The sequence below is a fragment of the Lontra canadensis genome, unplaced genomic scaffold, assembly GCF_010015895.1.
Source record: "Lontra canadensis isolate GAN:19392208 unplaced genomic scaffold, GSC_riverotter_1.0 scaffold112, whole genome shotgun sequence".
Lineage (NCBI taxonomy): Eukaryota > Metazoa > Chordata > Mammalia > Carnivora > Mustelidae > Lontra > Lontra canadensis.
Window position 1 is genome coordinate 4,130,415 of NW_022631106.1, and position 144,179 is coordinate 4,274,593.

Genomic DNA, 144,179 nt, shown 5'->3' on the forward strand with positions numbered 1-144,179 from the left:
AAATATCTGTTAAAATGGTTAGAATGGAAAAGATTGACCAGATTAAGTAACGGTGAGAATGTGTGAGAAATGGAACTCTCAAATACTGCTGGCGGGCATGTGCAATGGTATAACTGCGTTGGGAGGCAATTTGGTAGTTTCTCCTCTAATTCAAAACATACCTGCTATCTGATTCAGACATTTCATTCTAAAATATTTACCTGAGAGAAGTGAAAGCCCAAAAAGATTTGTACACAGATATTCATAGCAGTTTTACTTAAAATAGACCTAAACCAGAAACCACTGAAATGTCCATCAAGAATGGAATGGATAAAAACAGTGGTATATCCATCCAGTGAATACTATGCAGCATTAAAGGGAACCAACTACTGGTACAACTACAATATAGAGGAATCTTTTCTTTTTAAAATAATTTTATTTATTTATTTATTTATTTATTTATTTGTTTGTTTATTTATCAGAGACAGAGAGAGCGCATAAGCAAGAGACTCAATGTGGGACTCTATCCCACGACCCTGGGACTGTGACCTGAGGTGAAGGCAGATACTTAACTGATTGAGCCACCCAGGTGTCCCTCAATATAGATGAATCTTAAAATAAATATACAGAGTGACAAGAGACAGATAAAAAGACCATATACTGTATGATTCAATCCACATAAAATTCTAGCAAATACCAACTAATCAGTAGTAATAGAAAGGCAGATCAGCAGTAGCCTGGGGTGGGATAAGAGGGATGAATTTACAAAGGGGTTTTAGAAAATTTTAGGGATGATGGGTATAGTCATTGTCTTGATGTGGTAATGATTTCACAGGTTTATACGTATGTTAAAACCTAATCAAGGTCCACTTGGCAGCATTTTCCAGGAGTTTAACCTTTGGATTTGACCTCCCTGCTCCAAGACAGTGTCTTTTCTAACTGCCACATCACTGTACCAGATGTTTCCTCTGAGAGTCACATACATCCAGTTCCTGTATGGCCAGTAGTGATGATGCTGGTTTTTTGAGAGTATAATGGGGAAAATTACAATTTCAGTCATGGTAAAAAAAGGTTCCAGTGAGGGGCTCCTGGGTGGCTCAGAGGGTTGGGCCTCTGCCTTTGGCTCGGGTCGTGATCTCAGGGTCTTGGGATCGAGCCCCGCATCGGGCTCTCTGCTCAGCAGGGAGCCTGCTTCCTTCTCTCTCTCTGCCTGTCTCTCCGCCTACTTGTGATCTCTGTCTGTCAAATAAATAAATAAAAAATCTTTAAAAAAAAAAGTTGCAGTGATGATTAAAAAATGCAAGAAAGGACACCAATGAATCTATGAAGAAGAAAAATTCTGCCTGTTTATAAATTCTGTTTTATCTGATGAAGTTTCACTCTAAAAAAAAATTTTTTTTTCTTTTAAAGAAGGAGGCAAGGGGTGCTGGGTGGCTCAGTTGGTTAAGTGTCTGCCTTTGGCTCAGGTCATGATCCTGGTGTCCTGGGATTGAATTCTACGTGGGGAATCCTTGCTCAGTAGGGAGCCTGCTTTTCCCTCTCCTGCTCCCCCTGCTTATGTGCGTGCATGCTCTCTCTCTGTCAAATAAATAAATAAAATTTTAAGAAAAAAAATCAAAGCAAGAAGGCAAGAGAGGGGCACTGATTATTTTTAAATTACAAAATGCTCAAAATTTACAAAGGGATAAATGTAATGAATAAAGCCTTAAATTAAAAAGCCTGCACCCATGAACCCACCAAGTAATCTGAGAAATAGAACATTATCAATGTCTTTAAGGTTTTCTGCATGCCCTTGCCCCTCCCCACTTGAGGACTGCTGTTAGAACCTGAATTTCTCATCCCAGATAAAGGTCTTTTCTCCCTTGGCAACAGGTAATGGAGAATATCGTGAAAATATCTTAATAAGAATCATCCCTTTAGACAAATAGCACTCAAGTTTATTAGAGAGGAAGTTTGAGAGGAAGTGGAAATAATACTTCTAAAGGAAGAATTACTTATAATAACTTTAAGGAACATGATTAGTTAGGATTCCTCCACATTAAGGGAATTGGAGATGAAGTAATGAAATTGAACTGGTTTTTAAAGGAGAACTACTTGTTATAAAGAACAACAGGGTTTGAAATTGAGTCAAGAACTGAGTGTAGTCTTACAGCCTTTTGTTAACCAATAGGTACGTTTGGACCTTCTTATTTTTGTGGTTTCTATGACCGAAACCACCATGGCAGTGAGCTGGAAAATGAATGTGTTTTTGCTCATGAAACCTTCATCTATGAGGATATAGGAATAACAAACATGGAAAATGATATTTTCTGGCCACGCACGCACTCCCTCCCAAGGCACTTCATAATGGCTTCTGACGTTAAGCGAGTTAAAATAATACACGATCTACTGACTTCCTTGTACAGAAGGCAGTGGTGTTTGTGATTTCTGTAAGTATCAGATCAGAGGGGCAGGAGAACATGAGTGCTCCATTTGCAATGACTGAGCCTTTAATTCATACTCTATAGAATTTTGAAGTTTCTATTAGAAGTAATACAGTCTCTTGGTAAGATATCTACAACGTACAGAAAAATATGAAGAGGAGAACAATCCTGAATTATTGGCAATTCTTTCCTTCCCAAATAACGATGGTTAATGACGTGGAGCTGTCCATCCATCCAGACTTTTGAACTGTAGTGTGTGGAAAAATCCGTTTAATTTTTAAATGTAAAACGAAAGCCGCAAAGGGAACTATGTAAACTACCCATAACAGGACTTCAAAGAAGGCAAATGTGTCAGAATAGGAAGTCGTATGCACTGCGCAAAAGTTTTATACAAAAAATTATAATTACGAAAGCCATGTAATTGCAAGCACAAAAAAGCTGCTTGTGATATAATGTTAAATTGAATGAGATGGCACAAAGGGGCACCTGGCTGGCTCAGTTGGTAGAACATAGGACTCTTGATCTCAGGGTCATGAGTCAAGCCCCACATTGGGCACATTTTACTTGAAAGAGAAAGTGATTACAAAATCATATGTGCATAGAAAAACAGAGTAGATGGAAGTATTCCAAAATGCTAACAGTGATCAGGAAGTAGGTAGCATGGAAGGACTTTCTAAACCTTATTTCTCCTATTTTCTGTATTATTAATATATATATATATATACATATATATATATTTATAACAAAATTACTTAAAAAAATCTGTAGTAATCAGAACCTTTTGAATTTTTCTATAGATTTAGTAACAGTATTAACTTCCATTGAAGAGCAAATGAAGAAAAAATAGTTTCAACTAATTTTTTTTAAAGATTTTATTTATTTATTTAACACAGAGAGATCACAGGTAGGCAAATAGGCAGGCTGGGTTGGGGGGCGTGCAGGCTCCCCGCTGAGCGGAAAGCCCAATGCGGGGCTCGATTCCAGGACCCTGAGATCATGAGCTGAGCCGAAGGCAGAGGCTTAACCCACTGAGCCACCCAGGCGCCCCATCAACTAATGTTTAATGACACAAGAAGTCAGACACTTTTACTGGGCTGGAACTCACTTAGAACTTGACCTATTATGAATATAAGTAATACACCGTCTTACCATATTAAAGACAGTGAATTCCTTATTCACTGGACGAACTGAACACAGTACCCAAACTTCACAGAAGTGTACAGCTAGAGAGAAAATGAGGAAAGGAGTTGAAGTTTGTAGATCTAAATTCTAGACTTGGGGGGCCCCCCGGGCGGCTCAGTCAGCTAAGTGTCCTGCTCATGATTTTAGCTCAGGTCGTGTTCTGCCCCGTGTTGGGCTCTGTGCTCAGTGGGGAGTCTGCTTCAATCCCTCTCTCTCTACCCTTCACCTGCTCATGTGCATTCTCTTTCTCTCTTATATAAATAAATACATAAATCTTAAAACAAACAAAAAAAAGTTCTAGACTTGGATTTGCCCTTGCTAGCCCAATTTTCTATTTCAGTGTGTGAATGGAGAGAAAATGCCCTAACGGTGATGTGTCATGAGAACAAACCAAACCAAAACAATCTATAAACTGAAAGAAAAATCAGAGGGCCAAGAAGAGATGGTAGAAGGGAGTCCTGTTAGAGGTTCATGCTCAAACCCACACCCCCCAAATGGCCTTTGTTTGAGAGGTTCTGGGATGGGACAGACACAGCATTTTTGGATTTGGCCCATTTCATGGCTGAGAGCTCCACTGTTAGGAAGGTCTTTCTTATATCAGCCTCTAGAACTTTCTGCCCCATTGTCTTAGTTCCATCTCTGGGGTAGGATACCTTGGCCCCTCGCCTGGCCTGATGGTTTCCAGGTGTGCTGCTATCAATCCCCTTGGTTTATGGGCCAACAGAAGAGCCTGGATGGCTTTCTCAGGCCAGGAAAGCCTGAGCGTGCCTTGATGGGAACATGTTTAGAAAAGACGGCTCTGCAGATTGATCTTGAGAGTAACCACCCTCCCCTGTGTTAGAAGTCACGTTTCCACCAGGGCAGCTCGGCATGCAGTCTCTGATCGCACTCAGGATTCGTCAAGGATGCCTTAATCCATCAAGATCGCCCACATGGGTTGGGTTTTGTTTTCCACCGATGCTTCTGCTTTTTGTGTACCCTGTCCTGTAATTACAAAATTAGGACTGGGAAGAAAGAATAGGGTTTTACATTTGTCTCTGTTAAATTCTGTTTTGTTAGATTGGCGCTGTGGTTCCCTCCTAGTGGGATCTTTTGGGTTGCTGATTTACTCAGTGACTTTTCAGTCTATTGTACCTCGGGGTCCCCCATCATGTAAACATGCCAGCTTTGCTCTAGGCTGCAGGGACTCGCACTGGGCCCACCAGCTCCGCCTCCAGCCTCTGACTTGGCTTTGTGACCTCCTCCCTTTCATACATGGCCCCCTCTGGAAATATTACCAGGATCCACCTCTACACTCCCTGGCTCTTCTTGCCAATGCTCACGTGCTATTTTTTTTTTTTTTTTTCTTTTGGCTTCAGATTCTTCCAGTTCTGCTTTCTAACTTTGAATTTGCTTTTGTGGGGACTGGGGGGTAATGTATTCCTTCCAATCCTCCCTCCCCTCATTATCCTCTACTCTTTACTTACCACAACTGGTGGGTCGCCCATGACCATGGAACATGCAGCCAGGCTGCCATTTTCCTAGGAGGGACCAAATAGGGCCCCTGAGGTTTTCCACTGGAGACCACTCTTCAGGTGGACCCATTTGCCGTGGAGCATGGGTGTTTATGAAAGTATCCAGTTCTACCAACTGTGTTCTTCATTTTGTTCACAAAAGAAAGAGGCTTGCAATTGCTTTCATGAGCTCTCGATTCATTGAGTCTGCAGTGTTCTGCGTAATCTCCCCATCTATAACCCCATCAGACTGAATGAGCCTTACCAGGCTTGACTCATTCTTAGTCAACTCATGTTTTCTCTCAGTGATCACAGCTTCATTAAGTGCTAAAAGACTAGCTCTGTAATAATTCATCTAAAATCTTTCCTGTTCACTAATTTCTACTTGCAAAATCCCTCAGACCCAGTGATGGCTGAGGAAGCTCTCTGGACATAATGAAATATTAAAGAATGGCCTCCTCCCAAGAGGTTTGGTAGGAAGCTGGAAGACACCACGTGACTTGGTGGTCTGGAAGGGTATGGGGACAATCTGATTGTTTCTATGTTGGTTGCCTGGAGCAGGAGTGAAATCAACATGCAAGTCCCAAGCCAGATTCTCCCAGGGCTAAGCCACAAAGGTTACAAGGCGGCCATTTGGTGTGATGTGCTAATTTTCCTGTTTAAAGAAACAAAGGTTAAACTAACAGAATGTGTCACTGGAAGGTACTTCAGAGATCATGCAGACCAGTGGTCCTCAAACCCAAATATGCCCACGAGTCACCTAGGCGCTTGTATTGAAAAATGCAGATTCTGATTCAGTAGTACTGGGGTAGGGGCCTGAGATTCTGTATTTCTGACCTGTTCCCTGGTGATGCTCTTGGCCTCTGGCTGTACTTTATGTCACAAGGAATTCGACTACACTGCATTGTTTCCCCCCAGATGTAGAAACTGAAGTCCAGAGAGGTGATTTCCCTAAAGGCACATGATGAAGTTAAAGCAGTTTCTCTCCTTCGGGTCTCCTGGGGCCCAGGTCAGTGTCCATTTTATTGCAAAATTGCTGGACTGTAAAACAGAGGTTTACCCTTTCTTAAGGACTCCCAGCCTATGGCGGGAGAACCAAGGTTAGACTCCAGGTATGGCCATGCGTGCACACAGACACACACACGTGCACCCACACATGTGTTCATGCTCAAAGACATTGCCTATGCTTCTTCATATTGTCCTCTCTCATCCGTTGCTGCGTAGGAAACACATGAATTACGAACACATTAAAGATGCTCTTAAATGCAAGTCAATCCTGAATGTGTAAACTTTTTCTTAAGAATATTCTGGGAAAAAAATACATGAGTTGTTTCTGACCTCTTAAGGATAAATACAGAATGTTCTGGGGTTCTGCAAAGACCAGTGTGTCATAATGATGTTTTCTATAGTTTGAATAGTAAATGCTCTGGGCTTGGCTCAGTGAGTTCCATGCTCCAGCATTTATAAAAGATCCTGGAGTTTGGAGATTTTCCATTAACTTCTGGTATTGAATTTTTGTTGCCAATTGTGACTATTTGTTTTTTTTTTTTTTTTTTTTTTGAACTCTGTGGAGGAACTAAGCAACTGAGAAATCCCAGGGAGAAGTGTGTGTGTGTGTGTGTGTGTGTGTGTGTGTGTGTGTTCATGCATGTCCTGACATATTTTTCTCCTTGCTGAGAAGTGGAAAGAGGAAGGGGGAAGAAATTGTCTGGGGCGGGAAAGAGGGTCAGAAAAATCCTTGAAATGAAATCTCTCCCCTTCACTGGAAGTTTAGATAAGATGATAAACTAAACCAATTAGGGAAAAAGTGGGGTCACAAACTCTTATTTTGGGAGGCAAATACCTATGATGGGTTAAGCCCATTGTTGCGTCTGCAGCCAGCTATCTATTGGTTGGTAAGCTTCTTGAGGCCGAGGAAGTATCTTTTAGCCCCCCCACTTTTTTTTTTCACTAATTCCAAAATGCTTAGAAGAGAGTCTTACACCCAGTGAGAGGCCAGAAGCATCTCTGGAATGAAGTATCATTTATCTTCCAGCATCAGTCATTCTTGGCCAGCAGCCCCGGAAGCCGCTAGTGTGTTTCAAAGAGCATAAGAGCTTCATCTGGGTCTTACACGCTCATGAGCTGGTGTTTGTCTGGAAGTTGTAAAACCCTGCTAACTGTGGCTTCTTCTCTCCTAATTGGCCTCTTCTTGTCCACTCAGAGTCTCTCCGTTGATGTTCTCTCTTTCTTAACGGGAGGAAAGAGTGGGAGGAGAAGGAGGAGACAGAGGAGAGGAAAGAGGGGGAAGAAGGCGGCCAAGGAGGAGGAGGGAGAGGAGCAAAGGAAGGAGAAGAGGGGATGGGGGATGGGAGGAGATAGAGGAGCAGGGAGGAACTGGAGGCAGAAAGATGGCAAGCTGCTTGCGCAGAGGAAAAGGGGTCTACCTCCTTCCCCTGAGATACCCCTCTCCTGGCTCCCCAGCTACCACTGATCTCTGCTGTGGGAGTCCTTGTTAGTCAGGACACTTTGAAAACCCAGCTTGGCTGACCTGGCAATACCAAAAGGTAGATGTTGGCTCTCATTACTGAAAATTCCTGAGATAATATGGGTTGGATCAGTTTCTAGCACTTTCTTTGTAGTTTTCTGGAAACCCCTCCCTTGTGTGTGGGCTTCATTCTCAAGCTCACTTTTGTCATCTTAAGAAGGGTTCTCATATCAGCCATAAGGGGGTGCTTCCTACCATTGTCAAGTGGAAGCCCCAAGCCTTTCTCTGACTGGACTGCGCCCTTACTAGGGCCAGGAGGATGCCACATGCTGCCTGGCTTTGCCCTGTTGTGCCCATCCCATGACCTCTCTGGAAGGAACAGTGGGATGACCCTGGTTGGCTCAGACCAGTGGGACCAGCCCTAGAGTTGGGGATGGAGTTAGTCCCTCAAGGCTCAGATCTACTCCACATTGGAGGAAAGGCGGCAAGTTCACTGTGACCTTCAAGGGTCTTCTCAGCTTTCTCACTGGGGTTATGTCTTTAACAATCTGTTGATTTACCAGATGGTCTAAATCTGCTTGCTCACATTTTATTTTTATTTATTTATTTATTTGACAGACAGAAATCACAAGTAGGCAGAGAGGCAGGCAGAGAGAGAGAGAGAGAGAGGAGGAGGCGGGCTCCCCGCAGAGCTGAAAACCCGATGTGGGGGCTCGATCCCAGGACCCTGGGATCATGACCTGAGCCAAAGGCAGAGGCTTAACCCACTGAGCCACCCAGGGGCTCCTTGCTCACATTTTAGGTAGGTTTTAAAAATATTAGCAAACTACTGCAGGAGTGTTGCTTTAAGCCTCAAGACCATTCTGCTTATTCTTTATGTTGTTAAAATCCCTGCCAACAGCTAAAGTAGAACATTTGGTCTCTCAATTAAATTTCATTAATCTACCAATTAATCATGGCTGTTTGGCAATTACCCAGAATGGGAAGGCATTCTGGGACACTCTCTGGGAAGGTTACCACCACCACGTGAGGAAACCGCCTTGTCCCTGAGTACATATGTTCCCAAACAAACGGCACTGACTCTGGGTCAGACATGAAGAGCAATACTGAACGGCCTCATCCGGGCTCCACCCTGTGTGGGGAAGGGACCTTGAGGAAGGTGTTGATTTTTTTTCTACACGTTTTCTAAAATGGGTCTAAAAAATTTAAATGTGCTAGAAAAACGTCTGACACATAACAAGTGGCCCCTCTTGCTGTCTGTTGTTATCACAGAGGCACGACTCGGGAGTGGGGCGGAGACGATCATCCCAGGATGCAGCTGGGGGGCGTGGTGAGCTTCCGTGAACAGTGGTAAATGTCAGAAGTATGGGGAGTGGGGCAATGAGAAGGGGGAAATGCACAAGCAGGTGCTGTCACATTCAAGAGAAGAAGGAGAGGGAGTGGGAGGGTAGTGGCTACAGAGCACACGCAAACACAAGGTTGAGCGGCGTCTTCTCAAGTCGGTGGGTGGCCCTCCAGATGGGCAAAGGGCAGTGGGAACAAGGCTTATGGAGGAACCTAAAGGCCAACATGGGAGGTTTGCTCATACTGCAGATTTTTGAGCTGCACTGTGAAAACCTGGACCCTGTGTCCTACGGAGAACATGAATTAGAATGTGGGGCATAGGAGGGGCCAAAGGAGAGAGAGAAAAGAGGCAGCAGGCCAGTACATCTCTCCTGGATGAACTGGGCTGCCTCTGGTGGAAGCCAGAGGCTCTGGCTACAACCCTTCCCTCCCCAACTGCCTGCCACTGTCTGATCATCACCCCAAGCCCAGGGGTGATCAATGGGTCTCCCACTTCCAGGACACTGACAAGAGAGCCTGGCTGTGTTCCCAGGGCCTGTGGCAGGTGAACAGGCATATCATGAAGGGGCCCCGGGGCTGAAAGATAAAAGGAACTGAAAAGGTCCTCCAAGCTCTCGTCTGTGGCTATCTTCACAAGAAGGATCGGGAGGCTGGCAGCCGAGGGAGAGGGTATGAGTCCCCAGTCCTGGCCTTGACCCATCGGCTGATGGGACCCCTGCTGGGCTGGACATGCTGGTAAGCCTTGTCTAGGTCTAACACAAAGTCACATGGGGATTGTGAAGCATTTGATGCGAGTGCGGTAAAGTGTGTTGGTATTTCGTAAGGGTTTGGCACGTTTTCGGAATGATTCTGGCTGTCTGCCCAGCTCTGAGTTTCCTGTTCATAGCTCCCCGCATGTGTCACTGCTGAGGATTAAAGCCCCCATAGGCTCTGACACACACGTCACTCAGAGTCTCCTTTCAGCTGCGGCAAAACTGGGTCGCCTGACAAGACGTGAGGGACACTCTCGTGCTGCGCAGACCAGATCCAAAGCTCTTTGGAAAAAGAAAAGAGGAATTAGCAAGTCTTTCCAGGGCTGTCTTCAGAATGAACTTTTGCTTTTAAGAACCAACGTCAACTCAGCTGACTTATTTGGGGGAAGAAACTGCTGTGGGCTTTCCCTCCAAGTCACCGCCTCCTGCAAGGCCAGCCATCTCCAAGTGTCCCCAAGATGAAGAAAGGAGATGGTAAGATGATTAATTGCACTTCTGGTTTTTGTTCCCCTATTTCCTCCTCGTTTTCTTTTTGCTTACTTCTACACCGATGAAAGATTTAGGAGGGATAAACGGACTTTGATAAAACCGATAGTGTTATGCTGTTTGTTGAAAACAGGATTTTAAGAATTTTTTGGAATTATGTGGCTCTGTAGGCATATTTAACCTTAAGAACTGTCTGGGAGTCATATTAAAAGATCGACGATGATAATGTATGTTTTACTCTATGGAAGTTTAACTATGAAAGATATGGGAAATATATTTTATAACTATATACTACTTATGAGCCATAAATAGTGGCATGACGTTTGGTAAATCGTGAGGTTTAAGTGAAGGGTATTATAAATAAATATTTTTAAAATGTTGCTGATGTTTGAATTAGAATGTTAGAATGCAAATTGATCCATTTGCATTAAGCTTTGTCTGAGAGGGGCACAATCTGGCCCGATGTTTGACCGAAGGCATTGCCTTACTATTAACAGACACGCATTGGTTGCATTTAAAGTTATAACGTGTTGTACTAATAAGGCTTGTATGTGCTTCTTCCATTGAAGGATTAAATGTCATTTTAAAAGCACAGCACTTTTTTTTTTTCCCTGAGGCTTTACAAATATTACCCCCAGAGCTGTAAGGAGAACTCGGAAGAGATGATTGCCCGGTGTTTCTTTATTGGACGTGCCTGACTTCCATAACCCTATGAGTAGAGTTTTTGTGGGAAAGAACAAGAAAATGGGAGAGAATCTGGAAGATTAAAGATAGGAAATGAGAACACAAAAAGGAAAGCAAAATGAGCTTTACTATTCAATTCAATTCAATTCAATTCAATTGATAACTCCTTACTTTTATGCAAAATGCTCATTGCAGCGGTGGTGAAGAGGGCGTGGGGAGCTGGGTTAGGGAAGGATGTTTTCAGATGGTGCAGCTGGTCTGTGAATCCCGCTATTCACTTACGGGCCTCTGGGGACCACCGCTTGTGCTGGAGGCCAAGGGAAGTGTTGTGCTCTCTGGAAATGTGCAGATCTCTTGGGGAAAGGAAATAGATAAGGCTGCCCACAAGGAGCAGGGAGCACTTCTTGAGATGAATTTAATCTTCTTAATTCTGGTGATGAATTTAAAGAGATGTTTATTGCCTTTCTCAAGTCAGCAGATGGCTGCTCATCTTCTTTCCCCTAACACCTTCTGGTCACATGCCTGCTCGCTTACTTAGGAGAAAACCTTGCCGGACATGCTGGAGGAATGGCTGAAATTCACTTCTAAAACATCTCTTGCAAAACTGACAGGATTAGTATATCCTCACGTCAGAAATAAAATAAAGGACATATAGATCAATAAATAAGATGGAAGATAAAAACCTATCATGGTGAGAGAAACGCCAATTTCTTTCTACAAAAGCTGTTTGATCACATTATACAGACAATTTATTAAGTCATGTTGGTAGATATTGGCCTGTTTTGTTTTCTATTATCAACATTACAGAACTAATGTACTTAAAATGAAAACGTTGTGTCTCTTCTTGATTATTTCCTTGGACTAGATTTCCAGAGGGAATAGGGTCAAAGGGCATGAGCATTTTTGAAGCTTTTGATCTCTGCCACTAGACTTAATCTAGGAAAGTGCTATTTATTTACACTCCTTCCAGCACTGCGTGAATACCATTTTACCACACTTTCACCAACATTGGGTTTTGACTTTTTTTTTTTTTTAATAAATGTGCTAATCTGATAACTGGCAAAGCCTATTTTGTTGTCTTGATTTGCTTTAAGGGAACCCTTTATAGAACTTTTCCACTTCCTATTCTGTCCCCTTTGGGTTCAGATTCTTGTCTTTTTTGGTTGTGCACATCAAAGCAATCATTTCTTACAGTAACTTATGCCAACCTAATTTCTGGGGACTTTGACCTCATTTGATGTCGCTCAGCAGGCCTGCTGAGAGCGTGGGGAATCAGATGCTTTTGCTCTTTCTACCATTTGAACAAGCCAGGGCAAAACTCAGTCTTTATGAATTTATTTCCTTTTTGTATATAAAATTTGAAGATAAGGATTGACGTTTCATCCCACTACATGATTGTACTGGGAACAGAGATGAGACAGAGGAATGTTCTTTGAACAGAAAAAAAGTGAAAAATATAAAACAGTACAATTATGATTGCTTGTTCTTATGAAGTTTATTTATATCCTCACCTTATAAAGTATGTCGTGTTTGGAGAACTGCATGCTGAAATTTTGACAATGTGTTTTAATTCTAGACTTAGAAACTGTGTGTGTGTGTGTGTGTGTGTGTGTGTGTGTGTGTGTGTTTGTTGCAACATATTTCTTGGTTCTTGGAGTCAGCCCTAATATTCGGTATGTTCTAGCAGTACATGGAGATATTTTAGATTGAAGATGGTTTCTATTTTGTTGCTTACTTATCTCACTTGCGTGCAGGACAGCACACCATTCTTCTTTATTGTGTTGTCGTTGACCACTTGCTTTGCTCAGTTCCCCTTCTCAAAGGGGACCTTTGAGACCTGTTCTATTTGTGTTACTCTCTCCAGGGCCCCGTCCGGGTCTGATACCAAGGGGGGCTCAATGAATGTTTCTTGAACGAGTCCACAGAAGGGAGCTGAGAACATTGTTACCTAATTCTTGATGGAAAGGAATTTCTTAAAAAGGAATCACAGAAGATTTTGAAAATGGAGATTTTCTGTGGCAGATTGATAATTTTATTTAATTTCATTTGGGCTGGTTTCCATTTTTATTGAGTGAACATTTAAAGCTCTTAATGGATATTAAGCAAATGAATACAAGCCAAGGGTAGAACCAGGAAAATGGAGATGATAGACTTATGAGTGTAAGTCTCATGGACTTTGTATGAATATGATATGTGTTATAGCGTTTCCCTCTGACCCCCAGCTCAGTGCTACGCTGTTGAATCAGAACCAAACTGATGCTTAGCAATGGTGTGAACTTGGTGCCGAATAAATAAGAATGATGGCTAATACTTAATAGAGCACTTGACTATATGTGAGGTGTGGTTCTAAGTGCCTCATGTGCGAGGTAGTCATTGTTATGATCTTATTTTGCAGATTAAGAAACTGAAGTGCAGAGAAGTGATGTGCCCAAAGTCACACCAGTAGTCGGTGCACAGCTGGGATGCACCACGCAGTCTTACTTAGAGTCCACAGGTTGGTGAGGGTAGGTTTGAGTGAACTCTAGAGACAATGGCACATAGGTTTGGGACCACTGATGATGTTTGTGCTGTTCACTTGAGTATATAGTCACCATTCATTGAGTTCCCACCAAGGAACACATGCTGATCTAAGTTCTTATGTCTAATCTGTTCACAATCTTGCAAGACTGGTATCATTATACCTGCTCAAGGACAAAACCAGCTGAGACTCTGAGAAGCTCAGTAAGTGGCCGAGAGGTGATGAGATGAGCTAGGGATGAGTGGTGCCCATCAATCTATATCAAGTGTATTAAACTTCCTAGTCTATGTGCTGCACTGGTCTGGATGGTTGAGTGCTGATGTGCTTGGTTCTTCATCCAAAAGTGCTGAGTCCAGTTCTATATTTGGAGGTGCTAGGCCTAGAAACTCAGTCAATGCAGCCTCCCACTTTGGAATTGTGGGGAGGTGGGGGTGCTCTGCCTTGGTCTCTCTGAATCTATGTGGGCCATTATGAAACGGTACCTGAAGTTGATTTTCAGGCCAACATTCCCTGGCAGGACCATCCAATTTATCACCTCATTCTAGATGCATTGAGTATTCAATATGCCGGGACACTTTCCTTATAGGTTTCAACCACCAAGCCCCCAACTGTACACCAAGATTGTCTCCAAGGAAGATGGGACAGAGTAAGGCAAGTTCTAGCTTAGGAGAGGGGGCTGGCTCTGTTTTTGCCTGGGAAGATTACCTATCTTCTCTTTGTTTAGTTGTTCCAATTAGAAGATGAGTATGAGAATATAATTTAAAATAGTATTTTACACAATTTTCTATTAAACTTTTCAGTAAGATTTTGGAACTTAAAAATATTTTTCAACAAGGGGAGCCTGGGTGGCTCAGTTGGTTAAGCATCTGACTCTTGATCTCAGCTCACATCTTGATCTCAAGGTGGTAAGTTCAAGCCCCATGTTGGGCTCCAAACTGGGCATGGAGCTTATTTAAAAAAAATTATTTTATCAACAAATAACATATAAAAGGCTATTCAGTGAAATCTTTCCTCTCCCTTCTTCTCAGACATCTCTTTCCCAACCAGTAGACATCTCTTTCCCACCAACAAGTAGCTGAGTAACTGTTAATAATTTTTCTACCTTTTCTACCCTGTATTTGGGTTCTCCAGAGAAATAGGGCCAACAGGAAATAGATACATCTATCTCCTATTGGTTTTATATGTAAAATTGGGCATATCATTGGGCTATTTTGAGAGAGAGAAGAGATTATAAAATATTGGCTCATGTGGTTAAGGGGGCTGAGAAGTTCCATTGTCTGTTGTCTACAAACTATAAACCCAGGAAAGGTGGTGGCCCAGTTCCAGGGCCTGGGAGCTGTAGAGCTAAAGGTGTGGATTCTAATCCAGATCTGAAGGCATGAGAACCGGGAACACAAAGAGAAAATACATCTCTCCGCTCAAGTAGTCATGAAGAGTGAATTGAACCTTTCTCTGCCTCTTTGTTCTATTTCAACCTTCAAGGGATTGGATGATGCCTGCTTTACTCAGCTCAAAGGCCTGTTTCATCCAGAAATCCCTTCATAGACACATACCAGCTATTTGTGCTCAGTCAAATAGACACATAAAATAAGCCATCATGCACCCTAATGGTTTATACTCTTCTGCACTCTGTTCCATATCTGCATTTTTAACAAGGTGTATTTTTAACAAGGTGTATTTTTAACCTTTCAGTGGACTTTTAAGTTGTTTGCAATCTTTTGCTATTACAACCAGTGTTGCAATGAATAACAGCCTCACCTGTGACATTTTGCAGAAGTGTACACAAACATGTTTATTGGCTCAATTCCTAGAAGTGGAATTGCAGGTCAAAGACTTGGGCATTTGTGATTTTGATATGTATTTCAAAACTGCCCATCCACCTCCCACCCGGTTATAATAGATAATACTTCTGGGAATGTTTGAGAGCATGTTTCCCCATGCTCTTGTCAACATAGTATGCGAGCCAACTGGTTCTTATTTGACTTTTATGATCTTTTGGGGGAAGAGGTTAAGTCGGTGTGCTTTTAAAATTTTCATATCTCATTTCATCATGGAGGTTTCTTTATTTAGGCTTTATTTTTTGACAGCAGTTTTAGGTTCACAGCAAATTTGAGGGGAAGGTATAGAGGTTTCCCATATAAGTTCTTCCCCCCATTATCAATATGCTCCCCAACATTAGTTACAGTTGATGGACCAACACTGACACATCCTTATTACCCAAAGTCCATGGTTGATAGTAGGGTTCTCTCTCAGTGTTGTGCCGCTTATGGGTTTAGACAAGTATGTAATAACATGCATACATTATTATGATATCATACAGAGTTTTTTATTGCCCTAAATGTCCTCTGTGCTGTACCTATTCATTCTTCCCACTCTCAGCTGAAAACCCTGGCAACTACTGATCTTTTAACTGTCTTAATAGTTTTGTCTTACCCAGAATGCCATATGGTTAGAATCACGCAGTGTATAGTCTTTTCAGCCTGGCTTCTTTTATTTTGTAGAATGCATTTAAGTTTCTCCTCCATGCCTTTTCATGGTTTGATGGTTCATTTCATTTTAGCACTAAATAATATTCCACCCTCCGGATATACACAGTTTATTTATCCATGAATCTACTCAATAATATGTTGGTTGCTTCCAAGTTTGGGCAATTATGAATAAAGCTCCTATAAATAGCTATGTTTGGGTTCTTGTGTGGATGTAATTTTCAGCTCTTTTATGTAAATACCAAGGGGCACAATTTCTGGATTGTGTGGTAGGTCTGTTTTTAGTTTCACAAGAAACCAACTGTCTTCCAAAGTGTTTGTGCCATGCTGCATTCCAACCAATGATGAATGAGAGTTCCTGTGGCTCCATATCCTTGCCAACATTTGGTGTTGTCGATGTTCTGGATTTTGGCCATTCTAATAGGTGTGTAGCAGTATTGGAATTGTTTTAAAAACTGTTTGTGATCATAACTTTTGGTTCACCCAGTGATTATTTTTTGAAGCCCTGCTGGGTGCCTAGCCATGGGATGCCATAGTGGGTGAGGGTGGTCTGGTTGCTGCCTGCAAAGGCCACACAAAACATCTGGGCAGTAGCATGTGTTATACCTGTTGCAATTAGCACCATGGAAGAGACAGGCCAGTGCTAAGATGGTTACTGATGAGCTGAGATCTGCCTTAGTCTGGTGGTAGGAGTCTGGTAGAAGAGCGGGGGTTCTGAGGCATACAGGTGGAGGGCAGAGAGAACAGCAGTGTAGAGCCCTGTTGGAGGAGCAAAAGAAGGTATGCACAGGGTTGGCCAGGTGTGTGGGTGGGGGGTTAGAGGTGAGCTTGGAGACAGGGGCAGGGGGCAGATCACTGTGGGCATTTGGGGCCACTGTCAAGATGCTGGAATTTATTCTGAATTTCAGGTAGTCTTCAGTCATGGGCTGGAAAGATGGTGGCAGAGTCTGTAAAATCTTACCCACGTAGACCATAAATGCTTACCTGGATGACGGATGTTACAGGGAGAAGTCATTGTATTTGGCACAAGAGATAGTGACATGGGTGACATCTGGTAGAGGTTCTGGTGCCAGCCTACACTTCACTCTTTGTCTAGCCCTAAATTCCTGTGTGTGTGACAAGTGACAAAAGCTTAGTCTAAACATGGCCATAGAGACGTACCACTAATACACATTCTACCTCTCCCAGAGATAAAACTCAGTTTACCAAGGCCTTTCTCCTTCATTATCTCACACCTTATTAAATTAACCGATCATTTTGACAAGTCATTATTGCATGTCCGGGCTAGGCTAAGCCTAGTGCTCAGTGCCCCCGAGAGGAAGAGGAAGAGGAGGTGGGAGGGAAAATAGAAAGATTTAGAAAATGAGCAGCAGCTTACAGTCTAGTTTTGAGACCAAGTCAAATGTCAGCAACCAAAAGGAAGGCAGGAAAGAAATAGCAAAAGGGCCCAGTCACTTCTGGATTCTAGATGAGAATTCTGGCCTTCCATTGTGGGCCACTTGTGTGACCTAAGCATCTGCTTGGTGCTGGGGAGCCCTCTGGGCACTGGAGCTTCTCCCACATCCTTCCCTGGAGGTGCAGGTAGGGCTATCATTCTACCTTTAGAGATGAAGAATTGAGAGCTTTCCTCAAGACCACTGAGTGGGCCAGAGGCAGAGTGGGACTGTCCTCTGAGCACTGAAGCCATGGCTATCTGTGCTCCAGAATGGAGCAAATTCCTAAGTTTTGTTGTCTGGGGAAGGCCCTGGGGAGAGGGTTTCTCTCCACTGTGTATCCTCTTTCACTCTGGTCCCTCTGGTTCCATTCTGTTGGGGCTGCTTTGCTTATGAGTCTGCAGTGCTGGGAAGGCCCTTCAGAAGGGGTGTGGATGGACCAAAGCCTCAGTAGCCTGATGGTAAGGCTAGAAACCAAGAAGTTCTTCCATCTTGTGAACAAACGCAGGGGACTGGGACAGAGTATTGATGACTGGGTGGGCACTCAGGTTCATCTCCATGGCACAACCAGTCATTTGTGGCCAGAGAAGAGTGGGGATGTGTGTGTGTGTGTGTGTGTGTGTGTGTGGCATCTGGAATGAAGATTCCAGGATCACTTGGCCCGCGGAAAAGGCATGAAGGGATGCATGTTTCTGTGGACATAGGAACATGGAAGTAGGAAACAGGAAGAATATGAGGTCAGCTTCTTAACTTAGCTCGGGAAACTTCTCCTGGTCCAGGGAAAAGACTGCAGGTTTGCTTCTGATACGAAAGGACTCCTCAGGTGAATTTTAGGTACTCAACCCAAACAGAATTGTCCAATCGAAAGCAAGGTAGGGTAGGGGATTATTAAGTGAGAATGACAGGTAAGAAAGGCAGCAAAAGGAGTTTTTACCAAAAAAAGAAAAAAAAAAGTCCAGAGACATATTTGTAAAATTTGAAATGTACCTGTGTTAATCATGGCCGAAATAAATATTTTAGGATTTCTAGATTTTTAGGCTTTTGGTTTTCTTACATTTGTGCTCAGTTGGTCCAAAACAATGGCATGGTTTTCTTTAAAAACTAAAATTTCAGGAAGGATTTTAGCAATTTTGATGTCTGAAGCTGTCTGGCATTCCTGGAATGAATGAATGAATGAATGAATGAATGAACGAATGAGCCAATGAATGAATGATATTCCTCTATAACTAGGTGATGGCATGTTTGTGTCTTTTGTGGATATCTGCCTCTTTTTATAGTTTGAGGGGGAAATTATGGGATGTGAATGTGCTTATAAATTATCCCGTCTTGTTTCTAAAGAGGCTGAACCTCTTGACAATGTGTCCCTTCTTGGCTGACAATGAGTTCCATCTTGGCTTTTGATGACCATAGCCACTCAGTCATTTTGCCAATAGCGTATTTTAACATGGACCACAAAACCTACACATTCCAAAGCCATGAGTTCACCTACCCCCAGACTGATGTGGTTTCCCTAATTCTATTCTCGGAGTTAGTGAGAGGGTAGCATTTGACTGGAAATCCTGGGGTAACTTTTCATAGATCTTTTATTATCTGTAACTTCATTTGCTGGTCTCTTGACCTCTTTGCTGTAGGCTGACTAGCAGTCGATCCGTCTTGGGAGTACCAAAAATGAGCATCCTGCTGCTTCCCTCCCCCCATCCCCCGCCCTGATCTCTCTCCTGCCCATGATTGCTGCCCATGATGTTACCTGTGTTTCTTATATAGATTTGGACCGAAGGAGACAGAGACCCAGAGATAGCAGGTGGTTTCTCAAGATGGTAGTAGTTGATTAATAGAATCAGGTTATGAACCTGTGTCTGTTGGGCTCCCAAACTTCTTTGTATTGCATTGTGCAGAAATGATGAAGAAGGGAAACACAAGTGTATGGAATTGCTCTTTTTCTGATGTAGATGAAGTAGTTATGTTTTTATGAGTGCTGACCTTTTTCACAGTTCGTTCACAAGAAGCCTCCCTCCTTCTACCTCTGATGGGAATTTATCATCCAAATTGGCTCATGCTATCTGTAAGCTATTTTTTAAAAAAATATTATGTGTGGGGGTTATTTTCTACCCTCTGAAATGGTCAGTAGATAATATTTAAACTAAAATCAATACAAATGAAATATATATAATAGCAAGGTACAAATTAACTTGATAACTATTTCTCTGGAACGATTCAACAGATGCTGCCTGAAGTAGGTGGGAGAAACCTGGTTTCACAAATAGTATCATCTCTCCATTAAAGAATCATCTGTATATCAAAAAGGTAACTGATAACAGGTGTTGGCAAGATTGTAGAAAAAGGGAAGCCGTATGCACTGTTGGTGGGAATGTAAATTGGTATAGTTACTACCAAAAGTAGTACGGAGGTTCCTCAAAAAAATTAAAAGTAGAACTACCAAATGATCCAGCAGTCTCACTTCTGGGTGCGTATCCAAAGGAAATTAAAAAAAGATCTTGAGGCCATATCTTCACTGCATGTTTATTGCAGCAGTATTCACGATAAGATGAGGTATGGACACGACTTCAATATTCGTCCACAGGTGAGTGGATAAAGAAGATGTGGCACATATATGCAATGGGATATGATTCAGCCATGAGAATGAAAGAAATCCTGCCATATACAATGACATGGATGAAGCTTTAGGGCATTAGGTTAAGTGAAATAAGCCAGACAGAGAAATACAAATATTGTATGAAACTGCGTATACGTGAAGTCTAAAAAAGCTGAACTCAGAGCAACAGAGCAGAGCGGTGTTACCAGGGGCTGAGGGGAAATTCAAGGGATGTGGAGGGATTTTGATAAAAGAATAAAAACTTCCGGTTATGAGATTGGCAATTTTCAGGATCTAAGGTACAGCATGGTGATTATCGCTAATATATTGTATTACATATTTGACAGTTGTCAAGAGAGTGGATCTTAAATGTTCTCACCACAAAAAAGAAGTGGTAATTATGTGTTGTGTTGAAGGTGTTAGCTCAGGCTAATCATTTCGCAATATATAAATGTATCAGATTAACACCTGTGTACCCGAAACTTACACAGTGTTATATTGATATACATACGTATTATACAGTTACATTGATTTACATATATGTATAATGTAGCTGGGAATGCAAAGATTCATGGGATTTCTTTTCCTGAAGGAAAATACATGTTTCTAATCAGTGGTGATAGAGTGTGTGCTTAGATTTCATTGATTTAAAAAATCTAGTGATTACCTCTTTTGAATACATTTCCCCCAAGGATGAAACATTTCTCTAGATTAATACAGTGGGTTCCTGAGCTGACTCACAAGGAGAAAGGGAGGTTACAGTTTTGCTATTGTAATAATGTGGGAAATTACACCCAACATCACTCACCATGCTCGAGTGTTTATCATTAACCTCAAATTCTGAGGTTTATTTAACTGCGAGATCAGAGTTCTAAACTTCTTTTTTCCGCATTGAAATTACTTAGAATGCTGGTAAGATAATGTGACAAGTGAACAGAAACTATGTGCATAGGAAAGTGAAAAATGCCCTGGGGGGTGAGGTGGGGGGAGGAGAAGGGGTGGCAGAGATGGGTACTTCCCTGAGTCTGGAACTGATGTCCAAATTATAACTTACTGTTTTAGGGAAACCTGTTGTGTGTTCCTGAGGTTGAACTGTCTCTTGCTTTGTCTGGCCACAGTCTACTGGGGCCCTGTAGAAAATGGGTTTTGCTGTGTTAGTGAACCACACAGTTTCGTCAAATAGAATAAAGGTCTGCTGCATAGGGTTACCCTCTACCATCTAGACCAGTGGTCATCAGTCCTGGCTGCATGTTGGAATCACCTGGAGAGCTTTAAAACAATTACTGACGGCCCCACCATGGGAGGTTCTGATGTGATTGGTCTGGGTCTCAGCATAGGGATTTAAAAAAAAACTCACCAGGTGGTTGTTACCATGCAACTGATATAACGTGGGTTGGGAACCACTGACCTGGGAAGGAGACAGCCATAAATTCAGTAAATCACCGAGTAAACAAGAAGCTGGCTGGAACAAGGCTGTCCAGAGCGATTGCCAAATCCTACCTGCTGGGGGAATTTAGGTCCGTTTCCCAGAATACCTTGTCCTCAGAAGTTATCAAAGCCTCTCTCTGTCCCACCCATGTGGTTTGAATTTTCTAAGACATGGTGGGCCTTAGTGGTGTAACTGTAGCCGCTGTCATTTATTTAACAAAGATGTAAACGTCTACTCAGTTCAAGCTACAGTCAGAGAAAGAGCCTATCTTTAAGCATTTGAGTATTAGGGGAGTGAAGAGCTCCTGTAAAACAAAATTGGGGGTTGCCAGTGCCATCAGAGGCAGGGAGGTGAAGCCAAGGGTTCAGGGGAGCGGGAAAGAGTCCCCCGTTTCCCCTGGTCGGAGGGGTGGGGAAACCCTAGAAGGCTCCTGTGGAAGGAGTGCACAGTATTTGGGAAGGACTTGGAAGGGTGGGAAGGAGCTCTTGAGCTGGAGGAGGAAGGGTGACATTTTTGGGGGAGGGAAAGAAGCAGCCTCTGGGGAAGCTGGCAAGGAAGCAAATGTCTGCAGAGAGAGTCTGGGGAGAGCAAGGTGGCTCTGGGAGCTGAAACCCAGTGATCTGGCTTTGCCCCAGGGTCAGTGGGGGACCCAGCATGGCAGGCTTGGACTGCCAACGTTGAAGCAAAGGGCAAGTAGCAGCTTGCCTAGTATTACTTATTCGGCGAACCTGGATTATTTAGAAGAAAAGGGTGTTTTGGTCTAACCATCCGTTTTGAGGAGGTGAGAAAGAAGCCCACGTAGGTTACACATTGACAAGTGGGTGTATTGCATTCAGGTGGTTCAAACTTTAATCTCCTTTTCTCTAACTTCTACTGCCTCCTTTGTTCCTCCTGCGGAAGAAATTTAAGAACTTGCCCCTTTCCACACCCCTCCTCCACCCACATGAACTTGTCTAAAGCAGTGACAGTGAAGTTCTGAATGTAAAAAGATTAGTATGTATCCCTTGAGATTCTTCCAAGCGTATTGCTTCTTGGAAAAACCCATCTAGTGGATGAGAGAAAGAATATGAATCAAGGAGGTGATGGGGTAGACAATTTCCGTGATCTGTCCCAACTTTGAAAGTATAAACCATAGTTTGTAAAGTCATAAACAAGAAGAGTCACTCTCTAAAATTTTAATATTAGAATTCCAACAAATGACACCTTGTCCTTGAAGGGATAGACTTTATGATCTTTGTCATTTGTGGAAGTACAAATCTGAACTTCTACACTAACTTCTACACTAATCAGTAAATATTTAATTCCTCAGCAGTGAAAAAATAAGATTAGGTATGGCCATTAAGAGGTTTGAAGGTAGCATGGTATTTATGTAACAAATTGGGGGCACATTGATTGTTAAGTAATTATGGCAACTGCTTTTTTTCTTCATCTTCTTTTCAAAATACAAAAATAAAATGTAAAGGTAAGCTAGATTTTGAAAAAAATGACGAATACACATCATTCTGCAAATGATGTTTCTGGATTAATTTCATTGCATCCAAATACTCTTCAATGTATTTTGGGAATTTTATTTATAAGAAACTCTGTAAGTGCTGTTAGTGCATCAGCCTAGAAGGGGGGTAGACATCACTCTCCCTATAGCTGAGATCACTTCTAAGTTTGACTTTAAGGTGTCAAAAAAGTATTTACTGAGTGCTTTGCATTGTTGCACATGTTGGAGGATACAAGAAAAAATTAAAAATAAAATAAAGAGGATAGTCATTGTCCCAAAAACCTTTTGAATTTGCTTTTTTTTCTCCCTTTGAAAGGAACAAGGGAAATCAGAAAATCACGTTAGCAGACATCTCTATTTGATCCTAGTGTGTTTATGACCAGACTACATTTTTCTTTTTTTTATTATTTCAAATTTTAATTTAAATTCTAGTCAGTTAACATATGGTGTGATATTGGTTTCAGGGGCAGAATTTAGTGATTCATCACTTACCTATAACACCTGCTGCTCATCATAACAAGTGTCCTCCTTGATATCATCACCCATTTAGCCCATCCCCCCACCCGCCTCCCTTCAGCAACCCTCAGGTTGTTCAGAAACAAGAGGCTCTTAGGTTTGCTTCTCTTTCTCCTTTTTTTTCCCCCTATATGTTCATCTATTTTGTTTCTTTAATTCCACATATGAGTGAAATCGTATGATACTTGTCTTTGCGTGACTTATTTTGATTAGCGTTATACTCTCTGGCTCCATCCATGTCGTTGCAAATGGCAAGATTTCATTTTTTCTTATGCCTAAGTAATATTCCACTATATATAAATATACATAAATAAAAATTTAAAAATATATTTTTTATATTTATCGATAAGACATTTGGGCTCTCTCCATAGTTTGGCTATTGTTGATAATGCCACTATAAACATCAAGGTGCACGTGCCCCTTCAAATCTGTATTTTTGTATCCTTTGGGTAAATACCTGGTAATACAATTGCTATCTTAAAGTGGCTCTATTTGTAACTTTTTGAGTAACTTCCATACTGTTTTCCAGAGTGGCTACACCAGTTTGCATGCCTACCAATATTGTAAGAGGGTTCCCCTTTCTCTGTATCCTCACCCTTACCTTTTGTTTCCTGTGTCGCTGATTTTAGCCATTCTGACAGGTATGAGCTGGTATCTCATTGTAGTTTTGATCTGTATTTCCCTGATGCTGAGTGATGTTGAGCATCTTCTCAGGTATCTGTTGGCCATCTGCATGTCTTCTTTAGGAAAATGTCTATTCAAGTCTTCTGCCCATTTTTAAACTGGATTATTTATTTTTTGGATGTTGAGTTTGAGAAGTTCTTTATATATTTTGGATACTAACCCTTTATCATTTATGTCATTTGCAAATATCTTCTCCCATTCCATAGGCTGGAAAGGTTTTGTTGACTGTTTCCTTGGCTGTGCAGAAGCTTTACATTTTGATGATGTCCCAATACTTTGTTTTTACTTTTGTTTTTCTTGTCTCCTGACATATGTCTAGTAAGAAGTTGTTATGGTGGAGGTCAAAGAGGTTGCTGCCTATGTTTTCCTCTAGGATTTTGAAGGTTTCCTGCCTCATATTTAGGTCTTTCATCCATTTTGAATTTATTTTTTTTGTATGGTATATGAAAGTGGCCCAGTTTCATTCTTTTGCATGTAGCTGTCCATTTTTTCCAACACCATTTGTTGAAGAGACTCTCTTTTTTCCATTGGGTATTCTCTCCTGCTTTGTTGATGATTAGTTGACCATAAACTTGTGGATCCATGTCTGGGTTTTCCATTCTGTTCCATCGATCTATGTGTCTGTTTTTATGCCCGTACCACACTGTCTCAATGACTACACAGACTACGTTTTTCTAGATAAAATTTGCACATCTTATTTCTGCTTCTTATTGTTCTCATGTTAATTTGTTATCCCATTGCAATAAATGTTTGACCCAGTTTGAGAGGCTCTAGTGATAAATAGGAAAGGGAGAAAAATCACTTCAAAAAGATAATCCTTATTTCCATATGAATCTTAGATACATGACAAAGTAAATATTGTAAACTCTTAGTTTTAACATCTTGGTTTTAAATATTGGACAGTAATGTCCCATATCTCATGAAACCACATGTCCAATTTTGGAAAGGGAAGACCTTCTGACTCTACCCTTGAAATCATCACACCTTCTCCACTTATCTTTGGGGGACCAAAAATAACAATGCAAAGCACCTACCATGGGCAACTACCACAATAATCACTTCATTTGTGCTTTCACCATCCTGGCAAGGTGACAGAGGGGGCCCTGGAGCTGATGTAGTGCATCTGGAAAGAGTAGACCTGGAGGCATCTTGGCCTCTCTTACCTGTGGGTCAATGCTGTTTGTGGTATCCCCATGTATGGTTGTTTCTTGCTTGGCTTTCTTGTTGATATCATAAAATCAAGTGCTTGCATATATTACTGTTAGTTACCTCTGACTTCTCAGACTATTAAACAGCTGCCAACATTTCTCTTCAGTTAGTTCTGTACTCAAAGAGCTGTCTTTGATTCTCCATCCTAACTTTCTTCTGGCATGTTCCCTGCTTATTTTTTTATGTAGGTGAGTCTCGCCTTTTGACTTGGGCACTTGAGGCAGCTTATTGTGTGTTTAAATGTGTGTCCAAGTGTGTATGGCCCCTTGGGGATGTGTAACAGGGGCTTCTCGGAAATAGCCTTTGTGGGTGGAGGATACTAAGAGGCAGAAAACATTTACTCTGTTCCAAACACTTGAGTTTCAAGAGTTATCCTTACTTATTAAGACTTTGAAAAAGTGCCAAAGCTACTACTTCCTGGGGGTTTTCCATCAAACTCAGTCTTCTGGCATAGTAAAGAATGTTTTGCAATGTAGCAAGAACAGAAAAAAGAATATGTATATATATATATATATATGTGTGTGTGTGTGTGTGTGTGTGTGTGTGTATACACATATATACACACATATATATGTGTATATATATATATACACACATACATATATGTGTATATATATATATACACACATACACACATTTTGCTCCAAATAAGAGTACAACTCTGGAAGCAAAGAAAACATTTGCCAGAGGATAACGGTAAAAACTGTAACGTCATGCTGAATTTAATTTGGATCTTCTTTTCAATAACTCAAGAATAACTAATTACAACATAAGCTCCTTTAAGTGCTTCAAAAATATGCCTTTGTCCAAAAAGGGTTTCCCCCTGTACTCTCATGTGAAGTTGGAATATTTATCATGGAAACCACCTTAAACTTCCTTTAGTCTATTAAAAATTAGAAAACAAATTGTAAGCAGTTATCAAGTTATTGTTTCAAACGTAATGGCATCAGATTAACTTCTGGAACTGAAATCCGATGACACTACCTCACAAGGCAATTGTAACATTCATATAAGTCCCAGGTGTTGAGGAAGATGTCAGGTACACCTGGTGCCAGATGTCCTTCTCGGTCTAGTTTGGAGTGTCAGTGGGAATGACATAGTAAGTGCAGACCATTCGCTCTTGGCTATGCAGGTGGATTTTATTTTATTTTTTTAAAAGATTTTATTTAATTATTTGAGAGAGAGAGAGACAGAGACAGAGCATGAGAGGAGAGAGGTCAGCAGGAGAAGCAGACTCCCTGCCGAGCAGGGAGCCCAATGTGGGACTCGATCCCGGGACTCCAGGATCATGACCTGAGCCGAAGGCAGTCACTTAACCAACTGAGCCACCCAGGTACCCCTGTGCAGGTGGATTTTAGTTGGAAATCATTCTCATGGCCGTAAATCCCTTCAGAGAACTCTGTAATGGCTCCTTTGGCAACTCAGGTGGACAAAAGGCTTTGTCCTGAATTAGCTCCATTGGAGTTTCCCCTGAGGTTTCAGAGCTTTCAGTTACCACCTCAGTATAAGTAACTTTCACCAGTTTATTTGACTAGATCAACCTTCATCTCCATCATGTGGTCCTTCATGTGAAAATACTTCAGCACAGAGACTTCGATGTGTGTATGATGTCAGTGTGTGAATGTTGTGTTTGTTGTATGTTTTTAGGGTATATGTTGTATAAATGTGTTTGTGTGTTTGTATATCGTATGTTGTATGGCTGTGTTGTGTGACTGTTTTCATGTGTCATGTGTGTTGGAAGGTGTTGTGTGTGTCTATATTATGTGTGTGTTGTGTATGTGTTGTAAATGTTTTATGTGTTGTGCATGTGTGCGTTGCGGGAGTCCCCAGTGCCTGGGCTGTATTTTAGTGGGTGCTTGGTAAATATTTGTTCCATGAAGAAAAGACATAATTCCTTCATAATTCCCATGAAGCTCACCGTAGAAACTCACAAGTTGGATGGTCAGTTCCTTGAGGAGATGATCTATCCCGTGTTCATTTCTGTCCTTCAGTGTTATTCTGACAGAGGCAATGCTGGTGTAAGATAAGTAAGTGTAGGGGCTCAGATGGGAAATAGATATAGTGTAGCTAACCACAGTCTTGCTCTCAAGCTCAGTCTTCCTGAAGCCGACACATTTTCCACATTCACTTTCTCATATGCTATAGTTTCCTTCTTTATTATGTTTACTGTCTATTGTCTGTCTGCACCCTAGAGAATGTAAGTTTACGTGAGTAGGGTTTTTGTCTGATTTGTTTCCAGATATATCCCAAGTACCTAGAACACTGCCTTCTATGTAGTCTGTGTGAAATAACTATTTATTGAATGGATAAATATAAGAATAGAGGAGTTCCAGCATGTTGGGTCCATGTCAAGGTTTTTACCCAAATACAAGTTTTATCTCAGTCACAATTTATTTTCAATCTCAGTAAGTCTTGGTAGATAGCCTTTTAGGGTTTCTCCCTCTTGCTCTTTTTTTGGTCCTCTCCCTACGGTCGTTCTAACACCAATAAGGATTGCTTCCCATGCTGGCATTGTGGACAGGGACCCAACCCAATCTGGCCCTGGTGAGATGTCTCGTCCTACTTTGTCAGTGGTGGCTGTCCTGTCCTTAGGTCCCTGCTACATTTTGTCTACTGTGTGTCTATTGGGTGTGACAGGTCTCACCCAGTACGGGCCATGAAGCCAGCCAGTGCTGATAACTCTGAGCCTTGCCATTGTTGCAGGTGTGAGGCCCCTGGACTCCGTCCATTCTCCTGGTGTCAGGAACTCTTGGAGGCCCTTCCCACTCTGCTGGTGGCAACTTGTCAGTTGTGCCATCCTCCTTGACTAGCCAGAAGCCAGTCTCACTCTGCGCCCCACTTCTCTGAGAAAATTGCTGTCTGCCCAGGCTACCTCAAAGGGAGGAGGCCACCTGCCCTCTGACCATAGGTTTCTGCTCCCCTTTCCAGATGTAACTATAGGAGCTGAGGTCTTGTTTTCTCCTTTTTCTATTTCTGTGGGCTCTTCCCATCAGCTTCAGGACATTCCCTGCCCAGCTGTGTGGTAGAAAGTCTCCACCGCCCTAGTCTTGCCCTGCTTAGTCTTCAGTGTATGGGTTCAGTCCACCTCCCTGACTTTTAAGATGTGAAGTCCAGTTTGTGGAGTTCCAAATAAATCCCTTTGATCTCTCAACAAAGCCTGGAACACCTTTTCAGCACATTTTAAGATACATTTTACAATAGATGGTAGGTCATAGTTAATTGGCATCATTTTTTTTCTTTCCTATTACACATAGTACAGTGAATGACATTTTAGCTTAGCCTATTGCCTGGTCATGGCCTTAGACTCTATTCTGGAGTTCAAAAATGAGCAATACCTTGTTTGTTCTAGCCTCTGTCTTCCTCTTCCCAAGGTAATGAATGCTTCTTCTTCAAAAGTGTGAAGTCACTGGCCCAGCAGAAGCACAGGGTGACCCAGAAAAAATATATGTTGTTTATGTATTCAAGAAATGTAAATCCCAGTATATAGTATCACTCTCTGAATTAATATAAATGGGATTGGAGCAACTTGATGCAATAGATTGGCTTCCATGCTCCACCCTGGAATGCAGCAAAAGAAAATATGGGTCCAGCTCAAAGAAGCCCAGCCTGCCCACAGAGCAAAGACACAAGGACTCCCAGACAAATGGGGCAGTGCCCAGCCAGGCTGTGGGCCAGTCAGTCCTTGAGAGGTCCTGGTGCAGGGTAAGGATGAAGGCCCCCCAAACCAAAGCCATTAAATGCTAGAATAATCCTCCTGTCTGAATCCTTGATTATTCAGAACACTTCTGATGATATTTTGGCTTCTCAGTGTGTCTTTTCTGAAAAAAGAGGATGTGTTATCAGTAAGTAATAATATCTTGTCCTTTGGCAGTCCTGTTCTCTGTCACTCTCTCCCCCCCACCCCCACCCCATACACACGAGAATGAATGAGTGGACATGAAACAGAGGAGAGCCAAATCTTGCAAAAACAACCAAATCTAAGAATCTACGAAAAAATCTGGTAAGAATGAGGGCTGTCAGCTAGATGCTGATTACAGACAACAGGAGCTGGCACTAGCAAGAGCCACTGGCTTGTTTAAATGAGTTAAACTTTCTCAAGCAGAAAGGAAGAAATTTAGTCAACATTCACAAGTGCCTCTGGAAACCCAAAGGCAGAGAAACAGTCTGGCTTCCTGAAGGGCCGAACCAGCCCTGGTTGGGGAGGGGTTGTCTGTCAGCAGAGGAAGGAGTCCCTTTTCTTTTCTTTTCTTTTTTTTTTATTAATTTCTTTTCAGTGTAACAGAATTCATTGTTTATGCTCCACACCCAGTGCTCCATGCAGTATGTGCCCTCCATAATACCCACCACCAGGCTCCCCCAACCTCCCACCCCACGTCCCTTCAAAACCCTCAGATTGTTTTTCAGAGTCTATAGTCTCTCATGGTTCATCTCCCCTTCCAATTTCTCTCAACTCACTTCTCTCCATCTCCCTATGTCCTCCATGTTATTTGTTATGCTCCACAAATAAGTGAAACCATATGATAACTGACTCTCTCTGCTTGACTTATTTCATTCAGCATAGTCTCTTCCAGTCCCATCCATGTTGCTACAAAAGTTGGGTATTCATCCTTTCTGATGGAGGCATAATACTCCATAGTGTATATGGACCACATCTTCCTTATCCATTCATCCGTTGAAGGGCATCTTGGTTTTTACCACAGTTTGGCGACCGTGGCCATTGCTGCTATAAACATTGGGGTACAGATGGCCCTTCTTTTCACTACATCTGTATCTTTGGGGTAAATACCCAGTAGTGCAATTGCAGGGTCATAGGGAAGCTCTATTTTTAATTTCTTAAGGAATCTCCACACTGTTCTCCAAAGTGGCTGCACCAACTTGCATTCCCACCAACAATGTAAAGAGGGTTCCCCTTTATCCACATCCTCTCCAACACCTGTTGTTTCCTGTCTTGCTAATTCTGGCCATTCTAACTGGTGTAAGGTGGTATCTCAATGTGGTTTTAATTTGAATCTCCCTGATGGCTAGTGATGATGAACATTTTTTCATGTGTCTGATAGCCATTTGTATGTCTTCATTGGAGATGTGTCTGTTCATGTCTTCTGCCCATTTTTTGACATGATTATCTGTTTTGTGTGTGTTGAGTTTGAGAAGTTCTTTATAGATCCTGGATATCAACCTTTTGTCTGTACTGTCATTTGCAAATATGTTCTCCCATTCCGTGGGTTGCCTCTTCATTTTGTTGACTGTTTCCTTTGCTGTGCAGAAGCTTTTGATCTTGATGAAGTCCCAAAAGTTCATTTTTGCTTTTGTTTCCTTTGCCTTTGGAGGCATATCTTGAAAGAAGTTGCTGTGGCTGATATTGAAGAGGTTACTGCCTATGTTCTCCTCTATGATTCTGATGGATTCTTGTCTCATGTTGAGGTCTTTTATCCATTTCGGGTTTATTTTTGTGTACGGTGTAAGAGAATGGTTGAATTTCATTCTTCTACATGTAGCTGTGTCCAAAGAAGAACAAAACATTTGTTTTGACTCCATCCATGACTCATAGAAATTAGCTCTGTATATTTCAGGCTCAATGCAAAATTCTTGAGAGAGAGCATGTAAACGTTCCAGCTTTGGATCTAGTGAGTACTCTTGGTCCAGCCATCGAAGGCTTAGAGTATCTCCCTACGCCCACACCTATGGACTGGAAGTGGGGGTCAGGGAAGTTGGTTTACTTTCCCAAGAAATAAGGGTATGCAATACACTGAGTAGACACCAACCCAAAGGCATCTATATGAGTGCAGAAAGATTGAATGTAGCCTTGAGTTAAATACCAAGTACATTTAGTCTATTTCCTTAAGGTGATACTGTGTCCTGGTCCAATGTGTGTTGATTCAAAGGATGAATAATATAATGTCAAAGTTTCATCAGTCAAATACATTTAACCACAGATGTACCAATGTCAGGCTCTCCTTATTACATTTGAAGTTGCATTTTTTATCTTGTTGGGAAAAGCATTGTGAAGTCCGCTTTGAGAAGCAAGCTGAGTTTTCTCATATATACCCTTAGCTTCTGTGGAATGAAGTATTCCCAGAATTCCAAGCTGAAAGCAAATATGAGTACCTCAAAAGCACATTTACCACAATTAATGGTAAATGAAGGGCCAGGGGAGATATTTCGCATACATGCTTTACATTTACGCAACAATAAAATGTTATGGTTGAAAATAATGTACACTAGTGCAATTCCAAGAAAATATAGAAATATGAGTAGAGTGTCTTCTGTGGATTGTTCTTGGTGGATGGAGAGCAAAGAAGGGGACATAGAAGAAACTGTCAGGAGAGGAAACAAGGTGAGAGGGTAGAAGGGGGGGAGGGGAGGTTTTTGAGTGAGGTTATCTCAGATGCTACCCTCACTACTGAGCCAGGGAAAAGTTTGACAAGGGTAATGCAGGAGATGGCGGAGTGGTCATCCTCCTAGCTCTCGAGGCTGATGGCTGGGAGATCTACTGGAGCCTCTTTCTCAGCCACTCTCCAACTATCTAGAACCCACTGATCATTTAGCATGTGCTGTTTTCTCCCTGCAGAGTGACTTGGGGGGAAAACCACAGTAGAGGATTTATTCTTGCAACTTCACTGTCTCTGTATGAGAGAATGATTCTGAGCTGAGATTTAGCTTGGCACAGACAGTGTTTTTTCCTCCCCTTGGTCACAAGTCTCAGTAACCTTTTTATTGTTTCTTGGATTGAGGGCTTCCTGAGAAAGTAAAGGGAAGAGTTTCTGACAAGGGTTGAGGGCCGTCACAAAGGTAAGCTCAGAATTAAGTCACATTCAGCAGCCAATATCCACTTGGGGGCACACAGGTGAGACATGAGAATAAGGGAGATGTTTAAAAAGGCGAAGTACAAAATGTTAAGAACCTTCAGCCTCCCTGTGGCACTTATGGCTCCAGAGTGTCAGCCAGCCTGGTTGAGTTGAGGCTTTCTCATGGTCTTGGGTGTAATATTTCAAAGCAGGCTTACAAGGAAGGCTGAGACTCTCACAGGTAGGGATGGGAGGGTTGCCTGTGAATGAAAGACCTCTTTTGTGATGCCTTGCATGTTGCCAAACTTGGAATTTGAAATGGTTTTCCTAGAAGACTTATCATTGAATAGAGCACCAAGTGGGATGAAGTTAAAGGTGAAAAAGTAGATTCAAAGACAGTAGTGATGTCATCTCCAACCAGTAGCTTTGTTTTGAGAGATGAATTAAATGGTTTTGATCAGTAGTTCTTTACTTCAATAGACCTAATGCTCTTTTTCTTGAAAAATATTTTACAAATGCCCTCTACTATTCTATAATGAAATTTACTGATAACATATCCTACCAACACATGATATTAAAAATTTAACTATAGGGGCAGCTGTGTGGCTCCATCAGTTAGGTGTCCAGCTCTTGATTATGGCTCAGGTCACAATCTCAGGGTTGTGGGATTGAGTCCTGTGTCAGGCTCCACACTCAGCACAGAGACTGAGGTTTTCTCTCTCTCCCTCTCCCTTTGACTCTCCACCCCCCGCCTCTAAAGTAAATAAATAAAACCTTAAAAAAATATCTAACTCTATTACCCTGACCATAATGTGAAGGAGAAATGAAAGTTATTCCACATTCAATTCCACATGTACAGACCTGGGTATGACTGAACCGGAAGACACAAAGAAATTGTCGGATGCTTGCAGGGACCCCCAGAGAGGTCTGTAATGTGGCAGCTGCAAACTACGAACAGATGAAAAGAGTCTGTGTCTCTCTGGAGATTCACCTATCATTAGTGGCATTGCCGTTGATGATGTAATTTTCTCCGGTGGTGTAAAATCTTTTTTAAAGTTCCAGAAGAAATAAAGTTCTACCTCCCCTCAATTTTTGTGGTAGCTGCGTCTCCAGAAAATTGAGTACATCTTAAAATTGCACCAAAATTACTCTGTGATTCTGTGGAAAACAGAGTTAGGCTCCAGGCTCAGGTTTTACTCACATTCTGGTCTGGTGGGATATTTGAAAGTTTTGTAGGATGAAGGACATTTTGTTGTATAGTACTGTCCTGGGTATTGCAGAACTTCTAGTATCCCAGACTTCTGTCCACTAAATGAAGCACCTGCCCAAAGAGACACCCCAAAGTACTTCCACTAGACTTAGAAATACCCTAGGGTGTGCTGTTCCCCTTCCAAAGATCTATTTTTTCATAATCACGGGTTGGAAGAACCCTTGGGGGATTGTTGGTTAATAGGTGTTGATCTGTGGAGCAATTGGTAGCTCTTTAGTCATACACATTTCCAGGCACCATCTGTGGTGAGATTCTGCTGAGGAAGTAGGGTTCTGGAATGTGCATGAGACATGGGTGCACATCCAGAAGTGGGGCCCACTGACTCAGTCATCTCTCTGATTCATGAGGCCCCTTTCCCGTATCTAGGGCCAGTGGCTATCCAGTCTGCATTTGAAAGAGGAGGGTTTGAACATCAATTCTCTTTCCAGCCCACTTCTTAGTCCAAATGCAAGCCATGAATTGGAACAGCAGGCTAAGTTCTTATGTGAATCCCTTTTCTGGGTCCTTTCTTGTATATGGCAGCTGTATTGTTGAAGGTGAGAAACACTTTGCTCCAGGTGTCCATATTGTAAAGTCCCATTGGCTGGCTCTGCTCCCCACCTACCCTTAGAAGGACCTAGAACAGATAAGTTGTTTTCGTGATAACGACTTGCATATTCATGGCTAGTTCCTGGTGAAATAAAGATGGTTAAGAGAACTATAACCAGTTGTGGAAGAGTTGGGGCAAAGAAGGTAAAACACTGTTAAATGGAACAAATGAAAAATACCGAAATCAAACATCTAAGAGCCTTCAATGTGCAGAGTTAAGTGATTCATTCATTCATTCAGTAAATGATTTAAAATGCACCTACTACATGTCAGGCTTTCTTCTAGACAATGGCAGTGCAACAGTGAAAGAAACAGACCCAAACCCTACCCTCATGGGGCTTACACGGTAGGAGGCATAGAAGGTTATGAACAAGATCACAAGGTAATAGAGACAGTGAGCCAGAAGATACGTGAACTTCAGATGGGCTACGACTGTGTGTGCACTCTCTTGTGTGCACGTGTACATGGGACATCCAGGGGCTTCAGCTACCTCTTTGGCAAGGAGCATTTCTTTGGCAATAGCGATTTGGAGTTTAGTAGTGGAGAAAGAACGGGAAAAAGATGTTGCTGTTGTCAAGACAGGAAATGATTCAAGTTTAGTAGAGCTTTTTAACAATGAAAAATGAAGAGAAACAGAACAACTTTGGCATGGCAATAATTGAATTTCTGAGTTTACGTAAGGAATGTTGAGAAACTTCTGGTCTCGAACTGACCTTTGGTTTGTTTTAAGTGCTTCATTATCTCTGCGGACTGTTTGGATTTCAGTGCCTGGTAGTCGTCACGATATTGGCAAAATGCACTGTCCTATTGCAGGGATCAAGTTCTTTTACATTTCACACTTGATTACTTTAGCCTTGCCAGTTTGCGCAGAAATACCCGGCTTTTTAAATGTGGTTTTGGTTAGTGTTTTTGGAATGAGGAATTTATCAGCGGTGGTGACAAGTACATACTCTTTCAGCCAGAAATGCTGATGTACTCTTTACCAGAAAACCCCCTATTCAAAATGACATCACATTAGGATTTTTTGCCATATAGAGCTTCTGTAATGTTTGCTTATTTGCATATCATTCAGTTAAAAATACTGCCAGGTACCTTCATTATCTGTGATTTTCTTAATAACTCTGGTGTAACTGGGCAGGTATTTTATACCCATTTCACAGGTTCAGAGATCCTGAGTAAGGTACCGAAATTTAACTGATGTATGGCAAATAATGATCATCTCTATTATTGACCATGTATTAGACCATGTTTAAGTATTCTTTCCATATTATTTGGTTCTCACAACAACCCAATAAAGCAGGTACTATTAATAGTGTTATTTTACCATCAAGCAAACAGAGAAGTTTAGTGACTTGCTCAGCATCACACAGCTAGTACGTGATAGAGCTGGGACCCAAGCTACAGCAGTCCAGGTCCACTGTCTACACTTGCAACCACTCGGCTCTTCTCCCTCTACTTGTGGAAAGCAGACTTCCTATGTCTAAAGGTGTTTTTTACTTTACAAACAACGATACCACAACAATGATAAATGGCAGGGCCGTGAAAGGTTGCAGTGTGACTGGCAAAGACCAGCAGCTTTGGAGAATGAGCTGAGTTCCAACAGGTTATTCCACTCACCGAATAATCTTAGGCAAATTCTTAAGCTTTGTTTCTGTCTCTAAAATAAGGGGATAGTGATACTGTTCATAGCATGGTGAGCATAAATGTGATGTCCTATTAAAGCATCTAAATGACTGTCAGACACGTAGTAGTTGCTTGATAACACATTTCCTTCCGTCATAAATGATCAGTTGTTAGGCATGGATCAGATGAAGCGTGGGAACATTATGATAAAGTAGATTAGAAACAGCACTGGCGATTTTGCAAACACTTTGAGAAATTCGGGGTGGGACTTGTACTACCTAAAAGAGCATTTCAGATCTCAGGGATGAGTTTAGACCCAGTTTCTGGCAGGTGACGCTTATGGAGGCTGCTGTTCTGTGAATTATCATTTCACAGTCTGGGTAAAAGATGAAGCAGCTGGTGTTGGGGGTGATTCTCCCTCTGACTTCTTGATCTGCCCCTCATCCTCGTTCCTGGGAAGATACTTCCATGAAGTACACAGGGGTCTCCATAAGGCTGCAAAAGCTTTAGGCAGAACAGAGGTTCTCAGACTTGTGGGCTAAGGACCCCTTTATGCTCTGAAGAATTATTGAGAACTTTAAAGAGGTTAGTTTATGTGGTGAACTCTGTTGATTAGAAACTATTAGAAATTAAATTAAAAAATAAAATTTTATTGATCATCTTAGAATAAGCATAAAATCATTACCTATTAACACAAATAACATTTCTTTTACAAAAACATATTTTAAAAACAAAAAAGAATTGGAAAAGTAGCATTGTTTTACATTGTTCTGGAAATCTCTTGAATATTCGGCTCAATAGAAGACAGACGAATTCTCATATCTGTTTCTGCATTCAGTCTTTGAAATAGACATCATGTAGCTTCTGGAAAACCCACTGTATACTTGAAAGAGAATATATATATGTGAAGAAGACATGTACCATCTTTGAATCATTATCAAAGTAGTTTTGACCTTGTGGACCTCTGAAAGGATCTCAGAGATCTCTGAGAGCCACTAATATAAAATATTTTTTCTTTTTAACAATTTCTTTGAACACTCATAGAATTTCCTCTCAACTTTGCCCTCCTGATACCTGTTTTCAACCAATCACAATTGCTAATAATTCTTCCTTTTAAATTATTGGGTTTGGCAACCCTAGAGATAGATAGCTTGGTTCTTTGGACTTTATATGTCTTCCACTCTCCTTCTTTTCTTCCTTTCTTTCTTTCTTCTCTTCCTCCTCCCTTCACTTTCTTCCCTTTCCACTCCCTGTGGCACAATCTTGGTCTTTCTGCCTCTGGGACCTGTCAGTTGTCACATGGTTCTTTACCTGACATCATTCACAGTTTACTTCCTTCCTCAAAATTCTCAGTCCTGGCTAACCTTTATTAATTCTGGGTTACGTTTTATAAATATTTCAAAAAACTTTCCCAAACAAAATTGAAAGGAAAATTTTTTTGAGATCTGTAAAGATGGCCATGTTCATGGCCAACTGTCATGGAAACTCTGGAAGCTGTGTAGCCAAGTTCTGCTGCCAGCAAGATTGACTAATAGGGCCTGGATTTACTTCTCATCGCAGACAACAACAAAAATACATGAAGCCAGGGTTTTTAGGGCACTGGACCTCTGCCATTGAAGGCCAGGAACCCCAGAAAGATTGCTCTTGCTTACCTATTTGAGAGAGCTTCCAGGCTATGGAAGAGAGTCCAGCCACTTCCATAGGAAAGGGAGACCCAGGTGGAAACCAGCAAACTTCCCAGAAAACTGAATTGAGATAGAGCTAAACACCAAGGGAGACCAAGATGGCTGTAGTCGACAGAAGAGATACCAGAGAGGGGAGAGTTGCAATGAGGAAGAACTTCAAGTCTGCAGGGGGTCCCCCTTAAGAGTGTAGCATAGTACAGATGAGCCTATGTATGAGACAACTACCTGAGTCCAGAAAATAAACTACCCTACAGGGGTAGATGAAATAGTAGACAATACACAAGGCCAAGAATAATTTCTGTTCCAACAAGCCAGACTGGAGAGCCTCATAACCTATAGGCATTTGGTAGGGTATGAGGATCAAGGGTTTCAGCCATGGGGCAAAATGAGCCCCATGCTGAATGCTGCCACAGCCCTGCCTAACGTGTTGTAAAGGCAAGACCCAAAATAACTGAGGCACTTCCAATAAGTAAAATGCATCCCCCAACACAAAAATACCCAGCATCCAACAAGTTAAAATTCCTTATTTTAACTTGTTTGGCATCTAAAATTATTTTAACTATTTGGCATCTAAAAGGAAATTACTATGATTGCAAAGAAACAGAAAAATAAAGAGGAGAGCAACTAATCAATCAAAATGAACTAAAAACCAACACGGATGTTAGAGTTAGAGACCAAGGCAATTAGAGACCAAGACATTTGAATGGTTATTATCACTGTATTCCATATATTTGAAACAGTAAGTAGAGAAGTGGAAGATGTTAAAAATAAAAAAAGAGACCCATCTCTAACTTCTAGAGCTGAAGACTGCAGTGTCTGAGATCAAAATATACTGTATTAGATGTGTCAGAAGAATAGATTAATGATTTAAAAACACAATAGAAACTATCAAAATGAAACACATAGGAGAGAAACAAATGAACAAACAGAAGGACAGAAGTATCAGTGAACTGTAGGACAATTTCAAGCAGATGGTTACACATATGATTGAAGTCCCCCAGATGAAGGAGGGGTGAAAGAAGAAATATTTGAACAATGGCCAGAGCTTTTCCAAATTGGATGAAAATTACAGACCCATTGATCCAAGAAGTTCAATGAACCCCAAAAAACACAGAGAAAAATACATTATGTTCTGTGATAATCAAGTTATTTAAAACTGGTGGTAAATAATAAAATCTTAAAAGCTGTCAGTGAAAGAATGCACAGAAGAACAAGGGTGACAAGATGGCAGATTCCTCACAGAAGTAATATAAGCTAGAAGACTTTGAAGCGTTGTCTCTAAAGTACTGAAAAAAATACCATCAACCTAGAATTCTATACACAATGAAAATATCCAAATACAAAGGCAAAATTAAGCTGTTTCAAATATGTAAAACATGAATTCATCACAAGCAGACCTACACTAAAAAATATTAAAGGCAATCCTTTAGAAAGAAGGAAAATGTAGACAGAGATCTAGAGCTATCCAGAGGAATAAAGAGCCCTTGAAATGGCAATGAAATCATGACTTAAATTTCTTTAAAAGAAAACTGACTATTTAAAAAGAAGCAGTGATAGTGCGGTGTGAGGTTTATAACATACATCAAAGTGAAGTGAATGCCACACATAGCAGAAAATCCAGTCAGGAAAAGATGGAACTATAGTATTGTAAGTTTCTTCTTAAAAATTGAATTATAATTGACATACAATATCATATTAATTTCAGGGGACAACATGGTATGATTTTATACATTACATAATGATCACCTTTACCTTCTGTCACCATACAAAGTTACTACCATATTATAGACTATGTTCCTCGTGTTGTAACTTTCATCCTCATGACTTATTTATTTTATTTTATTTTTTTAAAGATTTTATTTATTTATTTGACAGGCAGAGATCACAAGTAGGCAGAGAGCAGGCAGAGAGAGAGGAAGAGAAGCAGGCCTCCCGCTGAGCAGGGAGCCTGATGCAGGGCTCGATCCTAGGACTCTGGGATCATGACCTGAGCTGAAAGCAGAGGCTTTAACCCACTGAGCCACCCAGGTGCCCCGACTTATTTATTTTAAACTGGAAGTTGTACCTCTTAATCCCCTTCACTTGTTTGCCTACCCCAAACCCCTCCTCTGCAACAGCCACTGGTCTGTTCCCCATATCTATGAGTCTGTTTCTGTTTCATTTTGTTTTTTAGATTCCACACACAAGTGAAATCATATGGTATTTGTATTTCTCTGACTGACTTCTTTCACTTAGTCTAATATCCTCTAGGTCCACTTACATTGCTGCAAATGACAAGGTTATATTCATTTTTATGGCTGAGTAGTATTTCACTATATGTATGTATGTGTGTTTATATACACACATATACCATATACAGTGTGTGTGTGTGTGTGTGTGTGTGTGTATTTATAATAGGATGCCTGGATGGCTCAGTTGATTTAAGCATCTGACACTTGATTTTGGCTCAGGTCATGATCTTAGGGTTGTGGGATCGAGCCCCACATCAGGCTTCATGCTGGATGTGGAGCCTGCTTGAGATTCTCTCTCCCTCTACTCCCCTCTCTCTAAAATAAACAAATAAATAAATAGGCAGAAAAGTGTAAAATCCATGACCTTGGCATCCACTGTAACCAGAAAAAGAAACACATATTACATGTAAAGCAAGCAGAAGATAATAAATATCAAAACAGAGAGCAATGAAATAGGAAACAGAAATATAATAGAGAAATCAATGACACCAAAAGCTGATGCTTTGAGGAGAGTAGTAAAATCGATAGGTGTCTGGCTAGCATGATCAAGAATAAAAGAGAAGACAGAAATATAAATATCAGGGCTTATGTAATATCAGAAATACAATATTATAATATAATATAATATATAATATAATATATATATAATATAATATAATATATAATATAATATAATATTAGGTAATATTAGAAAGATAATTATGCTAAGTGAAATAAGTCAATCAGAGAAAAACAATTATCATATGGTTTCACTCATATGTGGAATATAAGAAATAGCGCAGAGGATCACAGGGGAAGGGAGGGAAAACTGAATGGAAAGAAATCAGCGAGGAAGATGAACCACTGGAGACTCGACTCTGGGTAACAAACTGAAGGTTGCTGGAGGGATGGGGTCACTGGGTGATGGGCATTAAGGAGGGCACATGATGTGATGAGCACTGGATGTTATTTGCAACTGATGAATCATTGAACACTACATCTGAAACTAATGATGTACTATATGTTGGCTAATAGAACTTAAATTAAAAAAAAAGAAAGGATAATGACAGAATATTAGGAATAAAATTATGCTGAAAGCATTGACACTTACATGAAATGGATAATTTCTTTGAAAGACACAAACTACCAATCTCACTGAAGAAGAAACAGATGACTTGAATAGGCTCCTATCTGTTAAAGAAATGAATTTGTAGTTAAAAATCTTCCCAGAGGGCACCTGGGTGGCTCAGTTGGTTGAGCTACTGCCTTCATCTCAGGTCATGATCCCGGAGTCCCGGGATCGAGTCCCGTATTGGGCTCCCAGCTCCACAGGGAGTCTTCTTCTCCCTCTGACCTTCTCCTTGCTCATGTTCTCTCTCACTGTCTCTCTCTCAAATAAATAAGTAAAATATTTAAAAAAAAATCTTCCCAGAAAGAAAACTGCAGGCCCAAATAACTTCCCTGGCAAATTCTGCCAAATACTTAAGGAAGAAATAATAACAATTCTGACAGACTTTTCCAGAAAATTGAAGAGGAATAAACATTTCCTGACTCATGAGTTCTCCCCAACTTTTTGATGTTAGTATTACTTGGATATCAAAACCAGATAAAATATTACAAGAAAAAATAATTATAGACCAACATTCCTCAGGAAAAAAGACATAAAAATTCTAAACAAAATACTAGTAAACCCATTCCAATGATATATAAAGATGCTAATACATCATGGCCAAGGAGGCTTTATCCCAGGAATGCCAAGTTGGCTTAGCAATGGAAAGTCGATAAATATAATTTACTGTATTAACCAAAAAAAAATTTCTTGTAAAAATTGTTTTAAAAAATCGTAAAAAACTGTAAAAACCAAAAAAGAAAAACCATGAAATGATCTCAACAGATGCAGAAAAAGCATTTGACAAAATCTTTTTTGACACCACTTCTATTCCTGATAAAAATTCTCAGAAAATTAGGAATAGAAGTGTACCGGATAAAAGGCATCTAGGGAAGACCTACAGCTAACATCATAGGCTGGAAGATTTCTCCTAAGATTAGGAACATGGCAAGAATGTCCACTCTCTTCACTTCTATTCAGTATGGTACTAAAGGATCTAGCTGGTGAAAAAATCAAGAAAAGAAATAAAAGCCACCCAGATTGGAAGAGAAGAAGTAAAACTGTCTTTATGTGCAGACAACATGGTGATTTACTTAGAAAATCCTATGAAATCAATAAAAAGCTACTAGAATAAATGAGTTTTGTGGATCACAAGATCAATATGCAAAAACCGGTTGGATTTCCATATACTAGTAATAAATAGGCATCGAAATTGAAAAGCCATACCCTTTACAATTGATAATATCATTATCAATATTATTGGCATCATTTTCATATCAGTAATATGAAAAACCTTGAGATAAATTGGAAAGAAGATGTACAAGATCAGCATGTGAGAGGGTAGCGACAGGGGTGTGGTTCTGCCCTTGAACCCACCGTGTGCCTGCACAGTTCCTGTCTGTGGTCTCTGCTCCCTGCCCTGCCTGGCTTGGGTTTCTCTGCAGATGGCAGTTGTCTTTCCCAATTGCTGCCTTTCCCTGAGGCCTCTATGTACCTACTTCACTACATTCACACATAGAGTGGGGAAGGTGGAGAAAGTGCTCAATACTTTCTAAGCATTGTGTTTTATTCTCGACTTCCTCTCCTTTTCCTGGGAGAGCATAGGGAAAAACTCTCTTCCCAGGGCTTTTCTCTGCATTCAAAATCTTATGCACTTACGTTCCTCAGGCTCTTAGGAAAGCCTGGGCTCTGGATGCCACCCACACTTCTTCTCCTTGGGCACCTTCTCTGAGACTGTTTCTCTGTGTCATTATTTTGATGTCCAGATTGGGAAATCATCAAGTTACTTGACAAACACACCGTTAATATGTCAAAGCAATAGGGCAAAGCTCGGTAAATGATTTTTTCCTTAGAGAATAACAAAAAGGAATGAATGTAGCGTGTAAGATTTTACAATGCTAACACAATTGTACTTTAAATCTTGGTCTCTCTCTTTCTTTCTCTTTTTAAACCAAAAAGTAATGAATATCCTGTTGCTGATTTTATGATCTTGTGACTGTGGGCGATAGTGTTGTCTCTGCAAGAAATCATTGTGGGTGCAATAAAAGCTTGGGGTGACACTTATCATAAAAACCTTCTCTGCATTCTCCTTTTACCTGGTCAGTTGACTGCTTCCGACATTCAGGGTTGTATATGAATATTCTGGGACAGGGGATGGAGATATCCACCCCTTCCCCAATACATGGTTCCTCTCCTTGAAGATCTTGGGATATAGACACGAAAAAATTATGGACAAGGCATATACTGATGAATATAAAGTACTTACAAAAAATGAGCACATAAAATATAGAGAAAACATGTGATCTTGTATGATTTAGCTAAGCAATGAAAGGTAGACTGAATGATGACACAGTTGATCAGAAGGGAAGAGGAAGGTGTGAAGATTCTTTCTTGGGTATAGATTTAAAATGAGCAGATTGTTTATTTTGGATGAAAACTAGTGCCCCAGAAAAGGACCTCTAGTCCAGAGGCCCTGAATTGTCTAGACTGTAGAGTAGCAACGTCCAATAGAACATTCTGCAGTGATGGAAATGTTCTATGGCTGTGCTGTCCAATATGGTAGTCACTAGTGATGTGTGGCTATTGAGCTCCTGAAGTATAGCTAGGGCAACTGGAGGAACTGAATTCTTAATTTTAAATAATTTAAATAGCTTCATGTTTCTGGAGGTCCCATGTATTGGATAGCACAGATCTTCTGTGTTTACTTCTCCTGAGTTGCTCTGTTTCTTGGAAAACCACTGAATAACAACACCAAAAACTAAATCATCTTGCAGTTAGCAGTTGCTGAAAAGTACAAGGTTATAGCTACTTCTTTTACTCAAAATACCATATTTAAAGGTAAACCTGTTCGACTATCCCCAAACTCTCATTTTTCCTTTATTTGCTGGTGAGATAGTCATAATCACAATTTTCAGGAAGTTTCGTAACTGGGCAGTGGCCAGACATGATCCTGGAGGAGGGAGGCTAGGTGTCATTTTCATTCAAAGAGAACTTGCATGCTCGACTGACTCTGTATGGTACAGGACAGGTCAACAGAGAGTTGTGACACATTCCTGAGTAGAGTCATTGCTTTGCTTACCTATTATTGTGTTACAAACTCAGTGACTTAAAACAACAATGTACTATTTTGTTTTTCATGTTTCTGGGATTGATGGGACTCAGCTGGGTGGTTCTCCTTTGGAGACTCTCCCATGGTGGGAGTTGGTTCTGGCTGTCATCTGGGGCTGCAGACTGGAGTGCTTCCATGTGACGTCCATGTGGTTTAGAATTTCTAATAGGATGGCAGTCCCAGGAGACTAACAACTCTTACCTGACAGCTTTGGGCACCAGGAGTGAGTGTTTCAAGAAACCTAAGAAGAAGCTGAAAGGTTTTTGATGGCCTGGTTCCCAAAGTCCCAAAAAATCAGTCCCACCTCATTCTATTGGTTGATACTGGTTGAGTAAGGCAGCGAGCCCAGCCCAGATTCAAGGGGAGGGAAATCAGACTTCACTTCTTGATTGGCGAAGCAAAGAATTTGCAGCCATCTTCCATCTACTACAGTGATCATATAAAAAGGGAACCACTGAAAGAAAACAAATTGACAGTGATGTTTAGAAAGGATCAAAGAATTGAGAGGCCGTAACATGAATCTGGATTTTGGAAGGTGCTTGTGGAAAAGAGAAAACACAGAGATGAGTTACCGGAAACTTACAGAGAACCAAAGGGGGTGGGACTCTGTAGACATACCAGGGAAAGCATTTAAGGCAGCCAGTACTTTCGTTATGTTTAAAAATAAGTCTAAGGAAGGCAGGATTTTTGTTTTGTGTCTCGTATATGACTGAGGACAAAGGCTTTAACAGGCCCCTCTCAGATGATGTGAGAAGCTGGTCATAGCTAACTTTTGGATGGTGATGGGTGGTTTGGTTACTGGTGCTTTGACTTTTATGTGTTGAACCAATGATTGAATCAAGACCTGGCATAAGAAAGAGGCCACGTGTCTGGTTCCATTAGGTGCAGCTGTTCTTAGAAGCCACCGAGTCTATGGGTCTCTGCAGCTTGCTGTGCTGTTTCTGTGTTGTGAGCAAGGAAAAAACCAGGGGCAAGAAGCCTTTGGCGCATAGTTGCTTTCACTGAGTGACATTAAAGCTGCAATTAGGACAAGAAGTTGGCGTGACTGCTTGCCTGACTTGTCCATCTTTTCGTCCTCCTCTTATAAAGGAAACTAAGAAACAGTTTACTGCCCGAGGCAATTTTATGATACTCTCCACTTTCTCCTCCGCTCCCATCTCAAGTTCATATGCTGCTTTCTGACTGGTAAAGGTCTTGCAAAATCGGAGGAATTTGAACAGGAAGACCATAAGAGAAACCCACAGTTAACTGCTTGGAGGAAGGGACAGGACTGAGCCAATTAAAATGAGAAGAGGCAGTAGTGGGAGGTACTACGAGACACAGATTGAAAAAGTGGTTATTTGGAGGACAGGAGGTGGAAAATGTGTGAAAGAAACGCAAAATGAGGCTGTAGAAGGAAGTCCATGTAGGACAGTGGTTTTTAAATCTCTCTCAGGGAACACTGTGGTTCTGTGAGCAGTTACTGGCAGGTCTATAAATAACTAAAAAGAGGCATAGCAAGAATCACAGAGGCCCTGTGTGCAAAGATGTAATTTTACTTTCCACAAACAGAAGTCAACTTAGCCCACAGATCCTTATTTCCATCTCTAGCATCAGAAAAAAAAAATCTTGCCAATTCAGAGTTGTTTAGTCTCCACTGGTTCAAGACTCCATCTCTTCTTTCCAGAATCCTTCCCTCTCCCAACCCCTTTTGTCCTTCTGGACAGTCACTGGGGTTCTTTGGGGGTGGTGGAGGTGAAGGGCATGGCCTGCTCACTGCTTGTCCTGCTGTCTGGGGAGGGTCTCTGTCCATAGGTCATCCTCTGGACTTAACGACCCCAGCTGGGATCACACTTGCCCCAGTGTGCCCATCTGCCAAGGCTGCTCTCAGCGTTGCCCTTCTTACCCCTTAGCAGCCTCTTTGGAGGCTCTGGGGACTGAAACACCCTGGGAGTGTTGCATCATCATTTGTGAAACAGCCTGTCCTCAGGCCCAGGAAGCTCTATGGTCATAGCTGCCCCTTGGCACAGACCATTCTGGACATAGGGCTTTGCTATGATGGTCCTAATGGACTGTGACGTCCCTGATGGTGTCCAGGACTTTGTTTCTTGTGCACTATTAGATCTTCCTCTCAAAAAAGGGGATTTAAGCAGCTTGATGGGAGAGGCATATGAAATATGATCTCTTTTTTTTAAAAGTAAGATCCATGGTGGTCCAGCACAGAGTCTGAAGCAGGGCTTGAACTCATGACCCTGAGATCAAAACTCAAGTTGAGATCAGGACTCGGACACTTAACCGATGGAGCCGTCCAGGTGCCCCCAAATCCCCAGGGAGATGGTCTCTCAAGAAAGGTGGTCTGTGGGTGGCCAAGTCTTCCAAATAAGAGGAGTCTCAGAGGTGGGAAGGTAGTGAGGGAGACACACTCCAGATTGTGTCACAAGACTCTGGCTGTTATTTCTGTTTTTCAAACACAGTTGGCATTGCCTTCATGAAGGGCATGTCTCACACTGCGGGACACACTCTCATTCAGAGCATGTGCATGTGACTGAGACCAGAGTATACAGGCATGACAATCTCCACCTCACGAGTCTTCAGCTCTGGTATGCGGTAGGACAAGTGGACACATGAGCTACCTAGGAAACAAAGGGAAGAGGGAGTCAGGGAAAGTGGTTAGCATGGCTGAGGGAGGGAGGAGGTGAATTCAAGGTGCCAGATAGGACAGTGGTTATAGGTGAGAAGGGGAGGGCTTCAAAACCCGTCCTCATATTAGAGGGGTGTTTGTCTTATCTGAGTCTAGGGGCCCATGTGTCTAACAGGATAGTTGGGCTAGGGGCGGGTGGGAAGCATCAGGATACGAAGAAAAAACAAGGAAAAGTATAATTTTAATTTCTACATGACTGCACAGATCAATTTTACTCTCAACTTGTAAACTGTTTAAAAACCTTCACCGTATAAATGGTGAGATGTGTTTATTTCACCAACAGTGCTAGTTGTTGGTGAACTATCACCATCACGATGGGGCCTTGGGCTTAGAAGAACAGGTGTTCCCAACCCTGGCTGCACGTTGGAATCACCTGGGAGGTTTTTTTTCTCTTTTTTTTAAGATTGTATTTATTTATTTGACACAGAGAGAGAGGTCCCAAGTAGGCAGAGAGGCAGGCAGAGAGAGAGTGGCGGGGGGTGGTGGAAGCAGGCTCCCTGCTGAGCAGAGAGCCCAATGTGGGGTTTGATCCCGGGACCCTGAGATCATGACCTGAGCCAAAGGCAGAGGCTTAACCCACTGAGCAACCCAGCCGTCCCCACCTGGGAGTTTCAATAACACTGGCATTTGGGCCTCAGCCCCAGAGAGTTTCACGTGACTGATCTGGGAGTCAGGGGTCCAGATCTCTCTCCTGGTGATCCTAAGGTTTCAAAAACCACACTCTAAAAAGGAATCCTAAAGAGATGGGGCCATCTGATGAATTCTCACAATACCATGTTACTGGCCATAGAGTTGAGCCCGTTCCTTGGAGCAAGAGGAAACAGATGCAAACACTGGAACCAGATAATTTTTTTTTTTAAGAGAAATTATCATCATTCCAGACCACAAGGCAGCATTTGGACTGATGCATTATTGCTGCTGTCTTCTTTATCTGGGCCAGCACCTGCCCAGCCTGGAAGGGATATAGGAAGGGAGGGTGTAAGTTCTGTTAGGACGGAAGCCATCATCATCTACTCAATGTCTCCTCAAAGGAGGATGGCTCATTAGGGCCTCAAAACAAATCAGGGTCCAGTCACTTGCTAGAGGAGTGGAAAGGGAAGAGTTACTTCCAAGCCCCTGGCTGTTGGGCTTAGAGCCCAAGCCAACTACTCTGGTACTTCAGCCTCCTTCCCTCCGTGCACCAAGGTTCACACCTGGCCATTCATTGCATTCCTCAGTACCGATTCTCACGTGCAAAATGAGTGGATGGGAGTAGGTGGGTCTTAAGCTGAAAAGAATTACCTGGTCTGGCCAAGAATTCTGGTATCAAGACTGTACCACCTGTAAGCTCCTTTTTCACCTGGGCACATAAATAATAACAAATAGCAAGGGACTCCTGTGTTGTATTATCCTTGTGCGGGTACTGGTTTACAGTAGTAATTTATGTTACCTCCCCATGATATGGGTGCTGATACGATCCCTTTTCACAGAAGAAGAAACGGAGGTACCAAGAAGTTAGTGCGTAAGAAGCCAGGGTGAGGAGGGGGCCAGGCCTCAGGCTCCAGTGGCTGACCCACACTGTCTTGTCTCTGGCTGAAAAGTGTGGGACCTGAAAGCCCACTGGTGGTTCGGGAGCTCGATTCGCCCAACGCATGCCCAGGACCCCGCAGTTGGGTGGTAGCCAGGTTACGATGTCCAGGTGAGTCGCTCCAAAAGTCACTTCTTGTGGGATGACCGTCACTGCCCCGCGTGGGGCGGGGGCCCCAGACCCGCGAGGATGCGGGGGGCAGGGCGGCGTTCCTGGCTCCTAGGCTCCTTCGCGTAGGGCGCGGGGCACCGGGCCAGCAGGCTCCCTCACCCGCCGGGCCCGCCCCGCCCCGGCGTCTCCGCCCGCCCGCGTCCGTCCCCGCCCGCGGCGCCGGAGCTGGAGCTGGAGCCCGAGCCTTAGCGCCGCAGGAGCCGCGCCCCGCAGTTCCCGGGCGCGAGGGCGGTGCGGCTCCTGCTCGTGCCCGCGCCGGGACCCGGGAGCCGACCCGGAGCGCGCGGCAGCGGCCGGGAGGGGCGGGAGCGCGGTCGACCGGCGCCCCCAGAAACCCCGGCATGTGACCGCCGTGCGCCCGCGCCCCGGAGCTCCCGAGCCCCTCGCCCAGCTCCCGGGGCGCTCGCCCCGCCGCGCTGGGCTCGGGGCCGTCGGGGGCTCGCCCAGGTAGGAGGAATCTGCAGTGTGCCTGGCTGGCTGGCTGGCAGGGCAGGCGGGGTACCCGCCGTGGCTTTGACACCTTTCCCCTCTGCACCGACCGCGCAGAAAGCGTCCTTCCTCCGTCCCCCTTGCTTGTTAGTTTGTTGTGGAAGAAGGTGATGGCGGGGAAATCTGGGGGGGAGGGTGTTGTTTGTTTGTATTCCTGTGTGAAGCCGGAATGAGGGTTGTTCAAATGCCTTTGGTGTGTGGCGGGTGGGGGTGGGGGCTTGCGATGGTCCTGGAGGGTTGTTCCAGGGTGTGTGTGTGGGGGTGGTGGTGGGGGAATTTAAGTAAATTGCTTCCAGGCATTTGAATCTGGCCAAGTTCAGCTGCTTTGGGAGTGTCCCTCTCAGGGATTTAGGCTCAGAGGGGTCAGTCTGGTCAACAACATTAGGGAAGAAGGGTCTACACAGTTGGGGAGGGTAACTTGTGCCGCCCCCTCCCTCCCCCAACCCCCTAGGGAAGGGCTGATGCTGGGTGTAGCTACAGACATGCAAAAGGCATTTATTTACAGCAGGCAGGGCCAGTACTTCACAGTTTATAAGACCCTTTACATTTCTTTTTTATCCCCCCAGCAGCCTTGTGAGAGACATGATATTATCACTTTCCTTTCACAGCAGAGTGAAGCAGAGGCTTACATAGGGTGACACTAACTTGGGGGACTGGTGAGTGGCGACTGGGACTGGAGAGTGAGCCCTTTGGACTCCAGACCTATGCCTTCTGCCTTCTGCCTTTTGGCATGATGGCTCCCGTGACCTACCAGGTCTTTCTCCTCTGTGCTGTTGAGGGTGCTCAGATTCCTGCCAGGGGCAACTGTCCTCAGTGATTCCCACTGGCACGAGACGTTCCCCAGATGGGCATGTTCTGGGGGTTTTAGCTCCCCAGTCTAGGAACCAAGTAAGGGATGTCTTGGCTACGGATGCTGTGGAGAAAAGGTGAGCTGAGATCCATCCATCATTGGAAGGTGCTGGCTGGGTTACCCTGGCTTGTACCAGGCTTGTGGAAGGTGAATGTATCAAATGGAACTAACTCCATGACTACTGGTGAACTGAGGAGAGCCAGAGGATGAAGCTGGGGGCGGGGGTGGGGTGCTTGGGAACTTTGCAGCTCCTTTCCCACCATGTTTACGTGCAGCTGTGGGCACCTTTTTCTCTCTTGACTGCTTTTAATTTCTGATTTAATATTCTATGTTCACATTCTGTATTGTGTTTTGAGCTAGACAAAAACGTGGGGCCTTTGGGATGGGATTTGATGAGTGAAGGGATAGGGAACCCCTTATTTATTTTCAGTCTTATTTGGCTAGCTGCCACTGTACTTTGTGTGGAGCATGACTTACACCTGTCCACCCTTGGGTAGCCTCCATGTGGTTCCAGAAAGGATGTTTGACCTGAATTCTCCATGTGACTTTCACATGGCTGAATTAAACCCCCCTTTTTAAATACGCTCTATGCTTCCTGTGTGGGATAATGTGGCAAGGCTTTCTTTATGGATTTTTTTTTTAAATAATATCTTTTGAGTAATTCTTTTGCTGTTGGTGACACACTGTTCAATATTAGATCCACTAATTTATTTAACAAATGTTTACTGAATATCTCCTATTCTGGGTCGTATTCTAAGTACGGAGGATAGAGCAGTGAATAGGAGAGATGCAAATCCCTGCCCTCTAATGGCTGTGAATCGTCTTGGTGAAGTCCAGGGACAACTGCAATCTCTCTGCATAAGGAAGTTCTTTGAACTTTGCCTCTTTGAATGGGGTGTGGGCACCCTGGCTGCCCACAGGCAGGACACCATTCAGTGTCTCCAGGGGAGAAGGCAGGAAGGTAACTGGTGCAGACATGGCGCCTGGGTTCCTGAGGATTGGCAGGGGTGCTGAGATATACTCTAGGGCCCAGTTGTGCACTTGGATGGGGGATGATGGAAAGCGTGTGCTTGGGAAGCATGGGGGGGCAGGGGAGATGAGCGTCCACCTGGAAACAGGTAGAGATGTTGTCAACAGAACGTCTTATTGATCAGCTTCAAAGCTGGACAGTTGCAGTGAAATTACCATAGCACAGGGGCTAGGGAGGTACAGAGCATCAGCTGCATATGGACCCACTGTGAACTTGTCAGCCGAAGGACAGCAGGCATCAGGAGGCACCGGGACTCACTGGCTGTGGTCCAGCCCCATGATGTTCCCCATTGCTGCTGTGCACAGGAATTGGGTTTGTGTTTTCCTTTCTTTGAGGTTTCGAGGTCATCACGCAGGCTTGCAGGATCTGTGTTGTCAGCAGCTTTGTTCCTTGCTCCCTCCACCCTTGTCCTTGCCTGCTGTGACCCCCGGAAGTGGACTGCAGCTTTAGGGCCATGCTCAGCTCTTGGGAGTACTTGGAGGAGCCCTGGCCCCAGACTGATCTCACCGAGCGCTGAAAGGGGCTAGGGTTTCCGAAGGTCCCTGGTCACCTGCATGCCTTTGAACTGGGCGCTGTCTCCTCATCTCATACACGTGGCAGAGTAGCGGATTCTTTGTTTCTTTTTTCCATTCCTATCTGTTCCAGAAAGGATTTATAAGATGCCATGGGTTAAAAATCGGATGAAAGAAAACCAAGAGTGGAGATGAAGTGGGCCTGCAGTGAGTCTAGAAATGTGTCACATGTAAACTTTCATGAAGTACAGATTTGCAGAGTTGCCAAGTGTGGCTGCAAATACAGAGGGAAGCCTGTTCCCTACCCTTGCCTGAACCTTAGCAGTGCCTGAGGCGCTCTGATGAGAAATGGCAGGACTCGACCACAGAGCAAACAAACTAGCGTGTCTGGGGGTGCTCCCAGACACCGATGTTTTTAAAGCCCCAGGTGGTTCTGACATGTAGCCAGTGTGGACAACACTGATGTACTTTCCTGCCGGCTGTAGGAGAGGGGAGACCTGGTGGGGCACAGCCATCTGTGTCTTCAAGATGTAAAGAAAGTGCTCAGAAGTAAAAGAATTCCTGGGGTGGAGAAAAGTAGGACCTTTCCCCTGCAGGTCCCCATTTAGGAGGAGCAATTTTAGGCTGTCTTTTGAAATAATTCTCCATTGTCAGTGCAGTTGGGTAACTGAGTTTCAGCTGGACTTAGGATGCTAGTAGGAGGTGGGGGAGGTGGCCTGTGCACCCCGAGTTCTGCACATGCAGCTTCCCAAACCAGAGAATGTTAAGGACCCCAACAGATACAGCCTATGACTCCTGACCCTGAGATCAATCAAGAGTTACATGCTTTCACTTTGATCAGTGCCTCTCAGCTAGTTCAGAATCCCTTACCCCCCTTTAATGCAAATATTTACAATTCTGAAACGATATAAGAAAACTTACCCATAATGGAATTTCCAACTAGTTAGTATAATAGCTAGATGTAAAGAACTACTGTGTGGATGGGTGGTTGGGCAGAGCCAAACTAGAACCCAGCAAAGCCACTTAATGTATTATGGAGACTAGACTATAGGGTTGCAGGGGATGGCTCCAAGTGTGGTCTGGAACAGAGGCATCCTGGTGGGGAGCCAAGTACCCCTGAATGATGAGTGACTTTTGCTCAAGGTCTAAGGTCTATATGGTAGTCAAAGCTAGTCTCCTCTCTGTTTTCACAGTAATCACATTCCTGGAAAATTCAGTATGTCTGAAACGTGTGCCAACAGTGTATATTCTATGTAAGTGTAGGGTAGAATTAGGCACTGGGCTCTCCAAATGGTAAATGATGTGCATGGCTTGGAGGTCATGCAGGACAAGAGACAGTCTTTACTTTGCAGAACTGCCCTGTGTTGTTCTGTAAGTGACTCTACCACTCGGTGCTTTGTTGTGATCACCCAAAGTGTCCCCTTCTCTGTACTTTCAAGTGTTCCCTTAGCAGCCATACCAGCCTCTTTGAGAACCAAGGGTTTGCCCCTCATCATCACTTGGTAGTAAGTGATTAAAGCCCTAATGTCACTTTGTACCCTAACATAGCAGGGTGCAGATGGGGTGGAAGCCAGCCATCCAGAGTGATTCATGTGGATAGTTATGGGGTCCTATTGGTGGTGATGAAATCAGGATGGTGGGGCCATGTGCTGTGAAATGTGGCTAGTAAGGGACACAAAGGAACTTTGGGGGAGGATAGAAATGGTCTGTATCTTGATGGAGTACTCCTGGGGTATACAGTTGTTACAGTTAATGGAATTCTACACAGTGTGTACTGTATGCCCGGGGTATACAGTTGCCTCGGTTAATGGAATTCTACACGGGTATACCGTATTCCCGGGTATACAGTTGTCATGCTTAATGGAATTCTATGTGGGTATACTGTATTCCTGGGGTATATAGCTGTCACAGTTAATGGAATTCTATACAAGTATACTGTATTCCCGGGGTATACAGTTGTCACAGTTAATGGGATTCTACACTTAAGACTTACTATGTGTTTCCCTGTATGCATATTATATCTTGGTAAAAAAAAAAAAAAAAAAAACAAAAATACAAACAAACCAAGAGGAGTGAAGACAAAGAAAAATTCATATAGAGAATGTCTAGTCCCCCGTGATTACCTGTAACACTCACTTTGAGAAACAGAACTATTGTGGTGGGCTGGTGGGCAGTGCTTGGGGACAAGTCCTGGGAGGCAGGATTCAGGTATGGAACCTTTGGCAAGTGGAATGGGAGCTGTGCAGGAGAGCTAACAGGGTCAGGCAGATCACTCGAGAGGAGACAAGGGCTGGGAGAGCAGAGCCTTTCCCATAGCTGGGTCTGGTTGCTGTGGTCCAGGAGCACAGGTTCATTGTGGAGAAATGCACACTGTGTGAAAATTCAGTCCAACCATCAAGAGGCCCTGGTCTGGCCATTTCTGTCCGTAGCCCTCTGCTGATGGTAATCCTGCCCCTCTGTGCCTTATTCTTCCCTTTTCTGTTAAAACCCACGTGAAACCACATCTGGTGGCTTCATGCCTTGTCATAGCTGAACAACTTGGACAGCCTAGTGACACCTAAAACCTGTGTGACTATTTTCCCTTTATCTCCATATCCCTGTCCATGATAGCCTTTGATGACTAAAAAGCTTTACTTGTCTCATTTGTGTGAGTAAATAAGCCAGATGAATCTGCTGTGAGCCACGCATTTGGATTTTCTGATAGGAAGATGGCCAAAATTTCAGTGTTTCTCAGACCTTCTGGGATGATGAGTGTTTCTATTGCCTCCATCATGGGTGTGGTTTTGTCTACTCATAGTTCTGTAGAACTCTTTCTCTGGGGGAAAATCAGGGATAGCCATGCTGAACGAATGCATAATAGGGTTTTAGGATGTCTGTGTATGGAGGGGTATGTGTCACTCTTCTCTGCATAACAGAAATGGTTCTATTATACTGTGGTGACTCCCAGACTCCTTTGTGTCCACATCCTTGGTCTCCTTCCTTTCTTGAGCGTGGAACCATCCTGGGGGGCCTCCTTGATGTTAGGGTGAGGTTGCTCTGTCTGGTCCCATGGGTGTGACGTTGTGTGGCCCTTATAGTTCCATTTCCCATGACTAGGACCAGGTAGAGATGATTGTTGTCTATGCAGGACAGTGCCTCCCAGATTTTACCAGCAAAGGACTCCTCTTGAGAAATGAAAAGTAGATGCTCAGTCTAGCTCTCTAAAGTGGCTCCCTCAAGGGCCATTTCTTTGATGACTCATACTTTAGCTCTGGGAGATTTTTCTTTCCATTTCGGAATATAGCTGTGTTTTCTCTAATATAAAAACGACTCCGTCCAGAAAATCCTTGAGGCAAACCAGTATCCCAGAAGTTAGATTTGGAGTTTCCTGGCTGTCTGCAGCTTCTTGGGGATTTGCAGGTTCTAGATTAAGAAACAGGGACTTGTGTAAGCCCAGAATTCTAAAGAATTTTCCACAATCACGTGGTTCTGTGGCTTTATGAGTAAGTTCCTTTATACATCTTGTCTTGAAAACTGACATTTTTGGTCTTAACAAAACTGGAGACTGTGTAATTGATGTTTGAGTCCTTATAACAGGTGAAGATCATAATTATAGACTTGATTTTAATACCATGCTCCATTCCCCATATGTGTTCACGATGGTTCTCAGCAGAACATGGAGATTGTAACAATTTGTGAGCTGAAAAACCTGCTTTCGTCTTTGCTTCTTTCAGGGACTGTCCACAGGCCCTTCCCAGTTACAGTCAATTAGTCAGAGCCCAATTCTCTATTTTTCTGTTGTGTCAAATATACATATATACATATGTCGAATAATGTGTGGGATGGGAAGTATTAAACGATGCTGTGTATGTATTTGTCAGGCACTCAGTGTGAAGAGTGAGCTGGTAGGAGGTGGAAATGTGGAAAGTACCAGTAGGATTTCTGTTTAAATTTCAGATGTAGGGCCCTTTAGGTCTCCAGAAGGAGGAAGGGGAGGAGGCTTTTGCTGGTGTCATCTCTCTCTTCTTGGGTTTCTACAGAGGTGTGGCTCCTGCAGAACTACCCTTAGAGCCAAGTAAGAGTGGTCCCATGCAGGCCCCATACTTTGGAGGGTCCTGCACTGCTTCTCAGCTAGCCTCGGGCCTCAGCATGGCCAGGAGTCTGTGGGGCTAAAAGAATGTGCCTCCTTGGAGCCTGTGCACACCAGCATGGCCATAATCCAGGCACCTGGGACCCGGGAGATTCCTTGTCCAAACAGTCTGGGCAAAGCACACACACAGGTCTCTCCCCCTGTGGACTCCACAGCCACCATGCCTCCCTGGTCTGCTGAGTGGCCCGAGCTGTATGGGTGGGGGGAGGGTAGATTTGGATGTGAGGACTGGGATGTCTATCTCTATGCACTCTCAGGGCACCTCATGATATGTGACTGAGCTGGGGGGCCATCTAGGGAGTCCAGCTGGGAGGCTGACGTGGACAGGAAGAGCACAAGCCACGTGGGGGACTCGTCTGTGCAGATGCTGTGTGGGACAGCGCAGCCTGCTTCCAGAACCTTGTGCCCGCCGCCCCCCTCCCAGAGGTGGACCCACAGGGGGCATGTGTCTTCATGAGGTCTGGGGTGTGTCTGATGCGTGCCACCTCTGTCCTGTGCCTGGCTTCTGGCCTGGCAGGCAAGACACACAATGTGGGGGAATTCCTCAGGAATAAGAAGGAAATTCCTCAAGGTTGTGGGAAAATTCTTTAGGAGTAAGAAGGCGTTAATAGAGGAAGTCACCCCTTCCCTCTGCACCAGAGCCCCTGGGCCTTGTGGGTTCTGGCGGCTGTCCCTCTATCCCCCAACTGTCACTTTCACTGCATCTGTGCTGGGTATGGAGTTCCTTGCAGACGGACAGAACGGCGCTAGGAGATGAGCGGATCTTCTGTTGGGGGCCTTCTCATCGTTAACCCTTACACCCCATCTCTGCTTCTGTAGTTGAGTGCCTGCTGGAGTCGGCCGTGCTCTGGTCTCATTTCCACTTTTCTCTCTAACAAACAAGAGGCTTCGCACATATCTGCCGTGTGCCACAGAGCCATGGTGTGTACCGGTTTCCAAGTACATTATGATCACAAAGAGTGAGGGGAACTGTACTCCGGAAGTTCACGATGGATCGCTTTTTTGCGTGATGGTCATAGAAAGCTCTGCTTCCTGTTTTCCTACCTGCATGGGAATGGACCAGGCTGCTGGGGGCGGCGGGGTGACCAGCCAGGGCCCCCTGTCATGCTGGGGCCTGGTCCGGTGTCAATACCTCGGTGTGACCCCCCCCACCCCCACCCAGACCCCTGCACTCCTGCTGGAATCAGCTGTGGAGGGGATGGTAGGCAGGGTGGAAAGTTTCATGTGTAATACAGATGTCACTGCCTGTAAGGGTAGGAAAGGAGCTGTGTGTTAATTTATTGGGAGCATTAATCCTTCTCTCTCCCTTCACCCTTTTATTTTATGTGGAAAATTCCTCTGAACAATAAATAACACAATAGAATAGATCTGTGACTTTTTTATTGTCAGTACTTTCTAAAAATATATTTTGAGTTTTATTTGTAAACTGATTTCAAAAATCACAGCAGGTTTTGCCCAGTTGCCTCTGGACAAGGGAGGTTGACTTAGCCAGTATCCCGTCTGGAGGGAATTGTGCCCAGTGGCTGGTCCTGCTCCTTCTGCTCTCCCTCAGCGTCCTCCCTGGCTTCCTGGCTGTGCAGCCTTTGTGTCATCCTGAAGTAGTAATCTTCCCTTTCCAGTGTGGTTCCCAGCCTCATAATGCTTCCCCTAGCATTTCTCTTCTCTGACTCACACTCAGTACCTGTATTCCAACCTTTCTCCCCCTTGATTCGAGGCCAGGTTTTCCTCCCTGTGTAGTCTAAAGGGAAGACGTTGGGTAGATGAATCTTTCTCTCCCTCCCTCCCTTCCTCGCTTCCTTCCTGAGCTCTTACCACAATGCAAGATGAGTAGGATGGGGCCCTCTTCATAGGAGTATGGGAGAGGGAGACAGTCTTCTCTGTACCTTTCTCTCCTAGCCCAGGTAGGGAAGGGCAGCCACCAGGGGAGCCCTGGGTCCCAGAGCCAGAGGTCTGAGGCACCAGGTGCCCTGGGTCAGGTGGAACCTATGCGACTTGGTGTTCCTGGCTGTGGAGGAGGGGGGCGTCTACTGGGGCCCCTGAGAGAAGCCTCACATCAGAATCGGCTCAGAGCTGGTGGAAGTCACAGAAGAAGCAGGCGGACTGGGAAGGTTAGAACCAAGTGACAGGCCTGGGGAGCCCTGTGGAGACACCACGGAGGGAGAATGGCAGCTGGCAAGGAGCAGAAGCCATGAACCAATAGCAGAGGATGGGGAGAAGAGACAGTGACTATAAAAGTTCTTTTAGAGACTTTCGGGGCAAAGAGGAAGAAGGGAAGTGAAGTGGTTTGGGGGACTTGGGAAGTCAAGTCTGCAAGAGGTTTCCTGGACTTTCCAAATCAATTCATTCCTCTTGCCCATCCTTCTCCCCGTCCTCACCCTGTTCATTTCTCTGACACTCTCCCTACGGGTCCCCCCATGCTGTGCTCATTTCTGGGCCACACTGATGGAGGTGGGGAGGGCACTGTGCTTCGGACAGAGGATGGGAAGGTCAGGGAGCCTTTGATTTTGTGTTTCAATTGATGTGGATAAGCCTCTGTGCCTCTGACCCCTTTATGTGATGCTGTGTACCTTCCTGTAAACCTAACATGAATGTCAGGTGCTGCTTAGTCCATTTAATCTAAGCGGAGTGTTTGGTGTTGCATTAGTCAGGCTGTTTTATGGATTGGACATGAAAAGGCCTTATGCTTCAGCCTGACCAGTGTTGCAAAGGCCTGAGGAAATCAGTCAGACCTGAAGCAAATACCAGACTCTGAAATATCCCAGGTAAACCGTAAAAACCGGGATGGTGGTGGATGGTGGAATGCCTATAGGGCACATCACAGTTCAGCTTTTCGGGAAGTGCTTTCAGATTCTGTCATTGGGAATGCAGGTGTATCGATAAGCTTGCTAGAAGGAAGCCTGAGGATGCACAGTGTGCCTGCCCTTAAAAAGGGCCTGTTCATGTTCTCCCTGGCATCTGGTTCATTCTCCGAGCTCTGTTCTCCCAGGGCATAAAGTGGTGAGGTGCCCACAGGTGGTACCACCCTTCTGCCTCCCTGGGCCAGCTAAGTGCCAGGTTTCATGCAGTTATTCCAAGAGAGGTGGTGGTTGTTCCTCACCCCCCGCCCCTCAATTTTCTGAAATCGTTGTCTCAGAGGACTGTGGAGCGTGGTGCCCTTTAAAAATGCTGACTCATTTTTGTCAGTTTGTTTTGGTTGGTCTTGGATGCTTCTCAAGGTCTGGGTAGAGGTCGGTGCCTAGAAGCTCCCTCACTGCAGCTCACACTGGTGTGCGTGCTTCCTTCCCCAGGTAGAGTCGCCCCTCGAGGATGCTGACTCCGTGCTGAGAAGCGGGACCACTTCACACAAGGAAGAGCAGTCTCCAAGGTAACGGTTGCTTCCCCCACCAGGGGGCCTGCGGGCCGATTCCCGTAGACGGCTGGAGTCTCCAGCCTCAGCTTCAGGTGATCCCGGCGTGTCTCTCAAGGTGCACAGAACTTTGTGTTTGTCTGCCCAGGATCCTCTGGGACAACTCTGTGGTTTTATCTGAGTTCTGAAGGGGTCTGTGACCCCACCGAGGGCCACTGCTCACCCACTTTCCGGGGTCACTTACCGATCGATCGCTAAGGTTATGACCGGTGTGCTGATGGTTCCCAGCGCACTGTGTGCTGTCCGGTTCCAGCACATTCCGGGCCCTGTGTCCATGTCACTCAGCTTTCAGCTGACACTCGGAGTCTCCGTTTCTGTTGGAGGCGACACTGCTGGCTAGCCCCAGTAGACCCAGACCCAGTGGTGCTGTGAGCGACATCCTTTGGGCCTCTCTTTGGGCTGTCTGTGCGTTCTGGAACCTGTCCCTCTTACCTGGCCCAGCCCTCACTGGTCCCCACCTGAATGAATCAGGGCTGGTGCATCCCAGACCCGCTCCGTCACCCCTCCTTTCGCAGACCTCTGAGTAGTTCTCAGATCCACCCCCTTTCTATCTGTCCTTCACTGCTGGCTGGCTCAGGCCACATCCGCTCTCATGTGGACACCCCCTCATGGCTGCCTGCTCTCTCCACCTACCCTCTTGTCTCCGGTTTATATTCCACACAGGTGCCAAGATCTCTGTGAAATCTGATTGTACACCACCCTGTAGCATAACACCTTTAAGTGAGTCTCTTTTTTGCCACCTGCGACTTGCAGCCCCAACTCCAAGCTGTCCTTGGGCTCTGTGTTCTGGGCACTGTCAGCCTCCCCAGCTTTGCTTCTTGGCTTCCCACCTTTGGTTTATGCTCCAGAAGTAGATGTGCTCCCCACCACCTCCTGAGGTTCAGGTAACCCCTTCCAGGAGCCCTCCTCCAGGCTGAGTCAGGGCCCTGGGCTTTGCTGTCCCCAGAGACACCTCTGCATCATTGGATAACTCTGTGGCCCTGCCTGCTTTCCCCGATGGCTGATGAGCTCCTTGAGCCAGACCCTGGTCGTTATTCCTGTGTGTTCCCAGGGCCATGTGTAGCTGCAGGTGTGCAGTAGATATCCAGCATACAGTTGCTGAATTCAGCAGTGACCGAATGAAGGGATGAATGGATAACTGGAAACACTTCACCAAAGCTTGTACTTGTCATCAGCACGGGGGTAGTTATGATAGCTTACATTTGAGGGTGACCATTTGCCCAATGGTTCAGTGCCCCTCACATGTGACAACCATTTTGCCTTCAGCAGCTGTCAACCACAAATACTGCTCATGTCATCCCTGTCTCGTCAAATGGGGAATGGAAGCTTTGACCAGAGGACAGAGGGATGTGGGAAGAAGGGGGTGTGTGGGACACAACTGTGATCACATGGGGCTTATGCCTAAATGGCCATCTTGAAGAGTGGCTTGCTTTATTTTTTTATTTCATTAATTATTATTATTATTATTATTGTTTGTTTGTTTCTGGCTCTAGCACTCTGCCTTCAAATAGCACAACACAGATGCTGTTGGGAGACTTCCTCACTTGGCCAGCCTTTCAACTATTGGCAGTGCAAGTCTAGTCAGGTTTGGCATCATCCTTGAAATTTCTGTGTTGTGTGGGGGGCCTAGTGGGGTTTGTGGTAATTTTTGTCAGGAGCGTGGTTCGTTTAGTCTCGGGTGCATCTTTACATCCCTCACTTTCACGGTCCGTCCTTGGACATATGACTCTTAACCCCATCTCATGGCCCAGAGCTGACCCCCTTGCCCTAAGGTTCTGGGGACTGATAGGGATTCAGAAAGTCCCCTGTTGAGAGGAAGGGGCTGCTCTCTCCCCTGGTTTTTCTCAGAACACTTCTGGGGCAGGCGAAGCAAAACCTGGACCCAGGGAGTTTGGCTTCCGTGTTCCACCATTGGAGTGGGAATGGCTCAGTGATGATCTGACTGCCCCCTCACTGGTGCATATGAGGGAACTGAGGCCCAGGGAGCCATTGTGTCTAACACCACACAGCCCTGCGGTGGCAGGCCATTAGCCTTGGACTTGTATGAATCAGCATTTTCCCACAATTAATTCAGAATTACATCTTGAGATATAATCTGTATAAAACTCACCCCGGCACCTTCCGCTTCTTCTCCCATACTTAGTAATCAAACAGGTCCGATCTTGTAATTGCCTGAACTAACCGCTGGCACTGTTCACTTAGTTTCCTGGTATCTTTACATTGTTTCAGATAACTAACACCAGCAGTTGATTGGCCTGGAACCGGCCACTGGGAAATATTTTAACCCTTTATTTTCTGCTTCTCTATCATGGAGCCTTAAAACACACACTCACACAGTTACAGAAAGAGCTAATAAGCCGGGTTGCTAGACTTCTTACTTTAATAATCTAAATATAGTTTAGAAGTAAATATAATAATGCAGTTAATCTGAGCGAACTCAGGGGAAGGCCGGTTTATGTGAATAAAATGTCAGAATTACAGGATATTTAAGGAATGCAGTCCTCCTGCTGTGAGGTAAGTCCAGAAGCAAGATCACATTGAGTCAGGGAGACTAATAACCCATCATCATGACTTGAGGATGAGGGTGGAAGCAGGTGGGAGTTAGTTTATATGGTTTTAGAGATTTTTCTGGAATAGTAACATTTTAATTATTGTTTCACATCCATTCCTCTCTTTTTCAGGAGAATATGAAACTGTTACTCAGGTTTGTTTGTTTTACAGCTGTACTGATTTCATCTCTGGAAGCTGGTAAGTTAAGCATTTCCTCATTTTCTTGTCTGCTGGGAAGCCCTATTATTTAGGATACATGAAGTATCTTCCCTGACAGAGTCAGTTTTTTCTCCTCACCTGTTTCTGTTGAATCCCAGAACAGAGAGCCTCCTAATCACAGAACTGTACTATACATTCTTTCACTCGTGGTTTGGAAAATTGAGGCACAGTGAGGCTAAGAGCCCAAGCTCACATAGCCGTGTCAGAGCAGCAGCTAAGATCCAGGCCTCCAACGTCAAGGCCAGGCCTTCTTCAACTTGGTTGCCGATTGAGGAGTGTGATGGGAGATCCTGGCTTTCATTCAGAAGAGGTGTTAAGTGCAGCCATTAGGAACCCACAGCTGAGAACCATCCAGAGACATCTGGATGTCTCCATCCAGTTTCTTTGTTTTCGTTTTTAGCTTTTTTGTTTATTTATTTATTTTTTTTAGTCTGGCTTTTTTCTGTCAGCATAATTATTTTGAGATCTGTTCATATTGTATAAATGGATAGATATTATTTTATTACATGGTAGTTGTCTATTATATGGGTATTATCACCATTCATTTATCCACTTACATTTGATGGACATTTCAGCTATTTCTGGTTCTTGACTATTCAGAGTAAAGGTGCTATGAAAGTTAGCACTCAGGTCTTTGAGTGGACATATATTTTCATTCCTTTTAGGTCAATACCTGAGAGGGGGATGGCTGGGTCATATGGTAGGCTTATGCGAAACTTTTTAAGGACCTACTAAAGTGTCTTCCAAGCAGTTGTACTATTTTATATGGTCACCAGCAGTAAATGAAATTTCCACATCTCACCAACACCTGATATTGTCCACCTTTTTGATTTTAATACCTAAAGGAGTAATAGCTGTTTGTAATTTTAATTTCCATTTCTTGCTAATGACAATGAACTTCTTTTCATGTGCTTTTTTGCCATCCATATATTATAATTCACTTTCTCTCCTTTGTCTGGTTTATGCTAATAGCTTGTCTTTTTTAAAATAACTGCTCTCAGGCTTATGGTATCCATCTTTAACTTACTGCTGTCTACTTTCAAGTGATACTATACTATTTCACATATACTATAGAAAACTTAGAACAACACACATCTACTTCTCCCTTCTTGAGCTTTGTCAGATTGTTCCTATGTTTTATTTCTTTATATGTTATAAATATCACAATGCTTTTTAAATTTTTACTTTAAACATTCAATTAGTTTAAAGGAGATTTAATAATGCTATGGCTTGAGGTTCAGTAATCTTTTTTTTCTGTAGTGTCAAATCTGCCATTAATCATATCCTGTGTATTTTTTAAGTCAACTTTATAGTTTCCATCACTAGAAATTCAAGTTTTAAAAAAATATTTTTTATGTCTCAACATGTTTGATCTAGTATCTTGAAGAAATGGAACACAGTGGCAATAACTATTTTAATCTATTAATTCTGTGATCTGTATCATTTCTGGGTCAGTTTTGATTGATTTCTTTCATCTTTTTTTTTTTTTTGAAAGATTTTATTTATTTATTTGAGAGAGAGAGAGAGCATGAGCACAAGTGAGGGGAGGGATGGAGAGAGAGGGAGAAGCAGACTCCTTGCTGAGCAGGGAGATGGATGCTGGGCTGGATCCCAGGACCCTGAGATCATGACCTGAGCCAAAGGCAGACACTTAACTGACTGAATCACCCAGGTGCCCTGATGATTTTCTTCTCATCATTGATTGTGTTGTCCCACTTCTTTGTACACCTCATAATTTTTGATTGAATGCTAGACACTACAGATTTTACCATTTTGGGTGCTGGGTGTTTTCGTATTACTAAAAATGTTCTGGAACCGTTCTGCTACAGGGTTGTTACTTGGAAATAGTTGATCTTTTCAGGTTTTGCTTTTAAGCTTTATTAGTCAAGATCAGAAAAAGTCTTATCTTAGGCCTAATTTGCTCCATCTACAGGGTCCAAACCCTCTGGGTTCTCTACCTGATGTTCCATGAGCCATGAGGTTTTCCATTCCAGCTGCTGAGAACAGCAGTATGTGGTCCAGTGGGTACTCACTCCAATCCTTTTGGCAATCTTCACTCGGACCTTGGGTAGTTCCTTATGTGCTTATACTACTTGGTACTCAACTGAAACCTTGAGGGAGACTGTACAGATCTCCAAAACCCTCTCTCTGTCTATGTATCTATACAGCTCTAATCCCTTTCCTGCTCTGTCCTCCAAACTCATGGTTTACCAGATTTCCAGCTCTGTCTTCTCCATTCAGACAGAACCTTGGCCTTGTTTGTGTTTCCTCCTTGCAATGTCATGACCTAGAATCTTTCTCTAGGCAGTAACTTGGGAAAATTGTAGGGCTCACCTACTATGTTTTCCATCTTGCTGGCATTTCTGTCCTTTGTTCCTCGATGTTCCATGTCTTGAATATTTCATATACTTGGTCCATTTTTTCAGTTGTTCAGGTGATAAGGCAAATCTAGTCCATTTTGTACTGAAGCAGATCTCTCTCCTGCTCTATTAGCACCAATCTTTAGATGAATAAAGAGGGGATAAGAGAGGTTAGATAACTTTCCCAAGGGCACATGGATAGTAAGTGGCATGACTGGCTTTGGATATAAATCTTTCAGTCTTCCAAGATCATGCCTTTCATTATAAAGCTGTTACAACTCCTATATAATATGAATTGATGCATTTTGTAATTGATGCGTTTGAATGTCAATCTTGCATGAAGAAACATGGACGAATTTCTCACAGACGTTGCTTTCTCTTTTTCCCTTCTCAAGACCTGTGTGAGGTACGGACAGAACGAGTGATCTTAGTTTCATCTGCATGTGAAATTGGTGTTCGTTCCTGTTTTCTTAACCCAAATGAAAAGAAAGGCCCTATAATTTGGTATAAAAATGACAGCAAGACACCTATATCTATGGATGTAGGTGCCAGGATTCATCAGCACAAAGATGAACTTTGGTTTGTTCCCGCCATGGTGGAGGATTCGGGATATTACTTTTGCACCGTGAGGTAAGAAAGGAATCGATATGTTGCAAACATGTGTTCTGTGTGCCTGCAATAGGTAAGGACAGAAACGTCTGTAATTGTGCTGAATTCACCTGTTTTGATTGATTTTAGGAATGCAACTTACTGCCTCAAAATTAAAACAACCATTAAGTTTGTACAGCATGAACCTAACTTGTGTTACAACACAGAAGCTATCTTTACGCAGAGACTACCTGTTGCAGCAGATGGACAACTTGTGTGTCCCTATATGGACTTTTTTAAAGATGAAAATAATAAGTTACCAAAAATACAGTGGCAGAAGGTAATTTTCTATTCAATGTGGTGTTTTACTTTTCCAGCAAATAGAAGAGTTTTCTGACCTAGACAATAGGGTGAATGTGCAGAGTACTTTTTCATTTGACGTATTGGCTGCTTTTGCATGGTGAAACTTAATAGGAAATTTTTTTTTTTAATTGTAAGACTGCATACATTTAATAAGTCTTACTTTCTGTTAATTTTATTTAAAACTGGATTGGGTAGCATTCCACTTCGTGTTTTGATACCTTTGATCTACCTAGTTTGTTGGAATTTACATGGGGGGATCGTCTTGTTAGACGTTAAGAAATACAAAATAATTAATATCAACGCAGAAAGGAAGTACAGCATTACTAAGAAACTATGGCATTAGCATTCTGCCCTCAAACATGTTTTCCTTGCAAAGTAAATTTGTCTTCACTTGTCTTCAATGTGCAAGGCTCACAGGCATAAAGATTTAATATCCTGGAAATGTGATTGGGATTATTGAAAAAAAATACTATATTAAAACTTGTACACAAGAAACATAGTCATATATGTTCATATATGTGCTCAGCTTGCAGTTCATGTGTTTGGTGTAAAACAAGTTTATGATGATGATTATTATAAATTTTCCTGAGGTTTTCAATTCATATATGTATGAATATATATAAATATGTACATATACATACATACACACACACACCACATGCATAAAATATTTGCCAATATGGAAAAATGGAGTTTCTTTTGCTGGTAGGCTGGGGAAAATCATTAATTGGTTTTAATACTTCCTTCCTCTCCATCTTTCTAGGATTGCAAACCTCTGCTTCTTGACAATATACACTTTAGTGGAGTGAAAGATAGACTCATTATAGCAAATGTGACTGCAGCTCATAATGGGAAATATACTTGTGGAATATTCTACATGTACTTGGGAAAGCAATATCGTGTTACCCGGGTTATAGAACTGAAGACTATAGGTGAGTCATAGCTCCAATCCTAGGAGTTTGAATCTGGGAAGGCCCAGAAACCATGGTTCTAATGGTACCTTCATTGTTCAGGGAGAAACTAAACCCAAGAGAAGCTTGATAACTTGCCAAAGGTTGCATGGCTTTAGCTTTTTTGTTGCTAATACTGTGTACACGTTTTGCATTCCTGCTTCAGATGCAGGGCTAATTAGACAGACGGTAAGAGCTGTGTTTTCCAACTGAAGTAAGAGGCTTGTTCTTTGCCATGGCTGAAGATGGTTCTTCCAGAGAGCTCTGGGGTTCCTCGTGACTAGAGTATGAGGAAGGGCAGTCCTGAGTGCTTTTGCTTGGGGAGTCTGAGTGTCTAGCAGTAAGGAACATCTACTTGATCTTGATGGGGTGGATGCTAATGGGCTTTGGAATGTGTTGCATTCCTAGAGTGTACTGTACCTCTTGTTAGTTTCTTGTTAGCTCAGTTATTTTCCCTCTCTAAGCCTGTTTCCTCCTCTGTAAGATGATACAACCTTCCAAGGTTGTTAGGGGAGATTAGTGACCAAGTATGCTCAGTCTGTGATCATGTGCCTGGTGCAAAACAGAGGAGAAATAAATAGGCATTGATAATTATTCTTGTAAATATTCCCGAGGCTTTCAGTTCTCTATTAACTGTGTTTTACCTTAAAAGCGATTTTATAAGAAAATGCATTCCTACAAATAACCTGGGGATGGGCAGAATGCTCAGCCTTTCTGTAAATAGATTTTGTAAACTTTCAGTAATGAGTTCCTCTAACCATGACTTTAAAAGTTAAAGGCACCTTATTAGTGGTTATGCTGGGACAACCGGCATAAATGAGTACTGTCTCGGGTAGACCCTAAACACAATCACCCTACATAGAGCTAAGTTTTCTCAATTCTCTAATAACTTATATATTTCAAACATTAATTTTATTGAATCAAAATGAATTCCTTGCCTAGTTCCTACAAGCATTAGTGAATTATAATTTTCAACGCTCCTTACATTACAACCATCTTAGCAGCCTCTCTGTGGCTGTGGGGTAGCTCTGGTTTGTCTTTCTTGACATACAGAAACCAGACCAGCAGACAGAATTTTAGAGAGAACTAGGGAATTTTTTTAATAGGTTAAATATATTTTAAATACTCTCTGTCTTTTCTGATCCCTTTTATAGAAATAATATACTTCAGAGAAGAGGTCATATTTTGTTTTCAAAGAACAGACTCAGAAATATCAATTGAGCATCTACTATATACCAGGCACTGTTCTAGGTATACATTAGGGAACAGAAGAGACAAGATCCTGCCTTAATGGAGGTTATTATTATTATTATTATTATTATTATTTTTTTTACTGTGGTGGAATACTGGGCATTTCAGTTCATAGTTTCTCAGGCTTGGCCACAGATGGACCTTCGAAGTCAATCTTCTTGGAAATAAAACACAGAGGAATTTCTGGAGCTCCTTGATACTCTTCTGCCCTTTTAAATAAATTCTGCCAAATCGCCTGGCATTGCACTCTTGGGTCATGACTACAGTTACTAAAGAGAAGCAGGTCTAGTGCGGGGTGGTCTCTCCGGTTCACGCATCATCCACGGAAGTCCCTCTCCACAGCTACTTGCTGTTCCTGACTTGCTTCGCGAGAGGCACTTGTCTAGAGTCCCTGTGATGTGTGTGTTTGTAGCACCAAACTCAACGGGTTGCGCAGGGCCCAGGCTTACCAGCAGGCATTGTGCTTAGCCGTGACATCCGCATTGGCCTCTTTCCTTCATCTCTTGTCTTCTGTCTCCTGCCATCTACGCTTTGGGCACGCGGGGGCATATCTGGCCCGCCGCCACGTGGTATGTCTTCGCACATTTTGCTAACTGTTGTCATCAGTTGAGATTCTGATCTGTAAGAGACGAAGAAGCCCTGTGGATGTTTGTCTTTCAGAAGAATACAAGCCTCTGAGGCCTGTGATTGTGAGTCCAGCTAACGAGACGGTGGAAGTAGGGCTGGGTAAGTGGGTTCCAATCACCCTATGCTGAAATCATTATTTTGAACTCAAGATTAAGATAAACTCTACCTTTGCTACACGTCACCAAAACCGTTTACTGAGTAGATCTGTAATTAGTGGGAAAATAAAAACAAAGTATGTCTTTAAATGTTTCTTTCGATTTCCTGCCTCTCCTAGCAGAAATCTAGTCACATCTGATTTGCCCGCCCTCACTTTCCTGTGGATGTTTCCATGAAAACATCAGCCAAAGGCTAAGTTCAACAGGACTAGAAATGAGAAATGTAATTTATCTGACTGGCACGGGATGGATTTCTTAAGATCAGAACTAAGCTTTTAGACTGATGGGTAGGATAACAGACCAAAAAGGAAAAGTATTTTTCTAGAATGACCACCAAGTCAGTGAAATTTTTTTATTTCAAGAGCAAAGACATAATCCTATAAGCATCCAAACCTACTTTATACAATCCAGTAACCACTAGCCATATGTGGCTATGTACATGTAACTTTAAATCAAGTAAAGTTAATTAATTTAGTTCAATTAAAAAATAGTCCTTCACTATTTTTTAGCCGTATTTCAAGGGCTTAATAGCCATATGTGTCCAGTGATTATTGTATTAGCACAAATATAGAACATTTCTTCCATCACCGAATGTTCTCTTGAAAACCACTGGTCCAAACATAAAAACAGATTTTGGTATCAGAGGATCAAAAGCCAGGCTGAAATGCAAAGTTCTTTTCTGTAAAAGTCACTGCATGAAGACAGTGAATAGCTGTACAGAGATTAGAAGGTAAACATTTGTGACCACAGAGATCACAAGTAGGCAGAGAGGCAGGTGGAGGGGGCGGTGCGGGGGAAGCAGGCTCCCTGCCAAGCAGAGAGCCTGATGCAGGGCTCCATCCCAGGACCCTGGGATCATGACCCGAGCCTAAGGCAGAGGCTTTAACCCACTGAGTCAACTAGGCGCCCCCCTTCTTAGTTCTAATGCCACAGATCTATTATATATCTGTTGCTCTACCACGGCACTTTGCCGGGCCACAAACCATTGCAATATCTAGGATTTTCTTGCCCTCTCCCCACGAACCACTTTTTGCCCTGTTGGCCATAGCTTCTGTTAAGAATTCATGTTCTAGAGGCATACATTTTAGGCCTCTGAAGTTCAGGTGGCATTGATCTCCAAATCTAAAAAATAGCTTCATGTTAGGAAATAATTATTTTAATATACCCCGTTGACCAGATGCACACGTCACCCTGTCACGTGATTATCCTGAAGGGTGTCAAACAAGCTTATGCTAAGGTTCAATAGCAATAAAATGACTTAGAAAAATAGGAACTGGGGGATACTTCCTTAACTTAATAAATAACATCGATTCAAACTGATAGTCCCTAATATTCTTAATGGAGAACCACACTAGTGTGAGACGTTCTACAGGCATAGACCCTCCAAGCAAAGATGCCCAAATAACCAGCATTGCTTCACATATTCTAGAAGTGCCCCGTTGATACCATCATACATAAAAGAACCAAGGCATGCTTACTGTAACAGGGAAAAGGACTTTATTATTTTCAGATCATATAATGTATGTATGTATTTCAAGAAAGTTACCGGGGAGAGGTTAGAATTAATATATTATTAATTGGCCAGATGCAAAATTAATATTCTAGGTGTAGCGGAAGTCCCTTCAGCTGCGGTGGTGTGCTGTGGGGAAGAGATGGATTTCTAAGTCCCCGAGCGAGGTCCTGCCTCCCTGAGACCACTACTGCGAGGAGGAGACTCTGGGTGAAGCCGTCATCACTGTGTTTGACCAGGAGGCAAAACCTTTAACTGGGGACTTGAGGGATAAGAAGGAAAGAGTGTACATTAAACTCAGTCACTGGACATGGTGGCAGTGAGATTCACTTTGAAGTGACGATGGCGGACGACACATCTCAGGAAACTCAAAGAATCATACTGTCAAAGACCGGATGTTCCGTGAATTCACTCAGGTTTTTCTTTGAAGGTCAGAGGATTGCTGATAATGACAGTCCAGGGGAGCTGGGAATGGAGGAAGATGTGATTGAAGTTTCTCAGGACCAAACAGGGAGGTCATACCACAGTTTAGATATTATTTTTATTTTTTTCTTCTTTCCCCTCAATCCTCTTTTAGTTTCAAAAATAATTCTTTTGTCTTGTGGTGTTCAAGATGGAATTGAAGACTGGCCCCTTACCTCCTTAAGGCATCTGGTGGTGTGAATTCTGGTGTCCATTAGTCATTATCATTTGTTTTCCTGGCGTTGAGTTTTGGTGATGAAACCTCAGTTCCTGTCGCCCTCTCCTTTTTACAAATTACACATGTGCACAGAAGGGCCACCCTTTTCCAGGACTGTGCGTCTTCAGGCTTGTGGTAAATAACTCGCCAATGCTAGTGTTCATAATGGCTTTCTGACTGGCCCTGAAATTCTGGCTCGTGATTACTTCCCTCCTGGACATGTGGCTTTCAGTAGGAGATGGAAGTTTCTCAGAGAACTGAGCTGTGGAAAAACGGTCTTTCCTTAACTTAAAGCTGCTTTTAAAATTTGAGGGTCTGGCCCCAAAGAAGAGGAATATTGGGCTGAAGTTGAGGGGCCGTAGAGATGGTGAAGATAGGGACTAACTCCAAAGATGGCTTCACTGAAGATAAACCATTTTAAGATTAAAGAAAGAGCTTGTTATAAGACTCCCCGAAAACTTGTGATTTTCATAAGTAATTAATAAAGTTTTTCATGCAGAAGTGTATGCAACAGAGCACTGCTCTTTTTATTTCATTTGTACTTTTTGGCCTGGGTATAGGGGTTTTAAATGGACATTGTCTATACCAACTTCATTAAAATAAAAATATTTGTAGAAGCAAGCAAATGACTAAAATTGATATTCTAAAATGGTAAACGTGTTTGGCAATAACCGGCTAGAGAACATAATGGGCAAAGAGATCCCATTTGCAACAAGTCATAGAGATGTTTATAAAATTCTTAGCAAAATCTTTCAAAAATATATAGGATTTATAGGAGAGAAAAAAAATGCACAAATTCTGACCTATCTCTCAGGAAAATTGAGATTTAAAGCTTACATATCGACAAAGAGTGGGAGTGATGTTATTTCCAATGGGGAGAAAATTTGTTCTTAGTGGAAAATAATCTAAAGCGATATACTGTGTCTGTGGTATTAAAAATTCACAGGGAGGGAAGCAGTTAGGATAAAAATGTCTTAAAAGGCTCCAAAGGGGAACAATAATGAAAACAATCTTGAGAAACACCGAATTAAGGAAAACTGTAATAGAAATGTCTATTTTTTCTTACATGGAAAACTGGAAATTGTAAAGATAGCAACTCTTAAAATTATAGCTTTAATGGAACTCCAATAAAAATATGAATGGGCACAAAAGTTGGCAAGTAGTTCTAAAATACACCCAGAAGATTAAAATGATGAGATTATTAAGATAATCTTGGGAAGAAGAGCTCTAAATGATACTAACATTTACCCTAACACTGCAGTAATTAAGATTTGTGGTACCAATGGCATCAGTATACGCATTCAAATCAAGAAAATCTCAAATAAATAATTTATTTTCTATAAAAGTGGCATTACAAATTGTAATTCAATAAGTGGTTCTGAAATGATCAATCAGCTATTTGGACAAAAGCCTTAGGTTAAATCTCTCCCTCACACCATACCCAATTATATTCTAGATAAAGAACTAAAACAATCAAAACAATAAAACAATGAAAACATTTTATATACCTCAATGAAAATGTACATAGATATTTTCCTGATTTTAGAAAAAAATTGTGAGAACAGATAAAACAGAAATTTGACCAAGTAAAAAATAAAAATATCTATACCCAAAGAATTTCCATAAACAAAAATAGAAGGAAAGCAGTGAACTCTGAACAGTATTTGGAATAGTTTTCATGCATGATAAAGAGTTAATATCATGGCTATTATAAAGAGCTCCCACACAGCAGTGAGGTTTATATGAGACTCAATTAGGTAATGGCATAACAAGCAGTTCTTAAAGGCAAATGAATACTAAACTTATAAAGGACACGTTCATTCACCTGATTTCAAGCAATGCTGTTGAAAATTTAAATGGAATTTTTTTTTTTCTCTTGTTGGTCAATGACCAAAAGTATTTGGAATCTGGGGGCTAAGGGGATAAAAAGCACTTGTTTACACTACCGGACAAAGTGATGTTATGTATAGTCTCCCTTGGGTGAGAGGGGCTGGCTTTTTAAATCTGTACTTCCTGATTCAAAGTAGTGCTTCAGTATATGTACAATATTGATGTGCAAGAATAGTCATTAGAATTTTAATCCTAACAGTGAAAAAATTAGGAACAAATTGTGTTTAGCAATAGGAAAAGCATCAATCCTAATGTATTTGTATTATGGAATAGTAAACGGCCTTGAAACAGACTATTTTGGAAGGCTGATCTCATGAGCAGGAATTCCCAGGTTACAATATTTACAAATAGTAGACCATGACACTCCATTTTTAAAATTGCATGTGTACACAGAGAAGATGAGGAATTAGAGGCATGAAGTTATTAATCACAGTTATCTCCAAGTGGTGGGTTTAAGGGCAATTTTCCTTTTTTTTTTGGTACTTTTCTATAATTTAAAATCTTTACTCAATGGCCATTTATTAATCTAGATAGATCAGATAAAAGTCAATTGCTAAGATTAAAACTACATTGCTTTGCAGGATCCAAGCTGCAATTAATCTGCAATGTCAGTGGCCTGTTTAGTGACTCTGTCTTCTGGAAGTGGAATGGGTCAGCAATTGACGAGGACGACTCCGTGCTGGCAGAGGAATATGTGCTGTAAGTATGCTAAAATGTGCAACAGAGAAGTTGTGGTATTAAATTTCATGTCGTGAAATGTATACAACCTTGATGGTTTAGTTGGATAGCAAAAGTTAGTTGATGGGCCCTCGGTGCTTTGCTGTCCCTATTGAGTTTTGCTGAGCTGAACAGGATTTATAAGATCTTCTACACTTCAGGTAAAAGTATGTGTCATTGTGGTGCAAATAACAGACCACTTGGAAGGCTTTCTCTTGAATTTGGATAAATATGTTACAACATTCCAATGAAGCAACTTTCCTGAATTACCCTTCATGTTTTTTTTTTCTTTTTTTTTAATTGTGTTATGTGAGTCACCATACAGTACATCATTAGTTTTTAATGTAGTGTTCCATGATTGTTCCACGATTCATTGTTTGCATATAGCACGCAGTGCTCCATGCAATCCGTGCCCTCCTTAATACCCATCACCGGGCTAGCCCATCCCCTCACCTCCCTTCCCTTCTAAAACCCTCTGTTTGTTTCCCTGGAGTCCACAGTCTCTTGTGGTTCGTCTCCCACTCCGATTTCTCCTCCTTCATTTTTCCCTTCTCCGAATGTCCTCCATGTTATTCCTTATGTTCCACAAGTAAGTGAAACCATGTGGTAATTGTCTTTCCCTGCTTGACTTACTTAACTCAGCATAATCCTCTCCAGTCCCATCCATGTTGATGCAAAAGTTGGGTATTCATCCTTTCGGATGGCTGAGTAATAGTCCATTGTGTATATGGACCACATCTTCTTTATCCATTCGTCTGCTGAAGGGCATCTCGGCTCTTTCCACAGTCTGGCTATTGTGGACATTGCTTCTATGAACACTGGGGTGCATATGGCCCTTCTTTTCACTACATCTGTATCTTTGGGGGTAAATACGCAGTAGTGTAATTGCCAGGTCATAGGGTAGTTCTATTTTTAATTTTTTAAAAAATATTTTATTTATTTATTTGACAGAGATCACAAGTAGGCAGAGAGGCAGGCAGAGAGAGAGAGAGGAGGAAGCAGGCTCCCTGCTGAGCAGATAGCCCAATGTGGAGCTCCATCCCAGGACCCTGGGACCATGACCAGAGCCGACGGCAGAGGGTTTAACCCACTGAGCCACCCAGGCACCCCTATTTTTAATTTTTTGAGGAAACTCCATGCTGTTTTCCAAAGTGGCTGCACCAATTTGCATTTCCACCAACAGTGTAAGAGGGTTCCCCTTTCTCCACATCCTCTCCAACATTTGTTGTTTCTTGCCTTGTCGAGTTTGTGTTCTGGTTTTTTAAAAAGTTGAGGAAGGACTCGTTAAGTGGGACCAAGAAGCAGGGGCTCCACGTCTCAAGTCTCTAGTGGCTTTCTGTTTCCTCTCTAGGGATCAACTCCCGACTCCTTAGCATTCTCCTTGGCCATCTGCTCCAGGCTCCTCGTCTTATGCATTCTTCTCCGTGCCCTCATGGTGACTAGAATGCACATCCATCTTTTTCTTCTTGGAAGCTGGTAATTTTACTTTGTTCTCTGCTTCTGAGTCTTACAGACAGTTGTCTTTGCGCTATAAAATCTCAGATCAGTATTGCTAACAGCCTGGTTATTATTCCTGTGCATAGGGCTGGTGATAATTTCTGCTGCAATTCATGTGGTGAATAAAGAGATAAACCATGTATATGTGTCTCAGTTATAGTTTTCCTTAAACAAATTCATTTATTCTTTCTCTTTTGAACAGAGTAAAAAATCCTTCAGAAAGAGGAAAGGATACAGTCATCGACATTCTTAATATTTCAAAAGTGGAAAGTAGGTTTTATCTATATCCATTTACTTGTATAGCCAGGAATACAGATGGCCTAAGTTCAGCATATATCCAATTAATACATCCAGGTAAACAACAGAATATTTGAAATGCAGTTTTGGTTTACTGTTGCAAGAGTCTATGACCTTGAGGTTCGCAGTGCTGTTTCCTCTGCCTGGAATGCTTTTGGAGTCCTCTTAACCTGGCGAACTTCTATTCTTTCACTTGTCAGCTGTACCATTTCTTCTCCTGGAAGCTTTCTGTCCTTTTGCCTGCCCTTAACAAGCTCTCTGACCAAACAGACAAGGTTAGTGCCTCTGTTATATACTTTCAGAGAACCCTATGCCCCTATCACAGTATCTGTCATACTTAGTTTTCTTTATTGATTTAAATTCTATGATGGTGCTGACCACTTATCTTAACAGTCATTCTATTTCCAGAGCTAGTAGTGACTTAAATCTGGCATATCATAGGTATCTAATGAACATTTTAAGTAAATGACAGCATAATGGACAGGGGAAACCTAAACATCCACTTTCCAGAGAGGATGTCAGAAGTTACTGGGTTTTTTTCAATTATATAATCAAACACAATATTAAAAATATTTGTGAAATATTTTGATTATTTGTAGTTGGATTAAATATAGGGTATTTATGAATGTGTACATGGGAGAAAATTTAAAAACCTATAGACAAACTATTAGAATTAGAAATGAATTTAACAAGATCACTAGTGCCTCTCTACATATAAACACATATGTGTACATACATACAGTATTTCTATGTAGTCAATAAATACCAACAACAAATAGAAATTAAACTTAAAATATTAAATTTATAATAGTATCAAAAATTATCAAATACTTAGGATGAATCTGACAAATGCTATTTAAGACCTCTGTGATACAAACTAAAAAAAGTCATTGAGATAAATTAGAAAAGACCTAAATAGGTAGAAGGATATACAATGTTCATAGATTGAAAGACTTTGTATTATAAAGATATCAGTTCCCTCCAAATGAATCTATAGATTCAAAAAAATTCCAACCAAAATTCCAACAGTATTTGTGCAAGTTTGGGTATGTGTTTATGTGGGTGTGTTGTTGTGGGCAGGTTTATTCTTAAAGTCATATGGAACTGTTAAGGGGCAAGAATAATCAAGGTGGTATTGAATAAAAATAGCAAATCTGGAAGATTTACACTATAGGTATCATGATTTTGTGTGAAACTACCATAATTAAGGCTATCAGTGTGAACTATTCATTGGGCCAATTGGATATTGGTCTGAAAAATGGTATATATCTTGATTCCTATTTCATATTTAAATCAGCTGCAGATGGATCCAAGACCCAGATTGGGAAATTAAAATAATAGGGCTTTTAGACTCTCTTTTCTGGATGCCTACATGAGCCCTGACATTTAGAAGGCACTTTTTTCTTCTTTTTTCTCTACACCACACCCCCTTACCTTTCCTTCACCTTGCTACTCTGCCCCTCCTCCACTGTAATCATTGGAGGGAATGAAGCTAGAAGAATGTGGAAGAGTGACACATTCTGTTTGGCATTCCTAAGCCCCTTCTTTCCTTTCCCCTAGACTTCAGCTTTCCTGATTCTTATACCTCCAGAAACTTCTGTAGGGTTTTGAGTGACTTTGACTTGTTTTACTCTGAAGTGCTCTATCCTATGTGCTTTGGCACTTTTTCTGTGTTATTGCATATAGCGGACCCTTGACTAACATGGGAGTCAGGAGCATCAACACTTCTATCCCAGTCAAAAATTCGAGTATAACTTCGAGTCCCCAAAACTTTACTGCTGATAGCTTGCTGTTGACCCCATAAACAGTTAATATATATTTTGTATGTTATGTGTATTATATACTACGTTCTTACTATACGGTAAGCTAGAAAAAAGAAAATGTTATTAAGAAAATCATAATTTATAGTAACTGTATTGTAAAAAAAAAAAAAAAAAAGTATAAATTGACCCATGCAGTTCAAACCTGTACTGTTCAAGGGTCAACTGTATTGTAAAATTTAGGTGGAAATTTAATACAGTGCACCTCAGTTTTATAAAGTATCAATTCTAGATGGCTTTGTACATTAGTATGTTTTATTAAGTAATAATAATGAATATGTTAATATTATCTGGGATTTGGGATGGCAGAACAGTCCCAAAAATGGTTTCTCTGAGATGATAATATTTAATTTGGTATGCCCAAATTTTTAATTCTTTTGGTTCTAATATCTTTTTTTTCCTCTTCTCTGCTATAGTGCCTGATTTCAGGAAGCACACGATTGGTATATTTGTCATGTTAACAGTAATAATTACATGCTCTGTTTTCATCTACAAAATCTTCAAGGTTGACATTGTGCTTTGGTACCGGGATTCTTGCTATGATTTTCTCCCCAAAAAAGGTATGATTTTGTATTCTGGGCAACTTTTCCTTGTTGGAGAGAGGGGGTAGCTAAGAGATAACAGAAGATAACTGAGAGGCTTTTTACTTAAATTTTAAAATGAAAAGTGGCATATACAAGCATAGTAGTTACTCTTACATGTCATTATAGTTTGGGGACTGAATAGGCTAAGTAGGATTGTTTGCAAGTTCCTGCTTTAGTGTTCCTCACAGTGGGATAAACAGGCATTTCAGAGCATTTGTTTGCCGGTCCAGTTTAGTACTGTTGAGGGTCGGCCCCTTGCTGGGTAGGACATAGATGACCCCATGATCTGCCTTCAGAGGAAAGAAACGATGGTTTTCATGCATCAGGGAAGCTCTCGCTTTCTCTTTTGTTTAAACCTTGCAAAAAAAAAAAAAATTTAATACTACGATACTACATAAAAGGAAGAAATGGATAGAATTCAGGGCTGAGACACAGAGAAGAAGATAAGACCAGGTTGCTAAGGATAGTTCCCCGACCAAGAGGAAAAGAATCTCTGCACATGAGGCAGCCATTCAGTAATAAAGAATACATTCAGAGTGAGACACAATAAAATAGAGACTTGTAGGAGAGCGCCACTTTAAAAAGTTACTGTATTTTTGGTACAGCTGCTTTATTCATACACTCACACACACACAAATTAATAATTCATTCTGAACTGCATGTTGGGGAGACTGACGTTACCAATTCTTTCCTTTTTTTGGATCTAAATATTTCACATTTTCTCCTCTAGCTTCAGATGGAAAGATCTATGATGCTTACATACTATATCCAAAGACTCTTGGGGAAGGGTCCACCTGTCCCTCGGATATTTTTGTGTTTAAAGTCTTGCCTGAGGTCTTAGAAGAACAGTATGGATATAAACTGTTCATTTATGGAAGGGATGCCTATGTTGGAGAAGGTGAGTGTGTCGTGGAAAAGAGTGAAAGTCTTTGTTGTAAAAATAATCAAGAAATTAAAAATAGAGCTTCCCTATGACCCTGCAATTGCACTACGGGGTATTTACCCCAAAGATACAGATGTAGTGAAAAGAAGGGTTATCTGTACCCCATGTTTATAGCAGCAATGGCCACGGTTGCCAAAGTGTGGAAAGAACCAAGATGCCCTTCAATGGACGAATAGATAAGGAAGCTGTGGTCCATATACACTATGGAATATTCTGCCTCCATCAGAAAGGATGAATACCCAACTTTTGTAGCAACATGGACGGGACTGGAAGAGATTATGCTGAGTGAAATAAGTCAAGCAGAGAGAGTCAATTATCATATGGTTTCACTTATTTTTGGAGCATAACAAATAACATGGAGGACATGGGGAGATGAAGAGGAAAAGGGAGTTGAGGGAAATTGGAAGGGGAGGTGAACCATGAGAGACTATGGACTCTGAAAAACAACCTGAGGGTTTTGAAGGGGCGGGGGGTGGGAGGTTGGGGGAGCCAGGTGGTGGGTATTAAGGAGGGCATGGATTGCATGGAGCACTGGGTGTGGTGCAAAAACAATGAATACTGTTACGCTGAAAGGAAATTAAAAAAAAATAATAATAATTGCTAAAGTTAGGTTTTGTCTTTCTAGAAGGACCATAGTGTAGGTATACAGATTTGGCTGTTTTAAGAACCTCCTCGGTGGTGTGTGATGGCGATTTTCACATCTATTAAATGCAAAATACTTACTTTTCTCATATTTTGCTGGTAGAATAATTGACTAAGTTTTATTTAGTTTTGGAAAACTTCACAGCTAGTTAGATCCAATAGTTACTTTCCACGGGAGACAGTACCACAGGAGTGGAAGAAATCAAATGGTTTAAGATTTTAAAATTTTTGCCAGAAATAGATTCTGAGTCCTAAATGAAATATTCAGCTTTTGTGGGTCAGGTCTTGAGTTGGTCTATAAAATCAGAAACTTCTTTCATCTTAATTAAGATGAGAAAAAAGAGGGGGCATCTGGGTGGCTAAGTTGGTTAAGCAGCTGCCTTCAGCTCAGGTCATGATCCCAGGGTCCTTGGATAGAGTCCCAAAGAGGCTCTCTGCTTCTTCCTCTGCCCCTCCCATGCTCATGCTGTCTCTTTCTTTCTCATATAAGTAAATCTTAAAAAAAAAAAAAAAAAAAAAGGATGGGAAAAAAGAGCATTAGAAGACAAAGGGGATGGGATGGGAAGAACCTTGTGGGGTTTTGGTTTGGGAGAGAATGATTATTAATTGAAATTTTACTCACTCTTACTGTGCTTCATGTTTTTAGACATTGTTGACGTCACTAATGAAAACATAAGGAAAAGCAGAAGACTGATTATCATTTTGGTCCCAGAAGCAACAGGATTGGGCTGCCTGGGGAATTCATCTGAAGAGCAGATAGCCATGTACAATGCTTTTGTTCAGGATGGAATTAAAATTGTCCTGCTCGAACTGGAGAAAATCCAAGACTATGAGAAAATGCCAGAAACCATTAAATTCATCAGGCAGAAACATGGGGCCATACGCTGGTCAGGGGACTTTAGAGAGGGGTCATGGTCTGCAAAGACAAGGTTCTGGAAGAACGTCAGATACCACATGCCAGTCCAGCGGCAGCCCCCTTCATCCAAACCCCAGTTTCTGTCCTGGGCCACAAGGCCAGACTCTAAGAAAACGCTGCAGAAGGAGGTGCAGGTGCCTCTCGGGTAGCTTGGGAGAAGCTCGGCCCAGAGTTCCTTGGGTGACTCCCGTCTTCGGGCATTGTAGGCTGGGCTGTGCCCCCACTGACCGTACAGTCATAAAATGCACCTGTGGCGTCCCTTATCCCTGAGGTCATCTGGAATCAGATCGTTAAGGGAACAGAATGTGGTGGTGATAGCAGGTCAGCCCAATTCAGAACCGAGGACTTGGAAATCCTTTCAGAAAGCAACAGATGCCCTGCCTGAGTTTTTGGACTGCTAACAGGCACCGGGACCGCAAATGAGAGGGAAGAACTAGCAGGAAATATTTAGCATCTATAAACGGTTTTATGAAGTTGTCTACAGTCCAAGGGCGGGTCCGTGGCCCAGTTCGGGTACTGCCTGGTCCCTTGCCGCCCCCCCCCCCACTGGCTTTCCTTGGCAAAGTGAGACTGCTATTTCACAGATGAGGGTAGGAGAACTTTCCATTTGCTTTGCACTTTCCATATGCATCGACAGCCGGCTCTCCTTTTCCAAAGACCGCATTTCATTTTACAGACATTTATAACTCTCATTTCGGTGAAAAGAGGGATTTGTCAGGATTGCATGTTTTTGAAATAACCTTAGCTTTGTGCTGGAGAGAGAGAGACTAAAAAGCAGGAATTGCAGAGACCTGATCCAGCTCTGCATGCTTCCCTCGCTGGAATGACCATTCTGTTCTACCCTCCTCTTCTGAGTTCCACTTGACTCATCGCTTCTTTGGAAAGACAACTTCCAGGTCACTTCCTCCTCCTCTCTGCCACACACCTGGCCCACAGATTGATTAGCTGTCCTTCATGAAGTGCTGCTCTAAGCTCCTCCTGCTCTTACTAAAAGCCCTCTGCAGGGCTCCTCCTGGTTGAGGAGCCAACACCCTATTTCCCCAGTCTGTCTGCATGGCTTTTCCCTCACCATCCTGCTGTGTGAATTCCCAGGTCAGCCTCGTGTGCCTTCATGCCCACCACTCCTGCTCCCTCATACCTGCTTCTCCTCCTGTCTCCTCTGACCAGAATGCCTTCTCGAATTTTCTCCAGCGGACCAGAGTTTTATGAAATTTGAAATTTACTCCAGCTCTGTTTCTTTAAGAGATTTCCCCAGGAAACTGCACCAGCTCTCTCTTCTGAGTGTGGTAGCACTTAGTCTGTTGGCTGTCACTTTATGAGAAGGCGTTCTGTCTCCAGCCAGAAACTCTGCTCCTGGCTGGGGAGGCTGTGGGTGTGTCTCTCCTTGTCTGGGTGCCTTCCAAGTGATTTGCCTACTTGACGTAGATTTGGGTAGGGCTTTCTTATTGAAAAATGCCCACAGATGATCAGATTTAAGTTTCATAATCATCCTAATGTTATAGAGAGAGCAAGTGACCTATTTTTAAAAAAAATACATTCTTAGTGCTGTCGAACCTAGGGCTTACAATGGTGTTGCTGGCTTTGAGTGTAGTAGTGTCTTGAACACTTGACTTCGGGTCAATAAATGTCCCTTTCAGTCCTACCCCTAGCACTTTTGTGAGAAGAAATGATTGTTTTCTAGGATGGTGGCTGAGTCTAGGAAGGCTTGCATTTAAGAAACCAAATTCTAAACTTCTGAGTGTTGGAATTGACAAAAATTCTGGTTAGGTTTTCTGAAAACTATTTCTGCTTTCATATATTCTTTCCTGAAAGGTAAATATTTCTTAGTGAATTAAAATTGAAGGCAAGTTAGATTTTTGGTATAGGAAACTATTTTTTAGAACTTGATGGTACTCCTTAGAGAAACCCCAGAAAACTGAAAAGCCAAGTTCACATGCCACTTGCCCCATTTTAAAGGTTTAAACATGGACAGGCCCTCTGTTTTTTTATTTTTAATGTTCATTGTTACGAGTGAACACAAACTGGCACAGTGTATCCCCGTCCCCCACAGTGATCAGAGCTAGACAGAAACAGCTGAATGCTCTGCCTCTTCTCTTTCCACCTGCTTTTTCTTGGATCCGATCTGGCAGCCTCGACTAATAGCACTGTTTTGGACCTGCTGTTTCCAAAAAAACAGCCTTATTTTTATTTTGGCTGGGGTTTGGGGCTGTCATGGCCAAAAGGCCTATCAGCTACTTAAAACCTAGGTTGCTGGTGATTTTTAGTCTGTCATCTATAAAATACACTTGCGTATGTAGCGCCAAGGAAGCCAATTCTGAAACCTAGACTTAGCAGCAAAGTTCGCGAGAAAAATGAGGAGCGGGGAGACCGACCAAGAATTACCAGTGGCATTGCACCTGGAGTTCAGGGAGGGACAAGAATCAAGGGATGTGCCTGGGACCAGGAGGAGCCCCAACAGGAAAGCGCATGTCACCGTGTCATTCCCATTTCCCAGGGGAGGATTCCGGAGGAAGGAGCGACACTCTTAGTTCTCTGGGAACTTCCTTTGTTTTATTGTTTCCCCCCCAAACCTCTTTTAGGCTCTTCCTTTCAGGCCTTCCTCATTAATTAGATTTTACTGCATTATCTGATGGTGGTCAGCCTAAGTGTTCAAAGGAAACTTTGCCAACAAAGCCTTTCGCTTCCAGTAGTGAAAACTGGTTTAGCAGAATTTGTATTTTCCTTCTCCTACCGCCTCTTTGTGTATTTGTGATAAAAGAAAAGGTATTGAGCCATTTTTTCCAGTGGTATTTTTGATAAATTATATTTTTACTGGTTAATAATGAAGGGTTTTTAGAAATGTCTTTATACGATTATGAGCAGATACCAAGTATTTTTATACAGTAAAACACCTGATTCATGTACAGCATGTATCACTGGTCAATGGATTGTTATTTTCCAATAAAATTGGCAAAACCTAGTATTGAATATTCTCATGAAAATCTGTTTGTGCACAGCCATGTCCTGGGCTTACCGGGCCACACTCCCAGGTCTGATGTAGGGAGGGGACCCCTGGTGCCTGGGGAATTTGGAGGCCATTAGCCAGCCACTGAGCCCTGAATCCCATCTGTAGCTTCAGGGGCAGACTACCTGTCTCCTTGCTTCTAAAATGGATTAAAATGTGAGTTTGTTTTTTTTAGTGATTTGCTGTTTACTAGTTCAAAAAAGTTAAGGGCAGCATTTGTATGGACTTTTTTACATTTTACAAAAAGTTTCTGTTGCTTTTCTCCTTTGACCCTGGAAGTGAACGAAATCAGCCAACATGGTGTCCACAGCGCAAGCTCACAATGCTCAGGAACTCCAGGGATCAGAGAGAGCCCTGGCCCGTCAGTGCTGCTCTGTTCTCATCTCCCAGCTCTTCTCACAAGCAGGTGGCTCTGGCAGCACCCAGGGAGCACGCCCGAGGGAGGTGGGTCAGCCCAGAGTCTGAAGGCCCACCCTAGATTCTGTCTCCTCCTTGGTGTGCAAATGTGGACAAACTATCAGAGCCCCAGTTTCCTCACCTATAAAATGGGTATAATATCTCCTTCGTAGAGCTGTGAAAGGATTAGAAGGATGAGGTATCTTCTGATAGGCACTGTGCCTGATGTACAGCAGGTCCTCAGGAAATGGAAGCTTGGTTAGTAGCAATTCTGTGAATAAACTTCAGTCATATTAGAATCTGCAAATAGAATGGAATTGCATAAGAGAATCTGCAAACCAGAAGTGGCAGCTGACACCGAGCGAAGTGGGAAGTCAAGCCATTGGAAAAATAAAGTACTAATGCTCAGATGAAGCTGTGCGACACAGAGGCCAAGAGCCCTGCTCCCATCAGCCCCCAAGTGACTGTGTCACTGAGGAGTGAGGACCGGCATTACTGTGTCACCGAGGACCAGTGACTGATGCTCATTCACACTGGCCCTCTGCTGCCCAGGGACTTGAAGGGATGTCTGGTTTCTAAAGAAAGGGATTTCACACATTCCTGAAGGATTTCTCAGTAAAAACGAAAAAATGCAAGAACCTCTGAAAATTTGGGGATCAGCTATCCAGAAAACTTGCCTCTACAGAATTTCTTACGGGAAACATTCAGAGAGCTTTCCACCAGATTTTGGTTATTTTACCACTTAATATGTTTTTTAACAAACAAATATGTCAATGCTAACAATCATTTAAAGAAAATATTTAAAAGTGGGTTGTTGTTTTTTTTTTTTTTTGAATGAGGATTTTTATTCTCTTTACCAAATAACTTCCTCAGAATACGGTTTGTTTTGCTTTGTTTTTTGTTTGTTTTTTGCTCTTTGGAAATATTTCTTAGTTGGGATGTTATCTGGTAGAAAAATTCCTGGTTATAAATTCCTGCACTGTCATAGTTTTGAAGCGAGAGCAAAGCACTTTGTTGGTTTGTACCTCTGTTTTCTCATCTGTGAAATAGGACTTCCTGTGTTTCAAGGTTTTTATGTGTGGAAAGCCTCTGTCCAGCATCTGAGAAAGAACCTCAAAATATATATTTTTTTAATTTTGCCTTTTGGTCAGATAAAACAACAAAAAAAATCCCATTTATCCAGAATGTATCTTTTTCAGATTCTGGGGTTTTGGGTGTGGAGGGAGAGGAAGGCATATCATCTTTTTTTTTTTTTTAAGATTTTATTTATTAGAGAGAGAAAAAGCAGGGGGAGGGGCAGAGGGAGAAGGAGAAGCAGCTTCCCTGTTGAGCAGGGAAAAAGGCATATCATCTTGGAGTTAACTTCTAAAAATGATAATAGCTTGTATTTAATTCAGTTTTGCCAAGTCAGGATCTGGCTTGTTATTTTTAATGTATACTTCACCCTGGAAAAATGCAGGTTTGAACTGAGCATTGTTCCAGGATCACTTGTATAGCAGGTTTCCCAGATAATAATTGAGGGGCTTTTAAATACAGGTATTATGGAGTTATAAAATCAGATTTCCTCAAGCTAATTTGTCAGAAGAAACTTTTCATCTTTGAGGCTAGAATGTGTGAGTGTGGTGAGTTGGGCTTGACGTGAAAGCCACAGAGAGGGTAGCAGGTAGCAAGAGAATGTTCTGGAATTGGGATGGGGCCAGTCGTTCCTTTTTCACTGAGATAAGATGCACAAATGGACCACGGCAGTAACCAAAATTCATAAAATAGGAAGAATAGATCACACATAAAAAATGTACACAGGGAGATAGGTGAGAGGGATCTTCTTTTGCTGTATCAACATTTATTTTACAGCCAAAATATGATTGTGTGTGTGCATGTGCACATATTTGTTTTAGGGAGAGGAAGAGTTACAGGAAACCGAGAACACTATCCAAAGTGAGTATTAACCTGTCAAAACAAAAAACATGTTCATCTTAACACATGTTGCTCAGGTCTTGGCTGATTAAAGCACACAGACCCTGTGTGTTCACCTTAAGCCAGCAAGAGGAGAAACATGGCCCCAGGTAGGAGGCTACCCGCAACATTAACCCGGCAGTCAGGAGAATTTGTAGCTGTGAGACCAGTGGAGCCTGTACCACTTGAATCTAGATGAACAGGATGTTGTTCTTGAGGCCTGTGCTGGGAATTGGAAGACGAATGGATTGAGAGTGAAAGTCAGTGAAGCTTGTTTTTCTCAGAACCTTTGACCTGGAAGTGATCCCAAGTGTCACTGGGATCCCTCTTCTGGATCAGGGACAAGGTGCACTGATACCATTCCATAGTGTTCCCTGGTTTACCTTTCACTAAATATAGCCAAAGACTGTGACTCGTGGGACTTTTTTAGTATGCGGGGGCGGGGGCATTGCATGAGGAACAACTCCCAAGGGAACCCACTTCTCCTTTCACTGTGGTCAGTCAGTCCTGCCTGGTGGCGGCTGCTGTATCTCTCCTCAGGCATCTTACCTCAGTTGTCCTATACTTAGCCTCAGACAGAGTCGAGCTTCTCGTCGCCTTTACAGCTGTGCACGGTGGTCGTCTGCTTGAACGCTATTGTTAGAGGACGTCCCGTAATCCTGCTTTCTTTGGATTTCTTGTTTCCTAAAACTGGACTTCATGTCCTCCCTCAAATTCCCAAATGTAGGGGAAATATTTTTGCTCTCAAGTTTACTTTTGGATTGTTTTAAAAGTGCTAATTATCTGCCTCACATTATACCAGACAACGAGAACACTTAAAAATCAGAAAACACTTAAATCTAGCCAAAGAGAATAGTGTGAAGAGATGGAACTTCAGGAAATGAATTTGTACCGTAGAAGGTCTTAAATCCCTGACTAAAATATCTGCTTTTTATCATTCGGAGATGGTCTAGGGGAGTTATCAGAGATTTGGGGTGGGAGGACATTCGAGAAATGTTGGCTGGGGGAACCTGATGATGCAGAGGAATTAGGGAGTAAAGGTTTAGGGAGGCTGTTAGCAAGTGGGGATAGGAATCCCTCTGCAAGTTGTTGGTGTTAGAACCATTTTTCTTAAGTGAATTTAAAAAAAAAAATCTTTTTGTATTATGGAAACAATATTGGTTTGAGAGAATGCAAAAATTTCTAAAATGTACAAGTAAGAAAAAAGTCATTCATAACCTTACAAGTTAAAATTACTTAGGGACACCTGGGTGGCTCAGTCCGTTAGGCTCAGAGCATTAGTCATGATCCCAGGGTCCTGGGATGGAGCCCCACATCAGGCTCCCTGTCAACAAAGAGCCTGCTTCTCCCTCTGCCTGCTGCTCTCCCTGCTTGTGCTTTCTCTCTGACAAACAAATAAATACAATGTTTAAGAAAATAATTACTAACATTTTTTTTAAAAAGATTTAATTATTTATTTGACAGAGATCACAACTAGGCAGAGAGGCAGGCAGAGAGGGAGGGAGAAGCGGTCTCCCCGACAAGCAGAGAGCCCCATGTGGGACTCGATTCCAGGACCCTGAGATCATGACCTGAGCCGAAGGCAGAGACTTTACCCACTGAGACACCCAGGTGCCCAATAATTACTAATATTAAAAAAAAAGAATGTACTTATTTATTTGAGAGAGAGTATGAGAGAAGGAGAGAGCATGAGCAGCGGGGTTGGGGGTGAGAGGGGCAGAGGGAGATGGAGAAGCAGACTCCCTGTTGAGCAGAGAGCTGGAGGCAGGGCTCCATCCCAGACTCCAGGATCAAGACCTGAGCAGAAGTCAGATGGATGCTTAACAGCCTGAGTCCTCCAGGTGCCCCTAATTACTAACATTTTATTATTTTTCTATTGATATAACTGAGATCATTTAATATGTGCAGTTTAATACCCCCCCTTTTTTTAACTTAGTAAAAATATTTGCCCATGTTACTATTATTTGAGATGTGATCTGAGAGGGACAATTAAACCTGTCAAATGGATGGTCATAATTTAGATTTTCTGCTTTGTTTGGACAGCTAGATTACTTCCAGTTTTTTAGCCATTGTTTGTGAAAAATGAAATAGTCAACCCTGCCTAAATATCTTTGTCTACTTCCTTCATTATTTGCTTTGCATAGGTTCCTAGAATTGGTAGGCTGGAAGGCACTGGATCTTTTCAGGTTCTTCACTAATTGAATTGCATAGATGCATTTGCTTTGCCTTCCCACAGAAAGTATGAGGCACTGAAAATACTAGTTTTTAAACCTTTGTCAATTTGATAGGCAAAAAGGGTATCCTTTGTGATAAATATTTTTTTGTAAGTTAAACAATGCGATCAAAAGTTTCACTTAGCATTGACAGTTGGGGGGTGACCCTTACCCCCAAATTCTTTAAAACTCTAGGCTAATCAGCAAGAGGACTAAGAATATAGCTCAGATGTTCCAACTCCCAGATAAATAATCTTTTTAACCAATCACTGTTAATAGATGACACTGATTAGGGATAAATGTAAGACACTTCACTTACAATAAAAAAAATGTGTAAGTATAAGTGTGGTAAGATGGCTTAGCAGCAACAAAAGTGAAAAAAAGTATTTAAGATGTTCTCATATAGTAATTCTAGAATGAATGAATGAATGTGCAAGGTGGGGCAAGAACAAGCCAAAATGACACACAAGTCCAGCCAGACCATAGGTTATATCGACACAAGTGGAACATTTATAATTATAGTGATGAAAGTCCCATGTCCTTCATGTGTCAGAGGCTAGGAGATAAGCCAGCAGCTGAGTGCCTGGTAGAGTCTCTGATGTCAGGTACTAGGTCTGGGGAGAAGGACTGTTGTAGGAGCATCAGCAACATTGGATGCGTGGCAATGTGGAAGACTAGGTTATTTTTTCTGTGGACCCAAAGGGTATAAAGATAATCCCTAAGTGGATGACATTTCTTCCTCCCATTTGGAAGAATTGGTTTGCTAGTAGGCCTACTACTGGACTGGGCTGCGATGGAGAGAATGAATTCCTCCCAGTCTAAGCTAAGCAGGGATATGAAGAAATCCAAACAACAGATGCAAGATTAAACCAGGTGATATATAGCAGGTGTCTCTAGTGGGAGGCAATGCCTGATCCGGATCAACTGGTGCTGGGCGGGTGTGGGGGAAGGCTGTTATGATTGTGTGTGTGTGTGTGTGTGTGTGTGTGTGTAACATAAAAGGCCTTAAATTGTGAGGGCTTAGAAATCTTGATGATTGCACCACGCAATGCCCCATGTATAGGAGGTGGCATATTACTCTACCCAAGACAGAGCCAAACTGTAGGTTCTATTCCAACCCTGTGATTTTGTGATTTTCTGAATCAGACTGAAGGTAGACTGAACTTGAGAACAGAGAGACATTCAAGGGTATACTAAATGGGTCCCCCCATATGTTCATTTCCACCATCATCGACCTAGACCTAACCACATCACCTCTTCCTTGGTCTACTCCTGTAGCCTCTTACCTGGGGCCATGTTTCTCCTCTTGCTACCCCACTCCTCATAACCAATTCTTCACACAGCTTCCAGAGGAAATTTTCTTTGATTTTTTTTAATCAAATATAACCTACATTTGGAGAAGAGAACATATAGGAACAGCTTCATGAAGTGTCACAGACATAATTTATCCACACTGCTAGCATTTAAATCGAGAAAGGAAGATGCCCAACACTGGAACATTTCCATCATGTGCCCCCTCAAGACACATACAGCCCCTGCCCCAAGGGAAACCACCATTCTGACTATCAACAGCACAGATTAAGTTTTCCTGGTTTTGAAATTAATGTGAGTGAAGTCAAGTAGCATGATGTCTTATTTTAAATCTATTTTCTTTTGTTTGACATCATATATATACATGAGATTCATCTGTGGGATTCATCCATGTCCTTGCCTGTGTTTGTGCATAGTCACCCCTCACAGCTCCACAGTGTTTCATTGTGTGACTCTACCCCTTCCGTTTTACCTCTTCTGTTGTCGATGCACATTTAGGTAACTTCTAGTTTTTGACTGTTATAAATACCACTGCTGTGAATATTCTGGCAAATGTCTTTTCTGTGAGCATAGGCATGCATTTCTATTTGGCACATCCCTCGGAGTGGATTTGCTGACTTAGCATCAGACGATACCAGCAAATAGTTTTCCTAAGTAGTCATGCCAATCTCTGCTCCTACCAAGAGTATGTGACAGCTCCAGTTGTCCCACACCCTTGTTAACACTTAGTAGTGTCAGTTTTTATAATTTTAGCCATTTTGATCAGCTTTTAATGGTCAAAGTGACATTTTAAAATGTAGATAAGATCATATCTCTTTGCTGCCTTAGACCTTCTAAGAGCTTTAAGTTTTACCTAGAATAAAATCCAACCTTCCTTTTATTGCCTCTGGCCCTGTGTATGGTCTAGCTCCAGCCTACTCTGTGACTTCTTTACCCAGGGTTCTACAGAATGACTCTATTCAGGTCACACTGGTTTCATCTGTGTTATCTTGAAATGTGCCAATGCTCCCCACCTTCAGGGATTTTATGCTAGCTGTCCCTACTAGAAGGATAACTCTCTCCCCAGATAGCTAGTTGGTGGGCTACTTGTCATCAGTTCAGCTATAGGATCTCTTCCTTAGTGAAGCCTTTCCCAGCATGCTATCATTTCATCATATTTCATACCCTTTATGGATATGTAAATACATAAACCATCTCTTACTCAGTGACTCTCCCATATCTATTGTCTCCCCACACACCAGCCATGGGACTGCAAGCTCTGAGAGGATCTGTCTTCTTTACAGCTGTTTCCAGCACTCAAGAATGTCTTCCGGTGTGTGGCAGGGGCTGTGTGAGTGCTCAGCATGTGAGCCCAGGAGCTAGCTGATCACTGAGCCTGGGGGAGAGGGCCGGCCCGGGACCTCAGGAAACCAAAGGCTTTTGCCCTGCAGTTTCTTCTGTCTCTGGAAGTTCATGTCATCTCAGCAATAACAGCCTGCCATAGCATTGCTACCGTAGATTTCAAGTCTACCATGGAGGACAAATGTGAGAACATAAGAACCTTAAAGGTATAAAGATCTGGGCAGAACCTCCACCCCTCACCCTAGCCTGATCTGGGTTTCTGAGCATTTTCCTGTTACACGAGAACATATTTCTGCTTCATTATCCCTGGGGAACTTTACGTGCAAGTTCGGTTCAGTGGGAAATCATTAGATATTTAACTAGAACACAGAAAAGCCACTGTCCATTATGTAAAATGTACATTCATAGGTGAGACCTTTGCCACAAATCACCACCCTGCTACTCTTCCATATATGCAACACAGCCTTGTGTGAGGAGCAACTAGATTGAAGGTAAAATTCAACCAACCTGAACTCAGCAATGCCTCCCTCGCCCAGAGACTGTTGTTTCACACCTGCTCTCAGGATGAGGCGATGAATCCTTGGAGGAATTCTTTCACTTGAGAAAACAAATACAACAACGAAACAAAACAATTGGAAAGAGTCCATTACCCATGGCTTGTGCCTAACAGCATAAAACTTCAAAAAATGTTCCCATTGCAAAAATGTCTGCAAATGGGAAAGACTGTGAGGTGGAGGGGTCAGTGGGAGGATGAGAATAAACCGTACCCTCGCTCATCAAGTTTCTGTTGCTGTCAGACACTCTGCAAGGAGGTTTTTACAAATGACCTCTCCGTAAAGTGGGTCTAATCATCCCTATTTTATAGATAAGGGGCACCTCTGGTGTTTGAATTCCTGGTCAGGAAGAGGGCAATGAAATACATTTGTGCCTCCCTTTGAAGGCAACCAACTGCAGGAGGCACTAGAGGTAGGACTCAATGAGCTCTCTGCAAACTGACAAGATGAAAAACTGACAAGCAACCAGGTGGGTAATTCACAGAAGCAATTCACAGAAAGACACATGCATGGCTAATGAACAGAGACAGAGGTGTTCCATCTTCCTAGGAATTAGAGAAATGTAAAAATAAAGTCACAAGGTCACAAGATAGCTTCTACATCATTGCGCTAACAAAACTGGCAACAAGGCAAAGTCCTTCTGACATTACCAAATGAAAGGATGAAACTCCTACCCTCTAAAGGATGTTAATGTGGAGAAAATGGGGGATTTTTCTAATACAAAGATGCATCTACCCAAAGACACTGCAATTTTACTCTCTAGAGAACCTCTCAAAAATCCACATAAAAGAACATTATAAAAATTTTTACACAGCACTATTTTTTTTCACCTATAGGAAGGTGGAGGGGGTTGTTGGTGGGGGGGAGAGGCGGGGGCGGTACATGAGCAGGGAGAGGGAGAGAGAGGGAATCTTAAGCAGGTTTCCTGCTCAGTGCAGAGTCTGTCTTCGGGCTTCATCTCACAACCCTGAGATCATGACCTGAGCCAAAATCAAGAGTCTGACACTTAACTGACTGGCGTCCGACCACAACACCCGACCACTACACTATTTTTAAGAGCAAATATGAATTTAAAACAATGTCCAAAGGAGACAGATACATAAATCGCAGTACATTCATACAATGGCAAGTCATACAGTAGTGACCTTGCATGAACCAGAACGACTCAAAATATTTACTTATCATACTTTATATTGCTTAAGGAACACATGCGCGGGCGCGCGCGCACACACACACACACACACACACACACATCAGAATGGTAAGCACTAAATAGGATAATAGGGAGAGACACCTATACAGGAAACTTGGTCATCATGGTTTCTGAGGCTGGGTCTTGATCACATGACCTAGGACTCGTTTTGAATTACTTAGCTGTTAACTATTGCATGATGCCCACTTAAAAGGAAAATTTTAAATGTGAAAATCAGAGAAGAAGAATAAAGTGATTGAATTCAGGAAGTCCCTGCACAAAACAACAATTTTCTCAGGGCTGGAACAAAGCCAGTGTAGAAGCTCCATAATTAAATTGTTTGAATTTCTTCCTCCCCTTTTCTCATTAGCAAACAATGTTATCAGACTTCTCCAAACTTTTAAGGTAATTGAAAGCCTGCAGTAAATATTTTGGTTTTCTGTTGTTTTTAATTGTAAAGTTTATAATCCTGCCCACCCCCACCTGGTATCAGCTCTGCCTTCAAAGCCATGTGCTTCGTTCTCCCTGTATCAGGAAACACACTTGGCATAGAAACCATCCCTGGAAGTGTCAGTTTCTGGTCCAGAGCCTCACCTGCAGAAGGGAAATACCAGAAATGTCCCATAAGAGGTGCTACCAGGGGGCTGGGTGACCCCCTCAAAACTTCATAAGCTTTGGGGCAACTATACTGATTGGACTTGGCATTCATGCCTATACTCAAACTATAAAAAAATAAGATATGATCCACATTTGTTCATAAGGTAGAAACTGAAACAGATAATAAAAATTAAGAAAAAATTGGAAATAACTTCTAATACTGCTTGTAACAATAGTTCTATATGGGTATCAATTGACAGTTTCCATAGTAACACCTTTGTTTTGTTTTGGGGGAAGACACAAACCTGGCAAAATGTGCACATGCAGAGGAACCTCATTTAATGCTGATGTTAGGAGAAATAAAGATCTCCTTTCATAGCTTAACAAAGCAATCCTCGGAGTGTGAGCCCAAAGGGTCCCCCCAAGTTCTGTGAAATCAAAATGATTTTCATGATAATATTCAGATCTTACTTGTCTTTTTAATTCTCATTCTCTCACCTGAGTATAGTGGACATTTTCAGAGGCTGCCTGGCAGGTTCTATCCTAAGAGATTTGATACAGAAAAAGGTCTGAGAGTCCAGCTGTCTTCTCTCAGGTTACACATCAAAGAGATTTGCAAACACTAAGTAGGGGTAGGGGATAGTATGTAGAACAATATAACTTTTCTCAATAATTTTGTTTTGGTCTTGATGAAATCCCAATAGTTCATTTTTGCCCTTGCTTCCCTTGCCTTTGGCGATGTTCCTAGGAAGAAGTTGCTGCTGTTGAGGTCAAAGAAGTTGCTGCCTGTGTTCTCCTCAAGGATTTTGATGGATTCCTTTCTCACATTGAGGTCCTTCATCCATTTTGAGTCTATTTTCGTGTGTGGTGTAAGGAAATAGTCCAATTTCATTTTTCTGCATGTGGCTGTCCAATTTTCCCAGCACCATTTGTTGAAGAGGCTGTCTTTTTTCCATTGGACATTCTTTCCTGCTTTGTCGAAGATTAGTTGACCATAGAGTTGAGGGTCTATTTCTGCGCTCTCTATTCTGTTCCACTGATCTATGTGTCTGTTTTTGTGCCAGTACCATACTTTCTTGATGATGACAGCTTTGTAATAGAGCTTGAAGTCTGGAATTGTGATGCCACCAACTTTGGCTTTCTTTTTCAATATTCCTTTGGCTATTCGAGGTCTTTTCTGGTTCCATATAAATTTTAGGATTGTTTGTTCTATTTTTCTGAAAAAAAAAAAAAAGAAAAAAGATGGGATTTTGATAGGGATTGCATTAAATGTGTAGATTGCTTTAGGTAGAACAGACATTTTCACAGTATTTGTTCTTCCAATCCATGAGCATGGAACATTTTCCCATTTCTTTGTGTCTTCCTCAATTTCTTTCATGAGTACTTTATAGTTTTCTGAGTACAGATTCTTTGCCTCTTTGGTTAGGTTTATTCCTTGGAAAGTTTGGATATTTTTCATAAACTGTATACTATTTACGGTAACATTTATGTTAAGTTTATTGTTGTTATTCCAAATAAGTAAGAACATAAATGTTTTTACAAGATCTTCAATTTACTTTCAAATGTAGTAACTGTTGGCAGATGTAACCCATGTAAACAAGCACTTTGGAATCCTTAGTAATGTGTAACAGCATAGAAATGTGCAAACCATCCCCTGGCCTCGGGCCATCCCAGAAAGTGCTACTGTTAATGCAGATGCTGAACTCCTCCTGTCCTGTTCCTGTCCTGCTTCTGCCTCTGTTTCTAAAACTACAGCCACCACCAGATAGAGGTTGGCTGGGAATCTGCTGAATGGAGCTGGCATTTTATATATATTTTCTAAGTCCCAGAGCCCCTCGGGGATCTTTCTGAGCGTGTTTCCTGATGGCCAGCGCAACAGTCCTGGTTGATATTATCTTGTTTGGAAATTTCAGACAGGACCAGACCTCCTGTTCCAGGTGTTTCAGGATCCCGTTGGGATGTCTGCTTTACAGAAGTTGACCACACGAATCAGGTAGATAAAGGCTATTCCTTGGAAGCCACTGGGATGGGTTCCACTTTGGGGACGTTCCATATAAGCCAAGCAGAGCATGGAATTCCTGCTCAAATGGGGTTTAGAAAGGAAAGAACTGCTCTACGGGGACAATTCGGAATAGATTTAAGCAGACAGGCCGGCCCAGGAAAGACTCGTTAGCTGCCAGAAAATCAGGAAACACGTCTTTAAACCCACTTCTTAGTGTAATGCCACCGTTCCTGCCCACGGTGGCAAGGAAGTAGCCTGGTATGGAAACGCCACTCCTGGGTTCAGTGCCTGTTCGCAGCATTCTCCGCTCTCCACGGGATCCTGCGCGCTCCAGGCGGGTCGGGCAGGTAGGCACGCGTTGGGAGTGTGCGACTGAGCCAAGCGGGTGGGGCGCCGACCATCGGAAAGGTGTGGAGGGAAAGAGGTTGTTGGCAAACAAGGACGCGACAGATCCGGAGGCCAGAGATCACGACCCCGGGGCCGCCCCGGACCGGCTGGGCGACCTTGGGGGAGAGGGTTCCGTCTCTGGGCGAAAGTGCGCAGCTCCCGTCTACCAGCCAGTCCCGCGGCGTTCCGGCTTCCTTTCTCTTTTCCTGCCGACCTTTGGCAGGTCGGCCTGAGCTGGCTTCTCCCAGGTGAGCGGGTGGCGGGGGTTCCGTTTGGACTGCTGGGGCCCGGGAGGACCCCCGAGGCTAGGGACGCGCAGGGGAGGCTACGCGCGACTACGTGCTGGTGGGGATCGGCGTGGGGGGTGGCGCGTCTCCCACCGCGCGCAGGACGCAGACCCCGCCTCGCTGCCAGATGGCGGAGAAGGCGTACCCCGGGGCTGGGGGTCTCTGCTGCAGCCACTACCCTGACTATCTGAACCCGGGGGCTCCTAACCCCTTCCTCGAATCCCTCTGCAGCCGGAATTCTGCAGGTCGGGCGGGGAGGAGGGAGTATTTGGGGGCACGTCGGGTTAATGTGGGGCTAGAAGTGGAGGGCTCCCCACGAAGAGGGGGGGATTAGGCCTAATCCAGAGGCCTGGATTAGGATTTCTTGAGATTCATTGTCGCCGCTCTCGCCGTGCCCCATCCCCGCCCACCTTCTCTCTTCCTCGTAACCCAACAGGGGGATGCTGTCCTTGCTGCTCTGCGGACTGTCCCTCGCTCTCCCACCCTTTGTCCGAGCAGGTAGGTTCTAGGTTCGGCTGCCCTTGGGCCTCAGAGGCCACCCTCTCCTAACCCACCTCACTGTGGCTCTGAGAGAGTCCCCCTACTCCGCCCCTCAACCCCGTGCAGACCCCCCCAGGGGATCTCATGACACCAGAGCCTTGTGGTTACACTTACCCCAGGGGACTAGACAGAATTCCCTCTGAATGATGTAAGGGCAAGTTTCAGTTCCCAGCTTCTGACGCTCAGCCTCCAGTTCATCTTTGAGTTTTGAGGTGACTTTGGAGGGGAGGGGGTGGGGGAATAGGCAAATTTGGAAGTCTGGAGTCAGAATGCTCCAGTGGAAATAACACTATTTTATGACAAAGGGTCATTTTACGACCCAGGGTTAAAACACAGAAACCATCAACACAACATTTCTTCCAAGAAGAAACACGGTTTCTTCAGTGCAATTCAGTAGCAACGAACTTTAAAATGAGCAGATTTTTTTTTTAAAGGAGTCTTTTTTTGGGATGTATACTTACACCTTTTTGTGAAGACGGAGTGAAATACCTGGGTGGCAAAGCAGAAAGAAACGGGACAAGGAAGGCTCAGAATAGGAATGTTCACTCTGAAGGAAGAGGATGAAGGGGATTCAAGGTCTTGGAAGGGAATGGATGGAGAGAAATTATTCCAAATGGGGAGGACGAGTCCGTATGTTTTATGAACACATTTGAAGGACTTCCAATTATGCCTTCAAATCAGCAGAAGATTTACTGAACTCCCACACAGGAGATTCTCCAGTAAAATTTTAAACTGGCTAGAAAATTAAAGAGGCATTTTTAAAAAGGATTTTATGTATTTATTTGACACAGAGAGAGAGAGATCACAAGTAAGTAGAGGCAGACAGAGAGAGGGGGAAGCAGGCCTCTTGCCTAGCAGGGAGCCTGATGCAGGGCTCTATCCCAGGACCCTGAGATCATGACCCCAGCCGAAGGCAGGCAGATGCTTAACCATCTGAGCCACCCAGGCGCCCCTTAAAGAGGCATTTGTTAAAACTAATAATCAATAATGCTAGAGTTCTCTTTCATGATTTTCCCCCTTTCTTTCCCTAGATGCATGCAAGGATGTTAGTCTGCAAAATGAGGCACCTTCGGCAGGCCAACCTTTTGCTTTTGACTGTACACACCCACCACTAACATCTGGGAAAGTACATGTAACATGGTATAAATATCCTAGCAAAATCCCAGTATCCAAAAACACACAGTCTAGAATTCACCAGGAGCAAAACTGGATTTTGTTTCTCCCCCTGACACAGGAGGACTCTGGGATCTACCAATGTGTTATAAAGTAAGTTTCTCATTTAAAATAGAGCTCTCTTTCTCTCTGATATATCTCTATATGATATATGTATGTAAAAATATATAATGTTTTATATAAATATATATAAAATAATGTATATATGTGAAAATATAATAATAGTATATAACTGTATACATATACAATTCTTTTAGGAAAATTCTTAATAAATGTAGAAAATTCAATGAGAAGAATAGATAATAGTTTTCTAATTGTTACCAGATGGTTTCCAGTGAGGAAACCTCCATCATGGGGCCATAGGCCAGACCAGCTTAAAAACCTGTTTCTCCCAGTATTATTACTACCTTCTTAATTGGAATTCGGGAAGTGTGTATGACTGGTGGCACAGCCAGATAGGAATAAACCTCCTTTGAGCCCTTTTTGTAAGGGCTCTGTGATAGGGACTTAATGGTGATTCGGCATCACCATCAGCTGTGTTGTTGCCCCCATGCTAAGGCCTGTGCTGGGAAGTAGTGTAGGGGAGTGGCACAGGTCTGGTGGGAGACAGTTGAGCCTGGTGGGGGCTGTGGTGAGCCAGAAAGCATATTAGTCCCACCAAAGATAGTGGCCTATGTCTATGTCTACCTTCTATGAAAGGTAATCTTTCCCAGATTTTTAAAATCTGGGAGTTATAAACCAGGAAAGATTACCTTTCATAGAAGGTAGACATAGATGCTCTCTGTAAGTAAGTATTCTATTTAGAATACTTAAATCTGGGAGTTATAAACCGGGAAAGATAACCTTTCATAGAAGGTAGACGTAGATGCTCTCTGTAAGTAAGTATTCTATTTAGAATACTTAAATCTGGGAGTTATAAACTAGGAAAGGTAACCTTTCATAGCAGGTAGACATAGATGCTCTCTGTAAGTAAGTATTCTATTTAGAATACTTAAATCTGGGAGTTATAAACTAGGAAAGATAACCTTTCATAGACGGTAGACATAGATACTCTCTGTCATGAAATAAATGTGAATTCTCAAAAATCTTTAACATACAGAGATGAAACATACTTAGTCAACTGCTTATTTTTACTTTGAAGTAATTTCAAATTCATACAAAATTTGCAAAAATAGTATAAAGAAGCCCCATTTATCCCCCATTTAGATACCCTTTATCTAGATTGCCCATTATTTAACATTTTGCCACATTTACCTTAGAATTCTCTTTCACTCTCTCCCTCCGTATGTGACTCCTGAGCAACATGGATTTGAAGTGCACAGGTCCACTTATACACACATATTTTTTGATAAATACATTACTATAAATGTATTTTCTCTTGTGGTTTTCTTAACATTTTTCCCTCTAGCTTACTTTATTTAAGAATACAATATATGCTACACATAACATTTAGAATATGTATTAATCCACTGTTCATGTAATCAGTAAGGTTTCTTGTCAAGAGTGGACTATTAGGAGTTCAGTTTCAGGGGAGTCAAAAGTCATATGCGATTTTCAAGAGTGCAAGGGAGCCAGTGGCCCTAATGCCTGAGTTGGTCAAGGGTCACCTGTATGTGTATATTTACATACAATATTATGGTTTTCGGGGTTTCCTCCAAACTTTGAGCTGTATTCCTCATGTTCCTTTAACCTGAATAATTCAATGTGCCATTTGCTATCAACAAGGGGAGACGGAGAGGAGAAGGGAGTTGAGGGAAATTGGAAGGGGAGGTGAACCATGAGAGACTATGGACTCTGAAAAACAATCTGAGGGTTTGAAGGGGCGGGGGGTGGGAGGTTGGGGGAACCAGGTGGTGGGTATTGGAGAGGGCACGGACTGCATGGAGCACTGGGTGTGGTGCAAAAACAATGAATACTGTTACGCTGAAAAGAAATAAAAAATTTAAAAAAATTTTTTAAAAATTAAAAAAAAGCAACAAGGATATTCTCTTATAGAATCACAGAAGACTTAGCGTGCTCCAGAAATTCAACCACCACGTGATATTTTTATCTAATTCCCCATTCATATGCTAATTTTGTCCATTGTCTCGATTTTTCTTTATACATTTTTTTTTTTTTTCTTTCCGGGGGAGGGTCCCATCCAGCCTCATGAATTGCATTTGGCTGTCATACCTTCTCAGTCTCTTTTTATCTGGAATAGTTCCTCAGTCTGTTCTTCATGACGTTGACATTTTTTAAGGAGTACTTGGAATTATTTTATATACTAGCCCTCGATTTGGGTTTGTCAGATATTTCTTCAGGCGTAGGTTGAGGGTGAGTCTTCTGCGTTTCTGCAACAGAAACATTTTTTTTTTCCTTTTGTAATTAATGATTTGTGAGCCGCAGCCTGCCTGGGCTGGGGCAGAGCCTTTACTCAGTGTCTTTTCTTTCTTTCTCTCTTTCTTTCTTTCTTTCTTTAAAGATTTTATTTATTTATTTATTTGACAGATAGAGATCACAAGTAGGCAGAGAGGCAGGCAGAGAGAGAGAGAGAGGCAGAAGCAGGCTCCCTGTTGAGCAGAAAACCCGATACGGGTCTCAATCCCAGGACCCCGAGATCATGACCTGAGCCGAAGGCAGAGGCTTTAACCCACTGAGGCACCCAGGCGCCCCTTTACTCAGTGTCTTCATGATGAATTGGCAAGATGTGAAGATGAACAGCTTCGGATGATCTGGTGGTTATTTGAGTTCATGAGGTTTCCATTTGCCCTTTTCCTACAGCGGCACAGACACCTGTCACAGAATACATGTTAACCTCACTGTGTTAAGAAAAGACTGGTGTGGTATTTCTGGAAACGGCCAGCTGATTTTATCAGATGAATACAAACAAATACTTCACGCAGGAAGGGACGACAGCCTTACCTGTCATCTGAACTTCCCACAGAGTTGTGTTTTAGATTCACTGAAGTGGTATAAGGTAAAAAACCAAATAATTTTCCTATTGATATTTTTCTTCTTCTTTAAAACTTACCTGCTTTTTGAAGTTGGCTCTTTTCGGGCAGAATTAGTGAAGAGGTTTGTGTACCTAAGACAGATTTGTTTGCCAGTAGTTACTGATAATTTTACCCTCTAATTATTGTTTTTAAAATTAATAGTTATTACAACCTTATAATATTTTGTCACTTGGATTCACCGTCTCCCTACAATAATCATTTTCAGGCTACTTCCAGTATCCTTTTTTTATTTCCTGAACAGATTAATTAATTTCTTGGAATGCGTACTACATGCCTGTGATTCAATAATCCCAAAGTGTAAAAAGTCGCCCCTGGCAAGTGTCCTTCCCACTCCTGAGCTATATTTGCCCTGGGCCCATCACACCTTTCCTAACCTTTGGCTGCCATTGTTAGGGACTTGCCTTCTCTGCATTATTTCTGTATAATGCTATACAAGCAAATGAAACCATACCCTTGTCCTTCCATTTTTACGCAAACAGGGAATCCTAAACTCACCTTTCTGCGCCTTCCAGCGCTCTTTTCCTGGTTGTCCTGTCAGATGATAATGTCTAAGACGTAATCCTAGACACAGAGGGGGACAGGCTGCTTATTTAAGATGGGATTAGTTTTCCTGTAATTCTCTCTGCCTGTCGGCACTTGCTGGTCCAACCATCTGGGTCATGAGTTTTCTCTGTGGAAAGCTTTTTAGCTGCTGATTCAGATTCTTTAATGGAGATAGCCTTATGCCGTTTCTTATTTCTTCCTGAAGAAGTTTTGGTAAGATTCCTTTTTTTTGTAGGAAATCACTCATTTCCTTAAATATTTCAGATACTTGTATTGGTACCCAACTGCTTGTCATCTTTGCTCTTTTCGTGTCTAAATTCTGTGGTGAGGTTCTTCTTCTTTTTTTTTTTTTTTTTTAAGATTTTATTTATTTATTTGACAGAGATCACAAGTAAGCAGAGAGGCAGGCAGAGAGAGGGGAAAGCAGGCTCCCTGCTAAGCAAAGAGCCTGATGTGGGGCTCGATCCCAGGACCCTGAGATCATGACCTAAGCCGAAAGAAGGCAGAGGTTTTAACCCACTGAGCCACACAGGCACCCCGAGGTTCTTCTTTTAATCCCTTTTATGATGTATTTCTCTCTCACTCCTCACTTGACTAGTCTCATAAGAGAGTTGTCTGTTCTATTATTTTTTTTCCCAAAGAATCAAGTTTTGGCCTTGTTCATCCTTTCTATTATATGCTTCATGTTCATTTATTTTGTTTCTACTTTTCTGTCTCATGAGGACTGTGACAATGAATGTCCTTATTCCTGTTTGTTTGTTTTTTTTAAGATTTATTTATTTGAGAGAGAGAGAGTGCGTATGTGTGCATGCATGGGGAGAGGGGCAGAAGGAGAGAAAAAGAATCCTCAAACAGCCTGCTTGCTCAGTATGGAGCCCAAATGGGGCTTAACCCCAGGATCCTGAGATCATGACCTGAGCCAAAATGAGTTGGCTGCTGCTTAACTGCCTGAGCTGCCCAGGCGCCGCTTATCCCTCTCTTTTAACCCACGTTTGCCAGTGTGTGAATTTTTTAGGCTACATGCTGATTAGCTTTATAACTGTTAGGTTGTAGAGTATGTATATGAATAAGGTATTCAGTTTTATTGATGCTGCCAAGTTACTCTAAAAAATTTTATATTAGTTTTTATTCTCCTGTGCAATATTCTGGGCTCCCTAAAACCTTATGTGGGACTTTGTACTATAAGACTTATATTTTTTAAATCTGTCTGGTGGGTACAATTGTTACCTAATTGTTGTTTTAGTTTGCTTTTCCTTAATCATTAAGGAGGTGGACCAAATTTTTCATACGTTTATTGACCGTTTGGAATTCTCCGCTGAACTTCTGACTCCTATCTTTTGCCCTGTTAATTTATTTTTTCTTACCATTTCATTACTGACTTACAGGAGATTTTATGTATTTGTATATCCTGGGTACCAATGTTGGGAATGAATGAACAGTTTTCATTGAAGCATATGTATAGAAAAGGCATGAAGTATAATTGGACAAGCTTGATTGATTATCAGAACGTGAACACACCTTTTGGCTACTCCTTCCAACGATCAAGGTCAAGAATGAAACTACCACTCGGACCTCAGAAGGCTCGCTTCTGCCATCTTCCAAAAACTATGCCTCCCGAATTCCCTGACTCGTAATAGCATAGATTAGTTTTGCCAGCTTATGGACTTTATTGAAATTGAGTCCTATTGTATGAAGCTTTTTGTGTCTGACTTGCTTGGCTCAGTAGTAAACTTGTGAGAATCATCCTTTGAAGTGAGGATTGGTTCAGTCATTTTTTAGGACCATGATTTTAGTGGTTCAATGAAACCACATGGCCTGACAACTTGAGAATTGGACGGGGATGTTCTTCATTGTCAAGCCCTGACTCTAGCTTTTGTCCCTACATGCATAGGTTTGTCAAAAGCACTGTCTTAGTCTGTCAGCCATCACCTTCAGAATAATTGGTGATAGTTCTGAACACCTACTATTCCATTAATGAAAAGTTCATCTTTATAGAGGTTAAAGCTACCCCCTGTGCCTTTTCCACTTGCAAGGCTAATACCTGGTCCTTAGGTATTAGCCTTAGTTCAGGAAGTTTCTGCTGACTAGATGGATGGTGTCCAAGTTCTTTCTACCTCCAGTGTTTTTCATTTTGTGTATCAACTATTGGGCTAATGGAAAAATTACACAGTTATTCATTTAATGTGTGTCAGCAAGTATAATCAACACTCTGCATACTCTCTCTCATGATCCTCTTATTAACATTGCTCTCTACAATTTAATTATTTATTCTAAGATTTTATTTATTTATTTGACAGACAGAGATCACAAGTAGACAGAGAGGCAGGCAGAGAGAAGGAGAAGCAGGCTCCCCGATGAGCAGAGAGCCTGATGCGGGGCTCGATCCTAGGGCCCTGAGATAATTACCTGAGCCGAAGGCAGAGGCTTCAGGTGCCCCTACAGTTTAATTATTAGCAATAATCCTGTTCTAGGGAGCTCCTGGCTGGTCAGTCAGTGGAGCTTGTGACTCTTGATCTCAGGGTTGTGAGTTCAAGGCCCACATTGGGCATGAAGCCTATTTGGAAAAAAAAAAAAAAAAAATCCCCTCACAGTATCCCTGTTCTGTTCAAAGGGTATTGGTTGCCAGGCCACAGTCCCCTCCATCTCAGTTGGCTCTGATTGTGACATTACCCATTTTCCAAGTCCTGCTTTAGCCTTCTCAGGATATGGTGAGTCTCAGTTCCTCTCTGTGGTTTCTGTAGACTCTTCCTGAAGCATCCTATTTTCCACCTCACAGCCTTGCAACCATTCCCTTCTGACACCAGCATCAGGACCCTCTTGACAGTAGGACTCTTCTGGAATTTTTTTCCTCCTGGCCTGGACCTGTCATAGTCATAGATTTAAAAGCACTTGACATCTGTAGAGAGGTGGATTTTTAGGATCAACTTTGTTGCTACCTCAGCATTAAGATCAATGGATTTTTTTTTTTTAAGCACTTGTTTGGGCTTGTCCTCTACTCATTGAATCAGATTATCCATGGATGGGGTTCAGGTATTTTTATTTTTAAAATAGTGCTCAGGGGCCCCTGGGTGACTCAGTCAATTGGGTGTCTGACTTTTGTTCTCGGCTCAGGCCATGGTGGATGGGACAGAATAACTCTTAAGCTACCAGGGCTAGATTTTAATATGATTAAATCTTTATACACCTTGAAAGAAAGAATGAGTTGATCAGAAGGGGACTGGTCAATACTGGAAACATAGAAAGGGAGGCCTGGGGATTGCTCCTATCCAAGCTCTCTCTAGAGAAGACGTTTTCATCGTCCGAGGACCCAGTGCTGTTTGTTTGTCCCTACTCTCAAGAAGGGGGCACCACGTTATTGGAATCTGATGCCTTCACCCATCTGACTCTCACTGGTAATTCCCATTTTACTTGGTAAGCAATTGCCCAATTATAACTGGGTTTCCCAAATAAATAATAATGTGAGACTTCTAAAAATTCATATTGTAAATAAACAAATGCTCATTCCGGCATGATTGAGTTTCCCCTTTGTGAAGAATGGGTTCTGATGCTGAGCTAGCTACAGCTGACTCAGGGACAAGACAGCTGGACACGTGGGCAGTTAAATCTTTACCGGGGTTGTAAGTTGGTCCGCTATAGTAGGATTGTGAGCTTTCTAAGGACAGTGACTACATCCACCTGACAGCGCTTCTCACAACATAGCAAAGAGCAGGAACCTGAATGCTTGAATGAGTACGTGGACTCAGTAATCTGAGAACTTACTCTATAGAGCGTCACTTTCCAAAGAAAGGGGAAACGTTTTGAGAGAGTTTAGGAGGGGGTCTGTGAGACGGGAGAAGCATGAGAATGTGAGCTTGTGACAGTGTCCTGCCATGGACGGGGAGGCCTGCCCTAGGGGTGGTTGCCGAGGATGACAAGTGAGAAGGGCATTCCTGAGACTAACCAGGCCTCGGGCTGGTTTGGTGTGAGGTTGTTCTAGTTGATGTCATGGCAGCATCGGTGATGTAATGAGTTAGGTGACATCTGCCCATAAGCCTAGTCAGCAGACTTCGACTGTTGTTCAGGCCTCCAAGCAGAATGTTCTCGAAGAATTATTTTGGACCTCTGTAAAGTCCAACCTGATAGGTGGAGAAGGTGTATTTGAGCCTGGAACACAGTGGAAGAGCTCATTAATCACCTGGGCTTGCAGTCTTGGTATAGGGGCTTGGTGTCATGAGATGGTGGTTTACCAGGAGCTATGGGCCCCTGTGGGTGGAGGGCATTCCTGCCTATTCACACCCTCCTACTACGCTCCTCTGTGGGCCCACACAATCCTCCTCCATGTGGTCTGCCTTCTAGTTCCAGTAGCCCTCTTTCCTCTCAACTTCCATTAGACTTAATATTGACAGCGTGCACGATAGCTTCTAACATACTCGTCATATCTGTGGATATCTATCTGTAGATCTACCCATTGATACCTATAGATATAGATATCATTTTCAGTTAGAGTATAAATTACCCGAGGTCTAGAGATCACATGTTTCTTGCCTCTCCCCATGTTCATAGGGTGCTGTTAACCAGAAATGTAACTGATACACCAAAATACTCTTTGATTTAATTTATGTATATATATATATATATATATATATATATATATTTATATATTTATATATGTATGTATATTTTTGTATTTAGGACTGTGAAGAGATTAAAGGAGAACGGTTTATTTCCTGGGAAATGAAGCTTTCAGTGAGCAATGTTTCGGCAGAGGACGGAGGGAGCTATGCATGTCAAGCCCGACTGACACACACAGGGAAACAGTACACTGTTTTAAACAGCATCACCGTGAATATTGGTAAGTAAGCTTGTAGCTATTGCCTTGGCTTCCTCTTGGCTTTGCATGAGATGGCTGGCTTTTTGGGCAGCAGTGATTCTTTTTTTTTTTTTTTTTAATATTTTATTTATTTATTTGACAGAGATCACAAGTAGGTAGAGAGGCAGGCAGAGCGAGAGGAAGGAAGCAGGCTCCCCACCGAGCAGAGAGCCCGATGAGGGGCTCGATCCTGGGACCCTGGAATCATGACCTGAACCAAAGGCAGAGGCTTTAACCCACTGAGCCACCTGGGCACCCCATGGGCAGCAGTGATTCTTGATCTCAGTTTTCTTGAAGGTTCACAGGCTCTCAGACTTGCCATTGTTAGAATCTGAGGGTAGAAAGGAGAGGGCAAAGGGCATGAGCAGTTTTGTTTTCCTCATCTGGAAAAACAGAATACCCAACACTCTTTTTTTTTTTTTTAATATTTTATTTATTTATTTGAGAGAGAGAGAGAATGAGAGAGAGCATGAGAAGGGAGAAGGTCAGAAGGACAAGCAGACTCCCCATGGAGCTGGGAGCCCGATGCAGGATCATGACCTGAGCCGAAGGCAGTTGCTTAACCAACTGAGCCACCGGGCACCCGAATACCCAATACTCTTGGCATGAAAATTACATGAGAGCATGCGTGTAAAGTGGGTACTGGGTGCTGGGTGAAGTACGGGTGCTCAGGTAGCGGTAGATATTACAGTTACTCTTATTTTCCTCAGCCATCACTGATGTGACTACCTTGCTGGTCCATCTCAACATTGGCCTCCCCCGCCCACAGCAAGCAGAGTTCAAGGTCTCTGGGCTGGGCTAGAAGGAACCCTAAAGATTATTTAGTTTAAGACATTGATTTTATAGAGGCCCAAGAGGGGGTGACTTAGGAAGCTTACAAAGCTGGTTAATGACAGAAACAGGACCAAGACAAAGGCTTGTGGTGCCCAGATGAGCATCGTTTCTTCTCTGCACGTTCAGAAGATCTTGCTACGGTGTCTTTTGCTCCTTTCTCAGTAGACAGTTGTCTTCTATGTTGATTCATCTAAATGGAAAGAGCTGAAGACTGAATAGTTCTTTTTTCTTTTTGAAAGATTTTTGTTTATTTGAGAGAGAGAGAGAGAGAGACAGTGTACAATCAGGGAGAAGAAGGAGAAGCAGGCTCCCCACTGAGCAGGGAGCTCAATGCAGGATCCTGGGATCCTGAACTGAGCCAGAGGCAGACACTTAACTGACTGAACCCCACAGGTGGTGCTCCTGAATATTTCTTTGACTTGAACCATCATGTCTGTCACTAATTTCTGTCAGACTTCATCGTACTGGGTGGTACCTAGCAATTTCTTGATGGTGTGGCTCTCTCGGACCATGTGTTCAGCATCGGTGGCTTCCTGTTCCTCCCCCACCAGAACCCTTTACTTAAGAAAATTAACTATTACATTTTGTGATTTTTATGTTCTTGGGTTTTATGTTACCTGTTATCTCTCCAGATGTAAGCAAAAAAGATCTTTGTCTTGTGCACAGTTGAATCTCCTTCATCTAGCCCAGTGCCTAGACTAGATTAGGCATAGACCCGTTTATTAACTGAGTGGTTGCTGACTATCATGCTTAGTTTTCCATTGATAACTGAAGGAATTCCTTGAAAGGAAAATGGAGACTACCTCAAGAGGTCATTGAGTGCAATAGTCTATATTTTGTATCCTTGCAATAAACACTTATTTATGATCTAGTGTATGCCCCAATTGTTGGAACCTGATAATTAAAAACTTAAAAAAAAAACCCATCATTTCTTCTATTGAGAAGCTCTCAGCCTGGTGGTAGTAGAGCTGGAGATGTAAATGAATCGTTTTCACATCATGCAGTAAGGATAGAGTTATATAGATGGTGTCTGGGAAGGAAAAGAATCAGAAGTAGCCAGAGGGGAGGCAAGCAAATGGTCTTGGAAGGCTTCCAAGAGGAAATGGCTTTTCAGCTGAATTTTGAAGGATGAGTCAAATTTATAAAGGTAAAGAGTCAGGCAGAGCAGAGAAAATAGTCTAAGACAAAGCATGGAAGGGTCTACCTGCGTAGTTTGTATTGGGTCTAAAGTTAAATTTGTTAGAGCCTATGTAAGCGTGAGGTAAGGAGTGATGGGAACTGATACTCAGTCTTCACAAGGGTGCCGACAATCTGAACTCGAGTGGAAGTGGCAAGGGATTCTTCTTTGGGGACTAATTTATTTATTTTTTAAAAAGATTTTATTCATTCATGTGGCAGAGAGAGAGATCACAAGTAGGCAGAAAGTCAGGCAGAGAGAGAAGGGGAAGCAGGCTCCCTGCTGAGCAGAGAGCCCGATGTGGGGCTCGATCCCAGGCCCCTGGGATCATGACCTGAGCTGGAGGCAGAGGCTTTAACCCACTGAGCCAGCCAGGCACCCCCTTCGGGCAGTAATTTAGTGGCTCTCTACTAAGTGCCTAATAAGGCCAGGTCCTGTGGTTTGTGGAGAGAGCATGAAAAGGAGGAAGCACCCATGACCACCCCTCTGACTGAGCTTTGAAGTCTGAGCAGGGAAGGGAAGCAGAGATAAGTCAAATAGTCTGCTAGTGAGATGTGTAATTACCAAAGAGATGAATGCCATGAGCGAGTGGAAAGTATGAGATCGAACAGACAAGGACCTGTTGAGAAGACTGAGGGTCAGGGAAAGCTTCTTGATAATAGTGATGCTGACAGTCAGGACACATTAACTGAGTGATGGAGTGGGCAAGATTTTTCTCGACTGAGGGAGCCCTGTAACAAAACAGACCATGGTATGTGCGAATAATGGGAAGTAGGCAGGTGGACGGGAGCAATGTTGAATGGGGGAGGTCATGCGAGGTAATGAGGGTAGAGAAGTAATCAGCAAATGGGGAAGGGAATAAGTGGAGAGAAACAAAGGGCTGGGAAGTCAGTATGAGGGAAGACAAGTCTCACAGCGGGGTGAAGGAATGGGAGAACCAAAGAACAAAAGAGGACCAGATTTAAAGAATACGGAAAAACAGGGATGGAGGTTGGAGCAGTGGGACCAAACATAAAACATTAGGATCATTCTCTCTCCCTAACTGGGACCTAGACCAGAACTTGGCTTAGAGCCACTGCTTTTAAACTGTAATGGGATTATTAGGTAATAAGATTTTATTTCACAATCTCATCAGTTTACATTTATATCAAATATAGAATGGTGAAGCGAAATCTCCTGGTAGCCCAGGTCTTAGGGTTTTTGCTCAGCAAATCAATTTCTGGTTTAAAAATATGCATTTAAGAGGCAGTAGCTTATCATGCCTTGGCTCATGTTTAGGTAAGACCTGCTCAGTGCCATGTTTTCTTTACACTATAACTGGATAAATAGTTGGAAATGTATCATACATGATTCTAATGCAATTTCATGTGCGTATGATTTTTTAGCAGAAACAAATGGATATGCAGGAAGAATTCCTAAAATCATTTATCCAAAAAACAATTCAATTGAAGTACAACTGGGTGAGTAAAATTATTGAAACCATTGAAATCACTAAGGGCAGATTAATATACATGTTTAATATAAAACCAGTTAAATTTCATTGAATGTTCTGAAACTTGATGAAGCATTTTAAAAATTCATGTCAAAAAATGTTGGAAAAATTTAGCAGGAAAATAATTGAATAGAAGAATAAAGAGAGATCTTTTCTAGTAAATAGTGAAGTATGTTTAATTATAAAGCAACAGTATGTAAGTACTGGTATTTATATACAAATAGATTAAAGCAACATAATGGAAAACAATAAACATATCCTAGGACATACAACAATTTAGTAAAGGAGATTTGTGGCATTTAAAAATATGTAGGGAAGGAGAGACATAGTGTATGTGTGGTATGAGTGTAACTTTTTAAATGTGAAGAATATGTAGTTCATTCTTTACCTCAGACAGAAAAATACAATTTTGATGAATTAAAAAACTACATATAAAAATAAACCCACAGAAGTACCATTTAAAACTGAGATAAATTTATACCTAACCTCAGAATGATGTGCTTTCTATGCATAAAATCAGTGGAAGAAATCACAGAAGATTAAAAATTATACTCACATAGAAGCGGTAAATGTCTATATACAGGAAAAATGGTAAAGTTAAAATGTGAATGACAAACTAAGAGAGAATGTTTGGGACAGAGATCTCAAAAAACAGGTAATATCATTTCTGTACAAAAATATCAACAAATCAAGGACTAAGAATAATCCAAATGAGGCAAATGAATAATTCACAGAAGGAAAAAAAAAGACTAACAGAGTATGAAAATATATTCATCTGAAATAAAAGAAATGTACATGAAAACAATGATATGTATCTAAGAAATTGGTAAGTATTAAAACATGTAAATACCAGGGGCACCTGGGTGGCTCAGGGGGTTGGGCTGCTGCCTTCGGCTCGGGTCGTGATCTCGGGGTCCTGGGATCGAGTCCCGCATCTGGCTCTCTGCTCAGCGGGGAGCCTGCTTCCCTCTCTCTGCCTGCCTCTCTGTCTACTTGTGATCTCTCTCTGTCAAATAAATAAATAAAATCTTAAAAAAAACATGTAAATACCAAATATTAGCAAGTATAACATAAAGGGTGTTCTAATACATTAGTGGCCACAAATACAAGCGATCCCTTTAAAACATTTGTGTTTAAAGCTCCTCAACGGTTTTCCATCTCACTCAGAATAAAATTTTATTTTGAATTCAAAAGTTCCTGCATTCCCAGCATGGCCCTCCACAGCTGACTTCCCCTTGCCAGTCCTCACACTGGTAAGCTCACACTTGATCTCCCTGATATACCTGCGGTTCCTTGAACATCTCAGGCACATCTCCACCTCAGGGACTTTGCATATGCCTTTCCCTCTGCTTGAAATGCTCTTCCCCACACAGCTCTATGGTCCCTTCCTTCACTTCCGTCGGGTCTCCAATGAATGTCATCTCACTTGACCACCACATTAAAACAGCACCATTCTGGGGTGTTTGGGTGGCTCAGATGGTTACGCGCCTGACTTCTGTTCAGGTTATGATCTTGGGGTCCTAGGATTGGGCCCCACATTAAGCTGAGTGGGGAACCTACTTCTCCCTCTGTCCCTCACTCTTTTCGTGCTCTCTCTCTTGCTCTCGCTCAAAGAAATAGATAACATCTTAAAAAACAAAAACAAAGCACACCTCACTCACCATCATGCTCTATCCCCTGAGCTCTGTTTTCAGTAAAGTACTTATCCCTACCCCACATAGTTTGTCTTGGTATCTCTAATTCTATTTAAATGCTGCTTAGGAGCTGTCATTTTGTCTGTTTTTTTCCTTCCTATATCACCAGTGATCAGAACAGTTTCTAGAACAGAGCAGATGCTCAAGAAATGGTTGCTAAGTAGCTAAATAAATGAGTGGACTGGTATCAACTTTGTAGAAGGAAATGCCAATATGTGTTCAGAACCTTCACAAATAACGTTTGACTCAGTATGTTCTAGGTGGTAAACAACATACAACAGAAACAGATCCCCAGGGCCCCAGATAGAGACAGATAGATAGACAGAGATATTGTGCTTACCATGTTTAAGGAAGGAAAAGACATGATTGCAGCTTTCAAAAGACAACTGCAGACTTTTAAAAAATGACCATATCAAATTTGAAAAAGATCAAATCAAATATCAGAATTGATAAATATAATAACCAAAACCAAAAACTCAATAAAGGGTTTAAGATTTTATTTATTTATTTGTCAGAGAGAGAGAGAGAGAGAGAGAGTGAGCGCACAGTCAGACAGAGTGGCAGAGGGAGAAGCAGGCTCCCTGCTGAGCAAGGAGCCCGATGTGGGACTCGATCCCAGGATGCTGTCATGACCTGAGCTGAAGACAGCCGCTTAACCAACTGAGCCACCCAGGTGTCCCTCGATAAAAGGTTTAGAAGCTTATGAGACACCTGAAAAAAGTTACTGAACGAAAATATAGGTCAGGAAAAAAATGCCTAGGATTAAGCACAGAGAGACAGAAGACTAAGAAATACAGAGGTTAGAGAGAAAGGATACACAGAGCTAACATGTATATAATTGCAATCCCAGAAGAAAGAGAAAAGAGAAAATGGGAGCAGAGACAGTATTATTTAGGTGATAATCTGAGAATATTGAAACTGATAGACACATTAATTCAAAGATGCTGTAAGCTAAGGAGACTCAGCAGGACAAATAAAGGCAAACCTACACCTTGAAATACCAAAGTGAAACTGCAGAAAACCCAAAACAAAGGAAAAATATCTTAAAAGTTAGAAGAAGAGGAAAAAAATAAACCCATCCTCTATGCGCAACAGTAAGCCCACTGTTTGAATTTTTAATGGAAAGAGTGGAGGTTGTCTGCTGAAAAAAAAAAGTGCTGCTAATTTTATAGTCAGTGAAAATATGACAAACTAAAAAATGACAAAATTTGTTAAGTACAGTCTTACACCAAAGGAGCTACTACAGTATTCTTTAAGCAGGAGGAAATGTTTCTAGATTGTGAATCAGCTATGGAGGAGGGAAGGAAGTAGCAAATGTTGGCAAAAATAAGTGAGTAAATCCAAATGAACCTTGACTCTATGAGGCAATAATGATGATGACTGTTCATGGAATTTAAAATATATATGGAATTAGAATTCACAACTGCATTTGCCTGTCTGTCGGGAGAAGGCTAAAAGCAATTGCATCCTAAGACTTTACATTCTCTTAGAAGAGGATAGAAATAATAATATCAGACTTTGATAAGTTCAAGGATCTCTGTTTTAATATTCAGGGTAACCCTAAAATAATAAAATTTCAAAGATAGAGCATTATATGGAATAATTAAAAAATAATCAAGAGGAAGGTAAGAGGAAATCCAAAAGAAGGAGTCAAAAGATAGCAAGAGGGAAAAGACAGATATAGGACAGATGCTACAAAAAAAAAATATATATATGATATATATATATATGATATATATGATATATGATATATATGATATATGATATATATGGATAGTTGATTTAAACGTGCATCTGTCACCGATTTCAGGATGGACTAAACGCTCCAAATAAAGATTGTCATACTGGATTTGAAAGAACAAATCAAAACTCTGGGTTGTTTACAAGATGCTGGAAGAGAAAAGAGTAGAAAATGATATATGGTATAAACACTAACCAAGATAATGTTGGTATAATTATATTAATATCAAAGTAGATCTGAAGGTAGAATCCATTATTAGAGGTGAACAGAGATCCTTCATAATGACTAAAAGTTCAATAGTGAACCTGTAGATACATAATAACATGGCCTTAAAAGTGTGTGTTTGTGAACGTGTGTGTATACATGCAGAAAGACATAGCCAGTTCAGGATTAAGTCCACACTAATAATGGAATAATAATAATGACACTTTGCAAGGTAGCTGGTAGAACAAAGCAAGCAGAACACCCTATCGCAACAAACAAAATGTGCCCAACAAATGGCCTAATGTTCATATCATAGAACCCCGAGCCCAGCTGCTACAGATTACACATTCTTTCTAAGCAAAATGAAATGTTTAATAAAGGGAGGCCTGGGTGGCTCAGTTGGTTAAGCACCTGCCTTCAGTTCAGGTCATGATCCCAGGGTCCTGGGATTGAGCCTCACATGGGGTTTCCTGCTCTGTTCCTTCCTCTCCCTCTGCCAATGCCCCCAGCTTATGCTTGCTGTCTCTCAAATAAATTAATAAAATCTTTAAAAAGAAAAAAGAAATGTTTAATAAAATCAACTGTATATTGGACTGCAAAGCTAGACTTTATAGAAAACAATAGAATAAAAAAACTCTCTAGATATCCTATGGATAAAAGTAGAAATCAGAAAATATTTTGACAATGAATACTCATGAAAAGTTTATACCAAGGCTGGTGGGATACAAAAATTTGATCAGAGCACGCTTGATAGCCTGAATTAGGAAAGGAAGCTAGTTGAAATATCCATGAGATGCAAGCTCACCCCTGAAGACAGAAAAGGAGAAGCAAAATGAATCCAACAAAATGGGAGAAAGGAGGTGAGCGGTAATCACAGACAATAGTGAAATAGTAAATGAACATGCAATTGAGTGATTAACAGGAAAGAACTTAGTTTTCTGAAAAGTGGAACATGATTGCTAAGCCCCTGAATGATTAAGAAAAGAGAGAAAGCACAATCTGAAGGAAAAAGAGACCATCACCATAGATCATATACACATGAGAAAGGTCAGAAAAGAACACTCTGGAAAATCTAGTGCCAAACAATTTGAAAATCTAAAAAGAAATGGGCAGTTTCCATAAAAACCAGCACATAGGATCTGGCACAAGAAGATACAGATTTCAAAATTGGCATATGACTAGAAATAAAAAATCTTGTCATGAACAAAATTCTAGATCCACCTGGCTTTACTGGTGAACTCTACGAAACATTTAATAAAGAAATCCAACAGATTTAAATAGTTTCACAGAGTAGAAAAAGAAGAAACTGTTGTTAATTCATTTTATTAGGTCAGGAAAATCTTGACACTTGGATCCAACAAGGACGTCGTTATAAAGGAAATTTCAGGCCAATCTCATTCATCAACACAGATGAAAAAATTTAAGCACATTCTTTTTTTTTTTTAATTTTCAGTGTAACAGAATTCATTGTTTATGCACCACACCCAGTGCTCCATGCAATACGTGCCCTCCATAATACCCACCACCTGGCTCCCCCATTCTTAGCAAATTTATTTTAGCAGCATACCCAAAGAGTGATACATTACGGTTCAGTTGGTTTATGTGAAACAATGCTAACTTGCCTCATATTATGTAAGTCATCCTTTTTTATTTTACATAACAAACCAAAAAAGAAAAAATAATACACTTATAGATACTGAAAAGCCATTTAGAACGCCTGAACTAGGAATTTATTATTTAAAAAGAAAACACTCTTTTAAAACTATGAATGAGAGACTATGGACTCTGAAAAACAATCTGAGGGTTTTGAAGGGGCGGTGGGTGGGAGGTTGGGGGAACCATGTGGTGGGTATTAGAGAGGGCACGGATTACATGGAGCACTGGGTGTGGTGCAAAAACCATGAATACTGTTACGCTGAAAAGAAAAACAACAACAACTAGGAATGTAAGGGAATGCCCTTAATCTAATTTTAAAAAATCTATCTTTAGAAGCCTATAGAAGAAACAACATGCTCAAGACTGAACTATTAAACACATTTCCTTTTTTTTTGAGGGTAAGCCAGACAATTTAGTTTTTGCTGAATTTGGTAAGTTGATTATAATGTTGGTATGGAAAAGTAAAGACTGAATAATAGTCAAGACACTTTTAATGAAAAAGAACTAGCTGAGGGATTTGTACCACCCAATTTCAAGATTTAATAAAAAGCTACCGTGGCTTAGAGAGTGTAGTTCTGATACAAGGTAGACGGTGGGTTAGAATTGAAGGCCCCCAGAAATAAATCTGCTATATTATGCCCTTGATTTTGGTGAGGCTGACACTATACTAGGAGAGATGTGATCTCTTCAACAAGTGGGACTTGACAATGGGACAGAATATGGAATAAAATAAAAACTTGACCCCTTTCTCACACTGTTTATAAAAATAATTTCAAGTGAGTTGTAGATCTAAGTATGGAAGTCAGAATGATGCATTTCTAGGAAAAAGTCCTTCATGATTTGGGGTAAGGAAAGATTAAAAAAAATAAAGACATATTAGTCAATGACTAGTCTTTTTTTTTTTTTTAAGATTTTATTTATTTGACAGAGATCTCAGGTAGGCAGAGAAGCAGACAGAGAGAGAGGAGGAAGCAGGCTCCGTACCGAACAGAGAGCCAGATTCGGGGCTTGATCTCAGGACCCTCAGATCATGACCTGAGCTGAAGTCAGAGGCTTTAACCCACTGAGCCACTCAGGTGCCCCTCAATGACTAGTCTTGAGGTAGAATTTGACAAGTACGACCACAGCAAACATAAGAACTTCCATTTATTGAAAGACAAGTCCACCTACCAGAAGGCGAAGCATACCGCTGTGACGGTTTACCACAGAGGGCACCAGCATGGCCAACAAAGGTCTAAAAACGTGGTGGAGCAGGTGCCATCTAGGGCAGCGCAAATTCAATCCAAGGTGTGAGATCAGACAGCACCGAGTTGGCGAAAATAAATAGACTGAGAACAGCACATACTGCTGAGCCCGCCCTCTTACATGTGCTCGTCTACACTGCTGGTGGGAACGTAAATCGGTACAGCCGTGCTGGGAAACGATGTGGCATCTCTTTTAAAGTCGAAGATACGCATCACCTACGATCTACCGATTTTACCGGTAGATGGGCATGTGTACCGTCACAGACACGGGCGTGTATACAGGACAGGTGTGTACTGGCGCCCCAGGAGGTGTGCAGCGGGGAGTAGTCTTCACACTACAGCGATGCAGGTGTGTGCGGAGCAGCAGTACAAGAAATAGAGATGCACTAGTGTATTCTCTTCACAGAGTGGAGTAGAGCTACATGCAACAGCACAGATGAGCATCACAAACAAAACGTGGGGCAACAGAAGCTACAGTTCAAGTGTGAATGCGGAAGTGTTAGAGTATAAAGCAGGCAAGGGGCGGGCATGGGGAAGGCTTCTGGATTTCCAGCCAATCTGCTCTTTCCTGATGGGGTCAAAGAGGTATGGATGAGTGCTTTGCATTCATGTCCTATACTTTTTACTCTACATGGGTTGTAGTTCATGATTTAAAAAAACAAAAAAACAAAAAACTTAATTCCACCTAGAATAAAGAAATATAGATTGTGTAGAAATAATTTTTTGTGTAGAGTAAATAGATGGAAGGTATTAGGCTCAAGGAGCAAAATAAAATAAAAATAGAAAACCAGTAAATATAAAAATTAAATAAAAATATAAAACTATTAAATATAGGAGTGCCTGGGTGTCTCAGTGGGTTAAAGCCTCTGCCTTCAGCTCAGGTCATGATCTCGGGGTCCTGGGATCGAGCTCCGCATCAGGCTTTCTGCTCAGTGGGGAGCCTGCTTCCCCTGCTCTCTCTGCCTGCCTCTCTGCCTACTTGTGATTTCTGTCTGTCAAATAAATACATAAAATCTTTAAAAAAACCTATTAAATATAATTCGTGACTGTGTGTGATGGGGTCTAAGAGGGGTCACGATTGGTGAAGTTTCTTTCTCTCACATATGACCTTGGGCAAGTCACCAGTCGATCTGAACTTCAGTGTTCTTATCTGTAGAGCCTCCTCTTTCCTGATGGTAGGAATGTTTTAAAGGTGAGAAGACTGAAGGAGATGATGTGTGTGAAATACTTTGTAAAGTTCTTTGCTAAGTTTCCTAAGACTGGTGGTAGTGTCTGTGTCCCAAGCTGGTGATACTTGGCTGCACATGGGTATCTCTTTACAAAATAGACATTCTGGAAGTTTCCTTGTCCCTGTGATCTCTGTCTAGGGAGAGAATAAAGAGGAACATAGATCTCCGGGGTGAATTTTTGGTAACCAAATGATATTCAGGATATTGTTTAGGTGACCACTTTTTGGTAGGCTTTTCACATAACATTGATGAATTTTTTTATAGGCTCCCCTCTTATTGTGGACTGCAATATCACAGACACTAGGGATAATACAAATCTCCGGTGCTGGAGGGTCAACAACATGTTGGTGGATGATTATTATAATGAATCCAGACGCATCAGAGAAGGATTTGAGTAAGTTTTGTGTTTTTCTGGCTTCCCTAAAAGCCGACAAGAATTTCCTCACTTAAGTTATTTTGTTGCTAGTACTACTTTTGTAGATGCTTCTCAATGACTCCTCAACCCTCTTTGGCTTTGTCTCTCAAAGATCTCCTCAGCACTGTGCAGGGCCGAGCTTCTTGTTCAGAGAAGCGTGAGGCCCATGTTATCAAACTTCTCATGTCCTAGTTAGACACGTGAGGCAAAACATCAAGTATGGGCTTCACAGAACAAAATCTCTTTCAGTTAGTCCTTAAAACCAGCCTCATTCCTATTTCGTTATATCATGACCCATAGATCCTCAAGGCTTCAGTAGCAAAGTGGGCAGCAGCACAGGGACTCTTGGGGGAAACAGGACTTAATCATGAACTAATTGCATGGTAGAAACCCAATTTGTGGTGGTCTAATTGGGGTGGCATCAAGCAAGACTCACTAGTCCAAGGGATGGAAGAACTGGTGTTGGGTCCATGTAGAGTAGGTAAATTAGCCTAAGTGGAGATGACCAGGGGAAGTCTCTGGAGGGCTGAGGATGCTGTCTGTCCCTGTCCAGAAGAAAATGCAAGTCTGGAATGGCCACCATGCATGCACCTCACCTAGCTAGTCCATGAAGCATTCTCAGGGTAACGTGATGGCCCAAAGTGTTCTCTGGAGAGAGAATTTTATTCTCTAGACTGAAGATGATACTCTATGCTGGGGAACTAAGACTCATGTATAAATGATTGGCTCATTTCTTTTATAGATCACACATTTTTTTCCAGAAAGATATTTTTTACACAGTGAACATAACCTTCTTGGAAGTGAAAATGGAAGATTACGGCCATCCTTTTGTCTGTCACGCTGGAGTGTCCGCAGCATATTTTATTTTAAAACTCCCAGGTAATGGTTTTGAGGGATACACACTGTTCAGAGGGTTCAAAATGATGACAAGGAGACAAGTGTCTCCTTGTAGCAAAGCGATATTCAGTAGGGAAACTCAGCATTAATTTCTTGTTTGGCATTTGATGGTTTTAATCTCATTTCCAGAGCAGAGGGGAGGTCAGTGCTCCTGAAGGCAATGAGTGACCAACTCAAGAATATCGGGCCGTCACTCCTGTCTATTACCAGAGACTTTATGACTCATAAATATTGTACGGCATGGTCTTCTTACTGTGACCATTGCAGTACCAAGATCCCTGAAGTCTATACGTTATAGGTTCCCAGACCTGGGTCCTCCCAAAGGAGAAGGTGGCATTGTTGTTCCAAGAGCTGGGGAAGGACAGAGAGAAGTGGAAGGATGGGAGGGAAGTGTGGATCCATCTAAGAGTTAGAAGCTAGAGGCTCAAACACATGGTCAGGATCAGATCAGGGACCTGTGTGCAGAGAAGTTCCACTTGGCTGTGCTGGGACTTAATCAATGGATTGCTATTTCAGTTGACCCAGAATGCATTTTAGTTATTGTGCTTTATCGTGAGATTTATTTAAAGACATATAGTAGTGCATGGGGTGTCTTTGATCTCAAACTGTTTGCAACATGGTGTCACCTAGGGCAGGTCATGATAAGCTCTTTAGGGAGTAATTTTAAAAAAATGATTGTGCTCTTTGAACACATTTGAACACAAGAAAAGAGAATTTTACCTTCTACCCCCCCCCATACACATATACATGCATACACACCTTCTTGTGTAGACTAGAACACCAGGAAGGGACAGAAAAAGGAAGTGGTGTATGTGGTGGGTTCTAAGAATGGAGAGACTTTCTCTTCCTCTGTCCTTCTGTCCTTCTTCCTCTTTCCAAATTCTCTCCTTCCCAGAGCCTCCTTCTGTGCCATCACTGGTCTTGGGCGGTGGCAAGGGAGAAAGCTGTGCTGTTCCTCTTCTGGGATGTGTAGGTGCCTGAGCCTGTTTTCAGGGACTTGACATTCCAGGAGAACCGGTTCTCCTTCTTGATCATCTCCCACCCACTGCTTTTGCCATAATCGCTCTGCCCTGTGTTTGCAAAGCAGAGCAGGGGTAGACACCCTTTCTGCCCTTTCCCAGACTGTGCCTTGCAGACAGCCCCCCAGTGCAGACCTTGTTGGCACAGGGAGGATAAGGGGGGAGTTTGGCTCTCGGCCAATCTCAGGGAGACAACAAGGGTTTTCAGGGGAGACAGCTGATGGCTCTTTATGTATGACAGGCATCGTGCTGTCAGTTTTGAGTGCTTGTGAAAGCAGTTATGACAGTGGAACAATCAGGAATGTGCCACAGAACCACCGGGGAAGGTCTTCCAATAAGCATGTTCAAGGCTGTACATCGGGAGAGTCTAGTAGTGTGTGCTAAGTGAGACCTGGCAGTGTGTTTGTTTTGAGAGCAGTCCTCATGCCCTCAAGCCCAGCTGTGGCCACCATGAGGAGCCAGGCTTCTACTGAATTTCCCTCCCAGGTTCCCAAGGGCATGTTTCCTTCCTGAAATTCACGGGCTACACCAGATTATTCTACTCCCATGTTCCTATTATATTTAACTGTAAGAAAATACTTAAGCAGAATCCTCTTCGACCTCTAGTACCTGTCCATTTGGCATTTGTATTATCATTATAATTGGATTATTTACATCTTTATTTGCTGTCATCTGTAGCTCCGAATGTTCAAGCTTACTTGATAGGAGGACTTCTCGCCTTGGTAGGCACAACAGCATCTGTCATGTACCTCTACAACATTTTTAAGATCGACATTGTACTCTGGTATCGAAGTGCTTTCCATTCTCCTGGGAGCAAAGAAGGTAAGTGCGGGCAACCATAGCAGATTGCCTCCTCCTTGGCTTCCGCTCATCTGTATAACCATTGTAAATACACTTCATTCTATTTTACTAGCTTGCCTTTCATGTTGTTGGCAAATTGGGAGGAAGGGCTCTCCCTGGAATGTCTCATGCTTTAGGGAAGCCATTGGTTCATGGCCACAGGCATTGTTCAGTGGAATGAGGCTTGCAGCCTGGTCGTGGCTGAGCAAATCTTTGCTCAGGAGGAGCACATCAGCTTCTGGGCCCCACTGTGACCATTTTGGGGAGTTCTCACACCTACTGCTATTTTCCAAAGAGGACAGCTTCTCCTAGAGCGACAGAGGGCTTCCCACCTGCACTGCATCTTCAACGCAAGGGGGTGGGGCGTGAGCAAAGTTGACATTATGGAGGGAGATGAGCTGCCTGTGGCAGGAGCTCTTTCTAGAAAGATTTAAGTGGCTGACTTGCAAGGCTGGGGAGAGACCTGGGTTTGCATCTGGTTCTCCACTTAGTCCCCTGTGATCTTAGGAAGTGTTGAATGTTCTTCTCTTTCTTGGCTATAGAATGAGAGAAAAAAAGAAGCAAGGAGGGAAGGAGAGAAGGGAGGAAGGAGGGGAGGAAGGAAGGAAGGAAAGGGAGGAAGTGGGGAGGGAGAGAAAATGTTCAGAGCCTGCCTCACAGAGTATTATAGGAATAACTGAGTTAATGTCCAGGAAGGCACTGAGCAAGGACCTGGGGCCCAGGGACACCCTGGAGTCCGAAGGCCAAAGCTAGCTGCCTTGGCCACTCCGCCCCAGGTTTCAGTCTGGTCTGTGGAGCTCCCGTCCTGCCAATACATCTCAACACACAAATGCCTCAGTGTGATCCTGAAACTCTGAGGAACAGGTACTTCCCACCATTGTGGTGTTTTTTTCCTTTCTATTTGCATTTTATAAGTAGGCTCCAAGCTCAGCCTGGAGCCCAGTTTGGGACTTGAACTCATGACTCTGAGATCAAGACCTGAACTGAGATCAAGAGTCGGATTCTTAACCGACTAAGCCACCCAGGAACCCCTACTCCAAAAACCCAAACCCCCCAAAAGTGTGTTTTTAAAATTCTGTGCTATTTTCTTGTTGTCTCAGAATGGTTGTGATCTGTTAAGGCCTTGGAAAAAAGTAATAGTCTGCTTTAATGTCCCCTGATTGGATGGAAAATTAACACATGGCGGAGAGAAGTCCACGTGCTTCACGTGCACAGAAATACGTACATCTATGCCACTCAGGTCCAGAGACGAGTGATGAGGACTGGAGTGGGAATTCAGGGATATATAAAGCATATAAAGCATGCAGCACAAGTTGTTGTCCATTAGTTTGAGAAAACAGCTGTCCTAACTCAGACTTTATTCTAAGCTAAATTTCCGAATTCAAAACAGTTAGTCCTGGGGCAGTGTAGAAAGCAACGTGTTCTTTCTTGAGAGTCAAATCCAGTCAGGGAAACCTGACTGTGCCTGTCCAATGCTGCTGAAATCCCCTCCAGTCCAGAGGCCCTTCGGCTGGATGTGGGGTCTCTCTTCGGGGCTGTGGTCCCCGCGGGGCCACCTTGTGCCTATGCTCCCACCTACGAATGTGACGGAGGAGACCTGCGTGCCCCCACTTGTCTTTTCTGACATACACACATGAGTGGCCCACCTGCTTTCTGGTTACTGACTGAAGGGACACTGGGGACACTTCAGTGGTGTTCCCATATCACTGGTCCTGGTGTGTGTCTCACTCCCTGACTCAACTGGGACTCCCAGGAGCATGAGAACCCAGGGCTGGTGCAGCTGCCTGCCAGTGAGGTCGAGTTTAGCAGGAAGAGAAAAAAGGAATAGTGACTCACCCAGAGCAGGGGGAGCTGAGCAGATGACGGACTCAGGGAGCCCCACCCTCTGCGGAGACTGGGCTCCACCCCAAATTCCGGCTGAGAGTTTGGGCATTGGAGCTCAGTGGGCCAGGGCTCCTCTTTCCTCTTTCCTCTTTTCTTTTCCCTTTCTTTCTTTCTTTCTTTCTTTCTTTCTTTCTTTCTTTCTTCCTTCCTTCCTTCCTTCCTTCCTTCCTTCCTTCCTTCCTTCCTTCCTTCCTTCCTTCCAAGATTTTATTTATTTATTTGACAGAGAGAGACATAGCAAGAGAGGGGACACAGCATAGGGAGTGGGAGAGGGAGAAGCAGGCTTCCTGCCAAGCAAGGAGCCTGATGCGGGGCTTGATCCCAGGACTCTGGGATCATGACCTGAGCCGAAGGCAGACACTTAAGGACTAAGCCATCCAGGCGCCCCTCCTCTTTCTTTTTCTTAATTCAGATAAGTGCTTATATACTTTATGACTAAATGTCTAATCTCTACAGTTCCATCTATGAGAACGACCCCTATAAATTCCTCTCTGAGTGTTGGCTTTGGCAATGAGCTTGTGATGAGACTTAAGATTTGTCCCAGTTGCTATTTCCAGCATTGTGTCCCTGGGGGATATTTTCTGAGTTATGCGGGGAGCTTGTGGAGTAAGGGGTGGCAAATAGGAATGAAGAAATAGACAAATTGTGTCCTTCTCGTGATAAATTATTATCCCAGCTGCATGAGTTAGGCTTTATAACATGAGTAACAGGTGGGTATAGCTCAGTTTTATTGAGTTATCACCTGCCCTAGTCCATGGGTTCTGTATATTCTCTAGTAAATTATAGGAGTGACTTCAAAAATTCTCCTTCCAGGTGTGCATGTGTGTACAAAAATATGAGGGTTAGTTTACACATCTAGAGAGATTTGCATAGGTCTCACCAGCTTCCAAATAGGTTTGTGGAGAATATACATGTAGAACACAACAATTAAAAACAAAAACAAAATAGGTACAGTGAACAGAGGGTAGAATGGTAAAATAAAGCTTGGGGGTAGAACTGATGACAAATCTTGGGCACTTTTTGAAGACGAGTTGGCTTTAGAAGTAAAGGCAAAAGCAATGACAAGATGCATTGTGTGGTGTTCACAAATACTCTTCAGTTGCTTATGAGAGCATGTGGCTTCTTCTGGGACCATTTTCCGAGGTAGAGTTTTTGTGGGGAGTCCTCATCTTTAAAGGGTGTAATATAATGAATCTTGTCTACGACAACATTCCTGTGGTAAAAGTGGTAGCATGTTGAATGTGACTTTTCTTTTAGTGTCTACCATGTTAGGGCTAAAAGGCAAAACCTCATGAAATTATGTCAAAGCACTTATGTGAAGGCCAGATTGATTCTGTCTGATTTTTCATTGGGTCCAGTTTGATTAGGTTTGAAATTTAGCAATAACGTAAAAGAAATTAAGGGGTTGAATGATCTTTTAGCAATCTCTCATAAATATGAAAACACGCCCATAAACTCTTGTGTTTCTGTGCCAATGGCCCATAAAGGCACATGCGGACATTTCAGCATCAAAATTATGGCTGAATCTCCTTAGGAGAAAAAAGGAGCTTGGCCAGAACCTAGATGAACTGTCTAGGTTTATCCACTATATAGAGGGAGACTGTGGGAGTATCTGCCAGCAGGCCCTTTCCTTAAAAACTTACCAGTAGGTCTACATTTCTATAGTTTTCTGGGTGAAATAGACAGTTGGGGGAGTGGGGCATGTCAGACTCATCTTTATCTATTGCCCATTGTTACCTTCCCAATTGCTGTTACAGTTACTATGGCTGGGAAGCAAATTACCTCAAAACTTTATAGCATAGAGCAGCCATTTATTTTGCTGATGGGTTCTTCGGGTCAGGATGTGAAAAGGCACTACATGAATGGCCTGTGCCACCTCCACAATGTCTGGGAACCCCACTGGAGGGCTGTCTTTTGATTTTGGCTATTAGTTGGTGGCCTCAGTTTCTCTCCCCAGTGGCCTCTCCATGTGGTCTCTCTTGTGTGGGCTACTTTGAGCTTCCCCACAGCACAGCGACTGGCTTCCAGGGGCTAGTGTTTCAAGAACAGGAGAGCCAGGAAAACCCATACTTTCTCTTATGACTCAGACCCTGAATTTCCAGAGTCAGTTCTACCACATTCTATCTGTCAAGGCAGGTACAGAGTCCTAGTCAATTTTAAGGGAGTGGAAATGGATTCTACCTCTTTATCGGGGGTGTGGTCAGTTCTGAAGAGCCTGTGGAACTGGAAATATTGCTAGGGCTATTTTCTTAAAAAATGCAATCTGACACACTTACACAGGACTAATCAGGGATATGCTTTTGAAGTTTCCTCCTCCCAATTCTCATCTCAGCCACACCAGAAGGAGTGGTAGACTTGGGTTTGAATCAAGGCTGGCCACTTAGCTGCTCAAAGTCCAGAGAAATAACATAGCCCTGTCTGTCTCAGCATTCTTTCCCATAATCCGAGGATACCAATGTGACCCTCACCGTGACTATGACAGCCAAAGCTGGCAGGCAGTTGTCTGAGAGCGCCCTTCAAAACCAAAGGCTGACGGGAAAAGCAAAATGGCCTCAAGCTTGATTTTTTTTTTTTTTTTGCTATATTGATGAATAAATGATCGATTGGTCATTTGAAAGTTCTGAGAACCCACTGCATTTTGAGAATGAGCCACCGAGGTAACATTTCTACTCAAAAGCTTAGAAAGAAAAAAAAAAAGACCAAAAAGTTGGGAGCATTTTATATTTTTATCTTCTAAAAGGTGTGGGAGTTGCTCACTACCCAACTCTCTTTTGTCTCTGAGTATGCACCTCTCTTTTCTTTGAAAAACAGAGAACATGGAACACTGTCAAAAGAGAGAATTCACTTAGCAAAGATAGGTTTTTGTTTTGTATTGTTTTTTAATGAGCAGGAAGAAAGAGAAAGAGCCTGAGAGAAGAGAGACATGAATGGCAGGGTTTCTGACAGAGGCGGTGATAAACACAGATTTATAGACAAAAATCACTGTATTCATTCAGGATGTCTGCTATGTGGTGAGAAGAGTACCAACCCAACCAATCCTTTATCATAAAAGGATGAAATAGTATCAAGATTTTAAGGAAATTTACATCCTTCCTAATATGTTTAAAAATAAAGCCTTTATGAAACCTTAATTTTTTTTTTCATATAGCCTCTGGCTTTAGAAAGTCAAGAGTATGACAGCAAATTTAATTCAGAAAAATACCCACTTACGGATTGGTGGCTTAGACTATTAACGTTGAAGACGTTGCAGAAGGAGATTTAGCTGGGTTGGGTTTCTGCAGACTCCAGACACAAATTCATCATCCCTTTGGTACTTGCTTTATGACCCCAGTTTATTAAAAAGCTGACTGTCTCATGATCTAAACCTTCTCTCTCCCCCATATAGATAGAACATCCTTGAGCCTCTGTAAAATCCAATTTCATTCAGACATTTGGCAACTACGATAGAGACCGCTTCTATCTCAGGTCCTTAAAGGTGGTGGTTGGTATGAGAATTTATGAAATGAGAAAAGGCTACGTGTAAACTCTAAAGTTCTGGACACATTTTAACTACAGCTCTTCCTTGATTTATGATGGGGTTGTAGCCTGATAAACCTGTCATAAGTAAACAATATCATGATTTTAAAATGCATTCGATGAATGTAACCCACAGCCTACTTTTAATGTGCTCGATACTTACATTAACCTACAGTTGGGCAGAATCATCTAACACAAAGTCTGTGTTACAATCAAGGTTGACTGTCTGATGTGATTGATTGAATGCTGTCCTGAAGGTGGATAACTGCATGGTGTGTGGGTACAGATGGTTGTTAGTATATGGACTGTTGAACCTGGGGATTCCGTGGCTGACTCGTAGCTGTGTCTTTTTACCTTGCCCAGCATCAAAGAGAGGATAGGACCACATATCGCTAGCCTGAAAAAGATCAAAATTCAAAATTCAAAGTTTGGCTTCCCCTGAATATGTATTGCTTTTGTACCATCATAGAGTCAAAAAAAATCATAAATCAAACCCTTCTAAGTTGGGGACCGTCTGTACTATTATTTAGATGAAAACTTGAAGTATACAAGTATTCTTTCTTTGGGCTCAGAGCCACCTTTCTTTTCAAGTCTGTTCACTCAAACAAACTTCTGTGAACAGGGAATAAAAGACAGCCTTCCTCTTGGGTCCCCTTAGGTTGGCTGTGAATTTCCTAATAGCCTGGGGCTCAAAAAAAATCACATTTTCTAATGAGATGTTCACTAGAACCTTCTATCCCTGCTAGAGCTTCTTACTGATTCACATGACCCCTGAGTAGAGCATAAGCATCCCCCTTCCATGCCCTTCTCAAGCTCTCCCCCTTCTTGGCCTCTTTACCTTCCACTTCACTTTTTTCTAAACCATTTAAAATCCAGGAACTGCCCTCCATCCTTTATGAATTTTCCCCAAGAGCTCCAGGCTATGGAAGTTTGATTTCTTTCTGTCTCTCCTGTTCATTCTGCCATGTTATCTTGTAGCACCTCATGTTTTTATTTCCAAGTCTCTGAATGGTCTTTCCAGTTAGATCCTGTGTCTTGTTCATCTGTTCAGGGGTGAGCACAATGACTGTTACTTGCGGTTGGTTACTCAATAGATGCTTAGCTCATTCGGTGATGACGAAATGTGCTGTTGTGTGGGACGTCTCCGCACTGCACAACAGATTCCTGGAGTCTACTCAGAGGCTTGGTCTCTATAATGCCATATGCAATTGCAGTGACGAAATTCGCTAGTGGGTCTGAATCACGAGAGACTGGACCCATTTTTCCTGGTGCAGTTATGACAGTCCACCATTGCACAGGACCCATCTGGAGTGACATTGATGGAAACTCCTGCTTTCAATTCTCATTTTCACCATGGGGACTGGTGGACTTAAGTCAAAGGAGTCAGGTTGGAATTGGGGCTGTGTGATCTTGGAGAAATGATTCTTACATAAGGGGGAAAGGACCATCTTCCTCATAGGTCAATGCCAATGTGTTAGGAGTAGCAACGGTAACTGACAAATCATTGGAGGTTCAATGTGGACACATCTGAGACTTAAATTCTTCAGGGGACCTAGTCATAAGGGGTGGAAACCCACACTTTTGTGAGTTTTCCCTCTAGAAGCTTGACCTGGTTCTGACTGTAAATATCAAAGAAAAAATTTCTTTGTGTTTCCAGCAGGGGGAGGAGAAAAGTCATTCTGAAATATCCTAGAGCACTCTGTTCTTATTAACAAGGCTTGACCTCAGGATAAACTAGTTAATGAAAGCCTTACCTGCTAGGATATTATCAGAGCCTAGCTGACCTGCACAGAAGGAAATACCCAACTCCAGTCCAGTCAGGCCATCCTGCCCCATCTAAGTGGGGATAAATGACTGAGAAATGTTCACAGAGTTCATAGTCCAGAGTCACTAAAGGATCTAATCACAGGACCATAGAACACATCCCCTCCCTCCACACCTCACCATCATGTTACTAACGGCCAGTTTATAGCACTTTCTTTTACTGGTACATTCTATCCAGCTTCAGAGAAAAGTATAAGACATATTAAAAGGCAAATGCACAATTTGAAGAGACAGAGCAAACATCAGAGCCAGAAATGGCAGGGATGTCGGAATTACCAGGCTGGGAATTTAAATCATCCCTGATTAGTGTGCCAAGGGATCTAATGCATAAAAGCAGACAGCATGCAACAACAGATAGGCAATGTAAGCAGAGAGATGAAAATCTCAAAAAGGACCAAAAACAAAGCTAGCCATTAGGAAAACAAAACAAAACAAAACAAAAAACAAAACTGTAACAAAAATGAAGACTGCCTGTGGTGGGCTTGTTAGTGGATGGCTGAACAGAGAATCTCTGGGCTTGAGGCTATCACACTAGACACCTCCAAAACTGTAAAGCTAAAGGAACAAAGTCTGGAGGAAAAAAAAGAACAAAGTATCCAATGAGTGTGGGACAACCACCGAAAGTGTAACATACATGTAATGGGAATACCAAAGGAGAAGAAAGAGAGAAAGGAAGGCAAGTATCTGAAACACTAGTGATTGAGAATTTCCCCAGATTAATGTCAGACAGCAAACTCTAATCCAGGAAGCTCCGAGAATACCAAGCAGGATGAACAAACAAAAGCCTAGGGTTATCATTTTCAAATTACAGAAAATCCAAGATAAGGAAAAAAATCCTAAAAAAAGCCAGAGGTTGGGGGGACAACTTACCTATCGTGAAACAAAGATGTGAATTGCATTCAGCTTGTCCTCAAAACCTATGCAAGTGAAAGAGTATGAAGCGAAATATTTAAAGTGTTGAGAGAATGAGAAGCCTAGTGTGACAATGTTGGCACCAAGAGAGCCAGCTGATCACTCTGAAGTCATTGAACCCAAGGGAAAAGGACCTCATGGGAGCAAGCCAGATTTTTGCTCCTGTTAACCTAAGAGAATTTGGTACAAGTAATTCCGTGAGTTTATCCCATTTCCTTTTCAGATGGCAAGATCTATGATGCCTATGTCTTATACCCTAAGCCTCAAAGAGAAATCCAGAGCCATGAGGTAGACACACTGGTGTGGAAGATTCTGCCTGAGGTGCTGGAAAGGCAATGTGGATATAAATTATTTATATTTGGCAGGGATGAATTTCCTGGACAAGGTATGTTTTGAGTGAGGTTTCAAAGCCACAAGTAAAAAGGAAAGGGAAGTCTCTTTTCGTTCACTTCACAAATGGGGGTGGGGAGGGCTTGGGAGACTCTGCTCACCTTCCCCCATGGAACCACAGAGAGTCTTGCACCTCCTCAGCCCACAGTCCGTGAGCCAAGTTAGGACCAGTTCTCTTCTCTCTGGGGCTCATTCCTGTTACAGGATAACTGGGATTCCTGGTTGAATTGATGTGACTCTCACTATGAGTAACACGAACAGCTGACCAATGACAACCTTGGCCAAGAGACCACATGGTAAAAAGAGGTCATTTGCCCTCACGTCCTTGAGACTAACTGCTGAGTATCCTCCCTCAGTTCAAATATGTAAATCAGCTCATATTTAAAGATGATTTTATAAACCTTAACTACCCAGGTTTCTCCTACATAAGTAAAATAGAATTTATTTATTTATGTCTCCCATAGAACAAGAGTGTAGCTTTGGGCACTATGGGTGACATCTTTGAGCTTCAACTGTCTCATCTGTCAAATGAGGAACAGAGTGCTTCCCTGACTCGGGCAAGAGAATGAAATGAGATAAAATCTGAGTGGAGACCAGTATGGAGCTTAGCGCATGTTAGACATCTGACAGATAAAGTTTCCCTCTTGACCTACATGTTTTCTTTCTTGGGCTGCTATACAACAAACGGCTAAAATTTGAAATAAACCTCCTTCACTGGTCAAGAGGAAACCAAGAGGACTACATTAGAGCATTTGGTAGCGGCCCACTCTGGGTTGTTTGGAGAGGTGGCCTGTACTTCGGATTTGTAAGTTGCTTATCTCTATGGTGAGAGACAACCACATCTCAGCCTACATCTTTTCAAGTTATAAGATCAACCTCCATGAGGAAGTGAAAATCTGATTTAGTGCTCGCCGTAAACATGGGGAAGACTTCAAATTTCATAAGCATATTCTTTCACTCACTTATTCAGCAAATATTTATTGAGCACCTGCTATGTGACAGGTAATATTCTAGGCACAAGAAATAGAAAAATAAACTGAAGAGAAGAAGAACATGAGCTTGGGGAGGTCACAGTCTATTTTTATATTCCAAGAATCAGGAGGATATAAAAGTTATTATTTATTGCTAAAAAAGGCCAGGTTTCATCTGTAGCTGGATATTTCCAGAACTATCCCCAAGAAATCATCAGGCAGTGTTACTAATTTGAAGTTAGTCCTATAAATCCTGGGCATTTAGTTAGCTACAGCACAAGAAGAAAACACAAACAAAGATTAATACAGCATTTGATCTATCTACACTTTTCCTGTCCCTTTAAAATATATTTATTTAAAAAAATGTGTTTATCATCTACTATATACTAGACCTTCAGTGAAGTTGGTGATAAAAGTTAGGCACAATAAAACCCTTTTTCTGAGTAGGTCACAGTCTGTGGGTGCAGCCAGTGAGCTGAGGTAAGTGACCTTGCAGCAACCAACTACCAAAAAAATGTGACTTATGAACACAAAGGGCAAATTTTTTCAGGGAAAATCAGAAAGGTTTCACAGAAGATATGATAAAAGTTAAAAAAGCAAAACAAAACCACTTTTGTTATCCATTCCTAAGTGACATTTATTTTAAAATCTATGTTGTCCTTCCAGGACCCATTTCTAATATTCTCAGAGATGAATCTAGGTTCTTTCACTCATGTGATAGTCTGTGTCTTCTTTATTTCCAGCGGTGGCCAACGTCGTCGATGAAAACATCAAGCTATGCCGGAGGCTGATCATTGTCTTAGTTCCCGAATCCCTGAGCTTTGACGTGTTAAAGAACATGTCGGAAGAACAAATTGCAGTCTACAATGCACTCATCCAGGACGGGATGAAGGTCATCTTGATTGAACTAGAGAAGGTCAAGGACTACACGGCCATGCCGCAGTCAATTCAGTACATCAAGCAGAAGCACGGGGCCATCCAGTGGAGCGGGGACCTCACAGAACAGTCACAGTGTGCCAAGACCAAGTTCTGGAAAAAAGTGAGGTACCACATGCCACCCAAAAGGCCTCCACCATCTTCTTCCGCCCAGCCACTGAAGCACACGTCCTGACCCCTCCTGGTTGGCTAGTGGAGGGCCGACATGGGGTTGGTGACCTGTGATGGCATTGTTGGCATGAGGTGGTTCACGGATGGCATGGATGCCTGGCATTTGGGCCGTCGGCTTGAAGCTTGCCGTTGTGTCCTTGTTGTGGCAGGACCTCTATCTGTTGCTTGTTTGGGTCAGAGCTCCCTCATTAGGGAAAGATGTCACTCTTCCAGAAGGCCTTCATTCACTTATGGACTCTAATGGGCACTCCCCATACACAGAGCCCCTGGGGAATGGGACATGGAGGACTGTAGAGTGGCAGGTGAAATGTCAAGAAGTTTGGTGCGTGGTGTGGCATCTGTGGGGCCAGAGACGGAAGTTAGGGGATGGCAGGAGGTAATCTGTGGGCTTAGAGAGGGCTGGCAAGGAGAACTGCAATTTTTCTTGACCATAATCTTAGCACATGGGTACTGGAAGCATGTAGTGGTCACACAGACCTGTGGGGACCAAGTGTGGCTCAAGTGTGGCCCCACTGGGATTGTCCATTAATCACACTCCTGTTGGGCCCCAGCCTTGAAAGACTTGATCTGTCCAATCAAAATAAGTAACACTTCATTTCTTTCTCCAGCTGGCCTCTGAAGGCTGGGATTCTGAGCAGCATGAGAGACACAATTAGCACACCAAGATGATGCAATTCTAGTCCACATAAAACAAAGAAATCTTTAGGTTAGCCAGCATCCCCTCATCACAGGTGCATTTATGATTTAACAAGGCACAAGGATTTTTGACGCTAAAATTTAGCTGGAAATTCATCACTACTTTCAAAGACCCTGACCTGAGGAGCTGAGATAGAGTGCAACACTCTCATTCCGTGGTTGAGGACGTCAAGTTCTAACAAGTGGCCTCCTGGGGTCAGAATGTTTATGTTGCCCAGATTCACATGTTGCCATCCTAACACCCAGTGTCATGGTATTGGGAGGTAGGGCCATTTGGAGGTGATCGGGTCAGAAAGGCGGAGACCTCCTGAATAGGACTAGTACTCTCATGGAAGATAGCCCAAGAAATCCCTTGCCACTTTGGCCATGTGAAGACACAGCAAGAAGTCTGTGACCTGAAAGAAGGTCCCCACCTGACCACGAGGGCACCTGTTCTCAGACTTCTTGCCTCCATTACTGTGAGAAATAAATTTCCTTTGTTTAGAAGCCACTTGGCCTATGGTATCTTGCGATAGTGGCCCAAGCAGTCTAAGGCATGGCCCTAGTGAAGGGTCCATGGGGACTGGATGGGGGTCAGCCAGTGGGCAGGACAGGGGAGGAGGACTGCAAAGGAGGAGGGGTGAGTTGGGAGAACAGGGATCCCAGCCTGCAGAGAAGAGCGGAGTGTATGGGCAGGGGCAGAGAGCAGGAACAGGTGGCCTTCACAGGCTGCAGATAGCATAGAGTGTCTGGTGGGCTCTGAGATGATAAAGAGCCTACTCCAGTCTTCTAGCATCTATGCTCTAAGGTGACCCAACATGACACATTTCTTTCTTTTTTTTGTTTAAAGATTTTATTTATTTATTTGACAGACAGAGATCACAAGTAGGCAGAGAGGCAGGCAGAAAGAGAGAGGGGGAAGCAGGCTCCCTGCTGAGCAGAGAGCCCGATGTGGGGCTCGATCCCAGGACCCTGGGATCATGACCTGAGCTGAAGGCAGAGGCTTTAACCCTCTGAGCCACCCAGGCACCCCACATGACACATTTCTTTGTCATCTTATGCTGGTTCTCACTTAACATGAGGCCACTCTTTATTTTATTTAATATTTGCTCTCTAAAGATTTTTTAAAAAGATTTTATTTATTTATTTGACAGAGAGAGAGACAGTGAAAGAGAGAGAACTCAAGCAGGGGGAGGGACAGAGAGAGAAGCAGGCTTCCTGCTGAGCAGGGAGCCCGATGTGGGGCTCCATCGCAGGACCCTGGGATCATGACCTGAGCCGAAGGCAGAGGCTTAACAACTGAGTCACCCAGGCGCCCCTAAAGATTTTCTAAAATTGTGGTAAAATATATGTCATGCAAAATTTACCACTGCGACCATTTATAAGTGTACAGTTCAGTGGTGGTAAGTCCTTTCACCCTGTTGTGTGCCACCATCAGCACCCTCCGGTTCCAGAACTTTGTCATCTTTCCCAGCTGGAACTCTCTCTCCACCAAACACTAACTACCCCTCTCCCCTGCCCACAGTCCCTGGCAACGTTCTGCTTTCTTTGTCTATGATTTTGGCTCCTCTAGGCTCCTCGTGTAAGTGGAATCATACAGGACTTGTCCTTTTGTGCCTGGCTTATTGCACTTAGCCACAGATCCTTAAGATTCACGTGTAATATTTGCTTTTTGTCTCATTCTTCTTATGTAGTCCCGCCTCCCTTCCTTCTTTCTTTCTCCCTCCCTCCCTCCCTCTCTTTCTTTCTCCCTCCCTCCCTCCCTCCCTCCCTTTCTCTCTCTCTCTCTCTCTCTCTCTCTCTCTCTCTCCCTTTCTTTCTCTCTTCCTTCCTTCCTTTCTTTCTTTCTTTCTTTCTTTCTTTCTTTCTTTCTTTCTTTCTTTCTTTCTTTCTTTCTTTCTTTCTTTCTTTCTTCCCAGGGTGAAGGATATCAGGTAATCTTACAGGGACAAGAGACAACCACCAAAAGTAATAAGCTTATCGGGGTCCTTCTAATCAGATGCTTGTGAACCCTTTGCTTCTTGGTTTCTCTCTGCAACATGGGAGTCACGATTCCTCCTGGAGAATTTGCCCGTTCAAGTAAAGGAAGCTGTTTCTCTTGGTGCACCCAGAAGCGAAGGGATGGCCACTGGTGTGTTCCTCATTCTGTTCCCCTCACCCCTCAGTTTTCTGTCCTCTGCTTATACCTGGAGCTTGCCGCTGATGCTGGAGAAGGCTCTGTGGCCGCACCCACAGAGTGGCGCTTTGCCCTTCACTTTGTCTTATCCCATCCCCTACAGACTACCCCTTCCTCCCAAGCCCTTTCTCTCTGGAGGATGAAGAGAGGCAGAGCAGCCTCATGAGTCAGGAGACAGGCTGAAACCCTAGGATGTGTTCTCTGTTAGGCTGTCCTGGTAGCCTGTGAATTTTAGAAAGAGATTCTCCAGGATCTTCCAGTGACTAACTTTTTATAAATGACTGTATCCACACAGCACAAGTTGAGGCTGTCAGAAAAAAGAAAACCAATCCATCAGGGGCAAAGGTATTTTCTGAAAACCTAGGACTACTGGGAGGCCAGCGCTGTTGGTGAATTTCTTAGCTGGAATGATTTTTTGTCAGAAACTTCCCTCCCCTCCAACATGTGCCCTATGTTTCTTTTTGTTTAAAAATATGTAAAGGTGTATTTTTAGTGCAATAGCAATGAATTATATCAGCACATTGCAATTTTATTGTTATTGCTTCATGTCCTATATAAGAGGCTCCTTTTCTCGAGGGTTCTGGCCTTTCACGTATTTGGGCACAGGGCTGATGTTCTCAGGCATGTATATATGCTCCTCATGACAGACCATGTACTCTGAATCAAGATTTGTACAGTAGGGCCACATGTTTTCAAAGATGGATAAGACTTGTCTTATCTCGATAAGTTCTGTCCTTTTAAACAGTGGCTCTTTCTGATAATTTGAGGAACAATGTGGATATCTCCCTAGAAAAAATGTATGTACACACAAAATTTTGGGTGCAGTTTGAGAATGTTGACAGAATTTTTCAAGTTCCTCAAGGACATCTTACACAAAAAGGTCCCCAGGCCCTGACAAAAGGACCCCTTTCCTAGAAGGACTTTCATTTCTGTACTTACTGGATGTGATCTCAGAATTTTACACAATTCTATGTAGAGGTCTAATGATAAATGTGCTGAGTGAGCCATTCGGGGGATCCTCCTGGAAGTTGTTTGGAAAGGAACACAGACTTGGGATTTTTGTGGTATTGTAGTCATCATTTAGCCCAGGACTGCCTTACTGGTCTGCCACCAATGAGATGTAGGTCTTTGACGACAGTGACTCCTGAGATGTTTCCTCAAGGTGTGTCTGGAGCTGTAGGCCTTACTTGTGTGCGTGCCATGATGTGAAAAAGACTGGGAAACAGATCCTAGTCAGAGAGGGCCTGGAAGAGTGAAGGGAGTAAACTGAAGATGTTTGATACTTGGTGGCAGAGCTGGGACAGATGCCTCCATCTTCTCACTGTGCTGTGGCTTATGCTGTGGCAACTTTTCTTACCCTCTCAGTCCTGTGACACCAGCCACTCATTGGAATTGACTTCTAGAAACCTGGAAATGGACTTCTAGCAATACACAGGGCTTCTGGGTGATTTCCCTTGATCGACTCTGGGACTTTTTAGGAACACACACATTTATGTTTTGTTCTGTCTTGTGTCTACCCAGAGGTAAGCAAAACTGTAGCATTTTTAGGTTCGTAGGAAATTTAACATTCAGGATTAAGAAGTTCTTCAGTAAGTTTTACCTTTCTTGAATGGATCTTTCTGAATGGCTGGAGGTTTTAGATGAGAGAGGTCAATGAACGAGGCTATATCCTTTCCTGGGACAGCTTTATCACATCTATCACAAAGGACTGAACTTCACTGAATTCCACTTCTTGCCTGGAGCCTCACAACCACTTGGGAACCTGGGGGTCCAGGCCTCTGCCTAGTGGTAAAGAGCTTGTGTTTGAAACTCAGCTTTTCCTGCGGGACCTTTGAGAAGCCAGTTGGCCTCTCTGAGCTTGTCATCAATTGGGAATGACACGAGGAAAAAGCATATAACACATGTGAGTGTGGGGATGATAAGTGGATATTATTTATGGACAGGTTTCACACACTTGATAGAACTCTGGCTATGATATTCAGGGACAAAAGTGTAATTGAGAGGGGGAAAAAATCCATGGGCACTGAATATTTTGCAGTAGGCAGCTCATGGTTTTTGGAGATTCCTAAATTTTCTACTAGCTTCTTAAAGTCACACACACACACACACACACACACTCCCCTGGAGATGGGTTGCTCTGTATTGGCATCGATGGGGTCTATGACTATGCCCCGTGCTGTGGGCTAACTTTCGGCTGGACTAACCTTCCAAATGATCCTGTCCGGTCTGCTGGCCAGTGTCCTCTTCCACTTACGCAGGGACTCCCAGACTTTCCGATCCCCTGGGTATCCACACAGGGATATCTGCTCCCATGGAGCCTTTGATTATTGTCCTTGCTTGCTGTTTGGTCTTGATTTGGGGGGCTCAAGGAGTTTTGAAACCTGGTCCTGGGAGTTCTACCACACAGTAGCCCAGGACAGAACCGAAGGAAGTACCTGAACTGGGAGATCCAATTGACAATACTATCCCGCTCTTAGGTCTCTGGAGGACAGCGCTGTTACCCCTCCCCCGGCCTCCAGTGAGTCCTACCACCTCTCAGACCGTGTTCCCTTCTCCCTCAGATCCCTACTGGGGATTGTTCACTTCTTGCCACGATTCCATCCAAACACTCCTGAAATGAGACTTTGCCCTGAAGACTGCTTCCCTCAGAGCCTTCCAGGGGCCCACAGGCACTCTTTGGTTGGGGTGGTGGTGATGGGAGAGAAGGGCTTGGAGTAGCATTTGTGTAGCTAGCCCTTGGCCAAAAATGGGGAAATCATTAATGGCTCATGTTGAAGAATGTGCTGATTCCTAACGGAGATTTCAGGAAAGGGGTGCTGGAGTTCCACTGAGCTCCCTCCATTTTATTCATAACACAGTCCCTGAAATGTGCCTTCCCACTGTTTTGTAGGTGTTCTTTAGCATTTAATCTCAGCATTAAGACCCATAATTAAGCTGCTGGAGACCAAAGGAGCATTAAGCGTCATACTAAATATTTGCCATTTTGAATCTTGGTGACACCCATCTCATTGTCAATTTTATTGTTACTAGTTTACTAGTTTGAGCAATTCCATTGTGAATTTCCATGAGTTTTTATGGAATAAAGAGATACAATGTGGTAAAAATATAAGTAATTGAATTGTCCCTGAAGTGGTGGTTAGAAGGTAAGATTCATTTGCCAGCTGATGGACTCATGTCTAAGCATGGAAAAGAAAGTTTAGATGTCCATGGATAACAGAAAAAAAGGCAGATTATATGAAAACTGAAGGCCACCACCAATTCTCTCATGTCTCCCCAGCAGAGCTTGGTGAGGTAAATGGGGCCTTATCCCCATTCCTTAGGGATGGGCCCCAGGTCTCTTGGGATAACCTGAGGGGTCAGGACTGACCCGGGGGCAGGGGTGAGAGGTGAACGGGTTAGAGAAAAGATAAAATACAGGTGTTGAACCCCTCAGTTAACCTTTTGGCTCACCTTCCTATAATGACTGAGTCAGCACCAGAACCCACTTCCTTTGGTTTCTCCCCTCAAATACTGTGAGTCCGCCCATGAGAAGGTCCTAGGTGAAGACTGAGTCATATCAAATAAACGGCCCAGGAAGGTCTGGTCTTCCCCCGAAGGTCAGCTGAGATGAAGACACATGCGAAAGTGCTTGGCAACCTCACAGAGCTACAAGGAGTTGTCTGACCTACATGGGGACTGTGGGGGCATAGACCCTCAGTGTCTTCTACCCCTGCTGAACCCCACAGTGCCTCAGAGAGCTGCTTGCTGTGGCTCTGTCTGCTGACCTTTCCTTGGCTCTTGATCTTGATTCACAGTTTCATAAACTTCCCTTCAACACATGTTTCATTTAGTTGGTTTCTCCAGGGCTGTGTCTGGAGAAAGTGGAAAATTCCTCCCTGGTTTCCCTCTTAGAATAAAGACTATTGCAGACAAATCCATGATGTTTAGAATAAGTGACTGGGCGTGACCGTGGCTCTCACAACTGCAGAACATCCGGTCTGAATGGCTGGAGGCCACACATCTCAGATGGTATTCTTCTGGGGCCCTTGATGGATGGGAACCCTTCTCCCTTCCATACCCAGGTAGCTTCGAAGGGGTGCTGCCATTTCTCTTAATAAAAGTCAAACCTTAGTCCTCTGAAAGAGAGAGAGAGAGAGAGAGAGAGAGAGAGAGATTCTCCCCTAAAGAAGGGAAATTAGACCTTGTAGCCCTGGGTCTTGTCCTCCAGAGCCACCTTCTTCAGAGGCTCTCTTATTAATGGCAGTTGCCACAGCCTAACTTAGATGCTCTGGCCTGCCTACCATTGACTAATTCCTAGGAGCACAGCTGACATCTGCAAGGACAGACAAGATTTTATAGAAAGAGAAAGGAGAACAAAACAGACTGGAATCCATAGGGATATACCATCAGATGGCTTGGACTATAAGATGGAGGTTTTCTTGTCTTCCTCAGGAGATGACTCGACCCTCACCTCCTATCACCTCAGAAGAGGAGAAAGCACATCTTTTCCAGTTCAGGCCCAGAATAGTCAAGGGAGACACCCAGCTGTAAGACATTGTACCAAAATGTTTTGCCCGAATATGCTGTGTTTTGCTCTTTCTTCTCTCCTATAAGACAGCAGTTTCTTGGTGTGTGGTGGGGCTGGTGTGGGGACTCTGGCAGCTCAGTCATGGGGGAGAGCCGGCCATGGTGAGAGCTGGTGGAGCATCACCGTGAGCCATGGTGGCCTCAGTCCTACACGGAAGCCTGTACCTGAACAGTGTGTCCCCCTTCCCCTCTGTCCATAAGGAGACATTCAGCTGCAAATCTTGGAAATCTCAGAAGTCCATCGAGTAAACTTCTTCTCAATTTTGAAATATAATTCATAATTTTATTTGTTTAGAACTCCTATGAAAATGACATTTTTGTGAATCTAGAGATGAAAAACCCTTTTCTACAACAACCAAGTAACCAGTTTGTCACCATTCAAATATTTGTAACTTGATGGCACTCCCCCGGAGATTGTGTCACCTGAAAAACTGGGTGAATCCTAGACTGTGATCATAGTTGTAGAAAAAATGTGAGAACAATGCAAAGTAACTTTTCCCCTTCTTACTCAGTGGCTGTATTACTTTTTAATCTGAGCCACTGACACCTACCGTTTTATTTGATTGATTCATGCTGTCCCTTGACTTACCTGGAGAACCCTGGAGACCAAAGGTTTCATTGTGATGGTTTTGTGGTCACACCCTCATTTCTCTCTGCCCTTTATTACTCCCTATTTCCCACCTTCTCTTTGTGTACAAAGAGAAGTACTTCAGCAGGAGGTACTTGCCTTCTAGGGAGAATTATCACCTAATCATCACCACCACCAGCACTCTGGTTAGCATCTTTCTAGAAAATGAAAACATTTATAAGGCGTGAGGGTTGCACTTGCTCTGGATGATTTTCAACACATCTATCAAATGTGGCCAGCCCGAAGACCCACATCTTAGTCTCACCCCACCCCAGATGGAACCACATGCAAGACAGGCCAGGGGTGCCGAACTTAGAGTCTCAGACTGAGGTTATAGGTGAAGTGCTGGCATTTGCAACCAAAGACATTCATATCTTGAAAACTGCGAACTACACAGGATTAATTACATGGCAACTCAGTATAGACACACACACACACACACAGGAGGAATGGAAAAGAAACCCCATTTCTTGTTATGGGCTCAATTCTATTTTGTTCTAGTCTGGCTCATTTTTCAAAATGTGGGTCACAGCCCACCAACCTGTTTCATGACCAACTTCTGTGTTTCCAAAGCAATTTGAAAAACACCGCACCAGTTTTGCATACTGCTGGTGACCCAGTCAGTCATGACATTCTGCTTTGTTGAATCAACAAGTCTTTATCAGGAACTTATTATGGCTCTTCTTTGAGTATCTAACTTCCAGGTCAATTAGCTTTGTTTGTTATGTCAAATGACCACAGGACAGCAGAAATTTCCCCAACAGCAGTTTTAAATGGAGATAATTTCCTGCCTGTGTAAAAAGATGACATCAAGAGGAAAAGAAAGCAACCCTGTGGGTGACAAACACTGAGAAAGAGAAAAACATTTCCTCTCACGAGACACAGGAGAAAATGAAGTTCAAGACTTAACCTGGCAAAAAAATAAAATAAAATAAAATAAAATAAAATAAAATAAAATAAAAAGGGGGACAATGCGGGTGTCTGGACCCCTCATGGCGCCACTGCGCCCTCTGCTGGCGGCCGAGGCAATGCCCTCCAGCCCGCCCCTTACCCGGCCCACCCTCCCAGGCAGAAAGGGGTGTTCACAGGTGTACGTGCAAGGGGACAACTTTGGCTTTTGGAAGGTTTTAACTAAAGGCCAAGAATGTCTTTTCTTCTTCTGAGGCCGTGGGAAGGGTTGAGGTAGGGCCATTTTCTTTGTCACTGTGCTCCTACCCCTTGGGCTTTTGAGACTACTGAAATCTGCCCAAGAATTGTGAGGGAGGCCAGGAGGTCCTCCTTTTTCTGTGTCCACAAGCCACGGGTCTCAGTGTGGTGGTTCCAGAAAGAGGGCCCTGACCTCAGACGACTTGGACTGCAGTCACAACTCACTAACTGAATACAGTTGCCAAACAGGTGATTTTCTCAAGCAAGTCATAAACTCTGTGCCTCAGTTTCTTTATGTGTAAAAAGGGGATAATAGAAGTACCCTCACTGTAAGATTACCAGCAAGTAAAACACTTATTGGCACCAGTAAGACTTCAGTGAACATTGGCTCTTATTATATTGTAATAATAATCTTGTTTTTACTATACTGTCATTTTTACTATAATTAGTATTTTGCATTTACTATTGTCATTACTGCATTAATGCTTGCAGTGATGAGGATGCTAGTTAGCATTTGCAGAGTACTTAAAACTTTTCAGAGATTCTTCTACGTGCTTTACGTGCATTGATCCGCTTTTCAGAGGAGGAAAGAGAGGCAGAATATGAGTTCAAGGGATCTAAGCTCTCTGTTCCCTCAGCCACATTGTTTCAGCCCCAGAATCCAGGTGAGAATAGTACTTCCTTGGTAGAGTAGTTGTCAGTATCTGTGAAAAGCATTTTGAGCTCTAGACAAGAACTGGTTTTTGATATTGCTGTGAATATGGTAAGCCCAAATTATCTTATATACCTTAGAGAGCTGATTTATAGAGAAGTTCTACCTTAAGCAAGACATGATTCTATAAAAAAATGTAAGCTCATGAGTTAGAGAATGATTACATTTTGTGTGTGTGTTCTAAACAATAGATAACAGGGCTCATTTAAAAAGTGTTTCTCAAAGTTTATATGTGCCAAATTAAAAAAAAATTGGAAATCACAAAATACTAGAAAATATAGGTGTATCTTATATTGAGTCAAAACAAAAGAAAGGTTGACATTAAAAAAAAGATTTTATTTATTTATATGCCAAAGGGAGAGAGAGTACAAGCAGGGGGAGTGGCAGGGAGAAGGAGAAGTAGGCTCCCCACCGAGCAGGGAGCCTGATGTGGGACTCAATGCCAGGATGCCAGGACCATGACCTGAGCAGAAGGCAGCCACTTAACCGACTGAGCCACCCAGGCATCCCAAAAGGTTGACATATTTTACTATGTAATCATAAGTTAAATAAAGGCATGAAATAAACTGAAAAGCTGGGCAGAAGTATGAAGTTAAAGACTGATATCCTTAGTGCCCAATAGAAAAAGGGCCAAAGCAAATGAACAGGAAATGTACAACGTAAGGGCTAATTCATGTAAAGGCCTAGTGAGTGAGAAAGTGTCTAACGTCACAAATCATTCAGTGCTACTAGTTAATGGTTAGAATGTTCCAGATCCCATGCTAACCTCTATAAATATATTTTCTCAGTTGACACTCTCAAGTAGCCAATATTTTCTCTTTTTTAAAATAATGAAATTAAAGATGTAAGAGATTAGGTAACCCACCCAGGGTGACACAGTTGTAAGAGATGGTCCCAGGGAAATTTATCACTGATTGGCTGTTTGATGATTTTGGAGCATTACTGTTTTTGTTGTTGTTTTTGCATGATCATGGTAGCATTGTTATGTTTCCAGAAGAGTCCTTGTGTTTTAGAAGTGATACACTGACAGATTAAACACCATGATGTCTGAGATTTGTCTCAAAATAATCCAGTGCAGGGAGGGGTAGAGAGCATGGGAGAACTGATGAAAAATGATGGCTGTGAATGAGGTTCGTGGGGTCCAACATACTATTTCCTCTATTTTTGTATATGTTTAAAATTTTCTCCAAAATAAGTTTGAAAAATAAAGTAGTTAAAAGATGATTTAAAAACAAAACAAAAGAAAAGCCCAGGATGGCCTGGATGGCTTAATGGATTAAGCGTCCAACTTTTGATGTCGGCTCAGGTCACGATCTCAGCGTTGTGAGATCGATCCCTGAGACGGGCCCCACGCTCTGTGGGGAGTTTGCTTGAGATTCTCTCCCTTCTCTCCCTCTCCCCGCACTGTCCCCCTCCACTCATGCTCTCATATTGTCTCTAAAAAAAAAAAAAATTAAAAAATTAAGAAGTGAATTAAAAAATAAAAAAACCAAACTCCAACTCTCAGACTCTTGAGTAAATTTGCCTATGAAAAAAGAGACGGAGTGTTCTATAAGGTAGGATGAAGCTTTGTTTTGTTTTGAAAATATAGACGGCTTTTTCTTTTCTCGACTCTGCTCACTGGAAAAACTTGTAAGATAGGAAATTATTTAAAAACAGTATTTATTAGTGTTTTAGTGTATATATGAATATGTACAAAGATTTGATCTTGCAGTACATAGCTAATTGTTCTCCATTAAATATCCGCATACCAACATAGCAATATAACATGGACATAGTTACAAGCCAATATAGTTAGAAGCCACATTTTTTATTGAGGTATAATTAACATACAACATTCTTTAGTTTCCGGTGTACAACATAATGATTTGATAGATGTATAGTGTAAAATGACCACCATAATAAGCCAGCATTTGTCACCACACATGGTTATGATTTTTTTCATGTGATGAGAACTTTTAGGATCTGCTATTTTAGCAACTTTCAAATATGCAATACCATGTTATTAACTATGGTCACCATATATCCTTTTAATGGAAGCATAGTGTTTCACTGGTTGGGTGGAGGTATTATACTCTATTTAATCCTCGATTTATGGATGTTTAGGTTGTTTCCAATTCATAACTTTGGCAAACGTGGTACATTCATCTGACAATTTGCCTTGGATAAACTACTAGGAATAGAATTTCCAGATTAAGACATCTGGTACACTCTTCCAAATTCCCCTCCGGAGAGTTTGTACTAGTTGTGATTCACAGCATGTTGATTGAAGATGCCAGAAAAGGAAATAAGGTGTGTCAGTGAAGAATTTGAGGTTCACATTTGTTCCTATTTTGGTAACGACAATGGGAAACATATTTTTGCCCATTTCATTTTTGCACATTTTGAAGAAATGATTGACAGGATGAGGGGTTTGTTTTTGATCTGGTAGGGCCCAGGAACACACGTCTCCATGCTGGGGTGTGGTCGTGTAATTCCCAGGCCTGTCTCCCTCTAGTGCTCCTGTTGGGAGAGCATGCTCAGGCCCCGGACCCCTACCAGGGGATCTTCTCCAGCAGGGTTTCAACATGGTGGCTGGGGCACTCCTGCAGGTTTGGGCTCTGCTACTGCTCCATCCCACTGTGGACATCTTAAAAACCTGAAGGGCCACACTACAGGGGTGAGGACAAGTCCAGGCTCCACATGGAAAGAGAGAAACATCCAGGCTCCCACTGAATCCTACTAACTACTCTGATGGAGTAAGTAAGTTCAACAACATTGTTGACAAAATCCACCCAGGGCAAGAGAGGCTGGTGTTGTGTTTTGGGGTCTCTTGTATTAAAGGCCCCGGGGGCAGACCTCTCTTCCCAGGGAGGAAGAGGACAGAGACCAGGATTGAGGCAGTCAGGTGCCTGTGGAGAGATGATTCCCTCTGAGAAGGTTGAGATCCCCTCAAACTAAGAGAGGGTTTGGGGCTTTAGGCTGGTCTTGGCCCTGCTTTGATGTCATCCCCTTGATTTCTTTTCCTATTCCACAACTGATGGGGCACAGATATTCTTTTTTTTTTTTTTTAAGTTTATTTACTTTTTTTTAGTAATCTCTGTACCCAGCATGGGGCTTGAACTCACGACCCCAAGATCAAGAACAGCATACTCTTCCAACTGAGCCAGCCAGGTGCCCCAGGGCACAGATATTCTTGGGAAGAGATGTTTGAAGCTGAGAAGGTCTTTTTAGAAGACACTCAATGTCTTTTTTTGGAATAAACCAGCAAAATCAAATATCTTATTGAGGGAGGGTGGACAAGAGTTAGGAATTCGCCCCTGACCTCCGTGCTTGAAATCAGCTCCCTACTCAGTTTAACAATTTTTCTGTTTCAAGCATTACCAGCTAGGTTTGAAAATCCGCACAAAGGACTTTGAATGATAGACCGGCTTTGTGCATCTTCTTCAAGGTGAAAATAAAGGGTCATATCTCTCAACTCTGACAAGAGTCAATTTGGGTCCCAGCGGGTACAGCCTTTGTCTTGTCTGGAGTTGAGCACCTCCCCGCCCTGTATGGTGCCAGGCCCCACTGTGCCCTCCCAGGGGTCTGCCAAATGAATGAATAATGGGAACATGGGGCCCAGGAACATCAGTGACATTGGATCGCAGTCTCCTTCCTGTCCAAGTTCGGAACCTACATAATGGCTTTCAAGCGGAGTAAGGATAATCTGAACTGACTTTACTTGTATCTATACTTTAAGATTGGGGTTTAAAGGATGAATATCAAATGGGAAGCAGATTTTAGTAGCTGGTATTCTTTCAGGACTTTGGGCAGTGGGCTCTGGGGAGAACAGGAGGGCAGCCCAGCATTGGGGCTGGACCTGTCATGTATCTCAAGGGTGTGGTCCAAGACAGAGAACCAAAAGTTGTGCTTTGCTTGGGTTTCTGGAAGTTCTTTAAGGCCCCTGTGATTGAGCAGCAGGGATGTCTCAAACCCATAAACTCAGGTGAGGCCAGAGGTTGCCTAGGAGGCGCCCGCAGTTGCGCCAAATTTCCTGCAGAGGGCGCCGTGACATTTTTTTTCTCTATTTCAAAGACTTTCAAATAGAACTGCTTTGACAGAAAGCAATACAAATCAATAGTGACCTCTATGTGTGAAACCAATAATACATTAGATGTTCATTAACTGAATTTAAATAAAATAATAATATGGGGCGCCTGGGTGGCTCAGTGGGTTAAAGCCTCTGCCTTCGGCTCAGGTCATGATCCCAGAGTTCTGGGATCGAGCCCCACGTCGGGCTCTCTGCTCAGCAGGGAGCCTGCTTCCTCCTCTCTCTCTGCCTGCCTCTTGCCTACTTGTGATCTCTGTCTGTCAAATAAATAAATAAAACCTTTAAAATAAATAAATAAATAAATAAAATAATAATAATAATTAAAAAAATAAAAAGTACACTTATCATGATGGAAAATTTAATAAAATGATAATTTTTAAAAAGATGAATAACTTATGAGTATCTAATGTATAACAGGTGACCATAGTGGACAATGCCACATTGTATAATAGAAATTTGCTAAGAGACTACAACTTAAAGGTCCTCATCCAAAAAAAATCAGTTCATATGTGAGGTGATGGATGTGTTTGGTTAACTCAATGGTAGAAATCCTTTCACAGTGTATAACAAATCATCATGTATACTTCAAATATCTTACAGTTTTCTTTGTTAATTATACCTCAGTAGAGATTTAAAGAAAAATCTCTAGTGGAGAGTAGATAGGCACACTGATCCTACATTCCTCCTTGCCTCAGAAATAGGCAGCCTTGGGCTTCTTATAGGATTGAACAGGGAAGTATTTTGCTGTAAGGCTTTTCTAGACATGTCTCATCAGGGAAGGAAAAGTGTAAAATGAAATCTCACTTTATCATCCCAACCATTATGTATGGCTGTTGCAGTTGGTGGGAGACAGGGGTACCCAGGTCATTGAGCTCAACAAGTG

General features: G+C 42.5%; 2 protein-coding genes and 1 pseudogene across 4 annotated transcripts; all 3 read left to right on the top strand.

Moving 5' to 3' along the window:
* Positions 1-9,780: 9,780 nt before the first annotated feature.
* IL1R1 (interleukin 1 receptor type 1) lies at positions 9,781-79,478 on the top strand. Its single transcript, XM_032840321.1, has 13 exons — positions 9,781-10,114; positions 58,264-58,340; positions 59,876-59,967; positions 61,064-61,130; positions 63,907-64,141; positions 64,250-64,439; positions 65,226-65,394; positions 67,324-67,389; positions 72,106-72,223; positions 73,941-74,092; positions 76,272-76,415; positions 77,170-77,337; positions 78,671-79,478. The coding sequence occupies exons 4-13, from the start codon at positions 61,070-61,072 to the stop codon at positions 79,087-79,089; spliced, it is 1,722 nt and encodes a 573-aa protein (XP_032696212.1). The 5' UTR covers positions 9,781-10,114; positions 58,264-58,340; positions 59,876-59,967; positions 61,064-61,069; the 3' UTR covers positions 79,090-79,478.
* Positions 69,138-70,869, top strand: LOC116856769 (annotated as a pseudogene).
* Positions 79,479-94,069: 14,591 nt separating the features above from the next.
* Positions 94,070-129,762, top strand: IL1RL2 (interleukin 1 receptor like 2). Of its 3 annotated transcripts, none has more exons than XM_032840423.1 (11): positions 94,070-94,138; positions 94,614-94,675; positions 95,749-95,983; positions 98,651-98,846; positions 104,098-104,257; positions 107,675-107,746; positions 115,811-115,940; positions 116,704-116,840; positions 118,556-118,699; positions 127,077-127,238; positions 128,958-129,762. In XM_032840423.1, exons 2-11 carry the CDS (start codon positions 94,618-94,620, stop codon positions 129,323-129,325), a joined length of 1,662 nt encoding a protein of 553 aa, XP_032696314.1. In that variant the 5' UTR covers positions 94,070-94,138; positions 94,614-94,617; the 3' UTR covers positions 129,326-129,762. The 3 variants fall into 3 exon arrangements, with proteins under 3 accessions (XP_032696314.1, XP_032696315.1, XP_032696313.1); XM_032840422.1 differs by having other exon boundaries at positions 94,072-94,138; positions 107,672-107,746; XM_032840424.1 differs by lacking the exon at positions 127,077-127,238 and having other exon boundaries at positions 107,672-107,746.
* The last annotated feature ends 14,417 nt before the right edge of the window (positions 129,763-144,179 follow it).

What these genes read in the sequence shown, in the direction of transcription:
- IL1R1 (XM_032840321.1), top strand. Translation starts at nt 61,070, where the DNA reads ATGAAACTGTTACTCAGGTTTGTTTGTTTTACAGCTGTACTGATTTCA. An exon ending in TATTACTTTTGCACCGTGAG is followed by an intron (nt 64,142 to 64,249) that starts GTAAGAAAGGAA and finishes GATTGATTTTAG; the next exon opens with GAATGCAACTTACTGCCTCA. An exon ending in GACGGTGGAAGTAGGGCTGG is followed by an intron (nt 67,390 to 72,105) that starts GTAAGTGGGTTC and finishes ATTGCTTTGCAG; the next exon opens with GATCCAAGCTGCAATTAATC.
- IL1RL2 (XM_032840422.1), top strand. Translation starts at nt 94,618, where the DNA reads ATGCTGTCCTTGCTGCTCTGCGGACTGTCCCTCGCTCTCCCACCCTTT. An exon ending in CCCACCCTTTGTCCGAGCAG is followed by an intron (nt 94,676 to 95,748) that starts GTAGGTTCTAGG and finishes TTCTTTCCCTAG; the next exon opens with ATGCATGCAAGGATGTTAGT. An exon ending in TTTTATTTTAAAACTCCCAG is followed by an intron (nt 116,841 to 118,555) that starts GTAATGGTTTTG and finishes TGTCATCTGTAG; the next exon opens with CTCCGAATGTTCAAGCTTAC.